General features: G+C 43.0%; 6 protein-coding genes across 65 annotated transcripts; 1 reads left to right on the plus strand and 5 right to left on the minus strand.

Moving 5' to 3' along the window:
- Positions 1–6032: 6032 nt before the first annotated feature.
- trmt61a (tRNA methyltransferase 61A) lies at positions 6033–19331 on the minus strand. The gene is made up of 4 exons (XM_021585004.3): positions 19003–19331; positions 17681–18043; positions 11479–11745; positions 6033–6978 (listed from the first exon to the last, which is right to left on the minus strand). The coding sequence occupies exons 2-4, from the start codon at positions 18009–18011 to the stop codon at positions 6686–6688; spliced, it is 891 nt and encodes a 296-aa protein (XP_021440679.1). The 5' UTR covers positions 18012–18043; positions 19003–19331; the 3' UTR covers positions 6033–6685.
- A 1381-nt stretch (positions 19332–20712) lies between these two features.
- LOC110505646 (creatine kinase, brain a) lies at positions 20713–25115 on the plus strand. 4 transcript variants are annotated; one of them, XM_036962668.2, is made up of 8 exons: positions 20713–20809; positions 21468–21721; positions 22552–22706; positions 22842–22974; positions 23503–23674; positions 23965–24088; positions 24241–24430; positions 24810–25115. In XM_036962668.2, the coding sequence occupies exons 2-8, from the start codon at positions 21529–21531 to the stop codon at positions 24986–24988; spliced, it is 1146 nt and encodes a 381-aa protein (XP_036818563.1). In that variant the 5' UTR covers positions 20713–20809; positions 21468–21528; the 3' UTR covers positions 24989–25115. The 4 variants fall into 4 exon arrangements, with proteins under 4 accessions (XP_036818563.1, XP_021440681.1, XP_090077040.1 ...); XM_021585006.3 differs by having other exon boundaries at positions 21520–21721; XM_090220914.1 differs by lacking the exons at positions 20713–20809; positions 21468–21721; positions 22552–22706; positions 22842–22974 and adding an exon at positions 23030–23210.
- Positions 25116–25186: 71 nt separating this feature from the next.
- Positions 25187–62407, minus strand: LOC110505645 (MAP/microtubule affinity-regulating kinase 3). 50 transcript variants are annotated; one of them, XM_090220893.1, is made up of 21 exons: positions 61253–62397; positions 59581–59763; positions 59277–59330; positions 58431–58481; positions 49057–49105; positions 43069–43134; positions 38828–38898; positions 37808–37864; positions 36949–37185; positions 36670–36810; positions 35278–35377; positions 34044–34156; positions 33797–33944; positions 33479–33681; positions 33252–33355; positions 29844–30110; positions 29278–29304; positions 28060–28139; positions 27838–27891; positions 26248–26292; positions 25187–25884 (listed from the first exon to the last, which is right to left on the minus strand). In XM_090220893.1, exons 1-19 carry the CDS (start codon positions 61301–61303, stop codon positions 27839–27841), a joined length of 2055 nt encoding a protein of 684 aa, XP_090077019.1. In that variant the 5' UTR covers positions 61304–62397; the 3' UTR covers positions 25187–25884; positions 26248–26292; position 27838. The 50 variants fall into 50 exon arrangements, 48 of the variants coding, with proteins under 48 accessions (XP_090077019.1, XP_090077015.1, XP_090077031.1 ...); XM_090220889.1 differs by having other exon boundaries at positions 33252–33376; XM_090220905.1 differs by lacking the exon at positions 58431–58481 and having other exon boundaries at positions 36691–36810.
- A 382-nt stretch (positions 62408–62789) lies between these two features.
- Positions 62790–69606, minus strand: if5 (Eukaryotic translation initiation factor 5). Of its 4 annotated transcripts, none has more exons than XM_021582983.3 (12): positions 69127–69606; positions 68670–68877; positions 67705–67845; positions 67436–67517; positions 67116–67288; positions 66441–66552; positions 66208–66329; positions 65867–66028; positions 65477–65638; positions 65176–65340; positions 64893–65030; positions 62790–63147 (listed from the first exon to the last, which is right to left on the minus strand). In XM_021582983.3, the coding sequence occupies exons 3-12, from the start codon at positions 67774–67776 to the stop codon at positions 63049–63051; spliced, it is 1287 nt and encodes a 428-aa protein (XP_021438658.3). In that variant the 5' UTR covers positions 67777–67845; positions 68670–68877; positions 69127–69606; the 3' UTR covers positions 62790–63048.
- An 8864-nt stretch (positions 69607–78470) lies between these two features.
- LOC100136135 (tumor necrosis factor alpha-induced protein 2) lies at positions 78471–86263 on the minus strand. 2 transcript variants are annotated; one of them, XM_021585007.3, is made up of 12 exons: positions 86094–86263; positions 85462–85674; positions 83977–84625; positions 83767–83878; positions 83427–83549; positions 82343–82437; positions 82113–82208; positions 80094–80220; positions 79780–79902; positions 79535–79690; positions 79340–79461; positions 78471–79103 (listed from the first exon to the last, which is right to left on the minus strand). In XM_021585007.3, exons 2-12 carry the CDS (start codon positions 85670–85672, stop codon positions 78953–78955), a joined length of 1965 nt encoding a protein of 654 aa, XP_021440682.3. In that variant the 5' UTR covers positions 85673–85674; positions 86094–86263; the 3' UTR covers positions 78471–78952. The 2 variants fall into 2 exon arrangements, with proteins under 2 accessions (XP_021440682.3, XP_090077041.1); XM_090220915.1 differs by lacking the exons at positions 78471–79103; positions 79340–79461; positions 79535–79690; positions 79780–79902; positions 80094–80220 and adding an exon at positions 80356–80901 and having other exon boundaries at positions 86094–86238.
- A 4042-nt stretch (positions 86264–90305) lies between these two features.
- Positions 90306–109361, minus strand: LOC110505649 (exocyst complex component 3-like protein 4). 4 transcript variants are annotated; one of them, XM_090220916.1, is made up of 15 exons: positions 108882–109361; positions 107358–107732; positions 106714–106836; positions 106320–106535; positions 105482–106115; positions 103550–103667; positions 103262–103390; positions 103008–103108; positions 102766–102864; positions 96460–96583; positions 96046–96168; positions 94011–94163; positions 93642–93763; positions 92879–92939; positions 92161–92718 (listed from the first exon to the last, which is right to left on the minus strand). In XM_090220916.1, exons 2-15 carry the CDS (start codon positions 107683–107685, stop codon positions 92698–92700), a joined length of 2352 nt encoding a protein of 783 aa, XP_090077042.1. In that variant the 5' UTR covers positions 107686–107732; positions 108882–109361; the 3' UTR covers positions 92161–92697. The 4 variants fall into 4 exon arrangements, with proteins under 4 accessions (XP_021440685.3, XP_021440684.3, XP_021440687.3 ...); XM_021585010.3 differs by having other exon boundaries at positions 90306–92939; XM_021585009.3 differs by having other exon boundaries at positions 90306–92939; positions 107358–107727; positions 108882–109042.
- Positions 109362–123349: the final 13988 nt, after the last annotated feature.

Raw genomic sequence — 123349 nt, forward strand, 5'->3', positions numbered from 1 at the left:
GACCAATGATCCGATGTCTGTATCTGCTATTTGGACCGTATTTATATCATTATCTATGGGAAAAAGCTGCTCTACAACCATGGTCCAGTTCCCCTCTGGCATTACCCACAAAAATAGACCCTGAAGCAGTGCTTTCCAACCCTGTTCCTGGAGAGCTACCGTCCTGTAGGTTTTCGCTCCAACCCAAATCTAACGCACCTGATTCTTATAATTAGCTGGTTGTTAAGCTGAATCTGGTTAGTTACAACTGGGGTTGGAGCGAAAACCTACAGGACGAAAGCTCACTTGTTTCTCATGGTCTGAGAGTCTTTCAGTGCCTTTTGGCAAACTCCAAGTGGGCTGTCATGTGCCTTTTAGTGAAGAGTGGCTTCCGTCTGGTCACTCTACCATAAAGGCCTGATTGGTGGAGTGCTGCAGAGATGGTTGTCCTTCTGGAAGTTTCTCCTATCTCCACAGAGGAACTCTAGAGCTCTGTCAGAGTGACCATCGGGAGTGACCATCGGGTTCTTGGTCACCTCCCTGACCAAGACCCTTCTTCTGACCCTTGGTCAGGCGGCCAGCTCTAGGAAGAGTCTGTGGTTCCAAACGTCTTCCATTTAAGAATGATGAGGACCACTGTGTTCTTCGGGACAATTAATTCTGCAGACATTTTTGGATACCCTTCCCCAGATCTGTGCCTCGACACAATCCTGTCTTGGAGCTCTACGGACAATTCCTTCAACCTCATGGCTTGTTTTTTTGCTCTGACATGCACTGTCAAATGTGGGACCTTAAAAGACAGTTGTGGGCCTTTCCAAATCATGTCCAATGAATTGAATTTACCACCGGTGGACTCCAATCAAGTTGCAGAAACATCTCAAGGATGATCAATGGAAACAGGATGCACCTGAGCTCAGTGTTGAGTTTCATAGCAAAAATAATTATGTAGAGAAGGTATTTCTGTTTTTTATTTTTAAAACATTTGCAAAAATGTACAAAAAAAAACCTGTTTGCTTTGTCATTATGGGGTATGGTGTGTAGATTCCTAAGGATTGTTATTTATTTAATCCATTTTAAAGTAAGGCTGTAACGTAACAAAATGTGGAAAAGGTCAAGGGGTCTGAATATTTTCCGAAGGCACTGCAATCGATCCACCTGAAAGGTGTGGCATATCAAGAAACTGAATAAAGGTGTGGCATATCAAGAAGCTGATCACTTCAGTCATCATAAAGTGCTTTGAGAGGCTAGTTAAGGATCATATCACCTCCACCTTACCTGGCACCTTAGACGCACTTCAATTTGCACACCGCTCCAATAGATAAACAGACGATTCAACCCCCATCGCACTGCACACTGCCCTATCCAATCTGGACAAGAGCAATACCTATGTAAGAATGCTGTTCATTGACTACAGCTCAGCCTACAACACCATAGTAACTTCCAAACTCATCATTAAGCTCGGGGCTCCGAGTCTGAGCCCCGCCATGTGCAAATGGGTCCTGGACTTCCTGACGGGCCGCCCCCAGGTGGTGAAGGTAAGAAACAACACTTCCACTACGCTGATCCTCAACACAGGGGCCCAACAAGCGTGCGTGCTCCCAGTACTCCCGGTTCACCAATGACTGCGTGACCACGCATGCCTCCAACTTTTTCATAAAGTTTTCAAATGACAGTTGTAGGCCTGATTACCAACAATGACGAGACAGCCTACAGAGATTTTTGGTTCCAACCGCTGTGTCTTTGTGAGATGCAGAGTAGGTGAACGGATGATCTCCGCATGTGTGGTTCCCACCGTGAAGCATGGAGGAGGTGTGATGGTGCTTTGCTGGTGACACTGTCTGTGATATATTTTGAATTCAAGACACACTTAACCAGCATGACTACCACAGCATTCTGCAGGGATACGCCATCCCATCTGGTTGCACTTAGTAGGACTATCATTTGTTTCTCAACAGGACAATGACCCCAAACACACCTCCAGGCTGTGTATTTGACCAAGAAGGAGAGTGATGTCAATGAACTATAGTCAATTAACTAACCACTGATCATAATCTTGATGTGATTGGCCTGACTTTTGAGCTTCTTGTCATGAAATCTATGCAGCCTACTCAATCACTTTTCATAGCTACTGTTTTACAGGCCTCCTGGGCCATTTATAGCGTTCCTCATTGAGTTCCCTGAATTCCTATCGGACCTTGTAGTCATAGCAGATAATATTCTCATTTTTGGTGACTTTAATATTCACATGGAAAAGTCCACAGACCCACTCCAAAAGGCTTTTGGAGCCATCATCGACTCAGTGGGTTTTGTCCAACATGTCTCTGGACCTACTCACTGTCACAGTCATACTCTGGACCTAGTTTTGTCCCATGGAATAAATGTTGTGGATCTTAATGTTTTTCCTCATAATCCTGGACTATCGGACCACCATTTTATTACGTTTGCAAATGCAACAAATAATCTGCTCAGACCCCAACCAAGGAGCATCAAAAGTCGTGCTATAAATTCACAGACAACACAAAGACTCCTTGATGCCTTTCCAGACTCCCTCTGTCTACCCAAGGATGTCAGAGGACAAAAATCAGTTAACCACCTAACTGAGGAACTCAATTTAACCTTGCGCAATACCCTAGATGCAGTTGCGCCCCTAAAAACTAAAAACATTTCTCATAAGAAACTAGCTTATGAGAAATGTCCGTGGGGCGACGCACAATTGGCATAGCGTCGTCCGGGTTAGGGAGGGTTTGGCCGGTAGGGATATCCTTGTCTCATCGCGCACCAGCGACTCCTGTGGCGGGCCTGGCGCATTGCGCGCTAACCAAGGTTGCCTTCCGGGTTGGATGCGCGCTGTGTTAAGAAGCAGTGCGGCTTGGTTGGGTTGTGTATCGGAGGACGCATGACTTTCAACCTTCGTCTCTCCCGAGCCCGTACGGGAGTTGTAGCGATGAGACAAGATAGTGGCTACTAACAATTGGGGAGAAAAAGAGGGTAAAATTCACAAAAAAAATGTTTTATATCAGCTGATGTACGAAGGGCTATATAAATACATTTGATTTGATGGAGTGCTGGCCTCCACAATCACCCGACCTCAACCCAATTGAGATGGTGTGGGATGAGTTGGACTGCAGTGTGAAGGTAAAGCAGCCAACTAGTGTTCACTATATGTGGGAACAAGACTGTTGGAAAAGCATTCTTCCTGAAGCTGGTTGAGAGAATGCCAAGAGTGTGCAAAGTTGTCAAGGCAAAGGGTGGCTACTAAAATATATTTTGATTTGTTTAAACATTTTTGGGTTCTAAATGTAATCCGTTATTTCATAGTTTTGATGTAGTCTATTATTCTACAATGTAGAAAATAAAGAAAAACCCTTGAATGAGTAGATGTTCTAAAGCTTTTGACCGGTATATATGTGTTTGTGTGTGTGTGTTCTTCTGCATAAATTGGTCATAAAATGTTATCTGATCTTCATCTAAGTCACAACAATAGACAAACACAGTCTGCTTAAAACGAATAACAAACAATTATAATGTTTTCATGTCTTTATTGAACACACAGTGTAAACATTCACAGTGCAGGGTGGAAAAGGTATGTGAACCCTTGGATTTAATAACTGGTTGAATCTCCTTTGGCAGCAGTAACCTCAACCAAACATTTTCTGTAGTTGCAGATCATCCTGCACAATGGTCAGGAGGAATTTTGGACAGTGCCTCTATACAAAACTGTTTCAGTTCAGCAATATTCTTGGGATGTCTGGTGTGAACCGCTCTCTTGAGGTCATGCCACAGCATCTCAAATCGGGTTGAGAACAGGACTCCAGAAGACATATATTCTTCTGTTGAATCCATTCTAATGTTGTTGATTTACTTCTGTGCTTTGGGTTTTTGTCCTGTTGCATCACCCAACTTCTGTTGAGCTTCAATTGGTGGACAGATAGCCTTACATTTTCCTGCAAAATGTCTTGATAAACTTGGGAATTCATTTTTCCGTCGATGATAGCAAGCTGTCCAGGCCCTGAGGCAGCACCACACCATGATGCTCCCTTCACCATACTTTACAGTTGGGATGAGGTTTTGATGTTGGTGCGCTGTGCCTTTTTTTCTCTTTACATAGTGTTGTGTGTTCCTTCCAAACAACTCAACTTTAGTTTCATTTGTCCACATAATATTTTGCCAGTAGCGCTGGGGAACATCCAGGTACTCTTTTGCGAACTTCAGACTTGCAGCAATATTTTTTGGATAGCAGTGGCTTCTTCCGTGGTGTCCTCCCATGAGCAATGGGACTTGTTTAGTGTTTTAGGTATCGTAGACTCGTCAACAGAGATGTTAGCATGTTCCAGAGATTTAGCTGACACTCTTGGATTCTTCTTAACCTCATTGAGTATTCTGCTCTGTGCTCTTGCAGTCATCTTTGCAGGACGACCACTCCCAGGGAGAGTAGCAACAGTGCTGAACTTTCTCAATTTCTAGACAATTTGTCTTACCGTGGACTAATGAACATGAAGGATTTTAGAGATACTTTTGTAACCCTTTCCAGCTTTAATCAAGTCAACAATTCTTAATCTTGGGTCTTCTGAGATCTCTTTTGTTCGAGGCATGGTTCACATCAGGCAATGCTTCTTGTGAATAGCAAACTTAAAGGGCAGGGCAGCTCTAACCAGCATCTCTAATCTTGTCTCATTGATTGGACTCCACGTTAGCTGACTCCTATTAGCTTTTGGAAAAGTCATTAGCCTAGAGGTTCACATACTTTTTCCAACCTGCACTGTGAATGTTTAAATTATGTATTCAATATAGACGAGAAACATACAATAGTTTGTATGTTATGTTATGCAGACTGCGTTTGTCTGTTTTTGTAACTCATCAAACAGGGATTCATCAAACACATTTGGTGTCATCATAGTGGTCTCTGACTTGTGGACAGACTCGCTCAGAAGGAAAAAACTTCATCTGCACCTTTTTTCAATGCTGAGTTGAATGTCATTCAGAAATGTAAAAGTAATCCCAGAAGTAAACTTGTTTTTCAAAAGTATCTGTAATCTGAATACAATATTTTAGCTGGTAATGTAACCGATTAGTTAGCACCACAACTCAGCTCAGCAGGGCAAATGACAAGCTGATTAAGGGCAGGATTTCCAGGGGCTCAGAGCTGCTATTCCCAGTTTCTGTCCTCCAGATTAGACCTTCTTTAGCTGGGGACAGGCGGATGACACCAGACTGCAGGTGAGACAATGCTCTCATTTGGATTGACAATGATTTATTGTTTAAAATACATATGACTGAGCTTAATAAGAAATTAAGATTTACATAAACAGATTTAGTCTCTCTCTAGTTAGCAGATTGTGCAGCCAACCTTTCTATAAATTCTTGATTATGCTTAAACAGTTGGCAGCCGTTTTTCATAGCACCCTTCATTTTATCACAGGAGTTTTATTACTCATCACTGTATTCTTTACATAAAGGTTGGGTCGACCTCTTTGAAGTCATGTAGATCACAACACTCTCTTTTTGTTTCAAAGTCCTGCTCCACAAACTTCCGATTGACCTAACATCACTGTTAAGATTTAAAATGTCAAGTTACCAAACCCGTTCAAAGGGCTGGTTAACTCTAGAGACACCTTCGGTGTCTAGATGAGTTAGGCAAATCAGACTTCAATTTCCTGGAATGATCTACAATACAAATATTGCCTCTAGGCCATTTCAGGTTGTTAGGGGACCTTTTTACAGAAGAATGTCTTTTTTATGATTGTGTTTTGCTTTTCGTGTATAATAACATGTATTTTGTATATATGAATGTGTAGTTTAATGTTTGTGTATTGTGGCGCTATACTGGGCTAATATGGAAAAGAGACCTTGGTTCAATAAAAAAATATCCCACCAATCAAAGAGTGAGGTTCACAGTCTCTCACAAAGAGAAAGAGAGCAGTGGAGAACATCTCCTCCTCCCAGCCTAGAACGGCTGCCATTTCTCTGCCTTTTTTGGTCTGGAGCCACCGGCCATCCAGCAATGACGATAATAGCAGACCATAGTTAAAGAAAACGTCACAAGCAGAGGGCAGTAGGAAGAATGGTAAGGTGTTTATTTAGCCTTGTTACAGCATCCCCCTCAGCTGAGACAAAACACAATTTCTCCCACCATTCTACAAATGTAAAAATTGCAACAAAAAACAAAAAACTGTCCTCGAGAGAGAAACTGGGTAACAATGGGGGATAAGATACTATTATTTCAATCCTGAATGATGCAAGAACATATCAGTAGCGTGATTAGAGCGACTGTACATGACAGACTAAGAGCAAAACTCTCAGACAGCTCTTCACAGCCCTGTGTAGAGACCCTCAGCAATCAGCAGCCTATTTATAGAATCCCACTTAGCCCGCTCTTCCTCCCTCTGTTAAAGTGTGTTAGGGATGTGTGGGTTTGTGTGTATACATTCATCAAAGTCTACGAAAGACACTGGAAATAGCCTAAAACAGCAGCAATTTCTCAATCATGTCTCTCTCCAAAAGGATGTCAGCTGTCGACTGAAATGTAGAGTTTTAGCTGAGCAGTGGAGAGGAAGGTAAAGTACAGGAAATCAGTCTGAGCAGGTTTTCCACCCGAGTCAGGTTAGGTCTCAAGTCATCAGCACTGCATTTAGACCTTGTGTAGTTCCCCAGCCATAGTCTCCTAGACAACAGTCTCTGCCCACTCCAACCTCCAGCAGTCAGTCCTCTACACAGAGGGTTTGGTGGCGAAGGTAAGGTAGCCAGTGTGCCCTGCCATGTCCCTGGGCGGCGTGGTTGTCTTACAGAGAACAGAAGCATTGCTAGGGACTGGGGTGTCAGTCGGGGTCTCCAAGGGCTGGTCGGACCCAAAGTCTGGCAAGGGGAGTGTGATTGAGCGCACGTCATGCACCCTCAGCAGTACCTCTAGAGTGCTGATCTCCTGGAAACCCTCATCAGCCAGCGCCTCAACAGTCTTCTGCACCTGCTCAATACACGGGGAGAAGGAGCACACACGACCCCCTGCAGAGAGAGAGAGGTGGGGACAGAAGGAGATGACAGGATAGAGAAAGGGGTGGGGACATAGAGAGGACACATAAGCAGAGAAAAGGAGAGACAGTTATTGAGTCAGTTATTCTGTTTCAATCTCACACACTTTACTTTTGGCAGTATCTATGTAAACTTCCAGAGTTTGGTTTATTCATCCCTAATGGAGATTTTGGACACTCCTCTAGCCACCTTTAAGAGGCATATTGTGATTCAGAAGACAGACTCGGCTGGTGAATTGGATTCCAATGCTGACATCAAACACGTCAAGAGATTTACAAAGCCAAAGATTTTTTAGATATCCACAACAATGAGATATTGGCCTAATCATAAACATCTTATTGTTCTTGTGTGTTATGTTGAACACCGAAGAAGCAAGTCAACCATTTTAAAAGCAAGGAATAAAATGCTATACACATGACCCGTGTTGAGTTTAAAGAAGAACACATTGAAATGTTCCACTGGTTGCTCAAGTCATTGTAGTTGCTATGGTGATGACCCTTGTTGACCATTGGTTGATTGAGAGAAGCAGTAGAGGTGGAGCTAGTGGTGACCAGGTTGTCGACAACACAAATCCAGAAAGTGTGTGAGAGCTATTGTTCAAGGCATTCGACAACTAGCTAGTCAAAATATCTGAGATAGCCTTGCATTCTGACCAAGGCTGCCTAGCCTCAGATGTTTTGACTAGCTAGTTGTCGAATGCCTTGAACAATAGCTCTCACACACTTTCTGGATTTGGGTTGTCGACAACCTGGTCACCACTAGCTCCACCTCTTCTGCTTCTCTCAATCAACCAATGGTCAACAAGGGTCATCACCATAGCAACACAAAAATTATTTCAAAGTGCATTTAAATAAGAGAAAATAAATATCTATATCTATTTTTTTACATTATATTTTATCTCATAAAAGTCTTCAAGGAAGGGTAGGCCAGCCAATAAAGATGAGTCAATGGTGCAATATGCAGAAATTGCTCCACCAATTCCTGGTTGCTAAGATTCTAAAACAGTTCACCTAATTTCAGTTTATGTGACAAAACAAGCATGTAGAGTGTAGAGAATCATTGTACCATCTAAACCGCTGTGAAATATATTTACCATAACAAACATTTTATTTTCAGCTGGTGTACAAAACCGAAAGTAAAAGAAGTAAAAACTAAAGTTAGGAATGGGAAATATAGAAATGGCGCACAAAAAACAAATGTACTGCTTAGACTTTTCAGCTTTAAGGCCTGCTTTAAAAGCCCCAACAGTCTGAGCAGTCCTGAGACTGTCAGGAATTGTCAAGTGCCCTCATCATTAAACAGGGACGTTGTGTGCGTTCTGTGTGGCCAGGCCTAATAAGGATAACAGAGGGTTGTGTAAGGACAGATAGAGTAAAGCAGTTGGACTAGGACAGGTGGAGTGGGAGAGAGGGACAGCCCTGCCACTCATTAGTGTAGTTTAACAGGATCACAGCAGATCCACTTAACCCAGGATCACTAGAATCGTCTCATCCTCCTGCTCTCTAGTCTACCTCCACCACCTCCTCCTCTCTGGCCAAAACCTGGACGTGCAACACTCAGGCTCCAGGGAGGAGATTGTGTTTGTGCGCATGTTTTGCTTCTATGGTGACAAGAAATCAGTCACAGGACCAGTGTTGTAATACACAGATCTGAAAGATGAAGCAGAATGCAATACGAGTGGGTAGAATCACAAACACAGAAGACTATGCATGCGTTTCCACTGGGCTAAAGTATCCAGAGAAACAGCCTACACACATCATTAAATATCTTCAAGAACCTTGACAGACTTGAGGAAAGAATGTTGTCTAATTCACACGTCTATTACACAAGCCAAAATCTAAGAATTTATCATTAAATCTACAAAGTGAGGTGGCTTTTTAGCCTAACGAGTCCAGCAAGCAACACATGCAGACATTTACTAGTATGTGCCAAGCACACACACACACACACACACACCAAAGTCGAAGTAAAGTAAGATATGCCTTACTAGACAAGCCCTTACAAAAACTAGTGGCCGCGTCTGAATACCTGTACTTGCATTACAAATAGCAGGCATTTTGGATATGCGAAAAAATAAATGTTTATGGTATGTGAAATTCTGAAACTGTAGTATGCTTTAAATGCCAGGATGTCATACTGCACACTATTGAGAATTTGCTGCACACTATTGAGAATTTGCTGCACACTATTGAGAATTTGCTGCACACTATTGAGAATTTGCTGCACACTATTGAGAATTTGCTGCACACTATTGAGAATTTGCTGCACACTATTGAGAATTTGCTGCACACTATTGAGGAAGAGAATAGTCTTTCGAGACCCATGTTTGTCTGACACCAGCTGAGGGGTTACGCTGTACTAAAAATCAACGAATGGCGGGAATCAACGCAATTGTGCATTAAAACCCAAACCGGCTGTGCGCGTGCGCCATCGTGCATACATTAATTTTGTCCCCCTACACCAAACGCGATCACGACGCGCAGGTTAAAATATCAAAACAAACTCTGAAAATTTATGGCAATTTAGCTAGTTAGCTTGCACTTGCTAGCTAATTTGTCCTATTTAGTTAGCTTTCTGGTGCTAGTTAATTTTTCCTGCGCTATCAACATTAGGTTGTTTAGGTCTTCTACTCCGACAATTAATCCACACATAAAGCGGTCAACCAAATCGTTTCTAGTCATCTCTCCTTCCAGGCTTTTTCGATCTTTGACCTTATATTGTGATTGGCATCTAAACTTTCATAGTATTACCACGACACCGGCAACACAGTTTGTCTTTCAATCACCCACGTGGGTATAACCAATGAGGAGATGCCACGTGGGTACCTGCTTCTATAAACCAATGAGGAGATGGGAGAGGCAGGACTTGCAGAGCGATCTGCGTCAGGAATAGAAAGGACTTCTATTTTAGCCCTTGGCATCGCAGATGCTCGTTGACGCGCGCGAGCAGTGTGGGTGCAATAATTGAGTAACAGATTTCTAAATGTGTTTTGCGTCGCTCGCGTCGTGTAGTCAGGGTATAAGATGACGTACTCTCAGAAGGATGAGCCTAGTATGCTGATATTCCTTGCTTACTGCATTCGATTTCACTAAACAGTACGTTCTAAATGGTATGTAGTACGATTAGTACAGTACGCAGTTTAAGTAAGTAATAGACAAGCCAGATTTCGGACACGGCCAATGTCTAGTGTTGGAAACTTGGGATCTCTCAGATAAGACGTTCCATTGACAAATAGGAGTAGCACTTCTCTCTGGAAAGCTCAAAACACAGCCACAATCGGCCCCATGTCTTTGGCAAACAGAGGGGGTGTGTGGGGGGCAGGAGGGTTTGTGCCAGGATCTAGGGTCCTCTGAGCACAGCTTCTCTAAATAAAAGGTGCAGGCCACTGGCCAAATAATGAAAAGAATTAGAGAAAAAAAGGCAGCCATTTCCTCTGCTCCACATTCTTCCCCTTACCCTGGTTCCCAGATACTACAGACCAAATATAAAGCAGGGAAAGGAAAATGCACGGAAATCTCCTTTATTAGTGGTTACACAAGACTGTACAGGAGCATGTGAAGCTCACAAGGGCAGTATAATTGACAGGTCAAATGCTAGATGCCCTTGGCTGAAGCATGGAGAGAGACGGCTCCATAGTGTCCAGTCCTCTAGAGGAGTGTGAGATAGAGACTGGGACTCCAGTGTCTCAGCCCTGAAGAGAGGGAACAAAAATTGTGCCTTGCCTAAAGGAGACTCACACTACCTCCCTGCAGCACATAACCCTGTATGGTCATGAGACTGATTCTACATCCAGATATCTGTCTGTTTGCTTGTGGCTCTGTGTGTAAGGGGGAGTCAGATCGCTAGAGAGGAAAACGCAGACGTGAAAACCATAGAAGGGAGGACTGAACAGTCTACCACAGGAGAGAAGGTAGGAAAGGGTGCTGGAGTCTCTCTGCACCGTTACTAGTCCATGTCCCACATTCCATCTGTTTATGCACCTTGGGATTATACAAATATTTTATAAAGCTGTTTATAAATCAGTGATCCTAAGTAAGTAACTGTACTAGCCTAGGGCACTATGTGAATACTTCATAACCTTGTGATGTATTCTACCCATGTCCCACCTTTAGCCTATACAGTCACGCACACACACATACTGACCACCCCACAAAGCTGCCAACTTGCCCAGGCTTGTCCCCACTGTACATGGGTCCTGATCTCTATGGAGACCACTGCATGCTCTTTAGTCAGGTCACGTTATTCTGCATCCATGTGACAAGGAAGTAACAGAGAGGAACAAGCATGAGCTGAGCCAAGGGCACATTTAATGAGAGCTCTGCTGACCCGGATCAATATCCAATATGGCACTGACTGTACTACATTGCACAGCCAGAGAACAAAGGCTGGCTGGGATTCATGAGTGGACAAGCCAAAGTCATGTTCTCTGGAATAAGTTCCTTGCTGCTTCTCCACATGCACACCCCTTCTTACCCTGCCTCTTCATGGCATTCTTGGCATGTTTGACGGCCTCCCAGGGGGAGGGGATGTCCAGGAAGACAGCGTCTGCAACCCCCGTCACTCCAAAGCCCTCCTTGCAGACGTCCTGGTTGCGGACGGTGACCAGGTGGCCTACGCGGTGCTCCCTGAACTCCTCAGCCGCCTTCTCAGCACGCTGCTGGTGGAACTCCACAGTGTGTAGATGACCAGTAGGAGCGATGGTGCGCAGGATGGCGTGGGACAGAGAGCCGCTGCCCGTGCCTACAAACAAAACATACAGGGAATGGGTTATGAGACTAGTAGCAGTGGTGGTGTCATGAATCAGGGTTTCCCAAACTCAGTCCTGCCCCTCCCCGGGTGCACGTTTTGGTTTTTGCCCTAGCACACAGCTGATTCAAATTACCAACTCATCATCAAGCTTTGATTATTTGAATCTGCTATGTAGTGCTAGGGCAAAAGGTCAGGACTGAGTTTGGGAAATCCTGTTATAGATGACTGGGGCGTTCACAACAACTGAGAAAAATGTAGAAAACAGATCCATACAGAAGTGCTTCCATTTTCATGTCATTATACTCAAATCAACGTGTCTGATGTACAGTAGTACAGTTGTGCAAGCATCAAAAGTGTAATCAAACCTTGGAGTGTCATATAACCACAACAACTGCAGTTGTGTCTGATCGCATCTGAAGTGATCATGTGACAAGGCAGGGGAACATGGTGATGGGCTACAGTGCTGCTGAAATTGCGTCACTGCTGCTTTTGTTCTCATGGCAACAATGGGGGCAATGTTTACCCCACAGCGGTACATTGACTCGCTAACGCCACAGCAGTCGACTAACCGGATGACTGACAGAGCCAGGGGCACAGCAGAGGGGCTGAGAGCTGTACTACTGAGTCTCTCCTGGACCTTCAACTGGATCACAAGTGTCTGGTCTAAACAACAACTGTTTATGAAGGGTCGGAAGGAAAGGATACTACTCATTTTAGTATGATGCTGTGTGTGGGTAGTGCTGCATGGTAAACCATTTCCAAGGCTTTGTATACTGAACAAAAATATAAAACACGCAACAATTTCAAAAGATTATACTGAGTTACAGTTCATATAAGGAAATCAGTCAATTGAAATAAATGCATGAGTCTATGGATTTCACATGACTGGGAATAAAGATATGCATCTGTTGGTCAGAAACACTATAAAAAAAATGTTTTTTTTTTTTTTAAGTTGGGGTGTGGATCGACCACCATTTTCCTCATGCAGCCCAACATCTCCTTTGCATAGAGTTGATCAGGCTGTTGATTGTGGCCAGTGGAATGTTGACCCACTCCTCTTCAATGTCTAGGGAAGTTGCTGGATATTGGCGGAAACTGGAACACGCTGTCATACACGATAATCAGAGCGTTCCAAACTTGCTCAATTGGTGACATGCCTGGTGAGCATGTAGGCCATGGAAGAACTGGGATATTTTCAGCTTCCAGGAATTGTGTACATGGATGGAGGATGGAGGTGGATGAATGACACAACAATGAGCCTCAGGATCTTGTCACATATCTATGTGCATTCAAATTGCCATCGATAAAATGTCTTTGATGTCCGTAGTTTACAGTGCATTCAGAAAGTATTCAGACCCATTGAATTTTTCCACATTTTGTTAAGTTACAGCTTTATTCTAAAATGTATTCCCTCATTAATGTACACACAATACCCCATAATGACAAAGTGAAAACAGGTTTAGGCATTTTTGCCAATTTATAAAAAATATATTTACATAAGTATTCAGACTCTTTGCTATGAGACGCGAAATTGAGCTCAGGTGCATCCTGTTTCCATTGATCATCCTTGAGATGTTTCTACAACTTGATTGAAGTCCACCTGTGGTAAATTCAATTGATTGGACATGATTTGGAAAGGCACACACCTGTCTATATAAGGTCCCACAGTTGACAGTGCATATCAGAGCAAAAACCAAGCCATGAGGTCGAAGGAATTGTCCATAGAGCTTCGAGACAGGATTGTGTCGAGGCACAGATCTGGGGAAGGGTACCAAATACTGTCTACAGAATTGAAGGTCCCCAAGAAAACAGTGGCCTCCATCATTCTTAAATGGAGGAAATTTGGAACCACCAAGACTCTTGAGCTGGCCACCCGACCAAACTGAGCATTCTGGGGAGAACGGCCTTGGTCAGGGAGGTGACCAAGAACCCAATGGTCACTGACAGTGCTTCAGAGTTCCTCTGTGGAAATGGGAGAACCTTCCAGAAGGACAACCATCTCCGCAGTACTCCACCAATTAGGCCTTTATGGTAGAGTGGCCAGACGGAAGCCACGGAAGCCAAAAAAAGAGCAAAGTACAGAGAGATCCTTGTGAAAACCTGCTCCAGAGCACTCAGGACCTCAGACAGGGGCGAATGTTCCCCTTCCAACAGGACAACGACCCTAAGCACACAGCCAAGACAACGCAGGAGTGGCTTCGGGCCAAGCCTCTGAATGTCCTTGGAGTGGCCCAGCCAGAGCCCAGACTTGAACCTGATCAAACATCTCTGGAGAGACCTGAAAATAGCTGTGCAGCAACACTCCCCATACAACCTAACAGAGCTTGAGAGGATCTGCAGAGAAGAATGGAAGAAACTCCCCAAATACTGATGTGCCAAGCTTGTACCGTCATACCCAAGAAGACGAGGCTGTAATCGCTGCCAAAGGTGCTTTAACAAAGTAATGCAACAACAAAAAAACCTACAAAAACTATTTTTGCTTTGTCATTATGGGGTATTGTGTGTAGATTGATAAGGGGAAAAAAATTGCATACATTTTAGAATAAGGCTGCAACATAAAATGTGTCAAGGGGTCTGAATACTTTCCAAAGGCACTGTATGCCTGCCCATACCATAAACCATGGGGCACTCGGTTCAAAATGTAAAAAGACATTGGTGGCAGCTCATGGTAGAGAAATTAACATTCAATTATGTGGCAACTGCTCCGGTGGACATTCCTTCAATCAGCATGCTAATTGCACACTCTCTCAAAACATGAGACATCTGTGGCTTGTGTTGTGTGACAAAACTGCACATTTTAGTGGCCTTTTATTGTCCCGAGCACAAGGTTCACCTGTGTAATGATCATGCTGTTTAATCAGCTTCTTGATATGCCACACCTGTCAGGTGGATGGATTATCTTGGCAAAGGAGAAATGCTCACTAACAGGGATGTAAACAAATTTGTGCACAATACTTGAGAGAAATAAGCTTTTCTTCCATATGGAACATTTTTGGGATCTTTTATTTCAGCTCGTGAAACCAACGCTTTATGTGTTGTGTTTATATTTTTGTTCAGTGTAGTTTACTGCCTAATTTCATTCACAACTCTGCTCAAATCCTATTCAAGTGTGTGTGTGATGTTGTACTATGACAATTCTTACGCACTAAGGTGCTTCAAATCGCAAATATCTAAAACATCTAGTCACCTTCCATGGTACTACCAAGCAGGAACATTCCTCACAAAGTACATGTGAAGGCCTATTTGTTCTGCAAATTGTAGCATGGCATGCACCGAGGACATGCCATTTCTATCTTCCACTGGTTACAAGAGCTTATTCAGAATCTGAGAGTGGCCTTGTTAATGTAATAAGCCTGCCATGTGAAAGCCAGAGACAAAGACTGAATGAGAGCGAAAGAGGTCAAGACCGAGGGATAGAGCACCATCTGTGAGTATGGTTTGCTGATGTGTGAAATTGACTGTCCAGGCACTTGTCATCTCCCGTCTTGACTACTGCAACTCGCTGTTGACTGGGCTCCCTGCTTGTGCCATCAACCCCCTGCAACTTATCCAGAACGCAGAACCCATGTCACCCCGCTCCTCCGCACACTCCACTGGCTTCCAGTCAAAGCTTGCATCCACTACAAGACCATGGTGCTTGCCTGCGGAGCAGCAAGAGGAACTGCCCCTCCTTACCTTCAGGCTATGCTCAAACCCTACACCCCAACCCGAGCACTCCGTTCTGCCACCGCTGGTCTCTTGGCCCTCATACCCCTATGGGAGGGCAGCTCCTACTCAGCTCAGTCCAAGCTTTTCTCTGTCCTGGCACCACAATGGTGGAACCAGCTTCCCCCTGAAGCTAGGACAGCAGAGTCCCTGCCTATCTTCCGAAAGCACCTGAAACCCTACCTCTTCACAGAGTATCTTAAATAATCACCACACCCTTCTAGCTCTGACTTTGCTGATAGCTACTTTATTGAGAAAACATGTACTTACTATGCCTGTGATGTGGGTGTCCCACCTAGATATCTTAAGATGAATGCACAAAGTCACTCTGAATAAGAGCGTCTGCTAAATAACTAAAATGTAAATGGAGACATTGCACATTTCTGCTGCCTGAGGAGGATGAGCGGCAGGACAAGAGCCCAAAGTCTCTCCCCATCTCACAAAACGGCCATTAGCACTGGCACTCAGCCCATCACGAGGGTGCCACCTGATTGGATAACAAGGCAGCCGCATTTGGCATGTTCTTCATAGGCTCTGAGCAGTGAGAACCCATTAGCTCTCCCATAAAGCCAGCGTTGATGAAAACAGCCCTGACCTGGGACTCCTTTCAAAAGTTATAATCTATTCCTGGCAGCAGGATGGAGCCTGGTCAGCGAAGAAATTAAACAATGACATGTGAAGGAGCAGAACATGAGACCTTCTGCTAGGGCTGGGGCTAGAGTGGCGACCTTCAGCACAATCTAGATGATTCCTCTATGTGACTGTGCATTTCCCCTACAACACATGCTGTGCTCAGAACAGCCAACTGATAAATCACTGCCTGTTTACATAGCTCATTCAAAGTCACTCAGGACACAAAATATAAGTCACCCCTGAGATTGGACAAGTAATCGCTTAGATAGGCTTATTGTCGTCATCCAGTGTTCATGTATTAGCAGGTAATAAAGTAGATTTTTACATTTAATCAGTTGATAAGCTTCCAGTCTTGTCAGCCATTATAATCAACATTTAGGAATAACATCTGACCAGACATCCAATAAGTATTTATTTTCTACAGAGTGAAACATGGTTTCAATGTCAGAAAAATTATGAAAATCTAATGAGAGGGCAGGTGATACTCAGGTTGGTACATTAGGGGTTTTTCATCACTCAATTAGGCTACATTATATTACACAAGTTCAAAACCAACCAACAAAAATGACTCGGCATGCAATGGTGCATTGTAGTAATGCCTTAGCTTTTTGCTCCCTGTGTATGTGTTTGGGAACCAGACCTTTTTCAAAGCAAAGTAAACACCCACATGAAGAGGCTAATAAATGTGACAACACTGCAGACATGTTGCAGCTCCCCATTATGTCAGGGGCTGACCAAGCAGTTTTGTTCATCGATACGCCATCTGGGAATTCGCACAAGTTTACTGGTGTTCCATCTATAACCCGTGAATCGGGAAGGAAGGAACAGCACAGCAGTTAAACATGATGAAGCACTGCAGCAAAAGCTGCCATCTGCCCCCAGACCCTCCAAGCCAGACACGTACACAGCCCAGGCTGCGTCAACATCCATTAACCACCCACCCACACACAATCACTTTACCTCTGCATTGAATTCAACCAGTTCACCCTCCTTACTTGGGGAATATTTCTAGATGGTACTACTGTGGTGTAACATCTCAAGTCTAGTTCAGATCAGGTTATTGTCATAAATTACTGACCGCTTAACTGAATAGGTTAATAATGGGATGTAAAACCACAATAGTAATTTCTCTCTGCTTTAAAAGAGCATAACTTCAACAGGCCTCAATGTAAATGTGATGCTGTGACCCAATGAAAACATAAGTATTTTTTACACTCTTGATAATCATGACAACTTGGCATGCATCACCAAAAGCCAAGTGTGATGTTGTCCCAACCACTTCCCTCGGCTCTTGAGCGGGAGCTTTTGCTTACCGACCTCTGTTCAAAGAATAATTGGCGTCACATTTATCCTTTTGTTTTTGAGTGGCTTACCACTAGTCTATGACAAATACTTCCTCCAGATGTTTTCTCATTATCTGTGTCCCTCTCTTACAGGGAACATGAAACATGTAATATTTATACTTTATGAGTATGCTAAGCAATTATTCAGTGCAATGGGTGAAGTTTTGGAAAGATTAAAATGACTCATGTCCTCAGATAAAGTAGCTTACATAAAGTTGTAAAACAGCTGGTTTTGTCCCTCTCACCTGATTCACAGACAACAGAGCCAGGCTTGAGCTCCAGCATCATGGTGATGTTGGCAATGTCTGTTGTGTAGAGGATCTGGGTGCGGTGGGGCAGGTTGAGGGTCCACAATTCAGGAGTGGGGTGCAGCACATAGACCCAGCCACCTTTGCTGCAAGTGACCTTGGTGCCAAAGCGCTGGCCTATCAGGTCTTTGGAGTGGCGGATGACTCCGTAGCGTGTTTGTGTTTGGGCACCCTGCTGCACCTTGACCGGCATCATTGAGTCATGACCCAGGAAGATAATTGCAACGTCGCCCTCCTGGATGAACTCTGAATACTCTACAAAACTCATGGCCGGCCTTGTTTGACTCCTATCACGGGGGTCTACAAGAGGGAACCAAAGTGAAAAGTTTCAGGTGTTTTCACTGCAAAGAAATTAAGTCAAAAGGAGTGGAAACTAGTGAAGATTTCCCATATGACAACCAGAACATCCTTTTCACAAATTAGTACAAATACAATGTATTGGGCTACATTAGCTTATAGTTTAGGTGAAATCAGACCTGCCTCTTCTATGCGAGTTGAACATTTACTTTTAAATGGACAATTGTGGTCTGTCAAATATGATCCAAACCAACCTCCAAATGGGTTTGTTTACTTTCATACTCACTCAAATGCTCATTTGTACTTTTAGATGTGTGTGTATTGTTAGACACTACTGCACTGTTGGAGCTAGGAACACAAGCATTTCGCTACAACAGCAATAACATCTGCTAAATATTTTTGTTATGTGACCACTGCGATTTGATGTGCGTGCACTATATCAGCGTTTGTTATTTGTTGTGAAAACAAGTATGATTTAATAATTCTAAACTGTTTGTTTATTGTCGAATAAGAACAGTGGAGAGACACTTCAGTGTGACTGGCGGACAATAATATGGAGAAACTAAGTGGAAAGTCGTTTGTGTATTTTTAAATATATAACAACGTTAGTTATGATACTTTGTTAGCTCGCTAGTAAGTTAATATATCAATCTAGGTAGCTACTGTAGCTAGCTAACGTTAGATAAATTACATTTTAAACCGTTAACTAGCAAACTAAGGTTAGTCAATGTGGCTAACGTTAACCAACTAAGTTAACGATAGTTTAACTTAACAACAACAAATATACCTAGCTAATCTTGATTTTGCAAGTCCGCTATTCGGCAACTTCACTGTGGAAAAAGTATCTCAATGGTTAACTAGCTCGCTACGTTAGCTAGCTACCTATGGAAACACGGTTGGGCGCTAAATCTGACCCCATTCGTTAGTCAATGAACAGTCACCGCGAGCAAACGCTGACCTACCTTATCAAATGTAGCTAGGTACTTGAAACTATAAAAGCAAAATTGAATTAGATGTGAGAAGTGACTTCTATCTATGTTGAAAGGTTGATGATCAGTTAAGACTTGTTACTTGCTGTTCAAATGCTGCAGAGCTCACGTGTGGATTTGTCATCAGACTGACCAGACGAGGCTCCTGTTCACAAATATTTAAACTATTCACTTTCACAGTAATCATGAATCCTGCAATGAATGAGGCAGTTTAGATGATATATAAATCTGTGGAAACGCGCAAATGCGGCGCTTTAAATTATTCTCAAACTGAGATGCGCAGGCTCCAGTTGATGACGTATGGCATTTCTTAAAAAGACAGAACATAAACTGCATTATTGCTTAATTATCTGTGACTGCATATTATACTTTTTATGTATTTGTATTATTTGATTTTTTTTCTGTGTATGTTTGGTTGTTATTTTTGTTGTCTCTTTGGGTTTGGGTGGGGGCTCCAGCCGGTATATCTCACTGGTCACCCCCAAAGCCAATTCCTACTTTGGTCGCCTTTCCTTCCAGTTCTCTGCTGCCAATGACACGAACGATCTGCAAAAATCACTGAAGCTGGAGACTCATATCTCCCTCACTAGCTTTAAGCACCAGCTGTCAGAGAAGCTCACAGATCACTGCACCTGTACATAGCCCATCTGTAAACAGCCCATCTATCTACCTCATCCCCATACTGTATTTATTGATTTATCTTGCTTCTTTGCACCCCAGTATCTCTACTTGCACATTCGTCTTCTGCACATCTACCATTCCAGTGTTTAATTGCTATATTGTAATTACTTCGCCACCATGGCCAATTTATTGCCTGTATATTGACTGTATGTTTTTTTTATTCCATGTGTGTTGTTGTATGTGTCAAATTGCTATGCTTTATCTTGGCCAGGTCGCAGTTGTAAATGAGAACTTGTTCTCAACTAGCCTACCTGGTTAAATAAAGGTGAAATAAAATGTTAAAAATTTAAAAATATATATGGCTCTAGTTAGGCCAAAGAAGTTCATATAATTTAACATTGTGGAAAAAATCCCACATTTAAATTCAACTGTTGTTATATGATATCCGTAGCCAGGCTATACAATAAGAGAAAATGTGTAATTACCAATGATTTATATACACACTAGATTACTTATAAGGGGCGCTATGTTGAATGCCACCGCACCACCATCTCCGCACTCCTCCTCTACACCGTTGTAAAACATATTTGTTTTTGCCACATGTAATATATTACAGACACCTTAATGCATACTTAAAAATTATATTATGTGAGCTAAACTTAAAAATAACAAATACAAATATTTTCCTTAAAGTATTTCGTTTTTAGATTACTAATGTTACTGTCCCCACTATAACAATAATAAATACTTAAATACGTGTAATTTTGTCCATTTAATTGAAATACTGTAGAATTCCATTCATTCCTATGGAGGCCATTCGGACCATTCTGAAGTGCCAATATGGCCAACCGCTGGCTTCAAAACCTCTCAATGGCCAATACATAGCACCAGCAGCAATCCAGGGTAGATTTAGGCTACATCATTAGTAAAGAAAGACCAAAGGAACATATGAAAACTGCAATCTCGTATAGCCTAATAATCGACAAATAGATGGACTACAAATACTGACCAATGGGAGCAGAGTTCGCCTACTATAAAGAACCATCTCCAAGCACATTTTCCACGGGAGAGCCAAATAACGTCAGTGATTGCTCGCCACGGTCGGAAAAATAGGTCTCGTTGTGTCTTGCCCCCTAGTAGTGACCAGCCTCGGCAGCAGGTAGGACCACTATTTCTACTCGTTCAGGATGACATTCATTGATCAGAATGGCATAAGTCGTTTTAACCCCAAATCAGCTCATTGTGACTAAGCAAGTACTTGGTTTTTAACAGAGGCGAAATTGTATTGGCTATTTGTGGCCATCCATATATATTTGTCATATTCCGTGAACATTTCGATAACAATAGACAATGAAAACAATTGTATAACGCCTGTAGCCGTGGTCGAGCGCGAGACCCCGTTATTTTGAATATCTTGCTTTGGTCTGTTACAATCTCGCATAGCCTACCCTACATTTTCTTCTTTCAGGGGCTGAGTGATTTGGTTATGATTTCCAACATGATCACACGCATTTACCACTCCAGTCTAGAGCTCTATAAAATAGTTATTCGGATTAGAATGACGATACTGCGCAATCTTTGGCATTTGACTGGAGTTCCATCACTCCACCTCTCCAGAGGACAAAGCATAATTTTTCCTTTATCAACTGCCTGTCGACATCTGCCTATACTCGTCTGATTGTCGTTCAGTGCGGTGACTGCGGTCGGACATCATTGGTGCGGTCGCTACTTTGCATTGCGCATATTCAGCCTTGCACTCGCACGCACCTGATAAAAACCAAGTATTTGACTGAGTTTTGTCGTATGCCTATTTGTAGTATTTTCAAGATCACATTCACCAGTTTTTACGCCACTCCGTGTTGCGTCCAGGGATCAGCCATGCCGTTCGGAAACACCCACAACGCGCTAAAGATGAAGTACGCTTCTAGTGAGGAGTACCCAGATCTCAGCCAGCACAATAATCATATGGCCAAGATCTTGACTCCTGCCATCTACGAGCGTCTGAGGAGCAAACAAACGCCCAGTGGTTTTACATTGGATGATGTCATTCAAACCGGGATTGATAACCCAGGTAAAGACCCAAGCAGCTTTCAACCATTAAGCCATCTGTTCTGCGTCTTAAATGTGTGTTTAGTGAGGGCATGCCATCTTGTTCTGCACGGTAACCTTGCCGATGGGTAATATAAGCCTATGAAAGTATGTCTTCAAGTGGAATGTTGCAGGTATTCCATTGGCCTGCATCAGTACCAAACTCTCAAAGCACAATGTGACATTGATTTGTTTCAGATAACCTTTTCATTTCTGCTGTTATCCAGCAGGGGTCAAGCATCACTTAGGAATAATGCTTATTGGTCAAGCATACCATACTAATAACTTAGCAATATGGAAATCATCATAGGTTGTCACTGCAATTAGTGATGATCTGGTGACTCCATATGAACTGAAATAGTATAGCCTAACCATTTTTGAGGGGAAATGAGTAGTGTCCATATGCATTTTTAAGCATAGCAGGTGGCTTCCCCTTACCCTGTAGAATGTGTTTTGTTATTGTTCAGCAATGATAAAATGGTCAAACAGACCATCAAGAGGCTGTCTGTCACCTGAGGAGTTCCCTGACCTAGGCCAGCACAACAACCATATGGCCAAGGTCTTAACCCAGAACATGTTCACCAAACTCAGAGCCCGTGCCACCGCCAACGGCTTCACCATAGATGGTGTCATTCAGACGGGGGTTGATATTCCTGGTAAAACTAACCCATCCGGAGTCTGTCGACTCCGCCTGTATAGAGCTTGATGAAATGCTAACTATTGAGTGAGGTTGTCACTGTTTAATCTGTCATGCTCTACAATTTGTTTCCTAATTGAATCCATCCCGGATGAATTTTTCTCCCCCCATTCCAGGCCATCCCTTCATCATGACTGTGGGATGTGTGGCTGGAGATGAGGAGACATACGAGGTCTTCAAGGAGCTGCTGGATCCCATCATTGAGGACAGACATGGAGGATACAAGCCTACAGACAAGCACAAGACCGACCTCAACCCAAACAACCTGAAGGTACTGCCATTTAAATGGGTCCCTGGTTGACAGTGGTTTGAGACTCATGTTTAACAGTGTACACTGCAGGGAAGTTGACCAGTATTGGTAAGTCACAGAGAATTCAGAACTCAACTTTGGTGTCTGTTTTCACAGGGTGGAGATGACCTGGACCCCAACTACGTCCTTAGCTCCCGTGTCCGAACAGGAAGGAGCATCCGGGGGTTCTGTCTGCCCCCACACTGCAGCCGTGGAGAGCGAAGGGGCGTTGAGAAAATGTCTGTTGAAGGTACTCACCTAAACCCACCCAAAGGGGGCTGGGGCTCTGAGTGGATGCCATTCTAGAACGATGCCTGGTCCCTGATGCAACATTACTGCGTAAAGAGTCCCCTCTAGTGGTGAACTATGTGAATGTATTTCTACATCTGCCACTGACCGGAAAGGATTGCTTTAGACCAGGGGTGTCCGTCATTTTGCCCGGGAGCTGCATTTGGTTATATTTCCCAGCCGTCAACATTTGGAAAAGTTGGTCCTCTATCGTTTTTGGAATTTGATGCTCTCTGAATGAATGTTTAGCTTCAATTTTGGTGAATATTAGCGAGCTGGATACAGTCTCAGACCACTGTCATTTCTATTTGGTTAGTTTTCTCCACCCGCAGGTGGTTTTATTCAAACCACCCGTGGTCCGGATTGGGCCCCATCGCTAGTTGTATGGTTGTAATGTGGTTGTAACGTGATCACCAGATTCGTGAAAGCCATGTAATGGAGTCTCATCCAGTAACCTCAGACAATGTATCTGACATCTGTTCCTCTGCAGCTCTGGACTCCCTGTCCGGTGACCTGAAGGGGAAGTACTACGCCCTGAAAAACATGACAGATGCCGAGCAGCAGCAGCTGATTGATGACCACTTCCTGTTTGATAAGCCAGTGTCTCCTCTGCTGCTGGCCTCTGGCATGGCCCGGGACTGGCCCGATGGCAGGGGGATCTGGTAAGACAGTGATTTCCCATTCCCAAACTTGATGTCCTCAAAGGCATTACAATTTGGTTTTGTTCTTACTCACTGGTCATTCTTACTTTCTACCCTCTCCAACCTATTCAAGTAAATGACTGCCAAAAGGGATAGGAAATGTAGTTGCCCTCAAACTAGGTGTTCCTAAATCTTTGCTAAGTCGAAGGGAAAAAGTTCATAATAGTTTATTTGCTGGCGGTGGCTTCATAAGCCACTGTCCATGACCTTGTCAGAGGACCATAGAACATTTATTTATTCTAATCTTCAAGGCACAATGATACCAAGACCTTCCTGGTTTGGGTCAACGAGGAGGACCACCTGCGTGTCATCTCCATGCAGAAGGGTGGCAACATGAAGGAGGTGTTCAACCGTTTCTGTACTGGCCTCACAAAGGTGGGAGGGAATATCTGAGGAATACATTCATAAGGCTTTGATAATGAAATATGAATCATAATTTGCCATATTCATGTGTGAAAACATGCTGGCAATGATCAATCAATGTTTGTCTTTTTCTTCTTAATTTGACCCCCAAATCTCTTCCTCAGATTGAAACCCTGTTCAAAGATAAGGGCACTTCATTCATGTGGAACGAGCACTTAGGCTACGTGCTCACCTGCCCATCCAACCTGGGAACAGGGCTGCGTGCTGGAGTCCACGTCAAGATCCCCAACATGAGCAAGCACGCCAAATTCGAGGAGGTACTCAAGAGGCTAAGGCTTCAGAAACGTGGAACAGGTACAGAAAATGTTTCATTACTGAACCAGATACCTAATTGTGTTTGTTTGCTGTTCTGTTGCTCAGGGTAACTTACAAGCACATTAAGACTGTAAAATGATCAACACTAGCAATAGTTCTAGCATTCCTCTAAAATGACTATTGTAGCTATGTTAAAGGAGGAAATATTCACCCATTTGGAATTGTATGTCCTCATATGATGCAAAACTCATCATACCGGCTGTATTTCTGCCTGCTTGCACAGTGATGGCTCCGATACACATGGAAACATGAAATGACCCCAGGAATCGATAGAGCATTGCTCAGATGCACCAAAACAATACAATGTTCAAAATGGGTTTATCTTTCTTCAGTCCCTCTTCTGATGTCTCTATTTCAGGTGGAGTGGACACCGCAGCCGTGGGTGGCACCTTCGACATCTCCAATGCTGATCGCCTGGGCTTCTCCGAGGTGGAGCTGGTGCAGATGGTTGTGGATGGAGTCAAGCTGCTGGTTGAGATGGAGAAGAAGCTGGAGAAAGGCCAGTCTATCGACAACATCATGCCCGCCCAGAAGTGAAAACTCTTGTGATTGCTTCCCTTTGCCATCTGAATGAATGTGTGACACTATCCCGGAATGCACTTACTCTCTCACAAGGTCCTCTATTATTGTGATAGTGGATCTGAAAATAAAAAAACTGTTTCAATCCATGTTTCTTTCTTTCCCATCTTTGATGAAGTTGCACATCCTCAGATTAGAACTTAAATATGCCACGAGTCAAGTTTACAGAATTTTATTGAGACACTGGTGATCCTACCATGTGAGCATTTACATGAACTCCATCTCTTATATATTCTTTGAAGTTAAAGAAATTGTGTATAACAATGTGTGGCTGTCTTGAAAGTCAGATTCATGACTTACTCTGAAAAGGTTAACTTTCATGAGATGACAAATAATATCAAAGACAAATGCTATTTTGGTCAATTTTCTCAGTATGACAAACCATATACAACTCCTGATGACCAGATTATATACCGTAGTTATTAGTAATTCAGTGATTATTGCCACACTCAGTATTTTGTAAAAAAAAAAGATTGTACAGCTTATACTTTCTAGATAGTTTTACCCTTTTTGTTCATAGCTTTAACTCATTGGCGACTTTGGAAGCAATGTTTTTAAAAGCGATTGATGAGCCTGATATCCTCTTGAATCTCACGCCATTGAGGGAGAGGCGGGGCAGCTTGCACACCTCCATCACCCATTGGACCAGGTTCTCAGCATCGCCATGGACACAGAGCAGCAGGAAACACTCTTGCTGTTCGTAGTCACAATTGTTGGCCTCGAGCACCTTGCGTATCTCCCGCATGATGTCACAAGGCTCCATGGAGCTGGTGGTCCTCATACTCCAAGTGAATCTGAGGGAGCGGGGTTCACTGTCTTTACTTTCCCCTTTCTGATCCCCAGGTACATGGCGACTGGTAGGAAGGAGATAGGAAAAAGTTGAATTCACTAAAGCTGTGCAGTTTCCTATCTGTATAACAGAGTATTTGCTTTAAAGGGTCTTCCATGAATATGCAAGGTGTTGATCAAAGGGTCAATTAGCAGAGCATGCAATAAACAGATGGTCATGAAGCACCATGCACATTAGGAGTAGCACAACACTCAATGAGGAAACCATAATGATCTGAAATAACCACACCCAGAACCCACAGAAAAGGTGAGGCATGGGTAAACCCTATGAATTGACAGAGTGAACAGAGCTGGGCCTGGGAGTGAAGTGATATCAAGCCTAAAGTCACAGGAATATCAGGCTGAGAAAGCAACAACCTAAACCTCACCTTGAGCTCTCAAATCTCCCGTTTCTTTCAAACTCGGTTGAGACTCTGACAGTTGAGGGAGCAGAGCAAGATTAGAAGAAAAGTTAAAAAACACTAAATGTGAACTTCCAAAGAGAGTATTTGTCATTTCAAGAACAACAGATAACACTGATATATACTGTGAATATATATTGAAAGATATAACATGTATATTATACGGAGTTATAAAAACAAGAAAGCCACCAAGGTTACTATAACCTCCTTATGGAAGTATTGACATGAAACCTGTGCAACTGATCAGTCTCGTTGGTGTTCAAACTTTCTTGCTTCTTTAACACAAAATAAAAACGAGAGCAAAGGAACAAAAAAAGTGCTTAAACAGATGACAGAGCAAGGGTATACAGGAATGGAAATGTGTTGAATGATGGTATGACAGCTTGGTGACGAAGAGATTCACCCCAACATGACAAAAACAAAATCATACAGTGGAACTACATTCCACACACCCACACGTTTGCACACACAATTATGCTGTGTTTGTAGCCAAGTGGGAAGTGGGAATTTACCACATACGACTGGAAAAAATCCACTTCAACAGACCTCAAACTGGAAATTACGAGTGGGAAACTCGTCTATCATCCTGAGGTCACTTCTCTCATTCTGACATCACCTTCTACATAAATGACCTCGATAACAGCAGTTAAATGCAACAAAACATTATTTATAAAAAGCTATGTTTTTTTAACACTATAATTTGTTTATGATTTACACAGCTTGTTGGCCATTAGCCAATCAGTGTTTCTCAATTAGTTAAAATCATGTGAATGATCCAACTGTTTACGACTTCACAACTGGTAAATTCCACTTTGTTACAAACGCAGCATTTGGGTCAGTGCATGCAGACTGGGGCTATTGTGGGAGGACTCATGCGGTCTACTCTAGAGGTTGACAGACAACAGAACAGTCCTATGTTTCTTCTCTCGGCGTGACACTGGATATGTTTAAAGAATTCATATTTGTATTTTTTTTTTATTTAATCTTTGTTTAACTAGTCAGTTAATAATACATTCTTATGTACAATGATGGCCTAGGAACAGTGGGTTAACTGCCTTGTTCAGGGGCAGAACGACAGATTTTTACCTTGTCAGCTCGGGGATTCGATCTAGCAACCTTTCGGTTACTGGCCCAACTAGGCTACCTGCCGCCCCAAAGAAGAGGGGGGTTGGTTAAAAAGACAACCAGGCAACCAGTCATAGGGCCATTGTAGACAGGGACTGCATACCAGGTCCACAGACCCTAATGAGTTTTGGGCTCCACACATGCAGACTAGCCTTGAAATGATTCTACAGGAGGGTAGAGGAAGTTAGATTCCTGGAGGGGTATTAGTTAGTGGGCAAGATAGCAGCCTCAAGCCAGGGGGATGAGGGACACAAAAAGGTCTGAGACTTTATCTGGGACAGGGAGAGGGGGGTTGGGAGTGTCTGTCACATACACATACTGGAGAGAAGGGAATGTGACTATGTCGGGGTGTGTATACAAATTCCTTCTTTCCACACAGAACTCTGACACACTAACTCTTGTGGGGACATAAGGGTTGAAATGATCCCTTACTCTAGGTCTCCATCTGCGACTTCCTACAATTCTCTATATCTTCCGCTGCTGAATCTGGAAGAAAAAATGGATTCTGAAAAAAGCTTGTATTTTTTTACGGATACATGAAAAGAGAAAGAAACTTGATGTACGACATGATCACAGGCCGATGATGCCAGGATGACAAGGAAGAAGAAAAAGGGGGAGAAAAGAGGGGGAGAGGTGGGTGAACAGAAGACTTACTAAGAGTCTTTGCTCCCTGGGCAGAAGGGACGGCAGGCCCTGATTTGGCCGTCTGCCGTTTGGTCGGGTCAATACTGACCCTGAAGGGAGGAAGAGCAGTGAAAAGGTCCAAGGTTAAAGGGCACAGAAAGGTCAGGGAAACATTGGCACACAGCAGTACAATAGTGAGGAGAAGAGTGAAGGGAGGGAACAGAGACCAAAGCGCATTGCCTACTACTGAGACAAGAGACTTCCTTCCCTATACTTAAACCAATCGTTTCCAAGATGTTACTCTGTGCAGAAATAAGAATCAACAGAGAAATGAAATGAGTGACAAGGACCTGGCGAATGAAGAAATATGGAAGGGTTGCAAAAGGTGACAACTTCCCGAGATGTAGAACTCCTGGTAGCCACTAGATGTCAGTGTGTCACTTAATCAGACTGAAGAACAGAAGGTTATGTCTGAAGAGGTAGTATGGTGGGAGAGCTTTGCCTTTTGTCCTAGCTTTGTAAACAACATATCCTGAACTGCCAGAACATCTGCTTGTAAATGTTTACAAATTGATGTTTCAAGACATAAATCCCTCTGATCTTGCTCATCAGAACGCCTGGTTCACAAAAAGTATTTCACAACCCTCTCGGTTCCCAACAAGAGAACACGACTCCACAAACCAATATTACAAATTGAAGTTCCCAAAGCCTTATAAACAATAATTCTTAACTTTACACTCTATATCCTGCATCGCCACATCACAAAGTCGATCACATTCCTACCAGCCAGCAAAGTTATTAATCGGGAGCATTGGTCACAACTAATAAGATACAGCAAAATCCAATTATGGACATGGATAAAGACAAGTTAGAATAGACAAATTGAATCTGTCTACCTTTCAAGCACAGATCTGTCTACATAAAAAACACAAACTTACCTGGAACAACAGTTCAATACAGAACAATCATTACTTTGTGAAAATCAAATCCGAATCAACAGGACCGTCCCCACCACATGCATTGGAAATTGATTAGTGTCAAGCTTTCTGTTGGCTGTTGATGGATTTTTTAACTGACCGATCGAGAGGGCAACACTGCCCTTACAATCTAACCCATCGTTAACTCCAGAAGCCTAAGGCCAATCACTGTCACAAAACAGAGGTTCTAAGCAGTATGTCAGCTCCAGCTTGTCCTAGTACTGGTTTTAGTTGATTAATTGCACACACTGAAGGTAATAGGGGGTCCTACCTTTTCGTAAACCCAAATGAAATGTTTCTACAACAGAATCAGCAAACACACAGAAACAGTGAAATGAGGCAAGAAACTGAAAGAAGATGATTGGTTGAAACTTGAAATGAGTGAACAGAAACAGGGTGGTTGGAATCAATGGCGAGGAGGAGAAGGTTCAACTAACAGATGTTGATTTCTATTCCTCATGTCAGGTTAGTCTCGGGACAACCCCGAATTGTTGACAGTAGCCTGGCTGCCTGTCTGAGATGTGTTCAATCTACTCAGTCTGGACAAAAATTCAAGTGGGTTTTCCCTGCTGGTTTACACTTGAGGTATGTTTAATTTGATGTCTTTCTCAGACTGGCACTCAGGCTACGTTATCAGTGCTTCTGGAACAATCTATTGTTAGTAGGACTGTGGATGTTCCACTCAATGTGACTCATGATACTAAAAAGCACACCTTTCAAAGACCACTCAGAAGGATTAAAAACAAACCATTTAACTAGATATAGTCATAGTATATTTTAGGGGCTTGGACTCATAGTTGAATTGAGTGGCATGGAGCTGTAGTCCCTGACACCTACCTGCGTGTGAGTTTGGAGGTGAGTTTGGAGAAGAGGTTACTGGAGCCGCGGCTGCGGGTCTGGGAAAGGGGCGCTGTGTCTTGGGACAGGGTGGGTGAGGCTGGGGGCCCGTTGTAGGTGGCCGTGCGGCGCTCCTTCAGCTGACCACTGTGGAAGGTGCTGCGGCTCGCCGTGCCTCGTGGGAAACGTAGTCTGTCTGGCGTGGTGGCGTTGGTGATGCTGTGGGTGGATGCCACGGGGTTCCGCTGGCCAGGAGACACAGCCACACTGCAGGGAGGACGGAGGGAAGAGATCAGACGGAGAAGAAAGACAAACACCTGGCTGTACATACCAGTTCTATACATAGAATCACCAGCTGGGCCATTATCATATCAACAGAACCTTACCTTCAAGTACTAAATTCTAAAATGACATCTGATCTGTGTCAATAATGTTAATTTAGAGTTATTCTAGTAGTTCACTATAGTGTGATATTGTTGAAGTGAGTTGGAGTCCTAATATCCAGATAGAATATTGTTTGGTGAAACATGGAGTGACTAATACAGGTTTGGATAGTCAAGCAAGAGGTAGGTAGTAGAGCTGCCAGTGCTAGACCAGGACCAGGGCCAGACCAGGGATCACAGGTCCAAGCAGATGATGAAGGAAAAATTGGGGAACAGAGGAGTGTGTATAATAAAGGGTGGGGCTGTCTCCTACAAGAGGTTAGAGAGAGGGAGAGATGACATCACAACGGTTAGAGATGGAGTCCATGAAAGGGATGCATGTGGGAGCCTTGTCGTGGGTTAGAGAGGGCCTGAGACAGTGAGACAGGTCTACACATAGGAGGTGAGAGGTCAGACAGACAGTTGGAGGCCCTGCCTGCCATCTTACAGAAGTCCAGAGTGCAGTGGGAGTGGGGCAGTGTGACCCAGTCTGAGTCTGAGGGGAAGGCAGACAGGGGTCAGAGCCCTGGTACATCAGCTGGACCGAGGTGGACGAGCCAGCCAACACGGGGGCAAAGCCAGAGGACGAGCCAGTCAACACGGGGGCAAAGCCAGAGGGCGGGCTAATCATCACACAGGCATACGTCTCAATCATACTGGGACATGACCAGACCACGAAGAAACCAGAAAGATAGGAAAAAGGGGCCAAAAAAGAGAAGCGATGGGGAGGAAGTAGAGAAGCGATTGGGGGGGAAGTAGAGAAGCGGTGGTGAGGAAGTAGAGAAGCGTTGGTGAGGAATTAGAGGAGCGGTGGTGAGGAAGTAGAGAAGCAACGGTGAGGAAGTAGAGAAGCGACGGTGAGGAAGTAGAGAAGCAACGGTGAGGAAGTAGAGAAGCGACGAAGCGACGGGGAGGAAGTAGAGAAGCAACGGTGAGGAAGTAGAGAAGCGACGAAGCGACGGGGAGGAAGTAGAGAAGCGACGGGGGGAAGTAGAGAAGCGACGGGGGGGAAGTAGAGAAGCGACGGGGGGAAGTAGAGAAGCGACGAAGCGACGGTGAGGAAGTAGAGAAGCAACGGTGAGGAAGTAGAGAAGCGACGAAGCGACGGGGAGGAAGTAGAGAAGCGACGGGGGGGAAGTAGAGAAGCGACGGGGGGAAGTAGAGAAGCGACGGGGGGAAGTAGAGAAGCGACGGGGGGAAGTAGAGAAGCGACGGGGGGAAGTAGAGAAGCGACGGGGAGGAAGTAGAGAAGCGACGGGGGGGAAGTAGAGAAGCGACGGGGGGAAGTAGAGAAGCGACGGGGGAAGTAGAGAAGCGACGGTGAGGAAGTAGAGAAGCGACGGGGGGGAAGTAGAGAAGCGACGGGGGGGAAGTAGAGAAGCGACGGGGGGGAAGTAGAGAAGCGACGGGGGGAAGTAGAGATGCGACGGGGGGAAGTAGAGAAGCGACGGGGGGGAAGTAGAGAAGCGACGGTGAGGAAGTAGAGAAGCGACGGGGGGAAGTAGAGAAGCGACGGGGGGAAGTAGAGAAGCGACGGGGGGGAAGTAGAGAAGCGGTGGTGAGGAAGTAGAGAAGCGACGGGGGGAAGTAGAGAAGCGACGGGGGAAGTAGAGAAGCGACGGTGAGGAAGTAGAGAAGCGACGGGGGGGAAGTAGAGAAGCGACGGGGGGGAAGTAGAGAAGCGACGGGGGGGAAGTAGAGAAGCGACGGGGGGAAGTAGAGATGCGACGGGGGGAAGTAGAGAAGCGACGGGGGGGAAGTAGAGAAGCGACGGTGAGGAAGTAGAGAAGCGACGGGGGGAAGTAGAGAAGCGACGGGGGGGAAGTAGAGAAGCGGTGGTGAGGAAGTAGAGAAGCGGTGGTGAGGAAGTAGAGAAGCGGTGGTGAGGAAGTAGAGAAGTGATGGGGGGAAGTAGAGAAGCGGCGGGGGAAGTAGAGAAGCGATGGTGAGGAAGTAGAGAAGCGACGGTGAGGAAGTAGAGAAGCGGTGGTGAGGAAGTAGAGAAGCGACGGTGAGGAAGTAGAGAAGCGACGGGGGGGAAGTAGAGAAGCGACGGTGAGGAAGTAGAGAAGCGATGGTGAGGAAGTAGAGAAGCGACGGTGAGGAAGTAGAGAAGCGACGGGGGGAAGTAGAGAAGCGGTGGTGAGGAAGTAAAGAAGCGACGGTGAGGAAGTAGAGAAGCGACGGTGAGGAAGTAGAGAAGCGACGGGGGGGAAGTAGAGAAGCGACGGGGGGAAGTTGAGAAGCGATGGTGAGGAAGTAGAGAAGCGATGGTGAGGAAGTAGAGAAGCGATGGTGAGGAAGTAGAGAAGCGACGGGGGGGAAGTAGAGAAGCGACGGGGGGAAGTAGAGAAGCGACTGTGAGGAAGTAGAGAAGCGACGGGGGGAAGTAGAGAAGCGACGGGGGGAAGTAGAGAAGCGATGGGGGGAAGTAGAGAAGCGATGGGGGGGAAGTAGAGAAGCGACGGGGGGAAGTAGAGAAGCGACGGGGGGGAAGTAGAGAAGCGACGGGGGGAAGTAGAGAAGCGACGGGGGGAAGTAGAGAAGCGACGGGGGGGAAGTAGAGAAGCGACGGGGGGGAAGTAGAGAAGCGACGGGGGGGAAGTAGAGAAGCGATGGGGGGAAGTAGAGAAGCGACGGGGGGAAGTAGAGAAGCGACGGGGGGGAAGTAGAGAAGCGGTGGTGAGGAAGTAGAGAAGCGGTGGTGAGGAAGTAGAGAAGCGGTGGGGGGAAGTAGAGAAGCGGTGGTGAGGAAGTAGAGAAGCGATGGGGGGGAAGTAGAAGAAGAGCACAACATTGAGGATATTTCTCCCCTGGAGGCCTGGTCTTGTTTTTCTTCAATAAATTCTCTCAATATTAACAGTATTGATACACATAGTTCCCTCCTCTGTGCCCCTGGGGGGAGGAACAGTGAAGGTGCTGTGTTGAATGCTGATTCCATGTGGAAAACACGGGGAACACAGTCAAATTGTAGCCTGTTCCTTACCTGTTCTCCTTCCCATTGGGAATGACAGAGAGACAGTCCATAGCGTTCCTGTCGCTGCACACATACGTGTTTCTCCTCGTCATCCCGTCAGAGCCAGTGTTATTCTGCAGGGTGGAACAGAAACTCTGAAATCACAAATCATCAAATCGGAATGGAGGATTCATCCCCACTCCAAGTGTAAGAATATGTTATACAATTGATAATGGGATGGAATAGCAGACACTCACGTTGGGAACAGTGGGAACCCCCTTCCTGCCATTGGGAATATCAGCCTTGTTGGGGTTGTTGGCGTTCCCCAGCAAGGGGCTGGGTGGGGGGACACAGCGCCCCCCGGGGACACTGCGCCCTCCCTCCTCTTTGATGTTGTTTTCGGCCGTGCTGGTCTGACTCCTCTTAGGGTGTCCTGAACCTGGGGGAACATTCTGACCCACTGGAGAAGAGAGAGAAAACGAGGAAGAGAGGAAATGGTAGAGCTGAAACACATTTGTCAAAGATGAGAATTCCCTCTAAATGGTTGTTAATGACTGACTGATAGAGTGTCTCACCCTGATCACTGTAGCGTCTCTGTTTCTGGTTGGAGGAGACGCTCCGCTGGACTTTGAGGTGTGAGGGGGACTGGCCATTGAGCTCGCTGGTGGGCCGGGGTTTAGCCAGGGACAGGTTGCTGCTGGAGGTTGAAACACTGGGCTCCAGCTAGGTCAAAGGTTACACACACACACACACATTAAAAAGATTAGACACTAATGGATATACTAAGCACTAGACCACAACTATCCATAGTGTTGCTCTGACCTCAGAAGACTTCCTCCCCAGCAGTAGGTAGGTGGCAGTGATCTCGTCATACTTCATCTTGGCCAGAGACTCCTGGATCTCCTCTGGAGAGAAGCCCATCCCCACCATTACATCTGGAACAGTACAGAGACATGAGTTCACATATACAGCCCTGGCCTCCACAAGCATTGTCAACAACTGTCTTATTTTAAGGGACCTTTCATTTAAATGAATTGACCCCAATCCTGCAGCCCAAAATGGCTGCCATAATACCAGAAAGGTCTTTATTCGCCAGTATCAGCAACCCACATCCTTAGTGTGTTCTACATAGATATAAACAATTCATAAGCAATTATGCACACTTGCTCCTCTGACTCATTTAAAGCAAACATATTAGATCTTCCTTTTTCACCATAACGACAAGAGATCTTTCACCACTTAATAAATGTAGCAGCAACCTCATCATGCGAGTGAGTCATTGCATTCTAGCTCAGGTGTCATCACCCGGCCCCCCTCCTCCCTCTCGCCCCATCCGTCAGCAGGAGGACAGGTGATGCAAGCAGCACAGCGGGAGTGGAAGTGATTGGTTGGGAGGCAGAGGAAGATGGGGAGTGATTACACCCCCACTGCGCTACTTGCATCACATTGAGAGGAGCATGCCAGGTGGGGAAGCTCCCGGAGCGGCAGTTCCACCAGACATCAGCTCCCTCTATCCATCTGTGCTCCACAATCAATGTGTTCAGGCAGATCAGGCTTCACCAAACCCAGAGGAGTCAGTGCTTCTCCACTGGGTGAATGAGATGGGGAACGCCCTGAAACGTGACCTCTCCACTAGACTACAGAGCCCTCAGTGAAACATGTGCTCCATTTCATCTCTCCCTCCCGCCCGCTCTCTTTCTCTCTGTGCTAGGTGACTGGCAGCTCCCTCTAACCAACGTGCTCTGACAGAGATCCCAGCTGCTGTTATGCAATACCCCCACACTCCAGAGGACATCTTTCAGCATGTACACCCTCTCTCCCCCTCCCTCTACCCCTTAGTGCTTTTATCCAGGCCAAGATGTGGAGGTTCTCTCTGTCTCGTGTCTCTCCCTCTCGGAGGCTCCTGCAGAAGTAGTTTTTATGCTGCGTTTTATCTTTTCCTTTTGAAAACTGTAAAGTGCTTAAATACTGAGAGCGATTATGTTGCAGTGCTGCTGCCTACACACGTTAGAGTTTGTGAAGCTCAAAAACAAGAGTCGTGTTCTCCTCTTAGTACCTATTCTCTTCTGATCTGCGATGTCCTGTTCTGGTTCTATGAAAGGCTTGAGCTCGTCGTCCTCCGATCCCGCATTGATCCAGCGGTCTTTCATGATTTGCTGAAATAAAATGTTAAAAAAAAGAGTCCTCATAGAACAGGGTCCTTTTACTACAGGGTCCTATCCTCATGATCACAGGGTGGGTGGGGGGGGGTTATTTTCTTAAATCCACTTAAAGGTTCACTTATTTCACCTCATTGCACTCAAAAAACAAATTGAATTGTGATTTCCCCTAAAAATAAGAATTGGAAAAGAGATTTGATTTGAATCAATGCTACACTGTTTGAAAGCTGAATCGTCATTTAAAGTCAGTCTAATCTAATTCTCAAACAAACTCACCAATCAATTGGGCGGTCGTGTACGATGGGTTTACAAGATAATGATAATAGGAAATGTTCAACCACGAGGCCGATATCTGTTCTAAATTACATCTTTAGATGCAGGACTGTATGTAATCTGAACTTCTAGTGAGAAGAGGGATGAGGATGGATATGAGCACACAATGTGAACATACAGAAACCAAGACAACTATGTGCTGTGCCTGCATTTCGCTCTGCCTAAAACTCAGAAAACAAGAAAGATAAAAACAAGAGGGGCGGCATCTGCTCAATTATGTATTGTGCCAACAGAGGAGAGAAAGAGAATGGAGAATATATAATCAGCACAAAAAGAGAGCAGTGTGATGAGTGTTGAGCAGATGCCGGCCCAAGGAATGGAGAGGTGGATGGATGGACAGATGGCAGGCAGGCGGATGGACAGATGGCAGGCAGACGGATGGACAGATGGCAGGCAGACGGATGGACAGATGGCAGGCAGGCGGATGGACAGATGGCAGGCAGACGGATGGACAGATGGCAGGCAGGCGGATGGACAGATGGCAGGCAGGCGGATGGGCAGATGGCAGGCAGGCGGATGGACAGATGGCAGGCAGGCAGGCGGATGGACAGATGGCAGGCAGGCAGGCGGATGGACAGATGGCAGGCAGGCAGGCGGATGGACAGATGGCAGGCAGGCAGGCGGATGGACAGATGGCAGGCAGGCAGGCGGATGGACAGATGGCAGGCAGGCAGGCGGATGGACAGATGGCAGGCAGGCGGATGGGCAGATGGCAGGCAGGCCGATGGACAGATGGCAGGCAGGCCGATGGACAGATGGCAGGCAGGCGGATGGAGAGATGGCAGGCAGGCGGATGGAGAGATGGCAGGCAGGCCGATGGAGAGATGGCAGACAGGCCGATGGAGAGATGGCAGGCAGGCGGATGGAGAGATGGCAGGCAGGCGGAGGGACAGATTGCAGGCAGGCGAATCGACAGATGGCAGATGGATGGAGAGAATAAAGTCTTGAATATTTACATTTTCGCTGTCCTCCCTCACCTCGAGAGTCCCCCGCTTGGCCGGGTTGAGCACCAGGAAGCGCTTGAGGAGGTTCTCGCAGTCTGTGGACATGTAGAAGGGGATACGATATTTCCCCCTCAGAACCCTCTCCCTAAGCTCCTACAGAGAGACGGACAGGGAGAAAGAGTGAGTGAGGACATCTTATCTCAAGTTTTACCCCTATGTTTCACTGACTATGAATCTCCCACAGACAAAGGAACTGAGTATGGAAGTATTTCTATGAGTCTTACTACATACCTTAAGGTTCTGCCCATCGAAGGGCAGAGAGCCGCTGACCAGTGTGTAGAGGATGACCCCCAGGCTCCAGACGTCCACCTCGGGCCCATCGTACTTCTTCCCCTGAAACAGCTCCGGGGCGGCGTAGGGTGGGGAGCCACAGAACGTGTCCAGCTTGTTCCCCATGGTGAACTCATTACTAAAGCCAAAGTCCGCTATCTTAATGTTCATGTCTGCATCCAGCAGCAGGTTCTCTGCCTAGAGACACAGGAGGGGAATTGGAGAAGAATGGGGTGATGAGGTGAGAGATGGCTGGGACGTCAGATTGAAAGACAGAGGTAACAGACTACCTAGGCCACAGGTAAAAGCATAACACATTTGAATAACCCACAAAGATCCATGCTGACAGTAGAGTTCCAATCAGAGGTAGAGATGTCAAAAGGCACAACAAATATCTACTGATCCCTCCACAGAAAACCCCCTCACAAAACAAAGTGCTCTACAAGTCAAAGTAAGTGTCAAACACACAGGGGGAGACAGCTGCTTTCTGCTCTTACATCTCAGTCCTCATGGATCATTCATGAAGCTCTACAGCGTAAACACTGTATGGACACGCTGCTGATGGAAAGGAGATGGGAGCTCTGAACAGAGTAACTCCCACTGAGGTCGACCCCCTCACGCTAACCAAGATAAAAATACAGGAGCATCAATATTTATTCTACATGTGGCAGCATAAATGGAATGGAATTTTAAGTGAGTATGTGGTGCAATGGAGAACATGTGAGCATGGAAAAGCACCGCCTTTGGCCACTTTAGTTCACCCCCCCCCCCCCCCCCCCCCCCACACACACACATACACCCACCCTCACTGGGTCCTTACCTTCAGGTCTCTATGAACAATGTGCTTCTGGTGGCAGTACTGCACAGCAGAAACGATCTACAGAGAAACACACATACAGAGTGATACAGTTAGTCTTCCACCTGGCACAGTTTTCACACCTCCCGTAGGTGAAGGAAATGGAGAGGAGATGTGGAGTACAACCACCCTGGGTGAAGGATATGGAGAGGAGATGTGGTGTACAACCACCCTGGGTGAAGGATATGGAGAGGAGATGTGGTGTACAACCCCCCTGGGTGAAGGATGTGGAGAGGAGATGTGGTGTACAACCCCCCTGGGTGAAGGATATGGAGAGGAGATGTGGTTTACAACCCCCCTGGGTGAAGGATATGGAGAGGAGATGTGGTGTACAACCACCCTGGGTGAAGGATGTGGAGAGGAGATGTGGTGTACAACCCCCCTGGGTGAAGGATGTGGTGAGGAGATGTGGTGTACAACCCCCCTGGGTGAAGGATGTGGTGAGGAGATGTGGTGTACAACCCCCCCTAGGTGAGGGATATGGTGAGGAGATGTGGTGTACAACCCCCCTGGGTGAAGGTTGTGGTGAGGAGATGTGGTGTCGAGTGAGAAGACAGATAAAACTAAAAAGAGACCATGTCTAAGAAACAGAGTGTAGACATGAAGCTTGGAGAAAACTGAGTCTCCTCTTCCTGTGTGAGCATCTGCTCGAGGTTTATCAGAGCTCCCAATGAAACTCTGCAGTGAGATGAACCTGCGGTCAGACCAGGGAAGTAGTTAGCTATAGCCTCGACATTGCTGAGTGTGCCTGCCTATCCTCCCACTGCAGAGCGCTGTGTGGAGGCAGCACATCCCCAGTGTATCACTGTCAGTGGGAGAGAGATAAGCGATGAGGGCAGCTCTGTGTTTTGCCATTTCTCATAACTTTACAGTAACAGCAGACTATCCTGGGTGGTTTAGGACACTGACCAATGAGGAATCGGCAGGCAGACAGGCAAGGCAGGGTGAGAATCCAGTACACTGCGGGTAAAGTCCTGTACCTACCTGTCTAAATTTAGCCCTGGCCTCTTTTTCCTTCATCCTTCCGTGTGCAACAAGGTAGTCGAAGACCTCTCCTGCATGAGAAAGAAGACAACAGTACGGATATTAAATTGAAGGCTGTGTATTTCAAAGGGAAAACGGTACGAAAACACTTTGTACATCAAATAAGGTCAAGGTTTAGAGCAGGGCTGTTCAATTCCGGTTCTGGAGGGCCAAAATACTTCCATGTCTTGTTTCTACCTGGTAGTTAATGGCACACACCTGGTGTCCCAAGTCTGAATTAAACCCTTATTAGGAGAGGATGAAAATCAGAAGTGTTTCGGCCCTCCAGGACTGACATTGAACAGCCCTAGTTTAGAGAATAATCCAAATCAAATAAAGAACTACTTTAAAACACAGCATGAGGAGGATGTGAACCTAACTGTTCCTCACGCCTACAGAGAGACACAGAACTCTAATTCCTTTACTGTAGTACTGTCCTGAAGGCACAAGCTTCTGAGTATGGCAACAACATCAGATGCTTTCTTCAGCCCACGCAGCTATGTTGTGTTCTCTCAAACCCGTCCATGCTAAAACGTGACACAGCTCTCTCGTGTGCTAACAGCAGCTGAGAGGTTAGTGGGTGAGAAGGGGGGGTCCAGCATTAACAACTTGCCCCATAAAACCTTTTGTTCTGCATCCCCGAAACCCTCCCACACACAATCAGTGTTGATCTGCGGTGGCAGCAAGTGAGCGTGTGTGCGAAAGAGCGAGCTTGTAGGACTATGTGCGCAAAAGAGAGTCACCAGTGCCCTCCAACTCTGCTCTAAATGCAGTGTGTGTGTCAACACACATTTCAGATTTCCTAGAAGTAGGTTGCAATGTACTGAATATGATATATTTCCTGTAGGGCTGACCCCGTTTTGTTGACTGGTCGTTTGTTTGGTCAATAGGCTTTTGGTTGACTGAGATTTCTTTAGTCGGGCAGTAGTACATAAAAAAATGTTAATGGTGTACAAGACACCTGTCTAATTGGCACCTGCCTGAGTGGACTAATCCATTATAGAGGCCGTGGGGATGGCACAGTCCATCACTCTAAGACATGTGCTACTGAAATTGTATATGGTTATATTACATTGGAACAATGGTGCAACACTAATAAAAATAAGATTTTATAACAGATGTACGCTTTCTCCCACGTTGGATAGCAGTCGCTGTCAGTGGTTCTGAAACACATCAGTGCACTGTTGGCGCCTAGACCATGTTGCTTTGTGCATAATAGCAAAGTTAACCAGCATATTGGTGTTGAGAACAATGCTGTGGAGGCAGCAGCAGAATGAGGAGATGAGAAAAACAGCCTTTTGACTTAATTGTCTAAGAGAAGTAGCCTAACTGTTAAATGTGCCTGGCTTTATAAATCATCAATATATCTACAGAAATAAGACAGATCCTGCTTCTGTTGCCTGTTTGTTTAATAGCCCACTGATTCCATGAGCACCAAGCCTTCGTAAGCACCAAACCCCACACAACATGTCAGGATAAGCAATTTCACAAATTCGTCTGTTTGCTATACTGTAATAAAGGCTTTATCTTGTTTTTCGTTAGAACAGCCTGTCGGGTATTATTTATCATTTATTTAGTGTTACTTACACGGTTCCAAATTGTCGGAAAAATATTCATAATAACCCTCCTTTTTCTTGATCTCATTATTGTTGTGACTATTATTGTTATGATTTTCATTGTTATAATAATAAGTAATGTCATTATCATTAGTAGGCTTAGTATAGCTGCATCGCATAACCGCCATTGAGCTGTAGGCCTAAGAGCGCATCCTGTTTATTCTTAATACTGAAACTTACTTTGGTCTATATATAACTTACAGTACTGTAACAATCAATCACTCATTCATTAATGTCATCACACAGCATGAGTCATTCATGATTTGAAATGCAATCAAGCATTGACCCTTGAATAATTAGCGTGAACAATAAATAAACCGTTCCATTTTGCAGTAATAAAGAAAAAAAAAAAAGTTGTTTACATTGTTCCAAACAGTCAGATAAATTATATTGTAATCTAACAGAACCTGTTTGGCACACATAATATGCACGGAGTGCTTGCTCCTTACCTTACGAGCTAAACTACTTCTATGCTTGCGTCGAGGCAAATAACACTTAAACATGCATGAGAGCACCAGCTGTATCGGAACACTGTGTGATCACCCTCTCCGCAGCCGATGTGAGTATGACCTTTAGACAGGTCAACATTTACAAGGCAGCTGGGCCAGACGGATTACCAGGACGTGTACTGCAAGCATGTGCTGACCAACTGTATTCACTGACATTTTCAACATCTCCCTGTCCGAGTCTGTAATACCAACATGTTTTAAGCAGACTACTATAGTGCCTGTGCCCAAGAACACAAAGGTAACCAGCCTAAATGACTACCAACCCGTAGCACTCACGTCTGTAGCCATGAAGTGCTTTGAAAGGCTGGTCATTGCTCACATCAACACCAGCATCCCAGAAACCCTAGACCCACTCCAATTTGCATACCGCCCCAACAGATCCACAGATGATGCAGTCTCCATTGCACTCCACACTGCCCTTTCCCACCTGGACAAAAGGAACATCTATGTGAGAATGCTATTCATTGACTACAGCTCAGTGTTCAACACCATAGCGCCCTCAAAGCTCATCAATAAGCTAAGGACCCTGGGACTAAACACCTCCCTCTGCAACTGGATCCTGGACTTCCTGACGGGCCGCCCCTAGGTGGTAAGGGTAATAATGACAATTACAACAATACTGAATGAACACTTATTTTAACTTAATATAATACATTAATAAAAATACATTTAGCCTTAAATAAATAATGAAACCTGTTCAATTTGGTTCAAATAATACAAAAACAAAGTGTTGGAGAAGAAAGTAAAAGTGCAATATGTGCCATGTAAAAAAGCTAACTTTTGAGTTCCTTGCTCAGAACAGGAGAACATATGAAAGTTGGTAGTTCCTTTTAACATGAGACTTCAATGTTTCAAGGTAAGAGGTTTTAGGTTGTAGTTAATATAGTATTTATAGGACTATTTCTCTCTATACCATTTGTATTTCATATACCTTTGACTATTGGATGTTCTTATAGGCACTATAGTATTGCCAGTGTAACAGTATAGCTTCCGTCCCTCTCCTCGCCCCTACCTGGGCTCGAACTAGGAACACATCGACAACAGCCACACTCAAAGCAGCGTTACCCATCGCTCCACAAAAGCCGTGGCCCTTGCAGAGCAAGGAGAATAACTAAGTCTCAGAGCAAGTGATGTTTGAAACGCTGTTAGCGCTCACCCCGCTAACTAGCTAGCCATTTCACATCGGTTACACCAGCCATTAGGCTGATAGGCTTGAAGTCATAAACAGCGCTGTGCTTGCGAAGAGCTGCTGGTAAAAATTACAAAAGTGCTGTTTGAATGAATGCTTACGAGCCTGCTGCTGCCTACCATCGCTCAGTCAGACTGCTCTATCAAATCAGACTTAATTATAACATAACACACAGAAATACGAGCCTTTGGTCATTAATATGGTTGAATCCGGAAACTATCATTTTGAAAAAAATTAGTTCGCAATGAGCCAGGCTGCCCAAACTGTTGCATATACCCTGACTCTGCGTGCAATGAACGCAAGAGAAGTGACACAATTTCACCTTAATATTGCCTGCTAAACTGGATTTCTTTTAGCAAAATATGCAGGTTTAAAAATATATACTTCTGTGTATTGATTTCAAGAAAGGCTGTAATTATGTTGCAGCTTTAGCAGCACGAACAGCGCAATAAACACTGTGGTGGTCGCTGCAGCAGGGAGGAGAGAGCGACAATGGATGCTAGTCACACAGTCACTCACTGTAATTTTTTTTTTTAACACATCAAGTCTGAGCCCGGCTCGGCACAATCAAATCAATTGCGGTCAGACTTCCTCTAGTCATGTGTGTCTTAATTATTTTATCAAACAGTGCACTTAACGCATCAGACAAGCTCAGTGAATATACTGTAGTTGATTTGATTAAACACATAGGATTTGTCTACATATGGAAAAATACACTTATGAAAATGTAGACCAATTGATGGGTCGAAAGAACCGAGATGACTCTCGGTCGACCATGATTTTTTTCAGTCGGGGACAGCCCTAGTTTCCTGTATGGCTCTTCACCATGCCCTATGCCATCACAGCAGTTACGGGGGCTGAGAAGCCGAGGCATAACATACTACTCACCTCCACTGGCATACTCCATCACCAGGTACAGCGTCCTCTCTGTCTCGATCACCTCAAACAGCTTGACTATGTAGAAAAGAGAAAGATCTGTCCTTGAATTCAGGCCCACACTCAAAAACAATTAAGAATTTCATCTTTCTGGCTCAACTGTGTAAAAATGGGTGTCCTGGATAGCTGACGGCATTGTCAGGGAGCAGCGGTGTAAATGGATCCTGGTAAGAGAGAGACTCTGTACGCCTGACACTGAAATGCTTTCTGTGTCACTGCGACCCTACTACCTGCCCCGTGAGTTCCCCCAATTGTTTGTTACCGTTGTGTACATTCAACCTAAAGCTAATACAACAAAGGCATCAGAGATGATTTATATGCACCCAAATGTATTTTAGGTGATTTTAACAACTGTACCTTGCAAAGTCCTGCGCACATACCACCAGTATGTGAAATGTCACAATAGGAAAAATAGGACTCTTGACTTGTGCTATGGGACAATACCAAATGCATTTTCTGCCACCACCAGACCACCCCTGGGGACATCAGACCACAATGTGGTCTACCTCAGGCCAACCTACTGTCAGCTCCTGGAGAGGGAGAAACCCACAGTTAAAACTGTCCAGATCTGGAATGACAAGGGCATCACTTGTCTCCAGGGGTGTTTTGACTGTACTATGTGGGAGGTATTCGGTCTCCAGGGGTGTTTTGACTGTACTATGTGGGAGGTATTTGAGGACAGCAGCTCTGATCTTGATGAACTCACAGATGTTGTTTCAGACTATGTAATCTTCTGTGTTGAGTCAGTTGTGCCTACTAAAACCTGTAAAATCTTCCCCAACAATAAGCCTTGGGTATCAAAACATCTAAAATCACTACTTGATAGGAAGAAGGCAGTTTATGCCAAGGGTGATAGACAGGGTTTAAGAGATGTACAATGTGAGATCAAAAGACAGATACAGTGGGGCAAAAAAGTATTAAGTCAGCCACCAATTGTGCAAGTTCTCCCACTTAAAAAGATGAGGCCTGTAATTTTCACCATAGGTACACTTCAACTATGACAGACAAAATGAGAGAAAAAAAAATCTAGAAAATCACATTGTAGGATTTGTAATGAATTTATTTGCAAATTATGGTGGAAAATAAGTATTTGGTCACCTACAAACAAGCAAGATTTCTGGCTCTCACAGACCTGTAACTTCTTCTTTAAGAGGCTCCTCTGTCCTCCACTCGTTACCTGTATTAATGGCACCTGTTTGAACTTGTTATCAGTATAAAAGACACCTGTCCACAACCTCAAACAGTCACACTCCAAACTCCACTATGGCCAAGACCAAAGAGCTGTCAAAGGACACCAGAAACAAAATTGTAGACCTGCACCAGGCTGGGAAGACTGAATCTGCAATACGTAAGCAGCTTGGTTTGAAGAAATCAACTGTGGGAGCAATTATTAGGAAATGGAAGACATACAAGACCACTGATAATCTCCCTCGATCTGGGGCTCCACGCAAGATCTCACCCCGTGGGGTCAAAATGTACACAAGAACGGTGAGCAAAAATCCCAGAACCACACGGGGGGACCTAGTGAATGACCTGCAGAGAGCTGGGACCAAAGTAACAAAGCCTACATTCAGTAACACACTACGCCGCCAGGGACTCAAATCCTGCTTAAGCCAGTACATGTCCAGGCCCGTCTGAAGTTTGCTAGAGAGCATTTGGATGATCCAGAAGAAGATTGGGAGAATGTCATATGGTCAGATGAAACCAAAATATAACTTTTTGGTAAAAACTCAACTCATCGTGTTTGGAGGACAAAGAATGCTAAGTTGCATCCAAAGAACACCATACCTACTGTGAAGCATGGGGGTGGACACATCATGCTTTGGGGCTGTTTTGGGGCAACGAAGGAGTGGCTTCGTAAGAAGCATTTCAAGGTCCTGGAGTGGCCTAGCCAGTCTCCAGATCTCAACCCCATAGAAAATCTTTGGAGGGAGTTGAAAGTCCGTGTTAGCCAGCAACAGCCCCAAAACATTACTGTTCTAGAGGAGATCTGCATGGAGGAATGGGCCAAAATACCAGCAACAGTGTGTGAAAACTTACAGAAAATGTTTGACCTCTGTCATTGCCAACAAAGGGTATATAACAAAGTACTGAGATAAACTTTTGTTATTAACCAAATACTTATTTTCCACCATAATTTGCAAATAAATTCATTACAAATCCTACAATGTGATTTTCTGGATTTTTTTCCTCATTTTGTCTGTCATAGTTGAAGTGTACCTATGATGAAAATTACAGGCCTCTCATCTTTTTAAGTGGGAGAACTTGCACAATTGGTGGCTGACTAAATACTTTTTTGCCCCACTGTACTGGTGAACAAGGAGGCATACAAGCAAAGGGTGGAGAGGACCCCTCTCCCCAGGAAACGCAAGGGTGGCCTGGCCAAGGGATTAAATCCATGACTAGTGCCCCCCACATAGGCAGGAGGAAAACCAGTGCTGACCATGGGAGATGTTTTCTTCTCAAGATTTGAATCAGACAACTTTGTGTTGGAGGTAAAACAAACGGAAGCACCATTACAAATGTTTGTGAGAGTTGTTAAACAGTCTGATGTTATAAAGTTGTTCAGGGGATGTAACACAGACAAAAGCCCAGGCCCAGACAAAATAAATGGACATGTGTTGAATGACTACCGCCCTGTCGCCTTGACATCCTTAGTAATGAAATTCCTTGAGAAACTTGTGGAAAGTAATATTCTCAGCATCACCCAGAAGCTTCTCGACCCATTTCAGTCTGCCTATCAACCTAGCAGAGGAGTTGATGATGCCATTCTTACTCTCCTTAACATGGTCTATAGACATCTAGAGGATGCCAAATCCCATGTTAGGGTTCTGTTTATTTGACTTTTCTTCAGCGTTCAACACAATCCAGCCCTACATTCTGGCACAGAGACTCATTCAGGACTTCTCCTTAGATGGGGGGCTGGTTTTGGGGCTGTTGGGACTTCCTGAGCCAACGCTCACAGCGAGTCAAAATTAGGTCTCCATGTGTCGGACATACGCAATAGCAACACAGGCTCTCCTCAGGGATGTGTTTTGTCCCTACTCCTGTACACTAATAGTTGTACTAGTTCCCATCCTGACAGACACCTCGTTAAGTTCGCTGATGACACTGCCTTGATCAGCCTGTTGCATGATGACGAGGAACATCATGGCCCGGTCCTAGATGGCTTTGTAGAGTGGTGTAAGGAATCACACTTGGTCCTCAATACAATCAAGACCAAAGAGATGTGCATAGATTTCAGGAAGTGTACAACACCTCTGCAACATCTATCAGTGGTCAGAATATAGAGATTGTAGAGGAATACAAATACCTGGGTGTCCTCTTGGACAATAAGCTTCAGTGGAGTAAATGTACAGACCTGTCCTACAAAAAGAGCCAACAGAGACTGTACTTTCTCAAAAAGCTGGGATCTTTTAATGTAGACTGTACTATACTGACTCTGTTTTACAAATATTTAATTGAGAGTATTTTAACTTTTTGCATTGTTTGTTGGTTTGGCAATGCCACTGTCAGCCAGAGAAATATGCTGAGAAGGATTATCACCACAGCAAGCAAGGTACTTGGAGTCAAACAGACAGGCCTGGATGAGATCTTTAAGGTCAGGGCCCTCCGCAAGGCTCACAAAATCATTTTAGACCCAAGCCACCCCCTGTACCCGGACTTTGAACTACTCCCCTCTGGGAGCAGGTATAGGACAACCCTCAGCAGGAAAAATAGAACTAGACAATAATTTGTGCCAGGTGTGATATCCCTCCTAAATAGCTTGGGCTAATGTTCCTATCGACTCAGTAAGGCCAGCAGGCGAGTCTATTGGTATGTAACTGTTAAGAAAGTTGTATTGTCAATTCTGTTTTGTATTTAAACTGATCTTAAAACGTGTACATGACACTACAACATTTCCCCATGCGGACAACAAAGTCAGTAAGTAAGTAAGAAAGATGGTTCTAGGGAGTTTATGTTCCTCAGTATCCAGAGCAAACAATCGTAGTTTAGAGCAAGGAATCCAGTTTACAATCATTCACATGTTCTACTGCTGATACAGTTGAAGTCAGAAGTTTACATATACTTAGGTTGGAGCTCCACAAATTAATTGTTAACTAACTATAGTTTGGCAAGTCGGTTAGGACATCTACTTTGTGCATGATACAAGTAATTTTTCCAACAATTATTTACAGACAGATTATTTCACTTATAATTCACTGTATCACAATTCCAGTGGGTCAGAAGTTTACATATACTAAGTTGACTGTGCCTTTAAACAGCTTGGAAAATTCCAGAAAATTATGTCATGGCTTTAGAAGCTTCTGATAGGCTAATTTACATCATTTGAGTCAATTGGAGGTGTACCTGTGGATGTATTTCAAGGCCTACCTTCAAACTCAGCTTGACATCATGGGAAAATCAAAAGAAATCAGCCAAGTCTGGTTCATCCTTGGGAGCTATTTCCAAATGCCTGAAGGTACCACGTTCATCTGTACAAACATTAGTACGCAAGTATAAACAACATGGGACCACGCAGCTGTCATACCGCTCAGGAAGGAGACGCGTTATGTCTCCAATAGATGAACGTACTTTGATGTGAAAAGTGCAAATCAATACCAGAACAACAGCAGCACATGTTTTCAACTGCACATGGGGACAAAGATCGTACTTTTTGGAGAAATGTCCTTTGGTCTGATGAAACAAAAATAGAACTGTTTGGCCATAACGACCATCGTTATGTTTGGAGGAAAAAGGGGGAGGCTTACAAGCCGAAGAACACCATCCTAACCGTGAAGCACGGGGTGGCAGCATCATGTTGTGGGGGTGCTTTGCTGCAGGAGGGACTGGTACACTTTACAATATAGATGGCATCATGAGGGACAAAAATGATGTAGATATATTGAAGCAACATCTCAAGACATCAGTCAGGAAGTTAAAGCTTGGTCGCAAATGGGTCTTCCAAATGGACAATGACCCCAAACATACTTCCAAAGTTGTGGCAAAATGGCTTAAGGACAACCAAGTCAAGGCCATCACAAAGCCCTGACCTCAATCCCATAGAAAATGTGTGGCAGAACTGATAAAGTGTGTGCGAGCACGGTGGCCTACAAACCTGACTCAGTTACACCAGGAGGAATGGGCCAAAATTCACCCAACTTATTGTGGGAAGCTTGTGGAAGGCCACCCGAAACGATTGACCCAAGTGAAACAATTTAAAGGCAATGCTACCAAAAGTACTAATTGGGCGTATGCAAACTTCTGACCCACTGGGAATGTGATGAAAGAAATAAAAGCTGAAACAAATCATTCTCGCTACAATTATTCTGACATTTCACATTCTTAAAATAAAGTGGTGATCCCAAATGACCAAAGACAGGGAATTTTTACTAGGATTAAATGTCAGGGATTGTGAAAAACTGAATTTAAATGTATTTGGCTAAGGTGTAAGTAAACTTCCAACTTCAACTGTAGCCTTAAAGAGCTTGAGGAAACTGAATAAATGTATTTCTCATTTCCTTTGATCACTCCTCCAACTAACCTCTCCACTCCCTCATCTTAGAATGGTGCGTGTGTTGCTGCATACACTCTCTGGCCTACCATTTCTCACATGTGGGCATATTATACAGGGCCCTCGTGCTTATTGGGTATACAGTGTAAAATCAGCCTCCCTGCAGTCTTTTCAGTGAGCTGATCTAACAGTCTCTGGATGAGTGGCTGAGAGCTCCATGGCTATATATAGTGGAGGTGGGATGGAGAAGAGGCTCCCTCTCGCTCTTTTAAATGGTTATCATTGCACATTTAATTATAACCACATTTGAGCAGAGGAAATCATGACGTACGCGGGGTACAAAATTAAACGCAATTAACAACGTATCCTGTCTCCATCTGTAAGGTGGTGTGTAGTGTATGGTATTGTGTGGTGTATGGAGGTGTATGTGTGTGTGTTCTGCTTACCTATATTTGGGTGGTTTAAAATCTTCATTATTCTTACTTCTCTGAAGAGCTGCAGGGAGAGAAAATGTATTAATTGTTCGGTGTTGGACTGGATGTGTCAGAAAAGAGAGACAGTAGGGAACTGTTAGAGATATATATATATAAAATTCCACCTCTATCTATCTATCTATATATATATAGATATATAGATATAGATATATAAATAGATATATATAGATATAGATATATGTATAGATATATATATATATAGATATATAGATATATATATATATATATATATATATATATATAGATATAGATATATATAGATATATATATATATATATAGATATATATAGATATCTATACACACACACACACACACACACACACACACACACACACACACACACACATATACATACATATATATATACACACACACACACAGTGGGGAGAACAAATATTTGATACAATGCCGATTTTGCAGGTTTTCATACTTACAAAGCATGTAGAGGTCTGTAATTTTTATCATAGGTACACTTCAACTGTGAGAGACGGAATCTAAAACAAAAATCCAGAAAATCACATTGTATGATTTTTAAGTAATTAATTTGCATTTTATTGCATGACATAAGTATTTGATCACCTACCAACCAGTAGGTGATCTGTTTGAAATCGTTACCTGTATAAAAGACACCTGTCCACCCACTCAATCAAACAGACTCCAACCTCTCCACAATGGCCAAGACCAGAGAGCTGTGTAAGGACATCAGGGATAAAATTGTAGACCTGCACAAGGTAGGGATGGGCTACAGGAGAATAGGCAAGCAGCTTGGTGAGAAGGCAACAACTGTTGGAGCAATAATTAGAAAATGGAAGAAGTTCAAGATGACGGTCAATCACCCTCGGTCTGGGGCTCCATGCAAGATCTCACCTTGTGGGGCATCAATGATCATGAAGAAAGTGAGGGATCAGCCCAGAACTACACAGCAGGACCTGGTCAATGACCTGAAGAGAGCTGGGACCACAGCCTTAAAGAAAACCATTAGTAACACACTACGCCGTCATGGATTAAAATCCTGCAGCGCACGTAAGGTCCCCCTGCTCAAGCCAGCGCATGTCCAGGCCCGTCTGAAGTTTGCCAATGACCATCTGGATGATCCAGAGGAGGAATAGGAGAAGGTCAGGTGGTCTGATGAGTCAAAAATAGAGCTTTGTGGTCTAAACTCCACTCGCCGTGTTTGGAGGAAGAAGAAGGATGAGTACAACCCCAAGAACCCCAAGAACACCATCCCAACCGTGAAGCATGGAGGTGGAAACATTCTTTGGGGATGCTTTTCTGCAAAGGGGACAGGACGACTGTACCGTATTGAGGGGAGGATGATGGGGCCATGTATCGCGAGATCTTGGCCAACAACCTCCTTCCCTCAGTAAGAGCATTGAAGATGGGTCGTGGCTGGGTCTTCCAGCATGACAACAACCCGAAACACACAGCCAGGACAACTAAGGAGTGGCTCCGTAAGAAGCATCTCAAGGTCATGGAGTGGCCTAGCCAGTCTCCAGACCTGAACCCAATAGAAAATCTTTGGAGGGAGGTGAAAGTCTGTATTGCCCAGTGACAGCCCCGAAACCTGAAGGATCTGGAGAAGGTCTGTATGGAGGAGTGGGCCAAAATCCCTGCTGCAGTGTGTGCAAACCTGGTCAAGAACTACAGGCAACGTATGATCTCTGTAATTGCAAACAAAGGTTTCTGTACCAAATATTAAGTTCTCCTTATAAATACTTATGTCATGCAATAAAATGCAAATTCATTACTTAAAAATCACACAATGTGATTTTCTGGATTTTTGTTTTAGATTCCGTCTCTCACAGTTGAAGTGTACCTATGATAAAAAATTACAGACCTCTACATGCTTTGTAAGTCAGAAAACCTGCAAAATCGGCAGTGTATCAAATACTTGTTCTCCACACTATATCTATATATATATATATATATATATCACACACACACACACACACATACACTGAAAAAAGATATAAATACAACAATTTCAAAGATTTTACTGAGCTACAGCTCATAAGGAAATCAGTCAATTTAAATAATTAATTAGGCCCTAATCTATGGATTTCACATGACTGGGAATACAGATATGCATCTGTTGGTCACAGATACCGTAAAGAGTAGGGGCGTGGATCAGAAAACCTGTCGGTCCCTGTTGTGACCACCATTTGCCTCATACATCTCCTTCACAGAGATGATCTGGCTGTTGATTGTGGATCGTTGTCCCACTGCTCTTCAATGGCTGGATATTGGAGGGAACTGGAACACGCTGTCATAGACCTCGATCCAGAGCATCCCAAACATGCTCAATGGGTGACATGTCTAGTAAGTATGCAGGCCACGGAGAGAACTGGGACTTTTTTAGCTTCCAGGAATTGTGTACAGATCCTTGCGACATGCTGAAACATGAGGTGATGGTGGTGGATGAATGGCACGACAATGGGCCTCAGGATCTCGTCACAGTATCGCTGTGCATTCAAATTGCCATCGATAAAATGCAATTGTGTTCATTATTGTAACTTATGCCTTCCCATACCATAACCCCACCTTGGGGCACTCAGTTCACAACGTTGACATCAGCAAATCACACACCCACATGACGTGGTCTGCGGTTGTGCGGCCAGTTGGACGTACTGCCAAATTCTCTAAAACGCAGTTGGAGGCAGCTTATGGTATTGAAATTAACATTAAATTATCTGGCAACAGCTCTGGTGGACATTCTTGCAGTCAGCATGCCATTGCCCGCTCTCTCACTCAAAACTTGCGACACCTGTGGCATTGTGTTGTGACAAAATTTTACATTTTAGAGATCCCTTTTATTGTCCCCAGCACAAGGTGTACCTGTGTCTTGATATGCCACACCTGTCAGATAAACTAATTTGTGCACAACATTTGAGAGAAATAAGCTTTTTGTGCATATGGAACATTTCTGGGATCTTTTATTTCAGCTCATTAAACATGGGATCAACACTTTACATTTTACATTTTTGTTCAGTCTATATGCTTTATATGTCTTAAATAATACAATAGTCACTTCCACATACCGAGTGATATTGTTGGGGAATGTTACTATTAGTTAACATGCAATATTTTGTACTAATAATGACCTATATTAATTGAGTGACTATGACATATGATAACCAACTAATACCCAGGGCCGATCAGGCTTTACAAAAACAGGATTATACTAACACTTACAGTAGTAGTAGTAGTAGTAGTAGTAGTAAGAAAGGCAACATGTAGGAAAGACAGTTGGCTGACATAGGAAGAAAAGTTCACTGACACGTGATGACAGACACTGATGTGGTTTTCGCTGACAGAGCAGTTCTCTGAGAAAATGTATCTCTGCCCAAATATTTCCCAAGCACTAGTCTGGTTTTTACAAACATCTAGAATACATTGTTGTGCTATTAAAGAAGTTGAAGTGAAGTTCCGATTATTGTCCTCGCCTATCTTTCAGAACCTATGACTTTACCGGTTTCAACGTTATTTGAGCAAGACACCTGCACACACAGAAACAAGACAAATGTTCCATAACCATTAGAGAGTGATCTGAGTTGTGTCAGAGCCAAAAATGCTCTTTAGGGTTCAATCTCAGTGGGAATAAAATAACTAAGTGCTATTTATTATTGATCCTCCTTTACGACAGCTCACTGTGCTCCCATCCCCCCTTCCGCCCATAAAATAATAAAAGTCATCCATATTTAAAAGAGCAGGAGCAGGTGCCTGATGCTGTGCCATGTACTGGCCTTTCTAGCTTCTACTGTGCCTTCTGGCATTGCCCAATACAAGGTGCTGCAGCAGTCAATGCATAGGAGGAAATATATCACCATGTCTGGAACATACAGCTTAATGCCATCCTAACTGTTCACCCATCAAGAAACACAGACACGACACGCTCTATTCTGGGGAAGCCAGGATGTTGAGGATGACAGACCAGGGTAGTGTTCACATTGAAACCCAACCTGAACATCGTTCATCTCCAAGTCTCTCAACTGAATAGTATGATTTCCGGTTTAGCTAAAATACTAAAGGGTTAATTAAACTTCAACAGAAAATCACTCTGAACATGATAGTAACAAACAAGCGTAGATTCGACTTGGTTCTTCCTTGCTAGGGGAAGAGAAGTCTTAGCCTTGGCTTGAGATCTAGCTCACTTTCATTACACTCTTCCCATTATACCCCTCTACCCATTTTAATAGCAAAATATTCTCAGAGTGCTGCGTAAACATAGAGAAATAAGTGTTGTATTTATTAGGGATCCCCATTAGAGCTACTCTTCCTGGGGTCCAAACACATTAAGGCACCTACATCACACAAAACAAAAATATAAAACAGTACATGATATAACATTATTACACCACTACAATACAAAATGTATAACACCACCGCAAAGTGTCAAATCTGGAGGAAACCTGGCACCATCCCTACGGTGAAGCATGGTGGTGGCAGCATCATGCTGTGGGGATGTTTTTCAGGGACTGGGAGACTAGTCAGGATCGAGGGAATGATGAACGGAGCAACGTACAGAGAGATCCTTGATGAAAACTTGCTCCAGAGTGCTCAGAGCCTCAGACTGGGGCGAAGATTCACCTTCCAAGAGGACAATGACCCTAAGCACACAGCCAAGACAATGCAGAAGTGGCTTTGGGACAAGTCTCAATGTCCTTGAGCGGCCCAGCCAGAGCCCGGACTTTAACCCGATCTAACATCTCTGGAGAGACCTGAAAACAGCTGTGCAGCAACCCTCCCCATACAACCTGACAGAGCTTGAGAGGATCTGCAAAGAAGAATGGGGGAAAACCCCAAATACAGGTGTGCCAAGCTTGTAGTGTCATATTCAAGAAGCCTCAAGGTTGTAATCGCTGCCAAATGTGCTTCAACAAAGTACTGAGTAAACGGTCTGAATAACTAATAAATGTTTTTGCTTTGTCGTTATTGGGTATTGTGTGTAGATTGATGAGGGATAAAAACCATTTTAGACATTTTAGGATAAGGCTGTTAGGGTAACAAAATCTGGACAAAGTCAAGGGGTCTGAATCATTTCCAAATGCACTGTACCTGATGTGGAGTAGAGTTCCATGTAGTCATGGCTCTATCTAGTACTGTGCGCCTCCCATAGTCTGTTCTGGACCATTTTCCATGTCATGGATAGGCAGGCAGACAGACTTATCATTGTTTCGTAAAAAACTGAGTTCCCCTATGTGTGGTTGCTGGATGGGTTTTGTGGTGTTCTCTAGAGAAAACCATAGGGAACAGACAACACTATCCTTACAGCAGTATTGACAGGCTTATGTAGTGATAAAGAGTGGAACCGGTCAGTTCTTGCACACACACACATAAACAGACCACACGGGAACCACCAGGCTAAGGCACCATAACAAAACATCACAATAGACACAACACTTCTATGTAGATTGTGTTGCCAACAATCCAGGCTTACCAGTAAGGCTGGCAATTGTCAGGGACCTCACTATACCATATTATCACAATACTTCAGTTTCGATACGATATGTATTGCATTTCTCACGATTCTATATCTATTGCAATTCGATAGTGATTTTATTACATTTCGATATTCCAAATATATTGCTCACCATACGTCTTCTGCAGAGGGACAAGAGAAAATTAATTTTGGTCAGTCATGGAATTAAAAGTGCTGAAAACAAATTGGCTCCCTATTTAAAAAGAAGATGGAGAACAATCTATGAAGGACAAATACTGGAGTTTTGGTGCAGGTACAGCCAGTCAAAAACAATATTGCAATATTGTCAAAACTATACAATATAGTGTCATAAACCGTATGGATTTTTCCCCCATCACTACTTACCAGTGCACTAATATATGGATCAGTAACCTTTACTTATGCTACAAGGCTAATTGTCACAGCAGGTCACATTTCAACAGTCAGTTCGACATTTATTTGTGAGCACTGCTTCTGCTCTCATTAGCCTATACTGAACTTAAAACAGGTTTAGTGCTGCTCTGTGGTAACTTTATGAGAAGGGAGTAGGGGAGCAGTAGAAGAAGAGGCCACACCACACCAGACTCCAAACATCTGAGAATCAACTGTTTACATTTAATCAAAGGCTTTGGCCATTTCCCTAACCTTTGCCCTCTAAACTGGGCAACAACAGCCTGGCCTGGTCATGTGACCTTCAGTGAAGAGAGGGAGTGAGTTAGGGAGGAATGGAGGTGAAAAGATTACAATGAGCTTGTCACGGATGTGAGCTCTTCCAAACTATTAAAAACCGAGGATGAAAATAAAGATTTCGGCTTAAGACCATTTTTTGATTTACTGTCCCAATAACAGAACCACGCACATTTTGCAGTCTCCTCTTCTCAGTGTACCTGGACTTCTCAGATTTGTTGGTGCTGAAGAGGTAGAGTTCCTTTTGTTCACAAATCATCGCCTAAGTCAGACAAGGGGATTTCAATAGGCAAAGGCAACATTTAAAGAAGATATTGATAGCTTTGTAATACTAAAAATGAGTTACATCAAGTACCCAACACAACATGACTATTCCTAGGGGCTATTACTAAATTGTTAACAGAAGCTCCATGTGTTTCCAACAAGCCACCTCATAAAGAGCCTCATGATTCAGATAGGGCTCAATGAAATTTGTTTTAATCAAATCACATTTTATCTGTCACATGCGCTGAATAAAACAGGTGTAGACCTTACCGTGAAATGCTTACTTACGAGCCCTTAACCAACAACGCAGTTCAACAAATAAGAGTTTAGTAAAAACATTTACTAAAAACATTTACTAAATAAACTAAAGCAAAAAATACAATAAAAAGTAACACAATAATAGTAACACAATGGGGGAACCGGCACCGATTCAATGTGTGGGGGTACAGGTTAGTCGAGGTCATTTGTACATGTAGGTAGGGGTAAAGTGACTATGCATAGAAAATAAGCAGCGAGTCGCAGCAGTGTGAAAAAACAAAGGGGGGGGGGGGACTTTTGGACCTAGATTTGGCGCTCCGGTACCGCTTGCCGTGGGGTAGCAGAGAGAACAGTCTATGACTTATGTGACTGGAGTCTTTGACCATTTCTGGGGCCCTTCTCTGACACTGCCTAGTAGATACAGTTGCAGTCGGAAGTTTACATACACTTACATGCTGATCAGACCGGACACGTGGCAAAATACATTTAGATACCAATGTTATTCAATTATTGCGTGCGCGCCAACGAGCGTCTGCGATGCCAAGGGCTAAAATAGAACTCCTTTTTATTTCTGACGCAGATCGCGCTGAAAGTACTGCCTCTCCCATCTCCTCATTGGTTTATAGAAGCAGGTACCCACGTGCCATCTCCTCATTGGTCATACCCACGTGGGTGATAGAAAGACGAACTGTTTTGCCGTTCGTCGTGGTAATACTATGAAAGTTTGATGCGATCACCATATAAGTTCAAAGATGAAAAAGCCTGGAAGGAGGAGAGATGACAAGAAACAATTCAGTTGACTGTGTGGATTAATTGTCGGAGTAGAGGTCCTTGTGCATTTCAGGTAAAACAACAACTCAATGTGTATATCTCAGAACAAATTAGCTAGCACCAGCAAGCTAGCTAAATAGGACACATCAGTTTAGCAAGTGCAAGCTAACTAGCTAAATTGTCATACATGTTTAATGCTTTTCGACCTGTCCCCAAATTAATGTCATTGTTTCAGAGTTTGTTTTGACATTTTCACCTGCGTGTCGTGATCGCGTTTGGTGTAGGGGGACAAAATAAATGTATGCACGATAGCGCACGCGCACAGCCGGATTGGGTTCCGTATTAGGTTGGAGTCAAAACTCATTTTTCAACCATTCTACAAATTTCTTGTTAATTAACTATAGTTTTGGCAAGTCGGTTAGGACTTCAACTTTGTGCATGACAAGAAATTTTTCCAACAATTGTTTACAGACAGACTCACTGTATCACAATTCCAGTGGGTCAGAAGTTTACATACACTAAGTTGACTGTGCCTTTAAACAGCTTGGAAAATTCCAGATAATGATGCCATGGCTTTAAAAGCTTCCGATAGGCTAATTGACATAATTTGAGTCAATTGGAGGTGTACCTGTGAATGTATTTCAAGGCCAATCTTCAAACTCAGTCAAACTTCAAACTAACCACGACTCGGTGAAACATGATATTATAGTTTTTAATGTCCAGTTGGTAGGATAGTCGCGAATGGATATCCAGTTTATTTTCCAGTGATTGCATGTTGGCCAATAGAACGGATGGTAGAGGTGGGTTACCCATCTGCCGACAAATTCTAACAAGGCACCCTGATCGCCACCCCCTGTATTTCCGTATTTTCTTCACACGAATGACAGGGATTTGGGCCTGGTCTCTGAGAAACATTTTATCATTCACATTGGGTGAGTAATGGCTGTTCTGATATCCATAAGCTATTTTTGTTCATATGAGACGGTAGCAGCAGCATTATGTACAAAATAAGTTACAAACAATGCGAAAACCCCCCCACAAAATAACACAGTTGGTTAGAAGCCCATAAAACGGCAGCCATCCCCTCTGGCGCCATTGTAAGAGATTTTTGTAATCTTTGCATGCTTCTGTTATCTGTTTTGTTTTTCCAGGTTTTCAACAAAATTGGATGTTCTAAGTCCACAAAAATGCTTAAAACACATCAGGAGACCACTTTTGAGGTCTGGAAAAATCTACGGAATTTAGATTTTTGGGTGTAGTTACCCTTTATTTCAAGTACGCACCAGCCAGTGACCGTTGTTTGGTTAATGATGTTTCTGTAGCGCTCATGTGATTGCAGTTTGCAAAACAAACGGCAATTGGATTGATGCAAATAATCATATCATTCTGCCAGGTAGGGATAGGCCACTTTGTAGTTAGCATTTCATTGAAGATTTTTGGGAAAGACTTTCTATCTCTACCAGAAGGTCATCATTAGCATCATTAAAATCACTGATGCATTTTGTCTTATTACTAAAATGGGCAAATTAATGAATTTTAGAATAAATGCAATATATTTATACTGAATAAAAATATAAACGCAACATGTAAAGTGTTTCATGAGCTGAAAAAAAGAAGAAAAATTAACATAAATGTTCCATACGCACGAAAAGCTCATTTATCTCAAATTATGTGCACAAATGTGTTTACATTTCTCCTTTGCCAATTTAATCCATCCACCTGACAGGTGGGGCATAAGCAAGGAGCTGATTAAACAGCACGGTCATTACACAGGTGCAACTTGTGCTGGGGACAATAAAAGGCCACTTTAAAATGTGCAGTTTTGTCACACAACACAATTCCACAGATGTCCCAAGTTTTGAGGGAGTGTGCAATTGGCATACTGACTGCAGGAATGTCCACCGCAGAGCCCAGGACCTCCACATCTGGCTTCTTCACCTGCGGGATGTCGGAGGAGGGGTGGGTTGATGAAAAGTATTTCTGTCTGTAATAAAGCCCTTTTATGGGGAAACTCATTCTGATTGGCTGGGCCTGGCTCCCCAGTGAGTGGGCCTATGCTCTCCCAGGCGAACCATTGGCTGCGCCCCTGCCCAGTCATGTGAAATCCACAGATTAGGGCCTAATTTATTTATTTAAATTGACTGATTTCTTCATATGAACTGTAACTCAGTAAAATCTTTGAAATTGCTGCATGTTGAGTTTATATTGTTGTTCAGTGGTTGATTTCCTACTGAAGTTCAATACATTTTTTTACATTGTTGGATTCCATTTTAATGTCTGGATTCCGTGATTCTGTCCACAACGCTGATTTTATAGGGCCCTACTCAGAGTTTCTGTTGACTTAGCACAGCCTATGTCAAAGGACCTGTCTTTGAATACAAAGCACCGAATCAATGGTGCTTTGGAAAAACAGATGGAAACTACAGCTAAGCAGCGAGGGAGAGAGATGCTTACTCTGAGTCTCAGTGGGGCAGGCAGAATACCAACGACCACCCCAGCACCCTGGGTAAGCCCTGGTCATGCTCTCTGTCTGTCTGTCAAACCCTGCCTGCTGCAGCACATCAGTCATATCAATAATGCCCTCTGACTGGCAAAAACCACCACCAGGGCACAGGCACAGGGCCAAAACTACACAGATCAGTGGTTACACAGCCACGATAAAAAATGATCTAGTTTGCCACACAACCTCAATAAGTGCACTGGGAATCACAGCCACACAGGGAGGATCCTTACCTTTTGAAGGCTGTTTGGGTTCAGTTGTGTCTTATCGATAATCTTTATCGCCACCTGAGGAGAGAGCAAAAACAAAGTGTGTAAACAATTATGCTCGGAGGACCCTTCACTGGGATCAACACAGCACACACATACATAACTTATCTTTTATTTTTATGTCCCCCACTTATGAACCAGATACAATTCATATTTGCACAACAAGAACAATGCTATTGAGAGGGGAAAGAATAGACTAGTGACGCTAGGTAAACCAGAAAGGGGCTACAGCAGCCTGTCCTGCTGCAGGCCTAGTCTCTCCTCTCACCTCTCTGCCAGTGAGGATGTGACGGGCCAGCTTGACCTTGGCGAAGTTGCCCTTCCCAATGGTCTTCAGGAGTCGGTAGTTCCCCACATGAGGCTGCTCGTCGGCACCAGAGTTCCGGGTGCGGACCCCTGAGCGGACAGAGCGAGCGGTGACCTCCTGGCGCCCATTGCTGTGAGACGTATGCTGTGGACATACACAGACAGACATGAGTAGAACAGCGCGCTGTGGATGGACTCAAGGACGGACAGACAGACAAAAGAGTGGAACATCTCTGCACTAGCAGTGGCTCATGCTTGGGATTCCATCCACTGTAAGGTTCCAAAACAACTCTCCTATTAATTAAATCTTTACTGAACAGATTATAATCAAGCTAACCAAGCGGGTAAAGAAAGGTTAGTGTAGGTGACTGACTAATGCAGCCTGATTATCAAGTGTATGTACAGCATACTGATGTTCTGACCCTGGTTAAAAGCCCACAACAGCCCACCCCAAAATCAGATAGATACTTTTCTATGGGTCAGTATCAACTCCAACCCAGGTCAGCTCCATTAGCAGGGCCTGCTCTGTTCTCTAACTCCGCCCTAACAACCCCACCCCTAACCTGAGCATCAGTGGTTACTTGGCCACACAGCTACACCACAGACAGTTGGAGTTGTGGGAAAGATGTACAGTGCTGAACTGGATGAAAGGGAAAAACATAGATTAAAATGATTGTGATGTTTTCACTGATCAGGATGTTACCAGTAAGAATGCATTAGATTCAGCAGATGTCCAAAGGTCTCGTAAACCAGACAGAACGCTGCGCTCCTCAGTCTGTTGGACAAGGCTAGACTTCCAGTATAGCCAACTATAACACTGGGTTACAGTGCTGTTATCACTCGAAGGGAATGTCAGGGATGCTTTATTTTCTGTTGTGATCCACTAACAACCTATCTAAATGTGAGAACAATTCACCTCTTATAAACTGCATTAAGTAGGTCACACTTTAAAAATATGTACCCTGGGAATATGTTTCAATATAATATTCCTTTATGAACCAGAATGGATGACAGAATACAGAGTATTAGAGCATCTAGATACAACTGCATGACATCAAAATCTAATGAACAAAAACACATTCCAAGAGAGGCATCATCCTCATTTGGCTAAATTAAAATTACTGGTAGCCTACTGAGATTTATATTAACATTTCCTTACTTTCTACACTGATGGGGTGTCTTTTCATTGCTTGCCGGATTACTCTGAGCAAGAATGAAAACTGTCAGACGATTGTCATTGAACTAAAGTGGTGGGAAATATCAGTGTAAACCTATATCATTGATAGCAAGCAATTGAACTTGAAAGACTAGGTTCTGACTGGTTAACAGGTAAGGTTGTTTGGATGGAGATACAAATGAGTAGGCTATGTATCACTATCCACAGTCCAAACAGAGCATCTGGCGTGACATCAGGTAACATAAGATTACAGCCAGGGCGTGCACGGTAGAGGATTTTGTTTGTGCCGACCATATGCCTGTCTCCCGCGTGACACAATGTATCGAACACTCAGATACAATGTAACCAGTATGTAAAACCATATGATACAATGTAAGATAAAGTTTCGTGGTTAAGCCTACTTTCTATTGTCAGAGACAACACACCTCTAACTGGCTAATAATAACAGTTTACTTACGCTCTCCGTCTCTTTCTCATTGACTGTAGGTAGAGGAGTTTTTGTTGACATTTTCTCGTTGAAATGTTGTCTATTTCCCTATATTCTGCACCTCCTTTGGCAATACGAGGGGAGGCGATTGTATTCTTGCATTTGGACACAAACCATGAATTCGGCAACTGTCTCAACATCGGTCCATCCAATCCAAATGTGTCTCAAGATGTCCCTAAGACGCAGACAGAATTTAATGACATGTATTTCCCTATAACGCTCCTCGGCAGCAGGGCGTCCGCCCTATCGTTCTTTGTGTTCAGAATTAAGTATGTTAACTATTTTTCATTGCAAAAAATACAATACATTAGCTGTTAAATTGAACTAAGCTGAGGCTGATCGACTCCAATCTAGGCTACTCAGAGTGGACGGCGGATGGTTTCAGATGTCACCGCTCCCCAAATCGCAATTTTGTTGTGATGTTATCCGTGTGTGCCTTGATATCCGTCTGTATTCCTGGGTTTCAGAATTGTTGAGATTTTGGACTTGCTGTCGGTTCTATTTCTTCCATCTTCGATTCCGAATGAAACTAGTGTTTTAGGTGGGAGCAAAATGGCTACCACCCACGGGCTCTGTTGGATCGGCCCAAATCCTGTCTGATAGTGTTGGGTCGTTCGCGAACGGCTCTTTTTGGCGAACGTTAGGAACCGAATCGCATCGGCTTAAGGGCCTTTTATTTGGCTCCCCGATTTGCGTACTGCTACTGCTTTTTTAAGCGTCAAAACGATAATCTGCAAATAAATTACAAAATCATTCTCTGAAGAGGATTCATTGCAGAAACAAAGTGAGCACGTCAATCTAGTCCATTTGGCAAACAAATGAAGGCGATCAAAATTTGTCCAGGTAAAATTTTTATTTCAACGTGCATATCACGACCTGACAATGGTAGACGACTGTTTTGGTTTTATGTGCACATTTTCCCCTGGTTCTTGGGCTATTTTCAAGCATTTAATCGAAGAGCCGTTTGGGAGCCAAAGAATGCAGCTCACCGAAAATACTTGGTCCGAAATGCCATCGCCGCCTCATCGATCACTACTGTCTAATGGCAGACGTGAGGAAACAAGCGACCCCATGGTGCTCAGTAGACAGTGATGGTAGCACTATCACTGCTCAGTGATTCACAATGACAGATTGGAATTAAAGTTTATGCCTTACCTACAGAAACCATGAGTCAGGGCTCATGCTTCCAAAATTAGCTTTGTTATGACTGGATGGGCTGTTGCAATATACAATATACTGAAAACAACGGGGATAAGGAGTCACCCTGATGTGTCATAATTCCAGTGTTTTCTGTGCTCTCCTTTTTCAAAACAGTTTTGTATTCAATATCTGCAGAGATGGCACTGCTGACTTGTCAAGGAGGGAATACCAATGCAGTGTTTAGTGACATCCCTAGTGGGCATGTAGTTTACACATACACCACTTATCTCAGACAAGTTCAAGAATCCCATTAACAATTAACCAAAGGTTGTTTATCTGTGACTAAATTGAAAAAACAATGTAACAGTTGTGGATAGCAAAACATTTAATGACTGGAAAAAAATACAACAGAACTACAAAAATTAATGTGCAGTCAAGTAAATCCCCAAAATACACCAATATCGCATAAATCAAATGTCTCAAAATTACAGAGTTAATGTGCAGTGACTAATAGCACTATGTTAACAAAAGCAGTGAGGTTGTGGGAAAAGGAGAGTAGGGCTGGCAATTTGGCAGGATGAGAAAATGTGATTCAAAACTACAACTTCTCAAAATGGCCTCCTTGTTTAAATTGCATCAATATCAAAGTAGTCCTCTTCCTCGTCAGGCTTGTCCGGTTTTACGGTCTCCACTTTCAGTTCCCGAGCAGAAGAATCATATACAACCTGAGAGAGCAGGATGGAAAATAAGAGTTTATTTGTGCATTATACTGGCATCAAAACTCAAACCTTTATCTCCACAATTTTGTGATATCCAAAATGCTAGTTAGTCTTGTCCCATCGCTGCAACTCCCGTACAGACTCGGGACAGGCAAAGGTCGAGAGCCATGCGTCCTCCGAAAACACGACCCTGCCAAGTCGCACTGCTTCTTGACACACTGCTTGCTTAACCCGGAAGCCAGCCCCACCAATGTGTCTGATGAAACACCGTCCAGCTGGCGATCAAAGTCAGCTTGCAGGTGCCCGGCCCGCCACAAGGAGTCACTAGAGTACGATGGGAAAATGAAATCCCGGCCAGCCAAACCCTTCCTAACCTTGTCGATGCTAGGCCAATTGTGCACTGCCTCACAGGTCTCCCGGTCACGGTCAGTAGTGACACAGCCTGGGATTGAACCTGGGTCTGTAGCGACGCCTTAGACCGCTGCGCCACTCGGTAATTATCATTTAATTTTATCTGATGTGGAATAGAGTTCCATGTAGCCATGGCTCTATGTAGTACTGTGCGCCTTCCATAGTCTGTTCTTGACTTGGGGATTGTGAAGAGACCTTTGGTGGCATATCTTGTTGGGTATGCATGGATGTCCGAGCTGTGTGCTAGTAGTTTAGACAGACAGCTCGGTGCATTCAACATGTCAACACTTCTTACAAAAACAAGTAGTGATGAAGTCAATCTCACCACCACTGAGCTTTACATGCATATTAATGTTAACGCTCAGTGTACATTTAAGGGCCAGCCAGGGTGCCTAGTTCTGAATCAATTGTAATTTTACGAGGTCCCTTTGTGGCACCTGACCACACGACTGAACAGTAGTCCAGGTGTGACAAACCTAGAGCCTGTAGGCCCTGCCTTGTTGATAGTTGTTAGAAAGGCATAGTATCACTTTATTATGGTCAGACTTCTCCCTATTTTCCCTACTGTTGTATCAACATGTTTTGACCATGACAGTCAACTTGCTCAATTTCTACATTTATTGCAAGAAATAGTTGAGGTTTAGAGTTTAGTGAATGTTGTGTCCCAAATACAATGCTTTTAGTTTTGGAAATATTTAGGGCTAACTTATTCCTTGCCACCCACTCTGAAACTAACTGTAGCTCTGTTGAGTGTTGCAGTCATTTCAGTCGCTGTAGTAGCTGACGTGTATAGTGTTGAGTCATCCGCATACATATACACACTGGCTTACTCAAGGCCCATGGCATGTCGTTAGTAAAGATATTAAAAAGTAAGGGGTCTGGACAGCTACCCTGGGGAATTCCTGATTCTACCTGGATTATATTGGAGGCTTCCATTAAAGAACACCCTCTGTTCTGTTACAAAAAAAATCTTCATCCACAATATAGCAGGGGTTGTAAAGCCAAAACTTGCGTTTTTCCCATCAGCAGACTACAATCGTTAATGTCAAAAGCCGCACTGAAGTCTAACAATCTCTCTCAGCCACTCATCAGTCGAGTGGCGCAGCGGTCTAAGGCACTGCATCTCAGTGCTAGAGGCATCACTACAGACACCCTGGTTTGAATCCAGACTGTATCACAACCGGCCGTGATTGAGAGTCCCATAGGGCGGTGCACAATTGGCCCAGCGTCGTCCGGGTTTGGCCGGTGTTCACTAAGCATATCCTAGTAGCCCAACTCAAACCACAAAGTAGAAACTGTGCAAGCTATGAAAATATATCAGTGGACAGTCTGACCAGTACCTCCACATTTTCATCCTCTGCCTCTTCTTCCTCACTGCCCTCGCTCTCTTCCTCCGCCTCCTTCAGCCACTTGATGAAAGGAGCTGCCTTCGCATGGATCTCTTTGGCAAGTTCCTTAGAGACATATTTCTTAGACACCTGAAATATATAAAGTAATGAGCAATGACACATTTTAATGACAAAAATTTATATTTTACAAGAAACTAGGTATTAGGGTGATCAGTCTGACATGCAGCTGTATTGAACCGTGTGTTAGAGCATGTACAAGTTTAACCACACACACCTTCTCTGCCCAGGACAGTATTACATCCTCCTCCACTAGATCAGCATCATACAGGTCTTTGAGTATGACAGGCACACGGGGCAGCAGCTGGGCTTGGTGCAGCTTTACCAGGCACTCAAATCCTCCCAGGAGGTATTTCTGGGCCTTCTTATTATTCACACAGAACTAAAGACAAAAAGTAACAAAACCACAATCAATTTGGCAAGGTTTTGGTCAACTTTGTCCCCTCTTGAACACATTACCACAGTGGTAAGAGGTTATGACTGAGGTCAACTGTAACAATGGGGGTTTGAAAACTCACGCGAAGGAAATGGCGTTTGTATTTCTTTATCTGGTCACGGATGTTTTCGTCAAACAGTAGTTCGCTCAGGATCAGCGGTCCCATGGCAGTCACATCCAGACGCTCTGCCTCTGCCAAGATCTCCTTATCTGCTGCATCAATAGCGCCATCCTCCCTTTTTTGCTGGAAAAAATAACCAGTGAGAAAGCTTTTAACATGATTTTCAAAATAGCCCCTAAGAAGCACAAAGATTGCTGTGTTGAATAGGAAAAAAATGACTTATGGCCAGTCAAAAACTTCTAGGTCACCATCATAAAACATTCACTCATTGTACCCCTATATCAATGAGAAATTTTCACAATGGATCACCAACTTTCATTGTCCTTATAATTGATTTCAGGCACAACTTACTTTGACAAAGTTATAGAATATGTTGACCCGCTCCTCCAGGGTCTTCTCCAGGTCCTCACTGAGGGTCAGGTTTTTGGCATGGGCACTGATCTCCTCCATTCTTCTTCTCTGTGCCTCCTCCGTGGTCTCCTCTGCCCAATCCTCGTCATCATCGTCACCGTCCTGATACACAACACACATTCTCAAGGGATCAATAGCTGCTAGACAGACAGGCTTGGGTTACTGACAGACTAGTCCTTCAGAACAATAATAGCTTGGAGGGGGGTGATGGAGGTTGGTTCCCCCTATTCAACCACTAGCATTAAGAACTTTAACTGACACACATTAATGAGGATACTCACCACGACATCAGGGGCATCTATGTCATTATGGTTCCCAGCCTCTCCGCTGCCAGAGCCATTTTCCTTGTCCTTCTTACGGTTCTTCTTCTCTTTTTTCTCCTTAACAGATCCAGGTTCATTTTCTGTTGAGAAAAGCCATTGGCGCTTTGTCACTCAACAGGCCACATATCAGACTTGACTTTAAGATTTTAAAAAACAAACCGGTCATGGGCAAATTCTTATTGTGTACTTACCTGGTGGGTTTTTGAGGATAAACGTGCAGAGCTTGTGTCGAGTGTCTAACATGCCACGGTACCCACAGGCCTTACAGGAGTTACCAATGGTTTGTTTCTTAGGATTGATATGCTGCAATGAAAGGTCAACCAATCTATTAACATAATCACTCTTTATACCACCCATAATAGACAAGCAATCACATACCCAAAACAGACCATAACTGCATTGCAGGAGAAAAAGCCACTCGATCCCAAATGGCTGGGGCATGCACAAGCAGGACCCAAAAAGGCAGATATAGCACAAGCAGGACCCAAAAAGGCAGATATAGCACAAGCAGGACCCAAAAAGGCAGATATAGCACAAGCAGTACCCAAAAAGGCAGATATAGCACAAGTCAAGGTTGGCAGGATGTCAAATAAATCTACATAAAACCAAGTCTTTATTATATCTACACGCCTCAGGAAGGACATAACGCACTACACCGGGAGTGAATTAAAAAGACATGATTTTAAAAAAGAAACACTACCAGGAAAATAACTGACCAACATCTGTGGCTTTGATATATAAAAAGTCAAATCATTTTGCAAAGTCCCACATATAAATGCACTCAACACATTTAATTCCTGTCCCACTCTTGACAACACTTCTCAAACACCCACCACAGAGGACAAATATGTCCATCAAATATTTACCAAATCGGTTTCAGGGTTATCACACTCAGGACACAGCACAAATTTACGGATAAATATGTCAAGCATGTCCTGCAACTTGTTTGCCTCATGGGATCCGTTGACGATGAAGCGGTCATTCTTTGCATCAAACTGGGTCTGCGCACCAAGCTCACAACCAAAAAACTTGGTTGGATCTGCAAAGAGGATATGAGTTGCAATCAACATTCAGCTAATGGATGGTTATGCACACAGATACCTAACATTTAGTGAAAGTAACATATGGTGCGAGTCAACGTAACCATTTTAGAATCAACACTATGGTAGTGGGGAGGTCAACTTACATGTTGGAGGCCGACTCAATGCCTTTGCAACATCAGTCATGTTGACAATGACCGTCTTGATTCCATTTCCCTTGCCCTCAACCTGGACACAAATCAAACCACAAAAACCATAAATAACTTAACAGAATCACTTTGCAAATGGACCACCATTGAGTCATGCACATTTAATTGGAAAACATACAACTGACCAAGCATGCAAATATCAAGAATGTTGAATGACAATGCTATTTTCCTGACAGGATCATGACAAGATTATACCAGATAATCACCTTAGCAATCAGACGGGGCATCTTGTAGCGATAGAACTGGTCTGCCACGCTGCGGTTGACGTTGACCGACATTTTGACTGGCTACTAGCACTATCAGTAAGATAAAAAGATCTTGAATGGGGATTTTTTGGGATCTTCTGTCTGGAAAAGAGGGGATGACATAAACGACTGCAAGCGTGTTCAGTCTCTGACATGAAAAATAGTTTGCCACTGTGGCCGCAAGCGCCTTGATCGTAGACTAGATTTCCTCCACACAGGTTCCAACAGCTGCGCAACAGCTCTGAAAAGAGGGGAGAAAGGCATGGACATCAACTCTAGTTCCACAGATTGATAACTTCCTTGATGGCAATGGCTTTTATTGAATACCTAAGTAGCCTATATAATTATCTGACTTGACCTTTTAGTTACAACCTGTATGTATAGTTGTTGGTATGTAGCTAGCTACCCAATGTGTCAAAAGTTAGTGTGGCTCGTGAAATGTCGCCACTGACATTGTCAAACTCAATTACGAGACGAGACCCCGTGTGGCTCAGTTGGTGGCGCTTGCAACGCCTGTGTTGAGTTGGATTCCCACAGGGGGCCAGTACGAAAACGTATGCACTAGCTAACAGATAGCCAACTGATGTCGCTTTGCCGTGAGATAAAACACAGCAAACGTGTCTAACGTTAACACATGTATGTATACGCATTCTTTCACTAAGATATACAAAGAGATCGGGTTGATTAGCCACCGGGAAGCCAGACTGATGAATCTAGGTAAGTTTGCGCTGCAGAGTGCGTCATGATTTATCAGATGGCACGAGTGATGGGAGACGCCATTTTGATATTCTTATTTAGCCGAGACATAACTACGCCACGAATTTCACTAGAAAAAAGTAGCTACATCGAAATATACATACAACAAAAACAAAGCGTATATATTTACGACAGCTGCATATTTCTATAGCTGGTGGTTATGCACTCACCGTTTTCGTAAAACAAAGACATAAACAACGATGGTCGTCCAAGAGGCACAGTGAAGTGTTGCCTAGTACTGCTGCTGCCAATAGCTGGTGTGTTGCTGGGATTGTAATTCAATGATGCAAGGTGGCAGAATTTCGGAGGTGATAAACGATCTAGCAGATTCTTGCCCCTGTTGTGAAAATATTCGGGACGCCGTCAGAGTTGGGGTGTCTAAGAAAAAACAAAAATTAGTTAGTCAGCAGAAACTAGTTCGATACAGCGACTAACGTTAGCTAGCTCAACACGTTTTTATACACTCGCGCTAACGTTAGATAGCTAGCTTTTTGTATGTTGCAGTTAGCTAACTAGCGTTTGGCTAAATACAACATGGACTCAACCCAGACATATCATACAACAATTATTAGTTAGCTAGCTAGACACCTAACTATCAGATGGACGATAGTAAAATTGATTCGCTACCTCTCGAACGTTCTCTCAGACAGGATGATTATTCTGTAGCCAAACCGTGAACTTCTTCTTCGATTAAGTTTAACGGCGGTTGGCACCCAATAAATGTTGCACTACCGCCACCTACTACTAGACTGTAGTACAACTCCCTTATACTTTGCTTGAAGATATAAATAAACAAATAACTCTAACATCTAAGTTAACACTGTACCTACAAAAAAAGGACACCCCCCTACTCCACTATTTAAATCTATTTAGTCCTACCTCAAGTCAACAAGCTGAAAGGATGGGACAGCACCACTTAACACACCCTGGAACTCGTATGATGTCAAGTCTCGAACACCCAAATACCTCTCTGCAGCTGACACTACAACCTCAATTTTCTGCAACTTACATTCCAACCTTGCAGTACAGTTGATAACCATTGCTATAAATGCTAAAAATCCAATCTTACTGAAACATATATTACTTGTTGGCCTATCCTTCTGTACTGGTACAAATCTACTACTCACACCACTCCTCTTAGGATCCCTCCCCCTTGACCCATCTTCCTCTACTTTCTTCACTTCCTCCACATATGAAAACTTCTGCACTATTCTAACCCTGGAAACCTCAACCTGCCTCTCGCACGGGACATTTCTGATCCCCAGCCCCATGGGCACCCCTACAATTAACACATACCACTACTTTCCCAATGCTACACATTCCTTTGTCTCATGCCCTTATGCACACTTCTCACACCTAGGAATCTCCCTCCTACACACTGCTGTCACATGCCCATAAGTTTGACACCTGTAACAACGTAATGTATTCGGCCCAAAAGCTCGTACAGGATAACTTATATATCCTAACATCCCTTTGTCAGGCAAAGAATCAACATCAAAACTCAAAAGAACAGACAATGACTTCTTTTTCACAACTCACGCCACCCTGTCTGTGTCGCACTAAATGATAAGCATCACAAACGTTGGGAATCTTCCCGTTCAGTTGGTCAACTTTTACATTTACAGCTACGCCAGTAATCACTCCTTTCAATAGTGCCCTTTTCTTGTGAGCAAAACAAATCACATTTACTGACCCTCGGTGCAAGCCTCAGGCTCTGAGAACTTCACCACACCTACCACCTCCGATACTTCGTCCTCATTCACTTTAATTTATTCCCCAGTCTTCAGCTCATTCTGCTTACATTTTCTACCATTCTTCTTTAATCAAATCTATTTATTTATTTAGCTGATATCTCAAAGTGCTGTACAGAAACCCAGCCTAAAACCCCAAACAGCAAGCAATGCAGGTGTAGAAGCACAGTGGCTAGGAAAAACTCCCTAGGAAGAAACCTAGAGAGAAACCAGGCTATGAGGGGTGGCCAGTCCTCTTCTGGATGTGCCGGGTGGAGATTATAACAGAACATCGTCAAGATGTTCAAATATTCATAGATGACGAACAGGGTCAAATAATAATAATCACAGTGGTTGTCGAGGGTGCAACAGATCAGCACCTCAGGAGTAAATGTCAGTTGGCTTTTCATAGTCGATCACATTCAGAGTATCTCGACCGCTCCTGCTGTCTCTAGAGAGTTGAAAACAGCAGTTCTGGGACAGGTAGCACGTCCGGTGAACAGGTCAGGGTTCCATAGCCGCAGGCAGAATAGTTGAAACTGGAGCAGCAGCACGGCCAGGTGGACTGGGGACAGCAAGGAGTCATCAGGTCAGGTAGTCCTGAGGCATGGTCCTAGGGCTCTAGGTCCTCTGAGAAAGAAAGAAAGAAAGAAAGAAAGAAGAGAGAATTAGAGAGAGCATACTTAAATTCACACAGGACACCGGATAACACAGGAGAAAGACTCCAGATATAACAGACTGACCCTAGCCCCCCGACACATAAACTACTGCAGCATAAATACTGGAGGCTGAGACAGGAGGGGTCGGGAGACACTGTGGCCCCATCCCGACGACAAACCATCTCCCTTTTTTCTGCCATTTTTAACCAACACAAGCTCACCCTCTTCCTCCCTCTCTCTCTTAGACCTCCTATGCCTCTCTTTTTCCATCCGTCTCCTTATGATAATACTGCACTTCTCTTGACATACATTGTTTTCTTGCCTTCTCAAAGGACACCATTTAATTGGCTGTCACAATCTTCGTACAATCAGCACGAACCCCTCGGGATATAGCACTCAACAGTGCATCCCACTTATAATGCAACTACTTCATCTTGATGTTCTTCTTTATCAAAAGCTACCCCGACACTTTTCCATTTCAAACAAGCATGTTCTTCCAACCACCATCTCGCTTCATGCGCTTCCAAAACGTGAACCAGTTTCTAAACCAGTTTTTGCGTGAATTGTCTGCACAATTTTTTGGTTACCCCTGTCCTCCCCTATCACCCATTGGACAAATTCACCTTCTCTGATTAATTGTTCTACATGTATTTGTACATTATGGTGCCACTGGCAGTCATAATGATGACAAAACTGTTGATTTCACCAGATTTCTCTATATTTACACACAGATGAAGGGCCCTCCCTCATATCACTCCCTGCAGTCCTCCAACCCAAAAATGGATGGCTCAGTGCCCTCAAAAGCATGTTCCCTTCTGATTAGTACTGACGGATACATGTAACATAGTAAACATGGACAATACAATTAGTATGATGTTACAAATTCAAATTTGTAAGATATGTTGCGAATTACGTGTACAAATTGCAATTCGTACAATATATTACGCATTTGCTAAACGTATGATGTTACGAATTCCAATTTAGCTAGGCTATGAGTTAAAGTTAGGGTTAAGAGTTAGGTTAAAGGATCAAGGTTAGGGGAAGGGTTAGCTAACATGCTAAGTAGTTGCAAAGTAGCTAAAAAGCAGTAAGTGGTTGCAAAATTGCTAAACGTCTACCCATCCCCCCGACCGATCACCCTACTTTAGTTCTTGCCATAAGTAACCTTATGTCTTATGTAACCATACCAAACATAACATATTATACTAATTTAAGATCTTCCGATTTACATTTGTTACGTCTAGTCTATGAGACCAGGCTGGACAAAGATAGCCATATTGTCACGGTGTTCTTCCGTCGAAGGAAAGGCGGACCAAAACGCGGAGTGGTTTGTGTTCATCTTGATATTTAATTAATGACAGAACTGAACACAAAAATAATAAACAAATGACGACCGTGACGCTAAATGAGACCTGTGATGCCACAAGCAATCAACATAGACAATCACCCACAAACAAACAGTGCAACCCAGGCTACCTAAGTATGATTCTCAATCAGAGACAACTAATGACACCTGCCTCTGATTGAGAACCATACTAGGCCGAAACATACAAATCCCCAAATCATAGAAAAACAAACATAGACTGCCCACCCAACTCACGCCCTGACCATACTAAATAAATACGAATCAAAGGAAATAAAGGTCAGAACGTGACACATATGGCTTCCCTCTTCCTCTCTGGTACTGATAAAAGTATTGCATCATCATTAGTTCAGCTTTGAATAATCATGATTGTCATGCTAACAAAAAGGAAATGTTTCGAGCTCACTTGGGAAAATTCCCTTTATCCTGACACATAACCACTACCACACCCACTGCCAACACCATCTCTGGTTAGCTGTTGTAAAACAAACAGCCTTTGGTTTGGAACTATATTTCACAGTCAATCAATACATTTCTACTGTGGCAGACACAAATATATTAACTTTTCCTCTTTTCCTTTTTTTCTCTCTATGAAACCAGGCCGCCAGCATGTCAGGGCCAGTTATGAGTGGATAGCAATAATCCCAGGAGGAATGTTTTGGGAATTTGGTTGTATGAGTGTAGACTGAAACAACCAGGTAGAGCAGTTGTAACTATTCCTCCACTCCTTGAATTTTTTCCAGACCTAGGAAAGTTTGGGAAAATTCAAAAGGGTAGACCGTGTTCACCCATATAGGAAAGTTCTACACTGTAATAGGCTCATGTGTGGCGCAGTGGTCTAAGGCACTGCATCTCAGTGCAAGAGTTGTCACTAAAGTCTCTGGTTTGAATCCAAGCTGTATCACATCTGACTGTGATTGGGAGTACAATAGGGTGGTGTACAATTGGCCCAGTGTTGCCAGGGTAGGCCGTTGTTGTAAATAAGTGTTTGTTCTTAACTGATTTGCCTAGTTAAATAACCTCCAGCATGTTTATCTTTCAAACACATTTTTTTGTCCTTTCATCAGTTAGTCCTATTAACTATTGACAGGATTTTCATTTAAAAAAACTGTCCTCACAATGAGTATATTGTTACAAAATTAAATGTTATATAGGCAGGCATCCAATACAATGCAGCCACAGAAACTGAAAGCAACACCATGACTGTGGAGTGTCACTAATGGGAAAAGGGGGGAATTCCCTGCTCCAGCTCTACTGTACACAGTTCGGCAGACAGCCTCTTGTATGGACATTGGTGGTTGGTTGACAAACTGTGACTTCCAGTATTCCTCATTTGTACTACTGTACATGCACCTGCTCCATCCCCTCAAGATATTACATCCTAATATCTACCTACTTGGATTCTGACTGAGGACCAGTTGGGTTCAGCATTGGTACTTTTTGTGGCAATCGGTGTGTCAGACAATCAACCCAAAAGAGAACCATAAAGAGATTAATCTTGATGAACATAAAAAGTAAGGAGGAAGGATGAGAGTCCTCTGATGAGGAACAGGTGGTGAGATCCAGATTCTTACAATGGTCTACCTATTGTTTGTCATTCATCATGTTTGTTCCAAAAGCAAGAAGATATGTCTGCATTGCTTGGGATCAATTCATTATTTTAATGTAATGTATTATGACCAAAACAATCAGTATTCAATTTATATTGAATCGACTTAGAGTACATGTACGGTATAATAAAGGTACTTTCACCATATGGAGGCGTCTGTGGACAAACACTTCCCTAAACTGCCAGCAGAGGACACTATGAATCAACTGGAGTGCTACCTAAAGGAGGTGCAGAGAACTATGCTGGGGGAGCTCAACTATGCTGAGGCATTTGATTGCTTGCTATCATCTGTGTACGTTTGACTGTCTACACCGGATCTTCCAGCTTGTTGACACAATGGGGCAGCAAGTAGCCTAGTGGTTAGAGTGTTGGGCCAGTAACCAAAATGTTGCTGATCAAATCCCTGAGCTGACAAGGTAAGCATCTGTTGTTCTGCCCCTGAACAAGGCAGTTCACCGGTTGGCTGTCATTGGAAATAAGAATTTGTTCTTAACTGTCTTACCTAGTAGAATAAAGGAGGTTCCACCATTGTTCCTGTTCCCAAGAAAGCTAAGGTAACTGAGCTAAACGACTACCGCCCCGTAGCACTCACTTCCGTCATCATGAAGTGCTTTGAGAGACTAGTCAAGGACCATATCACCTCCACCCTACCTGACACCCTAGACCCACTCCAATATGCTTACCGCCCAAATAGGTCCACAGACGATGCAATCTCAACCACACTGCACACTGCCCTAACCCATCTGGACAAGAGGAATACCTTTGTGAGAATGCTGTTCATCGACTACAGCTCGGCATTCAACACCATAATACCCTCCAAGCTCGTCATCAAGCTCGAGACCCTGGGTCTCGAGCCCGCCCTGTGCAACTGGGTACTGGACTTCCTGACGGGCCGCCCCCAGGTGGTGAGGGTAGGCAACAACATCTCCTCCCCGCTGATCCTCAACACTGGGGCCCCACAAGGGTGCGTTCTGAGCCCTCTCCTGTACTCCCTGTTCACCCACGACTGCGTGGCCACGCACGCCTCCAACTCAATCATCAAGTTTGCGGACGACACAACAGTGGTAGGCTTGATTACCAACAACGACGAGACGGCCTACAGGGAGGAGGTGAGGGCCCTCGGAGTGTGGAAAATAACCTCACACTCAACGTCAACAAAACTAACGAGATGATTGTGGACTTCAGGAAACAGCAGAGGGAACACCCCCGTATCCACATCGATGGAACAGTAGTGGAGAGGGTAGCAAGTTTTAAGTTCCTCGGCATACACATCACAGACAAACTGAATTGGTCCACTCACACAGACAGCATTGTGAAGAAGGCGCAGCAGCGCCTCTTCAACCTCAGGAGGCTGAAGAAATTCGGCTTGTCACCAAAAGCACTCACAAACTTCTACAGATGCACAATCAAGAGCATCCTGGCGGGCTGTATCACCGCCTGGTACGGCAACTGCTCCGCCCTCAACCGTAAGGCTCTCCAGAGGGTAGTGAGGTCTGCACAACGCATCACCGGGGGCAAACTACCTGCCCTCCAGGACACCTACACCACCCGATGTCACAGGAAGGCCATAAAGATCATCAAGGACATCAACCACCCGAGCCACTGCCTGTTCACCCCGCTATCATCCAGAAGGCGAGGTCAGTACAGGTGCATCAAAGCTGGGACCGAGAGACTGAAAAACAGCTTCTATCTCAAGGCCATCAGACTGTTAAACAGCCACCACTAACATTGAGTGGCTGCTGCCAACACACTGACACTGACTCAACTCCAGCCACTTTAATAATGGGAATTGATGGGAAATGATGTAAATATATCACTAGCCACTTTAAACAATGCTACCTTATATAATGTTACTTACCCTACATTATTCATCTCATATGCATACGTATATACTGTACTCTATATCATCGACTGTATCCTTATGTAATACATGTATCACTAGCCACTTTAACTATGCCACTTTGTTTACATACTCATCTCATATGTATATACTGTACTCGATATACTGTACTGTACACCATCTACTGTATCTTGCCTATGCTGCTCTGTACCATCACTCATTCATATATCCTTATGTACATATTATTTATCCCCTTACACTGTGTACAAGACAGTAGTTTTGGAATTGTTAGTTAGATTACTTGTTATTACTGCATTGTCGGAACTAGAAGCACAAGCATTTCGCTACACTCGCATTAACATCTGCTAACCATGTGTATGTGACAAATAAAATTTGATTTGATTTGAGGTCTTTACTGTGTTCTACACAGGTACTCAGTCTAACAATGACATGTTTTGGGTTATTTTTTCCAGTCAGGAGCTGCTAGGATACCCTGACCTCTGGAATGAGGCTCTCCAAGCAGTTGACCTTCTCCTTCTGACAGACTGGTTCCCACAGGCTGAGAGGCAACTACTGGCCACTGTGCAGGTGAATCACTTATAGGATCGTTAATGTCATCTCAAAACTAACAAATCAGTACAGGTGTCCTACTTCTTGAGGGTTAGATTTCTAACATGTATTGAGTTTTAAACATATATTTGTGATAATAATCCAAGCAGTTCCTGTGAATATAATATTTAACTCATTTCGGTCTATCAGTACACCTCCTGAGTCTCTCTCTCTTTCTTTCTGACCCACTGTAGGAAGACAGCTTTACAACACTGAGGAGGATCCTTCATAATGAATAGTCAGGTAGAGAGGTGTATGTGTCTGGGAAAGATGCCTTCATCCGCCTGCATCAGGATGTCATTCAGATACTTCAACCAGCAGGGATGTGCACAGAGAATGTACCGTGTATAAGTCTATACTAAGACATTTCTCTCCATGTCTCTTTTCTTCCTCTGCGTAGTGCATCAATTCTGTGCTCCAAAGAGCAAAGATGATGAGCCAAACTCTGATGCTCATGGCACATATAGTCTGTTGGCAAGAGCTACAGGACTTCATAAAAAGGTAGGTCTCGCTTTTTCTTAGTACCACAACTGTTTCATGGTCTATAACTGTTTGACTAGGCACAATGTTGAATTAGTGTGCTAAACTTTGCAGGTATGTCAATGTTGAAAAGAAACACCTTCAGAAACAAGCAAGAATGGGCTTGTCATGTACAATGCACTTCTTCAAGACTTTCAACACCTGCAATGAACTCAAGTGAGTTTCTCTATTCTTCTTACGCTGTTTGCAATCAGTAGTGATATTATTTTTTTCATTACAATGAGCATGACATAAAGTCAAATCTCATGTATCATTGTTGGATCATGGTAACCATTATGATTATAAATTATCATGTTTCTTTTGCAGGCAGTATTTTCCAACGATTTCCAGAGATGACACAAGTTTTGACTGTGTTTAAACCATTTCAACACTTGAGGGGATGGAAGCTCTTGCTTTGAAGTTTCTCCTGGAAAGACCAATTAAATTTGCACAGGTGCATTCCTGAATGAAAACATTAAGAGAAACTGGACGATGTTACAATGTTTTATGATCCCCAGATTTTCCTGAAGAAGTATTTCTAAAGAGAGATGAACAAATGGAAAATCAAATGGAAGAGATTGAAGAAATGTTCCAGAACCTTCCCAAAGACCAGGACATGCAGAAGGTGTGTTTACTGTTCACATCTGGTGTGAGAGCATTACTATTGCACTTATAACAAAACTGTAAAGTGAGGTACTCAACACTTGTCCCTTGTTCTGTTGGGAATATTGTATTATACATCGGTGGATGACCGCACTAAACATGACCTTCAAGTTCGCAACTGACCGCACAATATTTGGAGCTCTGTTTAAAAAGTTGGCAAAATATGTAAAGGTACTTATTATTTTTAATGTATCAAAGATAAATAATAAGATATATCTGAAATTGGATAACAGATCAAGTTTTTCATTTTGAGGTCAAGTGTTTTAATCCTAAAACATGCCTTGTGGAATGACTTGTTCATGTGCAATGAGTGTATAACCAATAGTGCCCTGTAGATGGAGATAGGCAGTAAGGCTATTGGTCATTGCTCTTCTCCTGAGAAGGAGAAGCCCCGAACAGTCTGCTTGGCTTGTGGGAGTAGTTATCTAATATTGTAAATTCCAAAACGTATAGTAATTCACAACACATACAGTAATCAGTAACTCAATTTGAATGCATTTTGGATGGCCCCATTAGAGACATAGGATGGAATTTAGCTTATCTTTTTAAATGGAAAAGCCACCAACTGCATGCTTCCTCAATTGAATCCCAGGGGATATTATCATCAAGGTCTGGTGTTTCCCCTTAAATCCTTATCACAACATATTATCAAAACACTGACAGTCTTCCAGGGGAGCTAGAGACATTAACCTGGAAGTATTGGCAGCCTATCCTGTTAATGTTGTTTCCTTCCTCTTTCCAAAGTAATAGGCAGCTTACTGGTAATGTGAGCATTTACCTTGGAACTGATACACAAAACAGTCGGCTAGACAAGTACTTAGTGGTGTATACTTCCCTTTGTCGTTGACAAAATAGTAACAATGACTTAGAATGGTTGACTAGCCAATTTGAGGGAAATCCTTGAGTAAGGAAGGAAACACTCAATAAACTCGTACTTCTTGAATCCATGAAGAAGAAATGACAGGGAAATATACAGAGGTGCCTTACAGATGTAATGCGTAGTCCTTTTTATTACATAAATAATTAAACATGCAAAATACAACATACAAATCTATAAGAAGCAATAAGAACACAGTATTCTCATGGAGGAAAAACATGAAGTAATCTAAAATAACCGTATTATACAATATAACAAATGTCTACTTCTCACAGCACCCTCAAAGGCTCATAAGACACAGCAATGTGAAATAAGTCCCTTTAAGAATGCCCATATACAAAAGGCAAGCTATTTTGCAACAATCTAATACACTACAGACTTGACTCAAGAGTGTTCAACAATCATTTGACCTGTTGTCACTAGTTCCCACAGCCACAAAATCATAAACCATACCCATTTTTACAATTTCTCGTGTCAAAATATGATTTTAAAACTCTAGCCTTAACCTTAACCCTAACCTTAACCACACTGCTAACCTCATGACTAACCCTAACATTAAATTAAGACCAAAACGCTAGTGGTGACTAGTGGAAACCCAATACCTTGGAGAAAAAGGATGGGCCATCCTGGGAGCTGGTGGTGTCTTGGATGTCCAGGAGGGTCTTCTTTATCCTCTTCACAGCTGAGGCAGAAAGGTTGGACTTGAGGCTAAGCAGGGCAGTCACCTGGACGTCACTGTGGGTCAAAGGGGAAAAGGGTGAGCTCATCTGTTTTTCAATTCAAACACAGAATCATCTGCAGTGTGTTATTGGCCTTGTGCAATGAACTTTAACTGAATTTAGCATTATGACCTGAATTATTTCTGTATCAATATCAGCCATCACTACATAGTATGCAAAGGAGATACAAAATCACATAGCTACAGTGTTGTGTAATAACAGTTATGTGAGTAAGAAGTATGACAGTTCAACCTGAGATCAGGGTAAGCTTGCCCCAGAGTTACTATTTCCAGCTGTATGGAGGAAATGTCTTGGAGTTTCAGCACTTCAGCAATCCTGGCCAGAATGTCACTCAGCCACTCCTCCCTGGAACCCTGTGAAAACAGTCACAATGTTATTTCCAGTGTGTGTGTGCGTGTGTGTGTGTGCGTGTACGTGTATTCTCACCGCTTCAGTGAAAAGTTGGTTTAGTCTCTGGCCATCCTCCCACACCGACCTGGCAGCCTGCTCCTGCATCTCTTTGTCTCTCAGCTTGATCTTCCTCTTCAGTAGCCTCCTCACATACTCCACTGTCACCTCCAAGTGCAGCTGGCTCAGCAGCTCCTGCATAACCAGCCATTCAATCAATCAACTTCTCAATCTATCAATAAATCAGCCATTACATCTTTCAATCGATCTGTCAATCAATTTACCTGATGGCAGGAGTCAGTCAAGCCCGTAACATCCTGGGTGTGTTTGTTAATTCCTTCCAACAGCTTCTCGAACACATGTTTCTTCTCCAACCATATGGGCGTTCCCAGACTTCTGTACTGAGACTGTGTGCGTGTGTGTGTGTGTGTGTGTGTGTGTGTGTGTGTGGAGAGGAATAGGCAGATAGACAACAGATCAATAGCAAGACCAATGACAGGCTAGTAGGTACATACATTCCATATATTACTTCCTTTTCTCAGATGCAAAGTCAAACTTTTCACAAAGCCTGGATTTTAGATGTGTAAGTCAGCAATACCTTGAGGTCCTTGTGTATGGGGCTTGTTAAATATCTGTAGCCACAATTTTTCATATCAGCTACTATGGACAAACAGCATTCCTTTATATCCACTGGGAAGAGATCTGCTTTCTTCACAATATAGTCCCTGTGTGGAATCATACAGGTAGAATGACTTAATAAGACGGCTCTGAAGAGAATGGATGACATTTTACATGCTCCTGACCAATTGTGCTATTTTGTTAGCTTTTTTGCGTTGTTTGTAACTTATTTTTAAAATGTATTTTGTACATAATGTAGCTGCTACCGTCCCTTAGGACCGAAAATATCTTCTGGACTTCAGAACAGCGATTACTCACCACGAACTGGAAGAAGCTTTTTCCTTCAACAAGACTGACGAGAAGGATATACTGCTCTCCCGTGAACAGGCCCAAATCCCTGTCATTTACGTGAAGAAAACACAGAGGAAAAGAGGACGCAGATCGGGCTGCCTTCTGAGATTCCGTAGGCGAGCGAGTAAACTTCTGCCTTCCGTTCTACTTGCTAACATGCAATCATTGGAAAATTAAATTGATGGGACAACGGGACATAAGGAACTGTAATATCTTATGTTTCACTGAGTCGTGGTTGAACAAAGACACGGATAAAGAAGCGAAGGTAACCTGCCTAAATGATTACCACCACGTAGTACTCACGTCGGTAGCCACGACCTGCTTTGAAAGGCTGGTCATGGCTCACATCAACAGCATCCTCCCGGATACACTAGACCCACTCCAATTCACATATCGCTCCCACAATCTCAATTGCACTCCACACTGCCCTTTCCCACCTGGACAAAAGGAATATCTATGTGAGAATGCTGTTCATTGTCTACAGCTCAGAGTTCAACACCATAGTGCCCACAAAGCTCATCACTAAGCTAAGGACCCTGGGACTAAACACCTTCTTCTGCAACTGGATCCTGAACTTCCTGTCGGGCCGTCCCCAGGTGGTAAGGGTAGGCAACAACACGTCTGCCACGCTGATCCTCAACACAGGGGCCCCTCAGGGGTGTGTACTTAGTCCCCTTCTGTACTCCCTGTTCGCCCACGACAGCGTGGCCAAACACGACTCCAACACCATCATTAAGTTTGCTGACCATATAAGAGTGGTAGGCCTGATCATCAACAACGATGAGAGCCTATAGGGAGGAGGTCAGAGAACTGGACGTGTGGTGCCAGGACAACAACCTCTTCCCTCAATGTGAGCAAGACAAAGGAGCTGATCGGAGACTACAGGAAAAGGCGGGCTGAACAGGAGCCCATTAACATCAACAGGGCTGTAGTGGAACGGGTCGAGAGTTTCAAGTTCCTTGGTGTCCACATCACCAATGAACTATCATGGTCCAAACACACCAAGACAGTCGTGAAGAGGGCACGACAAAACATTTCCCCCCTCAGGAGACTGAAAAGATTTGGCATGGGTCCCCAGATCCTCAAAATGTTCTACAGCTGCACCATCGAGAGCATCATGACCGGTTGCGTACCGGTTGCAACTACTCGGCATCTGACTGTAAAGCGCTCCAGAGGGTAGTGTGTAAGGCCCAGTACATCACTGGGGCCAAGCTTCCTGCTATCCAGGACCTATTTAATAGGCGGTGTCAGAGGAAAGCCCATAAAATTGTCAGGGACTCCAGTCACCCAAGTCATTTACTTTTTTCTCCGCTACTGCATGGCAAGCGGCACCGGAGTGCCAAGTCTAGGACCCAAAGGCTCCTTAACAGCTTCTATCCCCAAGCCATAAGACTGCTGGACAATTAATAAAATTGCCACCAGACTATTACATCGACCCCCCTACCCCCATTTATTTTGGCAAATATTTTCTTAACTCTTCTTGAACTGTACTGTTGGTTAAGGGCTTGTAAATAAGCATTTCCCGATAATGTCTACACTTGTATTGTGACAAATAAAGTTTGATTTGATCAAATTAGATGACTAGATTATGTCATGGTGGTCCTATCAATTTGGACATCACATCACATAAAGAGAAAATAAAACATACCTAAATTGTTCAACACAGGAAAGATTGGCCATTATCACAGTTCCGCTGTTTCTATTGTTGCTTCCCTTGAGAACTTTCTCCTGGAATTTCTTGTAGCTGGAAGTGTGTAATTTGGTACATTAGTAATAGATCATCTTGATTTGATAGTATTTGGAGTAGAATACAACACAATGCATTGTTACTTCATGATTCATAACATGCAATTCTGTCCTGCAAATAGCTTAAATTACCTATTCAAGAAGTCCTTCAACAGGCACGCAATCATCTGGACTTTGGACGTGTCTCCCAAAACTGTCTCTACTGATTCGAATGCAGCATGAACAAACTAAAGGGTGTTGGGGATGAATCAGAATTAGTTTAGGTAACATAGATGAGATGTTTTATTTTCACAATATGCTTGTGAGATATTTGTTATTAGAATGTATCTCTTTGGACTATAGGGTTGGCAGGTTGCAGTTATCCCTTCTCAGCTAGGGCTCAGTTACTTGGGGCCCAGAGAGGGGAGAGGTCAGGCTTGTCTTATCTGTGAATGTGTCTAACTATTCCTAAACCATGTGAAGGGATGGCGTGATTAATGGGGAACCAGTTAGTTGGCTCCACAATGTCTGTACACCAGTCACTCCCTACTTTTCCCATTTGGGGGAAGAGTATGGCAGTGTCTGGAACTATTGTATGTCCCCTCTGATGTTGCCCTCCTCTTGACCTAGTATAAGACCTAGAGGCTCACTCTCCTCCGTGAGCTTGTCCAGGAGGGGGTGTATTTGAGATGGGTGTATCTAGAATTGACAATTAATATGCCATTGGATGAGGTAAGGTTTTGGTAATATGAAGTACCAAGAACGAGATTAGAACCTTATCTTAGAGAGCAAACTGAACGATAATGTATAGATAATGCTGTCTGGCTATGGGATACTCCTCTCTCAAGTAAAAGTCTTCCTTTGTGCAGTTTTCCTAAGACCTGTGGTTTGTCATGTTGACTAGGGGGTGGATCTTTGCTATAAAAGATCTCAGTTGCTATTATGTTGACACTCTCAGAATTCATTTATAGACACTGAATTGATCTGAGAGTAAAAGGGCTATGGTGAAGCTCATATTATTAAAAGATGAAGTTTAAAGTATAACTCTGACTTGTGTGTGGTTTGTAAACTCTCCAATCACTTTGTAATACAGGAAATTACCACGACAAGGGACAGAGAAATAGAAAGTGAATTTGAAATTAATCTCTGTTGAAATTAACAAAGTAATTTGTGACTAACTGAATAGTAAGAGCAATATAGGCATGAAGATGCCAAATATTTCCTATATGATGTCTACCTGAATGACATCGATGGCCAAGGGGCTAAAGTAACAGTTGTCTCTGAGTTCTGGCACAGATCCCTCCCTCCAGGCTTGCTCCTCTACATTCAGCACTTTGTTGATCAATGTCTGCACCTCTGTCTGAAAATAGAGCATAAACAAAACCATGCATTATCTAACAAGGGATATATTTATCTCTGGGATAATTACTGTAAACGTAACTTTTTTAAATGATCTACAATCAATTATTCACATCTAGGTGGGTAAAGCTAATATTTTTCTGTTTGAAAACATAAACACATGGGTCAGAAAGCTGTGCTCCAATTTGCAGGACACATTTATATTAAATAATATTTACCTCTTGGTGAGTAAGATATTGATTCTCCAGGTGTGTTGTTAACTCTTCAGTCAACAGCTTTCCCAACGCTTCAGGGTTTATCGCCTTGGTCAGTTCCAGATTTTGTAGAATCCTAAGACAAAAATCAGGAGTTACTATGTTAGTCAGTCATATCTCCTAACCTCCTTATATAGTATTTGAATAAGCAAACAAAAATAAGATATCACTCACTCTGGGTAGGCAACATTCACCCAATGCAGGAGGTAAGAACAGTCAATCATGCCCAGTCCATACTCTGCAATCTTTCTCATCCCTGCACTGAAGGCTTGGTGGTACATTTTTCCATACAGGTTGCAGATATCCATGTCCTCTGGATAACAGCCCTTCACATCCTTCACCACCCTCAGCAGGTCCTCCTGCAGGCGTCTGCCCTTCCCACAGATGTCCCTCTGCAGGGAGGAGCGTAGCTTGTTGCTCTCTTCGGGGGGCAATTCGGCATTGACCATACACTCCTCCACCAGGCTCTGGATGACAGTGTCGTGGTGACGTCTACACTCACTGGGCCTCCAGAAAGGCTGTTTACTCTCCTGCTTCAGCCATCGCCTATCCTGCTCCTCCTCCTGTAGGATAGCCTTCACTGCAGACTTCAGAACTTCCAGACTGTCTTTGTCCGGACTGAGAGAACTCTTCACAGCCAGGTCTATGTGGCTGAGGAGGCCTTTGCGATCTCTGGCGAGCTTCTCTTTCTCCTTCTCCCTCTCTGTGGTCGGCTGAACTACTTCTGAGATCCGTCCATATAGATGCTCCTCTCTGTCTATCAGCTGTTGGCCAGCAGCAGAGAGGTGATTTCTCTCAAGATTCTGCTCAAAAGTCAACAACTCTGAGGGAAAAGACAACAAAAACAGTGTTGTGTTTACAGTGTCTAAACTATTTGCCATTAAACATGTACATACGTATGACGTGTTAGAACCAGTGGTGGGAAAAGTACCCAATTGTCATACTTGAGTAAAAGTATAGATACCTTAATATAAGGTTACTCAAGTCACCCAGCAAAATACTTACCTACTTGAGTAAAAGTCTAAAAGTATTTGTTTTAAACTATACTTAAGTATCAAAAGTAAATGTAATTGCTAAAATATACTTAGGTATCAGAAGTTAAAGTTAAAGCATAAATAATTTCAAAGTCCTTATATTAAGCAAAGCAGATGGCTCCATTTTCTTGTACACTCCAACCCTCAGACATTATTTACAAACAATGCACTTATATTTAGTAGGTATGACAGACCAGAGGCAGTAGGGATGACCACCTGTATTCTTGATAAGGGTGTGAATTTGACAATTTTCCTGTCCTGCTAAGCATTAATCATGTAACAAGTACTTTTGGGTGTCAGGGAAAATGTTTGGAGTAAAAAGTACATTTTCTTTAGGAATGTAGTGAATTACAAGTAAAAATGGTCAAAAAATATAAATAGTAAAGTAAAGTACAGCTACCCCAAAAAACTACTTAAGTAGTACTTTAAAGTACTTTTACATCATTGGTTAGAACTATCTACAGATGTGGTATAAACAAATAAATCAGTCATGAGAAAAATGTACATTTAATTTCTGGGATTTTTATGATAACCTATGATAACCTAGGAATTATAAAATGTAAAAAATAAAAAAAAGACATGGAATTACAGATAGAGGGGAGAACTCGTTGTAGGTTTCACTCACCCTTCTGGGGGGCAGCTATAAGACTGGATGTGTTGGGTACATCTGGAAAGGAGACGTGGCTGTTGCTCTTGGAATTCCGTCTAAGGATAGGGGGCAGTGTAAAATGTTTAAACTTTCTTCCAGCTGATGTTGTCTTTCCACTGTGTTCCACTGGAGATTCTGGTTTAGTGGATCCTATTCCTGGGGTGTTGCTGGTCCGCAGGGTCCTCATTGCTACAAAGAGACAGTCATAGACAGGTGGTCACTTACTGCATTTGCAATGTGTTCTAAACTGATTGTGTTCAATCTGCTGCATTGTTAAATATTGTAGCGATATTAACCCAACACCTAGCGACCTCAGCAAGAGGTTTGGACCTCTTAGCATAACGGTTGAAGTATTGGTTTGACTATCGCTTGACCATTGTTCGAGTCTTGGTCTGGCCACATCCCGCCGGGTACTCTACAATATTTAAAGCCGTTTTTATGTCACATTATCTCTATCTACCCGTAACAAAAATTGAGGAAAAGGTTAGAAATACAGTCGGCATATATGTATATATAATTGCCAAGTATATTTTGTAAATGAAAACATTTGACATCATAAGTAAACTTTCAGTATGCAGAGGCAAAATAAAGCTTGCATAAAGACCTACCTGCTGAAGCCAGATAGAAAAATATGTGTGAACTGAAAGGAATCGATCTACTCTCATGACAGTACAGATAACGTCTGCATATCGTAAAAACACTTCAATTTATAGGCTGCAGCAAGACAGGGTGGGCTCGCGAGGCAGCCTGGTCTCATAGACTAGACGTACCATAGTACACTTAAATCCAGGAAACTCACATCATTATGATATGTTATGTTTGGTATGGTTGCATAAGACCACGGCCGACCACTGCCCCAAAACAATGACAATTTCTCTCAACCAGTGGCATATGGGGGTTTTAGGTGAGCGCTGATGCCGCCCTAAGATAAGCAGTGCCCACTTTGTAAAAGACAGGGGCGCAAAATATTTTGCTTGTCCATTCCCAGTGCTCTCACCAGGGTGCTGTTGGAGTGGCAAAGCTAAAATACCACCTCTGCAAAACGAACAACTCAACTTGACCCTGCCTACCCAATAGCAGTCAGTTATCCCTTGTCATTCATCCCCCAGATCTGATTGATGCCACTCTGCTTTACCACTGAGCTAGTTTACAGCTAGGGACTGTTCCTCAAACTCAACAGTAAGGGCCATATGGTAAAGTGGGCTATCCTCAGTGCCTAGTGCCTATGCTGCCTCGCTCTCGTTCCACCAGGATCGTCCAGGCCAGAGCTTCCACCGTAGCCCACTATGAGAGCCCACTATGAGAGCCCACTATTTCGTGGATTGACTAAGCCCAGAATCACCATTCTTATGACGCTGACCAATGCACTCAGTACCTATAGTTCTGTCTCAGGTTCTTTTATTCCAGCAACTCGGGGTCACAATGGACAAATTAACCAATGTTAAAAATCCTCATTCAACCAAGTCAATCTCAGAAACCTAGAGTAAAACGACATGCACTTGTAAGACTATTTGATGACATAGGGTTTCAGAACAATAAAGCAAGTTTATTCAAAATTCCAGAAACAGGCATAAAAAGTCCCAGTTCAATCAATCAATATTGTGATAAGCAAAAGTTAGATACCTGGATTTCACATGACTGAATACAGATATGCATCTGTTAGTCACAGATACCTTAAAGAAATGTAGCGGGGTGGATTAGAAAACCAGTCAGTATCTGGTGTGACCATTTGCCTCATGCAGCACGACAAGCTGTTGAATGTTATCCCACTCCTCTAAAATGTCTGGGCGAAATTGCTGGATATTGGCAGGAACTGGAACACGCTGTCGTACACATCATTCCAGAACATCCCAAACTGGCTCAATGGGTGACATGTCTGGTGAGTATTTAGGCCATGGTGTCACGTTCTTACCTTAGTTCTGTTATTATATCTTTGTTTTAGTATGGTGAGTTGGGTGGGTTGTCTATGTTATTTTTTCTATAATTTGGGATTTCTGTGTTAGGCCTAGTATGGTTCTCAATCAGGGGCAGCTGTCAATCGTTGTCCCTGATTGAGAATCATACTTAGGTAGCCTGGTTTCACTTTTGAGTTGTGGGTGTTTATTTTCCGTGTCGGTGTTTGTGCCACACGGGACTGTTTCGTTTGTGTCGTTGATTCACATTTATTGTTTTGTATTTCAGTGTTCATTTTGATTAAACATTATGGTCACTTACCACGCTGCACATTGGTCCTCCGATCCTTCTCACTACTCCTCCTCAGAAGAGGAGGACGAGAACCCTTACAGAAACACCCACCAACCAAGGACCAAGCAGCGTGGTAGCGGGCAGCAGCGATCTCCGGACTCCTGGACATGGGAGGAGATACTTGACGGCAAGGGACACTGGGCACAGGCTGGGGAATATCGCCGGCAGAGCTGGAGGCAGCGAAAGCTGAGCAGCGGCGATATGAGGAGGCAGCACGGCAGTGCGACAGGCACGAGAGGCAGCCCCAACATTTTTTGGGGAGGGGGCACACGGGGAGTGGGGCAGAGTAAGGTTGGAGACCTGAGCCCACTCCACGTGCTTATCGGAAGAAGCGCATTACTGGTCAGGCACCGTATTATGCGGTCAAATGCACGGTGTCGCCAGTACGCGCAAGTGCCATGCAAGAGTAGGCATCCAGCCAGGGCGTGTTGTGCCAGCCCAGCGTGGTTGGTCTCCAGTACGCCGTTTCGGTCCAGGGTATCCTGCGCCGGCGCTGCGTGCTGTGTCTCCAAGGCGCTGGGAGGGTGCAGTGCGTTCTATGCCTGCGCTCCACCCGTGCCGGGTGAATGTGGGTATTGAGCCGAAGGGAGAGGTGCGAGTGGTATGCACCAGAGCTCCAGTGCTTACCCACAGCCCGGTTCAACCTGTGCCTGCACTCGGGAGGGTCCGGGCTAAAGTGGGCATCCAGCCTGGAGGAGTGGTGCCAAGCCTGCGCACCAGAGCTCCAGTGCTCCCCCCACAGCCCGGTCCATCCGGTGCCTCCATGCACCAGGCCTCCTGTAGGTCTCCCCAGCCTGGTGGGCCCTGTGGCAGCCCCACGCACCAGGCTGTCTCTCTGTCTCCTCCCTACAGGAGCTCCCGCCTGTCCGGCGCTGCCGGAATCTCCCGTCCATTCGGGACCCCTGGTGAGGGTCCCCAGTCCAAGGTCGGCGGCGAGGATCGCCGCTCTTAAGAGGCCAAGGAGGCGAATAGAGAGGTGGAGAAGGACTATGGTGGAGTGGGTTCCACGTCCCGCGCCAGAGCCGTCACCGCGGACAGACCCTCCCCTATAGGTTTAGGTTTTGCGCCGTTGTCCGCACCTTTGGGGGGGGGGGGGGGGGTACAGTCACGTTCTGACCTTAGTTCTGTTATTATATATTTGTTTTAGTATGGTCAGGGCGTGAGTTGGGTGGGTTGTCTATGTTCGTTTTTCTATAATTTGGGATTTCTGTGTTCGGCCTAGTATGGTTCTCAACGTACTGCCGGTCGGTTAGACGTACTGACAAAATTCTCTAAAACAACGTTGGAGGTGGCTTATGGTAGAGAAATTAACATTACATTCTCTGGCAACAGCTCTGGTGGACATTCCTGCAGTAACATGCCAATAGTGCGCTCCCTTAAAACTTGAGACTTCAGTGGCGTTGTGTGACAAAACTGCACATCTTAGAGAGGCCTTTTATTGTCCCCAGCACAAGATGCTGTTTGATGATCATGCTGTTTAATCAGCTTCTTGATATGCCACACCTATCAGGTGGATGGATTATCTTGGCAAAGGAGAAATGCTCACTAACTTTAAGGACAGACGCTGGAGACGAGAAGCAAGTACAGGGAGTGAACATTTAATGAAAACGCAGACATGAAACAGAACACGGACAGCGTCTGGACAGGGGAAACGTAACCGACAATAATGCTGACACGGGGAACCAACTGCGGAACAGACAGATATAGATGGGGCAATCAACAAGGTGAAGGAGTCCAGGGGTGAGTCCAATGAGAGCTGCTGCGTGTAATGATGGTGACAGGTTTGCGTAATGAAGGGCGCCAGAGAGGGGGAAAGGGAGCAGGCGTGACACTAACAGGGATGTAAACAAATTTGTGCAAAATTATTTTGAGAAATAAGCTCTTTGTGTGTATGGAACATTTCTGTGATCTTTATTCAGCTCTTTGAAAAAGGAGGGAGTTGTGTAGTGACCCTGGATTATAAATGCTGATATAGACTCTGCAGCTGGAGCATGCTTGCAGTGAAAGCTTAGTTGTTTGATTTATTTTCTGTTATGTAATGTCATTGCGTTCTAGACTTGAGAAAATTAAGAAGTTGTCATTACCTGCTTTGTCCCTCAACCTCCTTAATAACTTTTTTCTGCCAGAGCACGCGTTGCTATAAATGATGGGTTCTCTGCCCCCCTGCGTCTGGTCCAGCAGAGTTTAATGTTGCTTAGCAATAGACAGGTCAGGAGGATACCAGGTAGTAACTTTATAACGAGGTTGAACTGTTCTTTGGCAACCGAGTTTCTTCATATGAAGTTATTGACTTTCATGTAGGCGTGGCTTTGCTTCTGTGATCTGATGATGCTGTGGAGTCGTTTTCAGGGATCTCAACATTCTCGTAACTATTTTCCCTATACTATCATGTGCTGGTTTGGCCTGCTGGCAGCTCACACGATAAACAGGCACATCATGTGTATAATGCCTTGACTTAAACTTTATTTACAAGATAATGATTGCCTTTATTATACATTTGCGTATCATTATAGCTACAGTATGAGCTTTCATGAGCTGACACAAATGATCGGTGAATGATGAGAACAGTAGATCTATACAGTAGATGTTGGATGGATTTATTGTGATTGACTCATAGTTAAGAGCAGACAGATGAGTACAAACCTTTGTGTTGCATGTTGCCCTGTAAAATTGGCCAACATTATCGTTAATTGAAACATATGATCAGAGGGGAACAAAAACTCTCACTTCCCTAACCAAAATACTGCATTTGGTTTGTGTAAATCTCAGATCTGATATTTCAAAACTCATATTTTACACCCCCCCCCCCCCCCCCCCCCAAAAAAAAAATGACTTCCCAATTAATTTTGAAGTCGGAAGTTTACATACACCTTAGCCAAATACATTTAAACTCAGTTTTTCACAATTTCTGACATTTAATCCTAGTAAAAAATCCCTGTTTTAGGTCAGTTATGATCACCACTTTATTTTAAGAATGTGAAATGTCAGAATAATTGTAGACATAATTATTTGTTTCAGCTTTTATTTCTTTCATCACATTCCCAGTGGGTCAGAAGTTTACATACACGCAATTAGTATTTGGTAGCATTGCCTTTAAATTGTTTAACTTGGGTCAAACGTTGCGGGTAGCCTTCCACAACCTTGCCACAATAAGTTGGGTGAATTTTGGCCCATTCCTCCTGACAGAGCTGGTGTAACTGCTCCTTGCTCGCACACCCTTTTTCAGTTCTGTCCACACATTTTCTATAGGATGAGGTCAGGGCTTTGTGATAGCCACTCCAATACCTTGACTTTGTTGTCCTTAGGCCATTTTGCCACAACTTTGGAAGTATGCTTGGGGTCATTGTCCATTTGGAAGACCCATTTGCGACCAAGCTTTAACTTCCTGACTGATGTCTTGAGATGTTGCTTCAATTTATTCACATCATTTTCGTCCCTCATGATGCCATCTATTTTGTGAAGTGTACCAGTCCCTCCTGCAGAAAGCACCCACACAACATGATGCTGCAAACCCGTGCTTCACTGTTGGGATTGATTTGCACTTTTTGCACCAAAGTACATTCATCTCTAGGAGACAGAACACGTCTCCTTCCTGAGTGGTATGATGGCTGCGTATACGTCCAATAGTACTTTTGTTTGTACAGATGAACGTGGTACCTTCAGGCGTTTGGAAATTTCTCCGAAGGATGAACCAGACTTGTGGAGGTCCACAATTTTTTTCTGAGGTCTTTGCTGATTTCTTTTGATTTTCCCATGATGTCAAGCAAAGAGGCACTGAGTTTGAAGGTAGGCCTTGAAATACATCCACAGGTACACCTCCAATTGACTCAAATGATGTCAATTAGCCTACCAGAAGCTTCTAAAGCCCTGACATAATTTTTTGGAATTTTCAAAGCTGTTTAAAGGCACAGTCAACTTAGTATATGTAAACTTCTGACCCACTGGAATTGTGATTCAGTGAATTACAAGTGAAATAATCTCTCTGTAAACAATTGTGTGCAAAGCTGTCATCAAGTCAAAGGGTGACTACTTTGAATAATCTAGAATATGTTTTGATTTGACAACACTTTTGTGATTACTACATGATTCCATGTGTTATTTCATAGTTTATGTCTGCTATTATTCTACATTGTAGAAAATAGTAAAAAATAAAGAAAAACCCTTGAATGAGTAGATGTGTCCAAACTTTTGACTGGTACTGTATTGTATATTTTTTGTTGTTGAAAATGTATTCTACAAAAAGCGGGCTGCAGGCCGCCAGTTCCCCATTCCTTCAGTTGATGTTGGATTAATTTATTGTGATGGACTTAATCTATACTCATACTAGACAGCAGACACATGAGTACAAACCTTTGTGTTGTATGCTACCCTGTCAAAGTGTCCAAAAATTATTAGAGGGGAACAAAAACTCTCACTTCCCTAACAACGGGAGAAACTTGTATTTGTTTGTGGTTTAATGACATTATCAGATGTGATATTTTGAAACCTTGTTCTGACCACAAAACAACAGGACCGTGGACTGTGGGACTTTCTAAGGGAGTCTTTTCTATGTTGACAAGTAATATGTGCACTGCAGCGACACATTTGAATAGCTTGAAAATAGGTAAATCAATGGTAAAGTTCATTCCACACTGAACATACAGCTTGAGCCCTACCATGGAGTTCATTTAGCATCAGGCCCATTATTAATTATGTTCTCAGCTTTCTTTTGCAACAACAGTGGGCTAAAGTGACAATATATATATATATAAAAACAGAAGGCTTAATCAATGAGGTGTCTTAAATAACCTCTGACTGCCTGAACAAGATTTACCAGGTAAAGGTCCACTCACATTTAAATAATCATTAGACTGTTTGCTTTTTGCGTAGTGATCATACTGGTAATCATACAGTATGTCCTTTATAAGCCTCATCAGGCCTTCTCAGACAGCTTGGTTAGGTTACCATCTCTGTGGTAGGCTTCTGTATCTAGGCCTGTAGATTAGCTGTCTGGGAGAAGAGAGGAGAGGCAGGAGAAAGGCATATTAGCCAGACAGTTTGTATTGGCGATGGTGACCTGCATATCAATGAAGAGGCCTCTTTTTTTATCTCCAGTGTTCCCTGCAGTTCCTAGTTTCTTCTTCAGCTCAGTGAGACACTGCAGGATTACCTGCTTCTCCCTTCCCCGCACCAAGCCCCTGAAGTACAGCACGGCCGATAGGTGCTTCTTACTGCAGACAGAGGGGAGAGAGGGTACAGAATATCACTCTTGGAGAATCAGCAGGAGAAATGAACCGTCAAATGTTTTGTGAAATTAATTGGTCTAAAATTCCATAATCTCACCACCCAGAACCAAATCAGATAGCTACTCAATTTTGTTAATGGGGCTGTCATGACAAATAATAATATATATATATATATTTTTTTAAGATAACATTTTTTTAAATAAATAAAAATAATAATAATCTGTCAATCTTGATTTGGAGAAGTTAACTAGAGTTCAAATAAAAAATCAAATTAAATGGTTCACAAAAACCCAGACCAGGGAAATTGCCTGGGAAAGAACAGCACTTAAAGCCCTATTCCGAGAAACCAGGCGCAAGTGTTCACACCTCATCGGGGGTCTCCCACCTCTGTCTCTCTATCTCTCCCGGCTGGTCCTACCCCTCCTACATCCTGCTGTTGAGAATCAACACGGCTCTCTATCATATTTGGAGCAGCACTATCTGGCTCTCAATCTGTCAGTGCCTAGTCAACACCCTTCCCCTGTCTGATGAACACTGCTGTCTTTATCTTCCACTGCTGTTCTTCTCAGTGCCATAACAGTCAGAGTAGAATTAATTTAATGTGTTTTTACTCTGATTTATATTTTGTAAAAAAAATCACCAAAATCAACAGTTACAAAATGTGGCCACAGGAAGATGCAGGATTACCTGATGTCTGGGTAGTCCGCTACTAAATGTTTCAGGTGGTTCTTGATGTCTCTCTTGTTCTTTTCTCCAATTATGTTACTCAGGTGGTCTCCTACTGGGTGGAGCCAGTCATGGGTTGTCTTCTACAAGAGGAAATTATTATGAGTGTGTCTACTAGTCATGAATGGTAATAACACATGTCATTTGTTTATGACAGCACTGAATTTTCAAAGTAGCATTCCTCAAAGCACAAAGGCATAACGCTGAGACAAATTTATGTACTGTAGTATTTACAATTTTAGACAATGTTGAATGAACATGAAAAGTACAATTTGTGTGGATGTAAATTGTCCAAAATTCAGTTTGTAGTTCAGGATTAAGAAGTGTTACCATTTCCTCAAACAAATCATTGAGTTCATCCCACTGCACCCTCATCTTGGTGGCTGCTTTGTCATGCTTCCTGTTCTTACAGGAGTAGTTGTTTTTCATCAGCTGGGAGACATACTCTTTCACCACATAGTAGTGCAAGCTGCTCACAAACATCTGATGCAGAGGAACACAGGTCAGGCACAGTGGAGGCCAGAGAAAGGGATTACAAATAGACATGAAAGTATTCTGTTTATTCTTTCGCTTTCAAGTGACTGCCATGACTAATCATCTGAGTGACACCCATCCTCCCTCTCTTTTCCTGCCATTTACTCCTATTGCCACATCAACTCAAATAATGTTCCATTCTATGCATGATCAAGTTCCAGTATGGTAAGGCCAGCGAATTCTCGGGTCTTTTCCAGTAACTCCAACTTCCTATGGATCATCAGGGGCATGATTTCCTTCGCTTCCTTGAGTGTACAGTACCGGACAAAAGTTTGTACACATCCTACTCATTCAAGGGTTTTTCTTTATTTTTACTATTTTCTACATTGCAGAATAATAGCGAAGACATCAAAACTATGAAATATCACATATGGAATAATTTAGTAATCAAAAAAGTGTTAAATCAAAATATATTTTATATTTGAGATTCTTCAAAGTAGCTACCCTTTGCCTTGATGACAGCTTTGCACACTCTTGGCATTCTCTCAACCAGCTTCACCTGCAATGCTTTTCCAACAGTCTTGAAGGAGTTTTCACATATGCTGAGCATTTATTGGCTGCTTATCCTTCACTCTGCGGTCCAACTCATCCCAAACCATATCAATTGGGTTGAGGTCGGGTGATTGTTGAGGCCAGATCATCTGATGCAGCACTCCATCACTCTCCTTCTTGGTCAAATAGCCCTTACACAGCCTGGAAGTGTGTTGGGTCATTGTCCTGTTGAAAAACAAATGATAGTCCCACAAAGCACAAACCAGATGGGATGGTGTATCGCTGCAGTATGCTGTGATAGCCATGCTGGTTAGGTGTGCCTTGAATTCTAAATAAATCACAGACAGTGTCACCAGCAAAGCATCGCCACACCATCACACCTCCTCCATGCTTAACGGTGGGAACCACACATGTGGAGATCATCCGTTCACCTACTCTGATTCCTACAAAGACGCAGCGGTTGGAACCAAAAATCTCAAATTTGGACTCATCAGACCAAAGGACAGATTTCCACCGGTCTAATGTCCATTGCTCGTGTTTCTTGGCCCAAGCAAGTCTCTTCTTATTGGTGTCCTTTAGTAGTGGTTTCTTTGCAGCAATTTGACCATGAAGGCCTAATTCATGCAGTCTCCGCTTAACAGTTGATGTTGAGATGTGTCTGCTACTTAAACTCTGTGAAACATTTATTTGGGCTGCAATTTCTGAGGCTGGTAACTCTAATGAACTTATCCTCTGCAGCAGAGGTAACTCTGGGTCTTTTGCGACTGCACTTGAAGAAACTTTCAACGTTCTTGAAATTGTCCGTATTGATTGACCTTCATGTCTTAAAGTAATGATGAACTATCATTTCTCTTTGCTTATTTGAGCTGTTCTTGTCACAATATGGACTTGGTATTTTACCAAATAGGGCTATCTTCTGTATACCACCCTTACTTTGTCACAACACAGCTGATTGGCTCAAACGCATTAAGAAGGAAAGAAATTCCACAAATTAACTTTTAACAAGGCACACCTGTAAATTGAACTGCATTCCAGGTGACTACCTCATGAAGCTGGTTGAGAGAATGCCAAGAGTGTGCAAAACTATTATCAAGGCAATGGCTGGCTACTTTGAAGAGTCTCAAATATAACATATTTTTATTTTCTTTAACACTTTTTTGGTTACTACATGAATCCATATGTGTTATTTCATAGTTTTGATGTCTTCACTATTATTCTACAATGTAGAAAATAGGGAAAAAAAGAAAAACCTTTGAATGAGTAGGTGTTCTAAAACTTTTGACTTGTATAGTATATCCTGCATTTAAAACAATATGAACAGCACTTCCCCATTACCTACCTGTACATATGGATGTCTCATTTGAGAACAGCGCTGGGACAGCTTCTCTGTCCTGCTCAACAGCTGTTGGAAGTCCTCATCTGTGGAGAGCCACTTCCTCGTCATCATTCTCCTGAGGTAAGGCTGGAAAAAGCAACAGACACATATTAACCCATCTATTCACTCACTAATTTGTTCATTCATTAATTTATTTGTTTGTTCACCCATCCATAACATTGACAGCAGGAGCGATTGAGAGAAAGCCTTTACAGAAATGTGTGCAAAGAAATCAGTAGACTACCAAACTAAGTAACTTCCTGGTCACCCGAGACAAGTAGGAAATATGTCAATCACCTTAACACACTGCTCAACATAGGGGCATTTGTAGAATGAGGACAAGACCAAAGGTCAATCAAACTTCTCCCCCTCACGTACCCTGACATCATTCTTAAACTGGTCCTCCAGGCCCTGGACCAGTCTATGGACCAAGCCATCCACCTCTCTGCTGAGATGGTCCACCTGTGTCGGGCAGCACTCCCTATAACCTTCCATGTGCTCCCTGGAGGAAGAGAAAAGAGGGAAATAAAACAGGTCTGAGGTTAGGTCAGGTTATCATGCATACACACCTATGCGACAGAGTTTCTAAACCCAGAGGCACCACATTGTGAGACTTCCCGAACGATTACGAAACAGACCACGGGAAGGGTTTCAACAGGGGTTGTAAGCAATGTTCACTTCATTTTTGGGGGGCACTGAGCAAATTTAATCTCTGCTGAGTGCAAACTTTAAGATTCTGTGCAAATTCCAGTGTGCGTTTACTGTGAACCCCGAGGCTGTACCCGCTTTAAATTACAGTTTCAGACAGTAGTCAATTGGCCTACTGTGGATGATCATAATGTAGGCCTACAAGAGTGGCCTACCATCAAAAGCAATGGAGTAAATGCATCCCATAACATGGAAATAGCTGTTCTATCATTCAGCCTACAGTAGCAGCCAATGTGTGGTGTTCAATGCAGGCTTACATTCCATGAGACTTTTGAAATAAACATGCAGGGCTTGACATTAACCTGTTCATCCACTTGTCCTTTGGAAAATTAGGTGATGTTTGATGCTAGAATCCACTTTACAAAATAAAATGCATTATTTTTACCATACCATTATTACAGAGAATCAGACAAGTTATGCTACCCTCTGCCTATTGGCTACAGACTTGCCTGTCTCAAAGTACATCTTGACCTGACTCGCTTTTCAAAGATGTCTAGAAATGTAAACGTTTTGTGCTCTTGTTAGAAGCAATCACTCCCCCATTGCTGACTACAAATGATCTATAACTGGGCTAATAACTCACTAACTAGCAAAGAATATGTACAAATGTGCACACGTGGCTACATACTAATATTGCGTTGATTCAATCACAATTCCCACAGAAAAAGGGAAACGTTGATTGTGTAAACTAAGGGGGAAATTCTAGAAAGTTGAGTAAAGTTCAATCTCGAGCTTCTCTGCACAGGCTGATATTTCTTCTTGCGAGGCAGTCCAGGGGGAGCTGAGCGCCTGAGCACGTGCGCAGTTTAGATGGAACATTGGTTGTAAGAATGTTAACAATTTCTGATGTTTTGCTTGTGTAACTACAGTTGAAGTCGGAAGTTTACATACACCTTAGCTAAATACATTTAAACTCAGATTTTCACAATTCCTGACATTTAATCCTAGAAATAATTCCCTGTCTTAAGTCAGTTAGGATCACCACTTTATTTTAAGAATGGGAAATGTCAGAATAATAGTACAGAGAATGATTTATTTCAGCTTGTATTTCTTTCATCACATTCCCAGTGGGTCAGAAGTTTACATACACTCAATTAGTATTTGGTAGCATTGCCTTTAAATTGTTTAACTTGGGTCAAACGTTGCGGGTAGCCTTCCACAACCTTCCCACAATAAGTTGGGTGAATTTTGGCCTATTCCTCCTGACAGAGCTGGTGTAACTGAGTCAGGTTTGTAGGCCTCCTTGCTCGCACACGCCTTTTCAGTTCTGCCCAACACTTTTCTATAGGTTGAGGTCAGGGCTTTGTGATGGCCACTCCAATATCTTGACTTTGTCGTCCTTAAGCCATTTTGCCACAACTTTGGAAGTATTCTTGGGGTCATTGTCCATTTGGAAGACCCATTTGTGGCCAAGCTTTAACTTCCTGACTGATGTCTTGAGATATTGCTTCAATATATCCACATCATTTTTTCCCGTCATGATGCCATCTATTTTGTGAAGTGCACCAGGCCCTCCTTCAGCAAAGCACCCCCACAACATGATGCTGCCAACCCTGTGCTTCACTGTTGGGATGGTGTTCTTTGGCTTGCAAGCCTCCCCCTTTTTCCTCCCAACATAACGATGGTCATTATGGCCAAACAGTTCTACTCTTGTTTCATCAGACCAGAGGACATTTCTCTAAAAAGTACGATCTTTGTCCCCATGTGCAGTTGCAAACTGTAGTCTGGCTTTTTTATGGCGGTTTTGGAGCAGTGTCTTCTTCCTTGCTGAGCAGCCTTTCAGGTTATGTCGATATAGAACTCGTTTTACTGTGGATATAGATACTTTTGTACCGGTTTTCTCCAGCATCTTCACAAGGTCCTTTGCTGTTGTTCTGGGATTGATTTGCACTTTTCGCACCAAAGTACGTTCATTTCTCGGAGACAGAACGTGTCTCCTTCCTGAGCGGTATGACGGCTGCGTGGTCCCACGGTGTTTATACTTGCGTACTATTGTTTGTACAGATGAACGTGGTAGCTTCAGGCATTTGGAAATTGCTCCCAAGGATGAACTAGACTTGTGGAGGTCTTGGCTGATTTCTTTTGATTTTCCCATTATGTCAAGCAAAGAGGCACTGAGTTTGAAGTTAGGCTTTGAAATACATCCAAAGGTACACCTCCAATTGACTCAAATTATGTCAATTAGCCTATCAGAAGCTTCTAAAGCCATGACATCATTTTCTGGAATTTCCCAAGCTGTTTAAAGGCACAGTCAACTTAGTGTATGAAAACTTCTGACCCACTGAAATTGTGATACAATGAAATATAGGTGAAATAATCTGTCTGTAAACAATTGTTGGAAAAATTACTTGCACAAAATTACTTGCACAAAGTAGATGTCCCAACCGACTTGCCAAACTATAGTTTGTTAACAAGACATTTGTGGAGTGGTTGAAAAACAAGTTTTAATGACTCCAACCTAAGTGTTTGTAAAATTCTGACTTCAACTGTATGTGATTTTTTTTTTTTCTGACCATCATTATTTTGAGTCTCCTGTCTCCTTGAATATGAATAACTAAATCTGACTGTTTCTGCCCATCTCTAATATTGTGTTCCTATTTTTTTTACTGACAGAGACATGCTGTTGCTTGTTTCAGTGAAATTACAAGCTCTTTGAATATGGAGAGAGGGGGACATTCTATTTTTAGAGCTTGAACTACTCAGGCAATTCTCTTACACTAGCACAGTTTCCCGGAAACCACGTGGTGTTTCTCTCTTTAGACAGGCAGTGCTATACTCCAGAGATGCCTGTTGACTGGAAACAGCTTCCCAGCTAGCACATTTGGTTCCTTGGAAGTTGTGGGAACGTACGTTTTTGGTTTCCCATTGGTTCTGGGAACGAAGCCATGCATTTCTTGACCAGTAGAACTGAAGATTTCTTTTTTTGAGAATGTAATGTACATTTTTTGTTGCAGGGTGGTTTTGAGAACGTTTTAACTATGGTTCCCTGAATGTTTTTCTGGGAGATTATTATTATTTTTTTTAGTTATTTAGAGTTTTTTTAATAACTTCCTTAACTTTTATTGAATGTTTCAATAAGACATTTAAGAACACTGCTAGCTTCGTTTGGGTTAACTGTTTTGAACTCCAAGCACATATAGGACCCATGGAAATACATTTTCTTAGGCATTAATCATGCAAACACATTTATTTTCATTGTGGGACAGTGTCATTGATCTTCTGTTCTCTATCCATTGAATTAGTCTACTGCACCAACAGGATGGAGCTAGCAAACTTTTTTTTTGTTTTTAACTCATACAAATCTGTTAATTTTAATCTATTCAAACAGATCCCATTTCAAAGGAAACAAGTACTTATTAAGATCAGACATGGCCAATTAGTCGGCGCGGCCAAGACACCTGAACACACTTAACAAGATAAAGGATAGAGAGTTTTGTTGACGCTGAGAACGGATATGTATATGTTTTTCAATTGTTTTACAATAACATTTGCTACTGTTAATGTTTTTTGTGTTTTTTTTTATAGAATGTTTTCTTAAATGTTACTTTAAATAGTACCATGAGGAAACCTGGTGGAAACATTATGCTGAAGTATTGAAATTCCCACAGGAGAACATTGTTTCTTAACGTTCTCTGAACTATTTGAGAGCATTCCCAATGTCAAACCAGTTGGAGAATGTTCCGAAAACATTACCAAAATGTTTATTAAATTAACCAATGTTTGGATGTTTCTGTCAAAGTAAGGAAATAGCAGGTAAATAATGTTATTTTGCCAAGTTTCTTAAATGTGTCTGCAAGTTTCCAAAGCCAAGCAACTATCCTGTACCATTTCCAGAACATTGTGGGAAGTTGTATATAAAATCAAATCTAATTTTATTGGTCACATACACATGTTTAGCAGATTTTATTGCGGTGTATTGAAATAATTAGGTTTCTAGCTCCAACAGTGCAGTAGTATTAAACAAGTAATATCTAACAATTTCACAACAATACACACACATCTAAAGGAATGGAATTAAGAAAATATCAATATTTGGACGAGCAATGTCGGAGCAGCATAGACTAAAATACAGTGGGGCAAAAAAGTATTTAGTCAGCCACCAATTGTGCAAGTTCTCCCACTTAAAAATATGAGAGAGGCCTGTAATTTTCATCATAGGTACACTTCAACTATGACAGACAAAATGAGGGAAAAAAATCCAGAAAATCACATTGTAGGATTTTTTTATGAATTTATTTGCAAATTATGGTGGAAAATAAGCATCGTCTGTGGATCTATTGAGGTGGTAAGCAAATTGAAGTGAGTCTAGGTTGTCAGGTAATGTAGAGGTGATATGATCCTTGACTCTCAAAGCACTTCATGATGACAGAAGTGAGTGCTACAGGGTGATGGTCATTTAGTTCAGTTACTTTCTCTTTCTTGGGAACAGGAACAATGGTGGACATCTTGAAGCATGTGGGGACAGTAGACTGTGATAGGGAAAGATTGAATGTCCGTAAACACTCCAGCCAACTGGTCTGCGCATGCTCTGAGGACGCGGCTAGGGATGCCGTCTGGGCAGGCAGCCCTGTTAGGGTTAACATACTTAAATGTCTTATTCACGTCGGCCACAGAGAAGGAGAGTCCACAGTCCTAGGTAGCTGGTCGCGTCAGTGGCACCGTGTCATCCTCAAAGTGAGCGAAAAAGGTGTTTAGCTTATCCGGAAGCAAAACGTCGGTATCAGCGACGTGGCTGGTTTTCCCTCTGTAGTCCGTGATTGTTTGTAGATCCTGCCACATACGTCTCGTGTCTGAGCCTTTGAATTGAGACTTCACTTTGTCTCTGTACTGATGTTTTGCCTGTTTGATTGTCTTACGGAGGGAATAACTACACTGTTTGTATTCAGCTATATTCCCAGTCACCTTGCCATTTTTAAATGCGGTGGTTTGCGTAAATGTATTTATTTTATTTAACCTTTATATAACTAGGCAAGACACTTAAGAACAAATTCGTATTTACAATGACGGCCTACACTGAGCAAACCCGGACGATGCTGGGCCAATTGTGCGCCGCCCTATGGGACTCCCAATCATGGCTGGTTGTGATACAGCCTGGATTCGAACCAGGGTGTGCGAATGCTACCATCTATCCATGGTTTCTGGTTTGGGTAGGTTTTAATAGTCACAGTGGGTAGAACATCTCCTATACATTTCCTGATAAACTCAGTTACCGTATCCGTTTATTCATCAATATTATTCTCAGAGGCTACCCGGAACATATCCCAGTCCGCGTAATCAAAACAATCTTGAAGCATGGAAACACATGGTTCTGAGAATGTTGTGTGCTAGCTGGGTTTGGTCTTCAATAGTTTCACTGTAATTTATACAGTAATATGATATAGTGTGTCACCGTGCCTGCATGTTAGTGTGTTTGAGTATGTTTGTAAGATAGATAAGATGCATATTTAATCATAATTCAACATTTATTGGTGTGTGTTTTTTTAAAATGTGTATCTTGAACAGAATCTTGCAGGTAGGCTAAATGATCTAGTATGGGTTCCAGGAAATGCCTGTGAAATAAATAGTAATTTCCTAGTCCCAGTTTTCCATCCCACTACTGTTAAATATGGTGCAACTTCAAATCAGACTGAGTGAAGTTAAGCATTTAGGTCAAAGTTTGACATTATGCCACTAAAATACGGTTGCTCAAGTCCAAACAAAAAAGTGCATCAAATTACTGAGATACAATAATTAGTTTAATGCTGAGACTTTGTCTTTTGAGCCAAGACTTCTGTTCTCAGGTCAATCTTTTAGACTGCGGTCTTATTTTTGATTTATTCACACCATCCTTTGGTAAATGTACCCCAAAGTGTCTGGAAAGCTGAACTGACTGTCTATCAACTGTTGTCTAGGACATTCCAGTCTACAGTGTGTTGAGGGCAGAGGAAAGGGGGAGGGTTGTTGAACAGGTGTAGTGAAGAGAGGAATCGGACTTACTTAAGAGCTTTAAAGCTGTTGATGTAGGTTATCTGATAGTCAGCCCAAAGTGAAGGGTTTTCCATACTGTTACAGCAGTACCTAAATTTGTTCTCAAATCTATGGACATATAGAGAGAGTGAAGGAGAGATAATGTCATGGAGTTATTAACAAGCAAAGGACAAGGTCCAGTTTTATGTTCCCGTGAATAATGGTTAGGATAGAGATAGAAAGAGCAGACTCTGGACTGTTGCAGAACATACTGCTTGGGAAACTGCTGTAACTCTTCTAGGCAGGAACAGACTACTCCCATCTCCAGGTCTGCATCAATCCTCTTGGAGTTTACAGCATTGCTCTTAACTTTCTACACAGAGAACAACACCAGTTTCAAGTCCTACAGATTTATAGTAGCCTTAGTAGCCTGCCGCTATAATTAAAATGTAACTAAGTAGGCAATGTTGCCCTCTAATGGAGATATGATGCAATTGCATTATATAAAATCATGACAAAACAATACCGTCCAGATATCCATGTCTATGTCAGAGTTAAAGAAGTGTTCATCATCAGTCGCTGGTGCCTGTTTCTTTATCCACATGTCCTCATTTTCAAGCTCTAATATTTTATCCAGTGAAGCTCTCATTTCCTCCTGGAAAAGACATGGAAAGCAAAAGAATAAAGGCTAAAGGACTAGAAGAGTTAAAAAAAAAACATTATATTATTCTCATCAGTGTGGTACCTGCATTCAACCTGAATTCTTCCTAAATATCTATCCATCTGTCTCTTAGTGGAGTGTTCAATCCCTCACCTTTGCCCGCATGCAGTATTTTCCCTTGAGCTGGTCCAAGAAACCCTCCTCCAGGGAGAGGCCTATGTTCTCAGCTTCCATCTCTGGTCTCAATGAATGACTACTCATTATCTTCTCACTGTTCAACAGGGATGGTGTCTCTCAGATACAATACTACTCATCATATTGAGTCAAGAAGTGTGTGTGTGTGTGTGTGCGCATATATATATATATATATATATATATATATATATATATATATATACATACAGTGCCTTGCGAAAGTATTCGGCCCCCTTGAACTTTGCGACCTTTTGCCACATTTCAGGCTTCAAACATGAAGATATAAAACTGTATTTTTTTGTGAAGAATCAACAACAAGTGGGACACAATCATGAAGTGGAACGACATTTATTGGATATTTCAAACTTTTTTAACAAATCAAAAACGGAAAAATTGGGCGTGCAAAATTATTCAGCCCCCTTAAGTTAATACTTTGTAGCACCACCTTTTGCTGCGATTACAGATGTAAGTCGCTTGGGGTATGTCTCTATCAGTTTTGCACATCGAGAGACTGACATTTTTTCCCATTCCTCCTTGCAAAACAGCTCGAGCTCAGTGAGGTTGGATGGAGAGCATTTGTGAACAGCAGTTTTCAGTTCTTTCCACAGATTCTCGATTGGATTCAGGTCTGGACTTTGACTTGGCCATTCTAACACCTGGATATGTTTATTTTTGAACCATTCCATTGTAGATTTTGCTTTATGTTTTGGATCATTGTCTTGTTGGAAGACAAATCTCCGTCCCAGTCTCAGGTCTTTTGCAGACTCCATCAGGTTTTCTTCCAGAATGGTCCTGTATTTGGCTCCATCCATCTTCCCATCAATTTTAACCATCTTCCCTGTCCCTGCTGAAGAAAAGCAGGCCCAAACCATGATGCTGCCACCACCATGTTTGACAGTGGGGATGGTGTGTTCAGCTGTGTTGCTTTTACGCCAAACATAACATTTTGCATTGTTGCCAAAAAGTTCAATTTTGGTTTCATCTGACCAGAGCACCTTCTTCCACATGTTTGGTGTGTCTCCCAGGTGGCTTGTGGCAAACTTTAAACGACACTTTTTATGGATATCTTTAAGAAATTGCTTTCTTCTTGCCACTCTTCCATAAAGGCCAGATTTGTGCAATATACGACTGATTGTTGTCCTATGGACAGAGTCTCCCACCTCAGCTGTAGATCTCTGCAGTTCATCCAGAGTGATCATGGGTCTCTTGGCTGCATCACTGATCAGTCTTCTCCTTGTATGAGCTGAAAGTTTAGAGGGACAGCCAGGTCTTGGTAGATTTGCAGTGGTCTGATACTCCTTCCATTTCAATATTATCGCTTGCACAGTGCTCCTTGGGATGTTTAAAGCTTGGGAAATATTTTTGTATCCAAATCCGGCTTTAAACTTCTTCACAACAGTATCTCGGACCTGCCTGGTGTGTTCCTTGTTCTTCATGATGCTCTCTGCGCTTTTAACGGACCTCTGAGACTATCACAGTGCAGGTGCATTTATACGGAGACTTGATTACACACAGGTGGATTGTATTTATCATCATTAGTCATTTAGGTCAACATTGGATAATTCAGAGATCCTCACTGAACTTCTGGAGAGAGTTTGCTGCACTGAAAGTAAAGGGGCTGAATAATTTTGCACGCCCAATTTTTCAGTTTTTGATTTGTTAAAAAAGTTTGAAATATCCAATAAATGTCGTTCCACTTCATGATTGTGTCCCACTTGTTGTTGATTCTTCACAAAAAAATACAGTTTTATATCTTTATGTTTGAAGCCTGAAATGTGGCAAAAGGTCGCAAAGTTCAAGGGGGCCGAATACTTTCGCAAGGCACTGTGTATATATATATATACACACACACACTTCTTACTCAAGACAATGACTTTAAGTCTTCCTCACCTCTCATAGTGATTGATGATCCAGTCCAGCAGGGTGTAGTAGTCCTTCAGATCTGTCACCTGCTGCTGAAGCCTCTTCAGGTGCTGGCTGACAGCACCATGGTAACAGCTCACATAGGTGCTGAACACATCGAAGCTGGGTGGGTAAGAGCCTTGCAGCTCTCCCTTCACCTTCTTCAAGTCCTCCACGATGGCCTTGCCCAGCATACCCAGGTGGATAGCCAGCCAGGAGGCATTCTGCTCGGGCCTGTCCAAGTGAACACTCTTCAGCGTGGCCTGTACACCCTCGCTCACAGCCTCTCTCCAGGCCCCCCGCCAACCCCCAGGCCCAACCACGCCCCCGACCCCAGGCTCTGCCTCCCTCTTCTCCTCCTCCTGGATGACACGGGCCACATGCACCAAGAGATCCTTGTTGCGAGAGGGAAAGGAGTTGGAGTCCCGCACTATTTCCTTCACCTTGTCCAGCAGGGCATTGTAAAGGAGCCTCAGGTCCTTCTCCTTCTTGGCCAGCTCCATAGAGGAGGCCTCCTCCGTGCACTCCTCCCTCTCCCGCTGGAACTCCTGGCACAGGGAGAGGAGGTTCAGATAGGCCTCCTCCAGCACCTCCATCCCAATCAGCTTATTGATCTGCATCACTAGAGTGTAAGAGCAAACAGAGTAAAGGCCTTAATGCATAGAAGCTTATGCTGGTATACCTAATACACACATACTGCACAGACACAACCATAGTGATTTACATCACAAGTAATATATTTTGTGATCTCTACTGCTAAAACAAATAAAAATGGACAAGAGGATGAGGGAGATAGCGACAAAGACAGAGAGAGAACAAAAGTCACCTGAGAGGGGTGTGAGGGGTATCTCTGGGAGTATGTATGACTCTTTTATCTCTACCCTCTCCTTCTCCCTCTCTCTCTTCTCATCCACAGTGATCTCAGTGACAGGCTGGAGCTGCTCCTGTTTGAGGGCCTTGTCTTTCTTATTTCCCACAAGTCGCAAACTCCGTCGGATGGAAGCCCCCTTCTTTAGAAGAGAGTCTCCAATTGCCGATGGGTCTATAGATGGACAATACAGATTACAGATTACGAAGACCTTACAAAGACTCAGAATATCCCAACGAGCTCTCTAGAATTCTCTCAGTAAATTATATGTATTTGTGCTTGTCTTTGAACAGTATTTATTGTCAACCATTGATTGAACAAGCTCTGGTTGGTCGGGTAAACAGTGGTGTACCTGAGTGTGTTCTGGTGTGCTTTTTCTGGAGTGAATCTTCTGCACTCTCTCCTCCCTCCTTCCTCTGGAAGGACCCACCTAGACACTTCAGGGGAGAGGCCATAGGAGACCCAGCACTCAAACCTGAGCAAGATAAAGTTGCTGATCTCTATGACATTGAATAATGCTAGTAATTAAACTACTTTGCAGTGTAATAGTAGGTGTGCTGACCGTACACACACAATCACATGGACAGTCGCACAGCCACACAAACGCACACACAGAATAAGTCAGACAACCTTGACAACTAGTTAAGCAGCTTCTGTCAGATTCGTCATAAAAACAATCTGTGTTATTGTACAAAGGTTAATTATGTTAGTGTATATCCTGCTTGGTTGGCAGCTGTTTCCGAGTTTAGTATAAACTTCATTAAGATAGGAATGTCAGTAATTGAGTAATGATGAAAGCCCCCTGCTCAGACTGGCTCATGTCCAGCTGAAATTCCCAATACAGTGCATAAGATAGTCCTTCCTGCCATTTCTACTGTCATTCTGTGTCTCCTGAGACGTCCTCTTCCCATGACCTTGAGAAGCCATTTCTTGACTCAAGAGCATATTTCATAACTCACTTAATTAGACAGAGGGACAAATCTGAAGAAAACTTACATGGTGAGGGAGGGGGTGGCAGCTGATGGGTTGGAGAGGTCACTTCAGGGTCAATACCATGTCCCCCCTGTTCTGAATTGGATTTGTCCTTTGACTCTTTGCTGTTTGAGGCCAGATGACTCCTCTCTCCAACCCGCTTGATGCTCTCCCTGAATTGCTTCATCATCCCCAGTTTCTTCTCTTTCACTGGGCTGTCAGATTGTGTCTTCACGTTCCTCTTCATGGTGGATTTGAGGGAGGATCTGTCCCCCTCTAGACCCTGAGCTTCATTCACTTCCTCCATGTCCCCAGGTTCCCCAATCTCTGCCATCTGATCTCTGCTTAGCATCGAATGTCCCTTGTTTCAGGCAAGGAGTTGTCTGAAACCAACCTGACCTGGCAAAGTACCTCAAGTTAAAAATAAGGGTAGCATTCCTATATGCATAAGAATCATATTATGGCTACATTGTGTATAACCTGTAATTACAATGAGACTGATAATAATGGATTTTCCACTTCTGACATAAATGTGTAAGAGAGGTACAGATGTAGGATCTTAATTTGATCACCCTGTTGCAGGAGAACTTTCCTGCAATGCAGAAAATATCAAATGTGTAGTGTATTTGAGTTTTAAAAGGTTTCTGAAGTTTGTAATTTTCACTTTGACATTTCAGACTTATTTTTTCCTTACGAAAATGATAATTTAATTATAATCCACATTTCCTGTACCTGCAGGATTATTTTCCTGCTGTAGCAAACTGGTTAAAATTAAGTTCCTATATCTGTAACCTGAGAATCAAAACCTAAAAAACAACCCATACCCTGTGAGAGGGACTAGCTTTTGGGTCCAGTGGCTGTTTGGTTTTGAAGGACTAAGTACAGACAACCAGGGTTGGATTACAGTTTGTTTACACTAAAATACCATTGTTATTGGTATGCACTGGTCCGAGGGCCTATAACAGAAACAGGAAGGTACTGTCCAGAGGAAGAAGTATGTGACAGACAGTGTGACAAGGGCAAAGAACAGTCAAATGAGGCAGCAGGCAATGGTTAATTAGTAAAACACATGAAGGCCTACTCCCTCTCTATTGATTTCTTTAGACACATGTAAATGTCTGTATAAAATTATTCTGTAATGGTAATCATTGAATATTTTCTCTACCACCTAATTGATTTGGCTTTTGAATATTCTTAACAAACTAATGAATAAAACAAACGTACATTTTCCCGAGAGAGCCTATTTGCAGCAACATGCTCAAATTGCCTGTGTTTTTTTTAAAGAGAAGTTAACTTTATCTATTGAACTATGTCTCTGCTTAGCAGACACCATTTTTAGAGCAATACTTAGCACGCAGAGGCTAAACAGTTCAATTGCGTGACAAATGCACCATGATGCATGAAGCCCAGTCTGTAAAAACAATCTGCCATAGCATAATCCTCTACTCTTATTTTAGACATATAGACAGACACATTTAGTTTACAAGAATATACCCTTTCACAATTCAAAAGACACCACAAGATTTCAGGTAATATAGCCTCACTCACCTGAGCAACTCTACTGTCTGGAGAAGTGAGTGAGTAGCCTACCAGACCAGGGGTTTTCACATGGGTTTACAGCTGTTTTCATGTTCACCTCGCCAGGGATCTAGAGAGCAGTCATGTGGTCACGAGACAACCTGCGCGAAGTTGGAAGTTGAGACGACTGCAAGAAACATGACAAATAAAATCCCCTTTAGGCCGCATGCCAAGCAGCATGAGAGAAGCAAAAATCACCATGTGACTCAGAGACTCAAGCGGTTTATTGTTAGAAAATAAGTTAATCATTACACTGTATTTGTTGGTGTAAAATATTTGTTGTAGGCCTACGTCCATGGCAAATGAAATGACACCGATGGTGATAAACCGGACTGCACTATTTTCAGTCATAGTTTCGAGACATTTCAACGTCTACACTACGCAAAATAGGCGACAGGTCTATCTCTAAATAGTAAAACAATGCTTAGAAAAGAGAACTAGCCAAGCAATATTCGCCTGTCATTCCTGTTGCTTGTCACTGGAGGGCGACTGTAGACAATATTTAGTCAACTTCCACAATGACCACATGTCAATTAGGCCTACTTGTTTGTTGATCTCATCTAAACTGGAAATTACACTATATATGGTACCACTTGTTGCTGACCTTAAGGCTCAGGGGTGATAACTATTGAGCTTACTTTAGGTGGAATTCTCCTAATTGTTCAACATCTATCTATGATTGGCCCTATAGCAGGGATCATCAACTACATTCAGCCCCAGGGTGATTATTTCTTGAATGGATGGTCAGGGGGCCGGAACATAAAAACCCCAAAATGTGTAGGCTGTAAATTGAACGCAATAAGCCCAAACAGACATAATATTGCATCTTGCCTATGCTACTCTGTCATTGCTCATCCATATATTTATATGGATATATTCTTATTCCATTCCTTTACTTAGATGTGTGTGTATAAGGTAGTTTTTTGTGGAATTGTTAGATTATATATTAGATATTGCTGCATTGTAGGATCTAGAAGCACAATCATTTCGCTACACTCGCAATAACATCTGCTAACCATGCGTATGTGACCAATATAATTTGATTTGATCTTTGACTAAAACATAATAATTTTAAACCTTGCATACATTTGTATACGTTGACATATTATTATATTATGCGTGGGAATACTGTGGAACAGATTTCCAAAATTAAAACCACATGGAGCTGATTTGCTGGTGTTTTTACAGTATTTTATGTCCAACAATCAAAATAAAAGTGTTTTATTTATTTTTACTCAGAAAACTTGTGAACTGCAAGTTGGGGAACCCTGCCCGATAGCCTTGGTATTTGATAGGGTGAGGTGTATCCTATTCTATGCCTTTAACACAACATGTAAATATAGCATGAATATTTTACAAAATATATATATATATTTGGAGTATGTACGGTGCATTCGGAAAGTATTCAGACCCCAAGACTTTTCCACATTTTGTTACGTTACAGCCATATTCAATATTGATTAAATCGTTTTTTCCCTTCATCAAACTACACACAATACCCCATACTGACAAAGTTTTTGTAAATATATTAACAATAAAAAAGGAAATATCACAATTACATAAGTATTCAGACCCTTTACTCAGTACTTTGTTGAAGCACCTTTGGCAGCGATTACAACCTCGAGTCTTCTTGAGTATGACGCTACAAGCTTGGCACACCTGTATTTGGGGTGTTTCTCACATTCTTCTCTGCAGATCCTCAAGCTCTGTCAGGTTGGATGGGGAGCGTCGCTGCACAGATATTTTCAGGTCTCTCCAGAGATGTTCGATCTGGTTCAAGTCGGGCTCTGGCTGGGCCACTCAAGGACATTCAGAGACTTGTCCCGAAGCCACTCCTGCGTTGTCTTTGCTGTGTGCTTAGTGTCATTGTCCTTTTGGAAGGTGAACCTTCTCCCCATTATAAGGTTCTGAACCCTCTGGAACAGGTTTTCATCAAAGATCTCTCTGTACTTTGCTCTGTTTATCTTTCCTCTCGATCCTGACTAGTCTCCCAGTGCCTGCCGCTGAAAAAACATCCCCACAGCATGATGCCACCACCACCATGCTTCACCATAGGTTTCCTCCAGACTTGACACTTGCCATTCAGGCCAAAGAGTTCAATCTTGGTTTCATCAGACCAGAGAATATTGTCTCTCATGGTCTGAGAGTCCTTTAGGTGCCTTTTGGCAAACTCCAAGCGGGCTGTCATGTGCCTTTGACTGAGGAGTGGCTTCCGTCTGGCCACTCTACCATAAAGGCCTAATTGGTGGAGTGCTGCAGATGTGGTTGTCCTTCTGGAAGGTTCTCCCATCTCCACAGAGAAACTCTGGAGCTCTGTCAGAGTAACCATTGGGTTCTTGGTCAGCTCCCTGACCAAGGCCCTTCTCCCCAGATTGCTCAGTTTGTCCGGGCGGCCAGCTCTAAAAAGAGTATTGGTGGTTCCAAACTTATTCCATTTAAGAATAATGGAGGCCACTGTGTTCTTGGGGACCTTCAATGCTCTAGAAATGTTTTGGTACCCTTCCCCAGATCTGTGCCTCGACACAATCCTGTCTTCGAGCTCTACGTACAATTCCTTCGACCTCATGTCTTGGTTTTTGGTCTGACATGCACTGTCAACTGTGGGACCTTATATAGACAGATGTGTGCCTTTCCAAATCATGTCTAATCAATTGAATTTACTACAGGTGGACTCCAATCAAGTTGTAGAAACATCTCAAGGATGGTCAATGGAAACAGGATGCACCTGAGCTCAATTTTGAGTCTCATAGCAAATGGTCTGAATACTTATGTAAATAAGGTATTTCTGTTTTTCATTTTTAAAACATTTGCAAACATTCAAAAAATTCGATTTTCGCTTTGTCATTATGGGATATTGTGTGTAGATTGATGAGGATTTGTATTTATTTAATCCATTTTAGAATAATGCTGTAATGTAACAAAATGTGGAAAAAGGGAAGGGGTCTGAATACTTTCTGAATGCAAGTGTCTCCTTTACAGGCCATACAAAGTACGTGGACAACACTTCAAATTAGTGGATTCGGCTTTTTCAGCCACACCTGTTGCTGAAAGGTGTATAAAATTGAGCACACAGCCATGCAATCTCCAAAGACAGACATTGGCAGTAGAATGGCCTTACTGAAGAGCTCAGAAACTTTCAACGTGGCATTGTCATAGGACGCCACCTTTCCAACTAGTCGGTCAACTGTAAGTGCTGTTATTGTGAAGCAGAAACGTCTAGGAGAAACAACGGCTCAACCACACAAGCTCACAGAATGGGACCGCCAAGTGCTGAAATGTCTGTCCTCGGTTGCAACACTCACTACCGAGTTCCAAACTGCCTCTAGAAGCAACATCATCACAAGAACTGTTCGTCAGAATCTCCATGAAATGGGTTTCCTTGGCCGAGCAGCCACACACAAGCCTAAGATCACCATGCGCAATGCCAAGAGTAGGCTGGAGTGGTGTAAAGCTCGCCGCAATTGGACTCTTGGAGCAGTGGAAACGCTTTCTCTGGTGTGATGAGTCATGCTTCACCATCTGGAAGTCCGACTGACAAATCTGGGTTTGGTGGATGTCAGGAGAACGCTACCTGCCTGAATGCATAGTGCCAACTGCAGTCTCTGGTTCGAATCCAGGCTGCATCACATCCGGCTGGGATTGGGAGTCCAATAGGGCGGCGCACAATTGGCCCATCATCGTCCAGGTTTGGCCGGGGTAGGCCGCCATTGTAAATAAGAATTTGTTCTGAACTGACTTGCCTAGTTAAAGGTTAAATAAAAAATATATACAAAAAAAACTGTCAAGTTTAGTGGAGGAGGAATAATGGTCTGTGATTGTTTATCATTGTTCGGGCTCCTTGATTCCATTGAAGGGAAATCTTAGCGCTACAGCATACAATGACATTCTAGTTGATTCTGTGCTTCCAACTTTGTGTCAACAGATTGGGGATGGCCCTTTCCTACATAAGGGACTCAGCATAACAATGCCCCCTATGTACAAAGCAAGATCCATACAAAAATGGTTTGTCAAGATCGGTGTGGAAGAACTTAACTGGCCTGCACAGAGCCCTGACCTCAACCCCATTGAATACCTGTGGGATGAATTGGTTCGCCCAAAATCAGTGCACAACCTCACTAATGCTCTTGTGGCTAAATGGAAGCAAGTGCCTGCAGCAATGTTCCAACATGTAGTGGAAAGCCCTCCCAGAAGAGTGGAGACTTTTATAGAAGCAAAGGGGGTACCAACTCCATATAAATGCCCATGAGTTTGGAATGAGATGTTCGACAAGCAGGCGTCCACATACCTTTGGCCATGTAGTGTATATTTTCAAATAATTTGTTATCATAGGGTGGCTACTTTGAAGAATATAAAATCTAAAATATGTAATGATTTGTTTAAGACTTTTTTTGTTACTACTTGATTCCATATGTGTTATTTCATAGTTTTGATGTCTTCACATTTATCCTACAATGTAGAAAATAGTAAAAATAAAGAAAAACCCTTGAATGAGTCGGTGTGTCCAAACTTTTGACTGGTATTGTACATCCACTGGAGGACAGGTGACATACGACTAACTAGCCATACTCTGACTCTGCACTAGCCATGCTAACGCGACTAAGGAACTAATATCTTGACTAGAAACGCGTCTTCACCCTGCTTCCAAATAAATGACAATTATTCTTCCAGTAACTTAACATTATGAAGTAATGTAGTAAGATAGCAAGATTCGATCTTAATCCTGTATTGACGCTTTGCTTGTTTGATGGTTCGTCTGAGGGCATAGCGGGATTTCTTATTAGCGTCCGGATTAGTGTCCCGCTCCTTGAAAGCGGTAGCTCTAGCCTTTAGCTCGATGCGGATGTTGCCTGTAATCCATGGCTTCTGGTTGGGATATGTACGTACAGTCACTGTGTGGACGACGTCATCTATGCACTTATTAATGAAGCCAATGACTGAGGTGGTGTATTTCTCAATGCCATTGGATGAATCCCGGAACATATTCCAGTCTGTACTATCAAAACAGTCCTGTAGTGTAGCATCTGTGTCATCTGACCACTTCCGTATCCGTATTGAGCGAGTCACTGGTACTTCCTGCTTTAGTTTTTGCTTGTAAGCAGGAATCAGAGGATAGAATTGTGGTCAGATTTGCCAAATGGAGGGCAGGGGAGAGCTTGTATGCATCTCTGTGTGTGGAGTTAAGGTGGTCTATAATTTTTTTCCCCCTTGTTGCACATGTGACTTGCTGGTAAAAATTTGGTAAAACTGATTTAAGTTCACCTGCATTAAAGTCCCCGGCCACTGGGAGCGCCCCTTCTGGGTGAGCATTTTCTTCTTTGCTTATGGCCTTATAGAGTTGGTTGAGAACGGTCTTAGTGCCAGTTTAGCTTTGTGGTGGCAAATAGACGGCTATGAATAATACAGAGGAGAACTCTCTTGGTAGATAGTGTGGTCGACAATTTATCATAAAGTACTCTATCTCAGGTGAGAAATACCTCGATACTTCTTTAAAATTAGACATCGTGCACCAGCTGTTATTGACAAAAATATACACACCCCCACCCCTCATCTTACCAGACGTAGCGTCTCTGTTCTGCCGGTGCATGGAAAATCCCGCCAGCTCTATGTTGTCAGTTTCTTTGTTCAGCCACGTCTCGGTGAAACATAAGATGCTACAATTTTTAATGTCCCGTTGGTAGGGCAATCTTATTAATAGGTCATCAATTTTATTTTCTAACAGTTGCAATTTAGCAGGGAGAATGGAAGGCATTGGGAGTTTACTTGCTCACCTTCGGCTTCTCAGAAGGATCCCCGATCTGCGTCCCCTTTGGATCTGGGCCTGTTCCAGTGAAAGCAAGATATCCTTCTCGTCGGACTCGTTAAAGGAAAAGGTTTCTTCCAGTCCGTGGTGAGTAATTACTTTTCTGATGTCCAGAAGTTATTTTCGGTCATAAGAGATGGTAGCAGCAACATTATGTACACAATAAGTTTTTTTTAAAGTTACACAAAACGCAAAAAAAAAAAAAATTGCACAATTGGTTGGGAGAATGTAAAACATCAGCCATGTTCTTCGGCACCATCTTAATTTGTCTCATTCTACTGTGTGGGAGTCGTTAAAAGCATGTCTAAGGTGCCAAATTATTTAATACACAGCATATGACAAAAAACGCACTAAACGCTTATCGGAGCTATCTCAACCCATTCTAGATGTGGACAACATGGATTCCTCAATAAGTGATGATGAAGCTACTCTGGCATTCCAGTCCATGTAGAATGGCAAAGCTTCTGGGCCTGATGGCTCCCCTATTGTAACAGTATTTTTATTGGAATTTCACAATTTTCACCCATATTAAGAGATACAACAACAGAGACAAAGCACACAGAAAAAAAACAAGAAAAACAGCACCCACTTACACATATCTACGCGTATATATATATATATATATATATACATATACACACATATACATACATACATACATACATACACACACCCATACATATACATACACTCATGCATATACACACATATACATACATACATACATACACACACACATACACACCCATACATACGTACACCATTTTACTCTTCCCGCTCGGTGCTTCTCTCACCCCATCACCAATACATACATTTTAAACAAACTTACAAACAGAAATGAAACAAAAAAGCTTAGTTTAAACCAAGAGGTTTAGGTTCCACACATGGAACGTACAGTGTAGTTCTGAAATACATAGATCCCCGCCATTCTACGAGAATCCTTGCAGCATAATAGCTGATACCTCAGGTTCTAGGTAATTTAGATAAGGTTCCCATACTTTGTAGAACTGGTCTGTTTTAGAATGCAATGTACATGTCAGATATTCCACAGGCACCCATTCAAATAGTATCTTATGCCAATCTTTAATAGAAGGAACCTTATCACTAATCCACTGTAAAAGGATGTTTTTCCTCGCTGCGAAGGTAAGGATGTTGTAAAGCCTCCTTTTACCCACATAAGTAACATGCCTACTAGGGAGACCTAACAGTAAAGAAACTGGGTCCAATTCTAGATCAACCCCTAGGATCTTTTCAATTTCTTGCAGAACACCAGACCAGTATCTTTGTATTTTGGTACATGACCATAAACAATGTGTTAGGGTGCCTGTATCAGTTTTGCATTTAAGACACTGAGGGGAAGAGGAAGTGGGGCTAAAAGCATGTCTGCGATTTGGGGATATATGCAATCTGTGTATTATTCTTAACTGGATTGCTCTAGTACGATTACATATAGATATTGTTTTTGCATATCTCCAAATGTCCTCCCACATCTCTTCGTCAATAGTAACAGACAATTCTTTCTCCCACACTTGTTTCACCCTCTGTGTGTTGACAGCAGAAAATGACCTTAAAGTATCATAAAACAGACTTACAGACATTTTCCTTTGTGGGAAAAAAAGCATTCTTTCAATGACAGACACACCAGGGTTACCAATTAAGGTGGTGCTCTTCAGAATATAATGTCTTACTTGTAGGAAGCGGAAAAAGTCCTGCTTTGGGAGTCGATATTTCTCGACCATCTGCTCAAATGACAACAAAATCTTATCAGCAAATAAGTCATTTAGCCTGCGTATGCCCTTATTAAGCCAAAAGTTAAAGCCAGCATCCAGCAATCCTGGACTGAAATCTGGGTTGTTAAGAATTGGGGTAAGAGCAGAGGTTAGTTTGGACCTTCCCAGGAAGCGTTGAACTGACCTCCATACTTTGAGTGTGTTAAGTGTAACGGGATTATTGCAGTGATCTTCTACAGACTTGAAACTTCTGAAAAATAAAAGATCCTGTAAGGGGTATTTTGAAAGAGAAGTCTCAATGTCTAACCAAATAGAGGAGTCATCATTTGTGATCCAGTCAGAAATATAACAAAGGTGGGCACACCACTGATAGAACCTGATATTGGGCAGGTCCAAGCCGCCCATAGAACTTGGCAGCTGCAATATTGCCATCTTAAGTCTTGGCTTGCGTTTACTCCATATAAAGGAACTTAGCCATCCATTTACATCCTTTATTACCTTATTGGAGAGTAATACTGGGATCATTTGGATTGGGTAAAGTAGTCTAGGTAAAATGTTCATTTTTAAGAGGGATATTCTACCTAACCAAGAAATCGGGAGAGAGTTCCAGTGCTCCAGATCCTGTCTTATTGTATCAAACAAGGGAACAAAATTGGCTTTGTACATTTGCTGGAATTTAGGAGTTACAAATATACCCAGATACATGAAACCTGAGGGAGACCATTTAAAAGGGAAGGGGGGAGAAGTATTAGGTACAGAGTGTAGGCTACCAAGTGGCATAGCCTCTGACTTAGTTAGGTTAATCTTGTAGCCTGAGAATTCACTGAATAATTCAATAATATTAATAAGAGCTGTAATTGAAGTCTCGGGACTAGAGATGAATATCAGGACATCATCAGCATACAAGCTTATTTTGTGGTGAACATCACCAATGAGCAGCCCCTGTATAGCAGGCGTTACCCTGATGGCCTCGGACAGTGGTTCCATAACGAGTGCAAAGAGGAGGGGGGATAAAGGACAGCCCTGTCTGGTACCTCTGTGTATAGAGAAGCTATTTGACCTTAGCCCATTAGTAAGGACAGCAGCCTGAGGATCATCACATAAAACTTTCACCCATTTTATAAAGTTGTCACCCAGACCAAATTTATTCAGAGCAAATAATAGGTAAGACCACTCCACCCGATCAAATGCTTTCTCAGCATCTAGGGAGAGCACAAGACCATCCACAGCACTTTGTTGGTAAGCTTGAATTACATTAAGAAGCCGCCTGACATTGTTGCATGACTTACGGACCTTAATGAAGCCAGTTTGGTCTCCTTTCACAATTAGTGGCAGTGAGTCCTCTAATCTTGTGGCTAGGATTTTAGAAAGCAATTTTCTATCCACATTCAGAAGGGAAATTGGTCTGTACGAGGAACAAGACTCTGGACATTTTCCCTTTTTGAGAATAAGTGAAATGTTGGCTTCTCTCAGCGTTTGAGGGAGTTGGTCATTTGAAAATGAGTGATTAAACATATCACGCAATGGCTCAAGGATCAGGCCATGGAACTCTTTATAGAACTCACTACAAAACCCGTCTGGTCCTGGGGCCTTACCATTTTGCAGATTCTTAATTGCGAACATTATCTCTTCCTTGGTAATAGGGGCATTAAGGAGGGGCCGCTGCTCTTCGGAGATAGTAGGGAGCTCAATCTTACAAAAGAAGTTCTCCATTAATTTGGGTGCATCATTTGGCAGTTCTGAGGCATAAAGATTTGTATAAAATGTCTTAAATGAGTCACTTATCAATTTATTTTCATATAAATGATTACCATCAGAGTCAGTAATAGTAGCAATTGACTGAGAGTCAGCTCTCTTTTTAGCTAGGTATGCCAAGTACTTTCCTGGCTTATCGCCATGTTCATATAGCTTTTGCCTGACAAATCTCATTTTCTTTTCAGCGTCCTGTGTTAGGAGAGAGTCTAACGTTGATCTAATGACTGATATTTCCTTTAATAGGGCAGGAGTGGGCGTTTTAATGTAGTCCTTCTCTTTAGTTCCTAATTCACCCTCTAACATTTTTTGCTTTTCACGCTTTTTCCGTCTCTTAGTAGCTGTGTATGACATAATCAGACCCCTGGCATACGCTTTACAGGTCTCCCAAAGGAGCGAGGGGTTATCTGTTGATTGAGAGTTAACAGAGAAAAATGCTTTAAACTCTGTAATAAAATATGATGTGAATGTATGGTCTTTAAGAATGGTTGTGTTCAACCTCCAATGTCTTGACCGATTGAATGCCCCGTTGAGTTTTATGTCCTAGATCACCTCAGCATGATCAGATATGACTATGCTTCCTATCCTAGCGGATAGAACAGACTGCAGAGACGTCCTGGGCATAAAAAAATAATCTATTCTAGTCTGACATCCATGAGGTGCAGAGAAAAAAGTGAACTCTTTGTTGGAGGGATGAAAAGCTCTCCAGACATCCGCATACCCCAGATCATCACAAATAGCTTTAAGTGACTTAGCTTGAGGAGAGAGTGAAGCTATACCGCTGGGAAACCTATCAATAAGGGGGTTCAACAAGCAGTTAAAATCTCCTCCAACCACTGCAGTGTCCGAGTTTAATTCTGAAAAGTCTAGAAAAACCTTAGTGAGGAAATCAGGGGGGTGAGCAGGGGGGAAGTAAATATTCATGTTCTGCCCTTGTAAAGTACCATTAATTATGACAAAGCGACCAAATTTATCTTTCACACAATTCAAGACCTTAAGTGGTAATTTCTTTTTCACCAGAATTTACTTCTGGATGTAAATGATGAGAAAAACACTTGACCAAACCCCCCTTGTTGAAATTTCAGGTGCTCCTTATCATCCAAATGAGTTTCTTGCAACAGGGCAATATCAATATTTTCTTTTTTCAAAAAAGACAGTACCTTCTTCCTCTTAATGGGGTTATGGCTCCCTCTAATGTTCCATGTACATACACGCAGTCCGTTACCTGCCATTGTATCTTGACCATTCAATATCCAGGCTGGATCCCACTGTAAAAGTGGGGTGGTACCTTTTTCCATGTGTTGAACTCTCCTCTATCTCACCGAGCATAAACAAACGATATGAACCCTGAACTCGAACTATACTAAACCCAAAAATTAAACATGTAAAGATCCAAAAGGGGGTTTTCCCACTAGCTAACATGCAGGGGATTTAAACTCTCCAATGTAGACTCTTAAGTCTGCATTGCCGCTCCATAGCCTCATCCTTTAAATGTATGGAAAAGAAAATCAATAGGAGAAGATTGAGGCTCTTCCACCTAAAACCAAGCCTGGGCACCAATATGGATTCACACATATCTCAGCCTGAGCTATAGCGGCTATTACTTTAGCAAGAAAAATAATAAAGATACGAATATTACTGAACCGGGGCACGTGAGGACTCACGCCACTGTGTCATGATCAGATTCAACCAAAAATAAACTAAGTTATCCAATGCTGCTGAGGTGCAGCTTAAAAGTTATTTACCCGAGAGAGTCAATAAACGCAGCAGCCTCTTCAGGTGTGTAGAGCTTTTTAGGTGATCCGTTGACCATAATCTTCAATGTGGCCGGGTACAACAGTGCGTAGTCCATCTTCATTCTCCTGAGTCGAGCCTTCGCCTTATCAAACGCTTTGCGTCTTCGTACAAACGCAGTGGAATAATCATTGAAGAATGAGACCTTAGGACTTTTACGTTGACTGCCATCAGAGCCGATGTTTCTAGCCGCGTCCATGACGCGCTGCTTGTCGGTGAAGTTGTGGAACTTTATAACCACCGGCCGTGGGCGCTGATTGGGACCGGGTATCGGTGCTTGAGAGCGATGGGCTCTGTCCAGCTTCACACGACCAGCCTTAGTGTCCATTTGTAGGTAGCCAGGGATCCATTCCTCAAAGAATTTTACTGAACGTGTCCCTTCAGAATTTTCCGGGAGTCCCACAACACGAATATTGCATCTGCGTCCTCGATTATCCAAGTCGTCAATGTGCTACGCCATTTCGCGCACCTGTTTCTCAAGTGCTTTTATCTTAGCGTCCATAGATGTAGTTGAAGTTTCCACTGCATCAATTCTTCCTTCCGCCTCAACAACACGTTCCACACCCTCTGTAGTTCAGCTGAATGGCCTGCTATTGCTTCCAAGACCGTTCTTATCTTAGCATCGATCACTTTAGTAATGTTATCAGTCATCTTTTGAATCACCAGGTCCATTATGCCTGGATCCGCAATGGTGCTAGCCTCGCTAACGTTAGCTAGCTCCTCATGCACATCCACAGGGGTGGTGGTTTTGGTCGACTTCTTAGTAGTTCTGTTGGGCATGTTGTCGGAGATTTTTGCGAAATAGCCGTCAAGACTCATTATATGGTAACTTATTTAGCCAATTCTACCACTTTTTCAAGCTAGGAGATTAATGTAAAAATATAAATTTACGAATGCCACGAGAGCTCGCTGAAACACCGTGTTCTCTCTACGGCGCCATTTTCATCCATGGCTCCCCTATTGAATTTTATAAAGCATTCTCCTCTAAACTATCCCCTATCCTCAGCTCAATGTACAATGAAATCCTTTCTAGTCAGAAACTGCCCAAGACACTTTCGGTTTTGCTTAAAAAGGACAAGAATCCCCTAGACTGTGGCTCATACTGCCCTATAAGCCTTTTATGCTGCATTATAAAATTCTCACTAAAGTGCTCTCCTGCAGTTGAGACACATGATACCTAATATAATTAACTCTGACCAAACCAGATTTATCTCAGGTAGGCAATCTTTCTATAATATGCGCCGGCTATTTAATGCTCTTTATTCTGCCCACTCAATTCAACAGCCAGAGGTTGTCATCTCTCTTGATGCTGGGAAGGTATTTCGACCGGGTTGAGTGGGAATATCTATTTACAGTACTAGAGATATTTGGGTTTGACTCGTCATTCCTTTCCTGGATTAAGATTTTGTACTCGTCCCCAGAGGCTTGTGTTCACAAACAACAATTTTACCTCCAGCCTTCGATGATCTTCTTCAGATGACACTCATAGGACTTCATGTTACACAATACATGTATGTTTTGTTCGATAAAGTGCATATTTATATCAAAATATCTCATTTTACATTGGCGCTTTACGTTCAGTAGTTCTAAAACATGCGGTGATTGTGCAGAGAGTCACATCTATTTACAGAAATATTCATTATAAATGTTGATGAAAATACAAGTGTTATACATGGAATTAGAAATATACTTCTCCTCCAACCGCTGTGTCAGATTTCAAAAAAACTTTACGGAAAAAGCAAACCATGCAATAATCTGAGTACAGCGTTCAGACAACAAAGCAGCCAAAAAGATATCCGCCATATTGGGTGGTCAACATTAGTCAGAAATAACATTATAAATATTCACTTACCTTTGATGATCTTCATCAGAATGCACTCCCAGGAATCACAGTTCTACAATAAATGTTTGTTTTGTTCGATAATGTCCATAATTTATGTCCAAATAGCTTCTTTTGTTAGGGCGTTTGGTACACAAATCCAAAAGCGCGTTCAGGTCCAGCCGAACGTTGGACGAAAAGTTAAAAAAGTTCCGTTACAGCCCGTAGAAACTTGTCAAACTAAGTATAGAATCAATCTTTAGGATGTTTTTATCATAAATCTTCAATATTGTTCCATCTGGAGAATTCCTATGTCTGTAGAAAAGCAATGGAATGAGAGCTAACTCTCTCATGACCGCGCCTCAGAGCCTGTGGCACTCTGCCAGACACCTGGCTCATTCCTCTCTCATTCGGTCCCACTTCCCAGTAGAAGCCTCAAACAAAGTTCTAAAGACAGCTGACATCTAGTGGAAGCCTTAGGAAGTGACATAACCAATATCCCACTGTATCTACAATAGGGGCTGAGTTAAAAAACTACAAGTCTCAGATTCCCCACTTCCTGGTTGGATTTTTCTCAGGTTTTCGCCTGCCATATGAGTTTTGTTATACTCACAGACATCATTCAAACTGTTTTAGAAACTTCAGAGTGTTTTCTATCCAATACTACTAATAATATGCAAATGTTAGCATCTGGGACAGTGTAGCAGGCAGTTTACTCTGGGCACCTTATTCATCCAAGCTACTCAATACTGCCCCCCTGTCACCAAGAAGTTTTAAACATAACTTCAAATCACCCCTGGAGCGCACTAAGCAGAATTTCATTTCATTAGCAGGTCGCATTAATTCTGGCAAGATGACTGTACTACCTAGGTTTTTATACTTATTCCAAATTATTCCTATTTTTCTGCCAAAGTCTATGTTCAAACAACTGGACAGCTACATTTCCAACTTCATTTGGAGTAAGTCAAATCCACGAATGATAAAGGTATATTTAGAGAGACCTAAGCCCCAATTTTCTACACTATTATTGGTCAGCAAGTATATCTAAATGTGTTTATTTGGTTTCTACATTTGAAAACAAGGATGGTCCAACTTCGGCCATCATGGAGTTACAGTCAAGCCTTCCAACTTCTCCTGTCTCGCTCCTGTGCTCCCCACTGCCCATGAACCTTGGCACCCATGTTTTGAATCCCATTGTCAAGAACTCCCTTAAAATCTGGTCCCAATTCCAAAATCACTTTAGGTTTAAACAAGCGGCTTCTCTATATTAACATTTAATGATCTCTTACCAACATCACAGATTGACACAACGTTCTGGCATAGGAACGGTCTGGTGTTTTTTTGTGACCTATTTGTTGATAACACATTCGTCTCATTCGATACTCTGAAGGTTGACCATAATATTCCCAATAGCCACTTTTTTAGATATCTGCAAACTGGCAGCTTTGCCAAAAAACATTTCCACTTGAGCCCACTTAGTGTTCAATTGATAGGTGCTTAGATCTTAACACGTATCTGAAGAACACAATCTCCAGATTATATG

The sequence above is a fragment of the Oncorhynchus mykiss genome, chromosome 25 (genome assembly GCF_057628025.1).
Source record: "Oncorhynchus mykiss isolate SJ-2025 chromosome 25, ASM5762802v1, whole genome shotgun sequence".
Classification (NCBI taxonomy): Eukaryota; Metazoa; Chordata; class Actinopteri; order Salmoniformes; family Salmonidae; genus Oncorhynchus; species Oncorhynchus mykiss.

Excerpts from the sequence above, each read along its gene's own strand:
- trmt61a (XM_021585004.3), bottom strand. The coding sequence starts at position 18,011 with ATGAGTTTTGTAGAGTATTCAGAGTTCATCCAGGAGGGCGACGTTGCA. Across the intron at positions 11,746-17,680 it reads CTCTGTTGTCTGTGAATCAG|GCACGGGCAGCGGCTCTCTG; the intron begins GTGAGAGGGACA and ends TTTTGTTTGTAG. Across the intron at positions 6,979-11,478 it reads GAATGCCATGAAGAGGCAGG|GGGGTCGTGTGTGCTCCTTC; the intron begins GTAAGAAGGGGT and ends CTCTCTCTGCAG.
- LOC110505646 (XM_036962668.2), top strand. The coding sequence starts at position 21,529 with ATGCCGTTCGGAAACACCCACAACGCGCTAAAGATGAAGTACGCTTCT. Across the intron at positions 22,975-23,502 it reads TGAGAAAATGTCTGTTGAAG|CTCTGGACTCCCTGTCCGGT; the intron begins GTACTCACCTAA and ends GTTCCTCTGCAG. Across the intron at positions 23,675-23,964 it reads CCCGATGGCAGGGGGATCTG|GCACAATGATACCAAGACCT; the intron begins GTAAGACAGTGA and ends CTAATCTTCAAG.
- LOC110505645 (XM_090220867.1), bottom strand. The coding sequence starts at position 61,303 with ATGTCAACAAAAACTCCTCTACCTACAGTCAATGAGAAAGAGACGGAG. Across the intron at positions 33,682-33,796 it reads GAGACGCTACAGTGATCAGG|TGGGTCAGAATGTTCCCCCA; the intron begins GTGAGACACTCT and ends TCTCTTCTCCAG. Across the intron at positions 33,377-33,478 it reads GGGTTCCCACTGTTCCCAAC|AGTTTCTGTTCCACCCTGCA; the intron begins GTGAGTGTCTGC and ends TTGTGATTTCAG.
- if5 (XM_021582983.3), bottom strand. The coding sequence starts at position 67,776 with ATGTCGGTCAACGTCAACCGCAGCGTGGCAGACCAGTTCTATCGCTAC. Across the intron at positions 67,518-67,704 it reads TGCCCCGTCTGATTGCTAAG|GTTGAGGGCAAGGGAAATGG; the intron begins GTGATTATCTGG and ends ATTTGTGTCCAG. Across the intron at positions 66,029-66,207 it reads TAGATGCCCCTGATGTCGTG|GACGGTGACGATGATGACGA; the intron begins GTGAGTATCCTC and ends GTTGTGTATCAG.
- LOC100136135 (XM_021585007.3), bottom strand. The coding sequence starts at position 85,672 with ATGAGGACCCTGCGGACCAGCAACACCCCAGGAATAGGATCCACTAAA. Across the intron at positions 83,550-83,766 it reads AATATCTTACTCACCAAGAG|ACAGAGGTGCAGACATTGAT; the intron begins GTAAATATTATT and ends CTCTATTTTCAG. Across the intron at positions 82,438-83,426 it reads TGGCCATCGATGTCATTCAG|TTTGTTCATGCTGCATTCGA; the intron begins GTAGACATCATA and ends AACACCCTTTAG.
- LOC110505649 (XM_021585010.3), bottom strand. The coding sequence starts at position 107,685 with ATGCTAAGCAGAGATCAGATGGCAGAGATTGGGGAACCTGGGGACATG. Across the intron at positions 96,584-102,765 it reads AACAGCTTTAAAGCTCTTAA|GGAGCACATGGAAGGTTATA; the intron begins GTAAGTCCGATT and ends CTCTTCCTCCAG. Across the intron at positions 92,940-93,641 it reads GCGGACTACCCAGACATCAG|TAAGAAGCACCTATCGGCCG; the intron begins GTAATCCTGCAT and ends CTCTGTCTGCAG.